This window comes from Muscardinus avellanarius (genome assembly GCF_963383645.1).
Source record: "Muscardinus avellanarius genome assembly, chromosome: 11".
Taxonomy (NCBI): domain Eukaryota; kingdom Metazoa; phylum Chordata; class Mammalia; order Rodentia; family Gliridae; genus Muscardinus; species Muscardinus avellanarius.
The window spans coordinates 97,424,179-97,568,357 of NC_137797.1; the positions used below are offsets into that span (position 1 = coordinate 97,424,179).

General features: G+C 42.6%; 4 protein-coding genes across 6 annotated transcripts in view; 2 read left to right on the plus strand and 2 right to left on the minus strand.

Annotated features, from left to right (window-relative positions):
- Positions 1–17,908: 17,908 nt before the first annotated feature.
- Positions 17,909–46,804, minus strand: FERRY3 (FERRY endosomal RAB5 effector complex subunit 3; the record flags this gene model as incomplete). 2 transcript variants are annotated; one of them, XM_080705746.1, is made up of 13 exons in its annotated part: positions 17,909–18,001; positions 18,568–18,635; positions 19,271–19,328; positions 25,205–25,407; positions 30,319–30,393; positions 34,409–34,537; positions 35,559–35,756; positions 36,414–36,520; positions 38,194–38,315; positions 38,641–38,740; positions 42,027–42,208; positions 43,121–43,266; positions 46,594–46,804. In XM_080705746.1, 13 exons carry the CDS (start codon positions 46,769–46,771, stop codon positions 17,909–17,911), a joined length of 1,659 nt encoding a protein of 552 aa, XP_080561872.1. The 2 variants fall into 2 exon arrangements, with proteins under 2 accessions (XP_080561872.1, XP_080561871.1); XM_080705745.1 differs by lacking the exon at positions 34,409–34,537 and having other exon boundaries at positions 46,594–46,771.
- A 4,449-nt stretch (positions 46,805–51,253) lies between these two features.
- On the plus strand, positions 51,254–72,359 carry RAD51AP1 (RAD51 associated protein 1; the record flags this gene model as incomplete). The annotated part of the gene is made up of 10 exons (XM_080705748.1): positions 51,254–51,270; positions 55,175–55,221; positions 58,399–58,540; positions 62,624–62,674; positions 63,094–63,203; positions 64,802–64,888; positions 65,394–65,543; positions 65,778–65,945; positions 69,717–69,866; positions 72,214–72,359. 10 exons carry the CDS (start codon positions 51,254–51,256, stop codon positions 72,357–72,359), a joined length of 1,068 nt encoding a protein of 355 aa, XP_080561874.1.
- An 8,632-nt stretch (positions 72,360–80,991) lies between these two features.
- Positions 80,992–136,579, plus strand: DYRK4 (dual specificity tyrosine phosphorylation regulated kinase 4; the record flags this gene model as incomplete). Of its 2 annotated transcripts, none has more annotated exons than XM_080705742.1 (14): positions 80,992–81,078; positions 108,546–108,626; positions 109,284–109,397; positions 110,117–110,255; positions 112,561–112,724; positions 115,081–115,217; positions 115,525–115,665; positions 118,732–118,870; positions 122,180–122,261; positions 125,559–125,731; positions 127,821–127,881; positions 132,443–132,572; positions 135,481–135,656; positions 136,338–136,579. In XM_080705742.1, the coding sequence occupies 14 exons, from the start codon at positions 80,992–80,994 to the stop codon at positions 136,577–136,579; spliced, it is 1,866 nt and encodes a 621-aa protein (XP_080561868.1). The 2 variants fall into 2 exon arrangements, with proteins under 2 accessions (XP_080561868.1, XP_080561869.1); XM_080705743.1 differs by having other exon boundaries at positions 109,290–109,397.
- A 2,150-nt stretch (positions 136,580–138,729) lies between these two features.
- The window catches only part of AKAP3 (A-kinase anchoring protein 3), a gene marked incomplete at both ends in the record, with an annotated part of 12,842 nt that continues 7,392 nt past the window's right edge, over positions 138,730–144,179 (minus strand). The window contains one exon of the mRNA XM_080705741.1: positions 138,730–138,885. Coding sequence (XP_080561867.1) covers positions 138,730–138,885 — 156 coding nt within the window. The remainder of the gene's footprint in view (positions 138,886–144,179) is intronic.

Below are 144,179 nucleotides of genomic sequence, written 5' to 3' on the forward strand. Positions count from 1 at the left end.
GAAGAGCCAAGTGATAAACATTTAAGCTTCTTAAGTTTGAGTTGAAAGACAGTGCAAAGACGTGAGGATATTCTGGATCTAGATGCAGACCCAGACGTACACTCAGGCGTGCACGCACACATGCTTATGACGCTGAACCAGAGCCAGGCGAGCTTGGCGGGAGACACTGTCTGCTGATGGCTAATGACAGAGCGCTTCTCAGCTCTGGCCCTACGAAGAGGAAGAGGAACAAGGGTAATTCCAGCTATTACAGGCTCCTGGGCACCAAATGAAACATTGCTGTAAATTGTATATAATCAGGGAGGAAGACTTTTATTTCTCTGTGGTTATGAATGGGACTTTTCCTTCCTCTTGTCTAGAAACAAAAGAACTGGTTTAGATCTGTCTGGGGTAGTTTCATTTGGCCAAGACGACCAAAACTCTCTGGATGCTAACAGGGCCCATATCCTGTAATCAGGATCCATGTACTGGATCTATGTGTCTTTTCTTATTCCAAAAGCTGTCTTCTCCTTAACCACACAGTTTCTGTCTTAGGACCAAGCACATCCACTACAAGATGGTAGACATTTTCAGATGGTTGGAAGTGATGAAGATGGAATATAAGCTTCTGTTTATTTCATAACATTTTTGTGATTCTTCCCACATCATCTCTGCTCTCTGGGAGGTCATAATTTTGTAGGGGAGATCAATTACTTATAGGTAAACACAGAGCTACAGGGGTCCAGACCCTAAAGAAGCACAGAGAAGGGGGGATCATCAGATACTGTATATATCTTTTTTTGTGCAAATCAAGCTGGACATGCTCCCGCTAAGTTTTGCTATTTATTTACATTTATTATTATGTTCTTTTTTGCAGTACTAGGGATTAAACCCAGGGCATTCTACCTCTAAGCTGTACCCCAAGCCTGATTTCTTATTCTTTATTTTGAAACAGGGTCTCACTAAGTTGCAGAGGGCCTCACTAAGTAATAGAGGCTGGCCTCGATCCTACAGTCTTCCTGCAATCCTCCTGTCTCAGCCTCCCTGCCTCCCTGCAATCCTCCTGTCTCAGCCTCCCAAGTTCTGGGATAACAAGTGTGTGCCACCATACCCGGCTGAAGTTTTGCTTTTACATCATGGCAGGGCCTACTTGGAGGAGCAAAGCTGCTTAGCTATGGTGGCCATGAAGTGAAGGGAAGGAGTCAGGAATGAGGTGGAGCATACCCGGAAGGACCCACTTCCTCCAACAAGGCTCTGCCTCCTGAGTTCCCACCACCTCCTGGTCACCCACGAAATTACAAATTTATCCATGGATCTCACTGACAAGGTTAGACTCCTCATGGCACTGTCACCATGCAAAGGCTCCACGTCTGAATGCCACTGCCTTGGGGACCGAGCCTCTAACACATGAGCTCTTGGGGATATTTCAGATCCAACTTTAATACCATCCCTCACTTCCCTCCCTTTTCTCTTCCCTTTGCGCTTTTCTCCATTTAGTATCTAATGCTATTATTATATTCCACTCTGAGTTTGTCATCTATCTATAGTAGGTGATTCCTCTCACATATATAATTTTATTAGTTAATTTTTGCCATAATTTTTTTTATGGTACTGGGGATGGAACCCTTCTACCTCCGGGCTATACTCCAAGACCTATTTTATATTTTTATTTGGAAACAGGGTCTCTTAAGCCAGCAAGGCTGGCTTTGAATCAGCGCGATCCTCCTATCTCTGCCTCCTAAGTGTGAGGATTACAAGCATGCGCCACCACGCCCAGCCTAGTCTTTATTTTGAAACAGGGTCTGGGAGCTCGGAGGTAGAAGGGTTTCCAGAAACCCCAGTACCACCAAAATAATAATGATTAATAATAATAATAATAATAATAATAATAATAAATAGAGCTGGGGTGTAGCTTGGAGATAGAATACCCCTGAGTTCCATACCTAGTACTGCAAAAAAAAAGTGGGGGAGGGGCTGGTCGTGTAGCTTGTAGGTAGAATGCCCCTGGTTTCAATCCCCAGTACAAAAAACAAACAAACAAACACAAAAAAACCCCAACCAATCAACCGAGCACTTACATAGCACTTCTATACCAGGGAGTGTTATAAGTGTTTTATACATGCTGTTTTATTTAATTCTTAAAATAATACTATAAGATAATTTATTCTCATTATCTCCACTGAGAGAAAATCCAGATAAACAGAGGTTGAATAATAAGCCACAGTCCTGCAGCTAATAAGTAGAGGAGTCAAGGCTAAATTACAGGCAGTCAGGCACCAGATCCATGCTATGAACCACTACATTAAGTGACTTCTCAAAGAAGTACAAAAAAACTACTTTAAATGTGACATTACACGTCATCCTTCCAGCTGGTGGTTTGAGAGCCTCTTGTGGCTTTTGGTCCACGTAGAATTAATTTGTGTACTAAGCCTTGTGCTTGGTTGGGGTCATAAGAAGACATCAGTGCCTTCCTTGGATGCAGGACTCATTTTGAGGCTTAGGAACCTGTGCTCCAGCCTCCAGGAGGCAGCCTGTTGTCACTCTGTTATTCCTTCTTAGGTCTCTACTGCACTGGTTCTTCAAAGCTTTAGGGAATCTCCCTCTACTCTCTGTTCTCCGCTCTCTCAGCTTCAGCTCTTACTGCCCACAAAGAGTTCTTTTTCTTCCATTCCCCTTATAATTCCAATGTCAAGTCCAGACTCCTGAACGCAAAGTCATCAAAGGAGGTTGTCCACAGCAGACTTGCTTTTAGCTCGGCTTCTGGTATCATTTCAGTTACAGAATGCAAATATCTGTCCACATTCTTGAAATGAAGAAGAAAAAGTGCAAGGAATGAAAGATACGAATCATTGTCTCAATGCACAATCCCACCCTAAGTCCACCGTCACTGATTACCCATGGTCCATGCCCCTGAGCCTGTTACCTGGCCTCCATGTCCAACCCCGTGTCCCCCATAATCATCCTTGCTCTCATCACTGAGGTAATTTGCTTGAAAGGCAATTTTCCAGGAATTCTCTGTTTGGAAATATTCAGAAGGATGCTATCTGTTCCGGAATTAGATTGTGGTGATGGTTACATAACTTTGACAATATACTAAAAACCACTGGATACTTTAAAAGTTGGGTTTTATGGTGTGTGAATTATGGCCCAATTTGAAAAAAAAATAGGAAAGGTATTATCATCCTTCCTCCCAGAGTTAAAATCTGGATCCCAGGTCCTCAGGGTCTTCCACAGTAGCATATTTTATTGTTTCTCCAGCCTTATTCCCCAACACTCAGCTCTTTCCACCCTCCACACTGTCGTCCCCCCACACCTCTGGTTAGGGCCCGTCTCCCTGCAATGCAATCTCCTCCTTCCATTCATCTCTGTCTCATGCTTGCCTTAAGACCAGTTCAAGTCTCACCTCTGAGAAAACTCTAGCCTTTACTGACTTCTTCAGACTCTCTGCCCTCTTTGCATTTATGATATCCCACTTCTCTTTAGTTTATTCTACTGAATGAAAGAACTCATCTTTTTTATCTTTGTAACTCAGCATCCAGCACAGTGCCTAGCACTAAGCAGACGCTCGTTATGACTTGGGTAGGTCTGACATGTCTCCCCCAAACCCACGGGTTGAAAGCATGTCCCCACTGCATCACAGTTCAGAGGTGAGGCGTGGCTGGAGGGAGGGAGTCATCGGGAGTGTGGTCTAGGGGATTCTATATGTCCCTGGACCCTCTTTTCTCACTCTTGGCTTCTGGTCACCATAACTGAGAGCACTGTCCCTCCACCATGCCTTGGAGTAGCGGTTTCTGCTCTGGAGCCAGTGACTATGGACCGACCTCTGAAACCTCTGAACTCACGACGCCTAACTAAACATTTTTTCCTCTAAGTTGTACTTTGTCAGGTATTTTGATAATAGTGGAGAGAGTTGGCTGGAACAACACTTAAATAAGTGAAAGAGTAAGTAAATAGCCGGCCACTTTAATAACTTCTTTTTTTTTTCTTTTCTTTTTTTGGTGGTACTGGGGTTCCTGGAAGCCCTTCTACCTCCGGGCTACACTCGCAGACCTATTTTTACGTTTTTATTTGGAAACAGGGTCTCCTAAGCCAGGGCGCGCGGCTGGCTTCGAACCTGCGCGATCCTCCTGTCTCTGCCTCCCAAGCGCGGGGATTACAAGCGTGCGCCACCACGCCCGGCCACTTTACTAACTTCTGAATGGTCCAATGTGCCTGCCTTGGTTTTCCAACTGGATTGTAAGGTCCTGTGTGAAAGGTATAGGCCTTCATCTGAAACTGAGCACGAGCTCAGAACATGACATGTAGTTGACCTTCTAGCTGCTTAGTTACTAGATGACTTGGCAGAGAAAGCTGCCCCTTCTACACTTGATTGGTGATGGGCTAGAAGGGGAGGACTGTGAACGGGCGGGGGAGTCCCCAGGATGCCTGGCTGAATGGTGGTTGCCCCACCCTTAACCACAAATGGTTCATCACCCACCACTTTTGGCACGCACAACAGCATTTGGAAAGATATGTAGCAATTTACCCCTAGGGGCTTATTTTTAAAGTCAGTGGCTGAGAGTGCTTTCCGGAAGTGGGGTCAGACAGAGCTGAGAGCTCTGGGCTGCCGGTGGACGGATGGATGCTAGAGATACAGTGGCTGGTCCTTAATTTTGGGCCTCTGCTTTCTTTGGAGAAGGTAGGCTGAAGGGAAGGGATGACTTACCCAAAACAGATCACAGCTTCCGTGGAGCTATAACGATCTAATCAGAGTGTTTTCCTGCCGCTGATGTTTTAAGACTAGGGCTGGGCCAGCCCTAGAGAGCCACTGGCCTTCTGTGCACTCATTGGAAAATATGAAAGTTTGATCGAGGGCTATATATGCCTTGTACTTTGCTACACACGTGGGGATGAGGGGGGACAGATAAGTAAACAGGTAATTGTGGTAGTGTGATAAGTGCAATTATAATGGCAAAAGGATTGGGAATCTGGGGCAGGGGAGTCTTGAAGAAGCGGCGCCCAGGGTGAGACCTGGTGAAGAAGTAAAGGTGGTCAAAAAGAAAGAAAGCATTGCGGAGCCTGGTGTGCAGTACTCTGAACTGTACGACAAGAAGATGCCACGTTCACAGATCTGGAGGCAATTCAGTCTAAAATCATCAAATAATGGACCATCAACTAACCCTAGCTGGTCACCTGTTTTGTAGTTAAAATCTTATTTGAACACAGTTCTACTTATCCGTGTCCAACATTGACTGTGGCTGTTTTGCACTGGAGCTGTAGAACTGGGAGCCCCCAAAGCCTCAAATATCCATTGCAAATAGATATCCAAAGCCGGTGACACTGCTCACACGGGATGACACTGCTCACACGGGAGGGGCACTGCTCACACGGGAGGGGCACTGCTCACACGGGATGACACTGCTCACACGGAATGACACGGGATGACACTGCTCACACGGGATGACACTGCTCACACGGGATGACACTGCTCACACGGGAGGGGCACTGCTCACACGGGATGACACTGCTCACACGGGAGGGGCACTGCTCACACGGGAGGGACACCGCTCACACGGGATGACACTGCTCACACGGGATGACACTGCTCACACGGGAGGGACACCGCTCACACGGGAGGGACACTGCTCACACGGGAGGGACACCGCTCACACGGGATGACACTGCTCACACGGGAGGGACACCGCTCACACGGGATGACACTGCTCACACGGGAGGGGCACTGCTCACACGGGATGACACTGCTCACACGGAATGACACGGGATGACACTGCTCACACGGGAGGGACACCGCTCACACGGGATGACACTGCTCACACGGGATGACACTGCTCACACGGGAGGGACACCGCTCACACGGGATGACACTGCTCACACGGGAGGGACACCGCTCACACGGGATGACACTGCTCACACGGGATGACACTGCTCACACGGGAGGGACACCGCTCACACGGGATGACACTGCTCACACGGGAGGGACACTGCTCACACGGGATGACACTGCTCACACAGGATGACACTGCTCACACGGGAGGGGCACTGCATGGATCCAGGGGACAGTAGTAGCCTCGGATGCAATTGGGGGACACTGAATAAAAATAGGGGGACAGTGTAAATACTGGGGGCATGAGTAATTTTTTTCTAAAAAGGGGGCTATAAGTTAGTAAATTGGGGATCTGTGAGAATATAGTTTGGGGAGAGGAACTGGAAAATAGCACAAAATGAGGCTAGAGAGGTAATCAAGTGGTAAACGACGAAAGGTAGACTATGAAAGAGATGACTTACCCAAACCAGAGCCCAGCTTCCATAGACATATCACAACCTGATCAGCCAGTCTCTACATTTTTTATGTTTTTATTTTTTATTTTATTTTTTTAAAAAATTTGATTACTTGCTTTATTACTATATTTTAAACAAATTTTTTATTGAACATAAATGGTATATAATTAAACTATATTTGGTGCCCTCTCCCCCCCGCCCCTGTTTTCCCTTCCCCCCTCCCACCAAGGGCTGAGCAGTTCCAAGAGCTCACCCGACTTTAAAAGCAAAGAGGGAGCAACTGAAATGTTTAAAGCAGGAAAACAGCATGATGATATTTGAATTTTGGGGAATCAAAGTAAGATTAAGATAGGAGAAGAGGCAGCCAGGTGTGTTGGTGCACACCTGTAATCCCAATATTTGGGAGGCTGAGATAGGAGGATGTCAGGTTTGACGCCAGCCTCATCAACTTAGCAAGGCCCTCAGCAACTTAGATCTTGCTTCAAAATACACATAAATAAAGATAAATAAATAAATAAATAAATGGCTAAGGGTGTATTCCAGAGAGGTAGTATGCCTCCCTGGGTTCAATCCTGGTACAAGAAGAAAAAGAAAAGGAAAAAGAAAAAGAGAGAAGAGAAAAACTGGAACCCAGGGGCATTCTACCTCCAAGCTACACCCCCAGCCCTATTTTTTTATTCTTTATTTTGAAACAGGGTCTCACTGAGTTGCAGAGGGCCTCACTAAGTAGCTGAGGCTGGCCTCGAACAGCAATCCTCCGGTCTCAGCCTCCCAAATGCTGGAATTATAAGCGTGCGCCACCACGCCCGGCTGGCATTTCCTTTTGATTCTTCTTTATATATTTTTTCTAAAAATTCTTTTCATTCATTTCCAATGCACTTGTATTCACATAAACACTTCTGTAACAGATGTTTTATAGTCTTGGTTATATTTCTTTTCTTTTCTTTTTTCTTTCTTTTTTTGTGGTACTGGGGATGGAAACCAGGGACCTTCTACCTCTGGGATATACTCCCAGACCTATTTTATATTTTTATTTGGAAACGAGGTCTCTTACGCCAGCTGAGGCTGGCTTTGAACCTGCGCAATCTCAGTCTCCCAGGTGTGGGGATTACAAGCGTGCGTCACCACGTCCGGCTATTCCCAACATTTCTATTATCTCAGAATTATCAGAATTATCATCAGCATCTACTGATTGTTTATTGAGAGCTGACATTTTTCTGGTTCTTTGTATGGAAAATATTTTTAAATCGTACCCAGGACATTTTTACTACATTATCAAACACTAGTTTTGTTTCAACCCTATAGAAAAAGTTGCCCTTCTTTCTTAGCAGACAACACACATGCAAACTAACCTTTGTGAATTATGGTTTCAATGCTAGTTCCATTTTCAAAGACTTTGCAGTATTACTTGAATTTGCCTGACATATGTACCATTCCGTGGAGTCTGCAGTCTGGGTGGTGGTCCACACCATAGTTTAGTCTTCAAGGTCTTTGGCAGGGTATTTAGGACCAGGCTATGCTGGGACATCCCTGGGACAAGCACAGGAGTTCACAGACAACTTTTGGGGTCGATTTCTGCCTCTCCCCTTTTGTGATTTCTCTGGTATTTCCCTGTGTCTCCTATTTTTAGTCTTCTAGCAAGATGACTGGGTATTTAGCTTCTCCCACTTAGTTGTGTAAATCCTGAGACTGGTGTGTTTAGGGTTTTATTCATTTTTTGTTCTGTTTCCTCAACCTGGGCAAGCAATTTCCTCTACCTTTTGGCTATTTACCACCAATTTTTCAGGCCTTAGACTAAATGTAATTTCCTCCCGAGTATTTTCTTTTATTCTTACATTAACCATATTCTCCTTATTTTCTCATAGGATCCATCATGATTTATAATTACTTATGTGTTTGATCATTGATTTCATATATGCCTCTTTATGAGACAGAGAATGGGATTATATTCTTCAGTGCCCCTAGTACCTGCCTTGTTCATCATTATGCAGTGTTTTAGCATGACACACCAAAGATATTCGGTGATTATTTATTGGAAACCGAATTCTATCCTTCCTTCCACCCACACGTCCGTGTCCTACCTCAGCTGGCCAGAGATCTGAAGATCCTCATATTCTGGTACAGCCCCGGTCCTAAGAATCGAATTCAATCTTATCTTTTTGTAACTTTACGATTTGTAAACCATTCTGACATCCTTCGTTTCCGTGTGTGGTCCTATGAAGTAGAGAGGAGAAAAGGTGTTAATCACACTTTACCAATTGTTGGGAGCCATTAAGGCCTTCCCCTGGATTGGCGTCTCTGACTCAGCTGACTGTCCTTCGCCCAGAGTCAACAAGGTTTGGGGTTATGGAAAGTTCAAAGAGGTCTGAGAGAGGGTCAGGTGGTGATGACACGAGGGTACTGATAGGCCTATCTGTAATGATGTGTTTTGTATTGGTCTGTATTGTATTCCGGTGGTGGTAGCACGAGAATGTTGATTGACCTGTAGCTGTGTATAAATACCTCTGGAAAAACAAACCCGGCGTCTGCGCAATAAAGACGAGATTGACCCAGGAGCTGCGTTGGCCAGGAGCGTCCGCGCGATAGAGAATACTGACCCAGGCATAGTCGTCGACCTGTAGGAAATATTGACCCACGAACAGGGGTCGACAGGTTCAGATAGTAGGCTGGCGGCTCCCCCACGTTAGGGTTAAAAACCCTTCATCCTCGTGCCTCGCTTCAGAACCCCTGCTCTTGCCGGCTGGCCTCGGCAACCAATAAGTAAACTGAAATGGAAAAAGATGAAGCAGTTTGTCCAGAGTCACAGCTAGTTAGTCGTGGAGCTGATGGGTAGGGATTAAATGAACATGTCCTTGGGTAAAAACATTTTAAGCTGGCAGTTGATTTCTCTTAGCACTGATCATTTCCCCGCATCTGTCAGGAAGGCATCGTTGATGTTGAGAGGTCTGTGGTGGCTGGATTGTCATTCAAGTCTCTTTCAAAAATTTAGAGGTGTTTAAGAGGCTGGCGTTATAGCCTAAAGGTATGATGCTCCTGGGTTCAATCCCCATTATTGCAAAAATAAAAAATAAAATGAAATGTCCCCCGGAGAAGCTCATGTGTTAGACAATGTAGCCAGTTTGGGGAGCTGGGACATGGCGAGGGGTAGTGGGGCACTGGGGGTGTGGCCTCAGGGACTGTATCTGTCTCTGGCTTCTCCCTCCTCCTCTCTTTGTCTCTCTCAATGTCTCTGTCTCAATTTCTCTCTCCCTCAATTAATTCCTCTCTCTCTCTCTCTCTCTCTCTCTCTCTCTCTCTCTCTCTCTCTCTCTCTCTCTCTCTCTCTCTCTCTCTCTCTCTCTCTCTCTCCCACCCTGCCCTGCCACTGAGCTCTGAAAGCATGTGCCCCAAATAATTCGTTCTTTTTCTAGGATTGTCCTTGTCGGGTATTGTGGTCACAAAGACACAAAAGCTGCCTAAAACAACAGGAAACATCTGATTAGCTCACTCAGAAGAGCCGTCAGGTGAAAGCAGAAAAGCATTTCCGGGCACCTTCTTCATTAAAGCTCTCTGTGGGCAGGAGACTTTAAACCCCATAACTATTCATACTATTGTCATGTCTGAAATCTGGGTTCACCTGATACAGCTATGTGTGTCCTTCCTGCCCCACTCAGGGCAGGTGAGTCACCTACCCTGTGACTTCCTCCTGACGCTGTAACCTGCCTCGTCCTTTGTGTCCGAAGCTGTTCCCACTCCTGGCACAGGTGGCCTCCTGTCTGTCTGCCACGCGGATTTGTGCTTGACCTATTGAGAGTGGCAAGAGCCTTCTCCATGCCAGAGAAAGGCAGGGCTGGGCAGGCTGCTCTCCGTCTTTGCAGCATCCCTCTGGCCAGCGCGTTGCTAATGTTTCTATTTTGACTCCCCCAGCGCTCTGAGTCTGATATATTCTGTGCTGACTCTACCCTGGGTACATGCTGGCTGGTGCCGTGAGTTACCGTGCGTTCTTTTACCAACTCACTTAGGCCGTAAGCTCCCGAGGACGTGGTGTCTAAGTGACTTAGCATCTACTACCTAGTGAGAGGAAGGAAGAAAGGGAGAAAGGTCAGGCAGGAAGGAAGAAAGGAAGGAAGGGGAGACAGGAAGGAACGGAGCACGGTAGGATAATAGCAGCAAATATTTATAGGGTGACTAGCTGCCAGGTAGTGTGCTTTCTTATTTAATCCTTCCAACCACTCCATGAGGTGGATACTATTATTAATTTTTCCTTAACTACGGATGAGAAAACATGCTTATGAGGGTTAGGTAATGTGCCCCATCGAACAAGCACAGTGAACACCCTGGACAGCCAGCGTGCGAGGCAGGCTGCTGTAACGACAAGGACTGCTCCTGGCCTCTGACGCTATGGTGTTGCTTGAGGTAGAGATGTTTGAGCACAAAGGGGCTGCTCATAAGAAACTAAGATTCATTACAAAGAAAGGAAAACAGGAGAGACAACTAGAAAGCAGGGGGAACAGCAGAGGAAGAGACTCACCTCTGTTTCCCCCCACCAAGAGTCATACCTAGCCCGTGACAGACAGCACAGCTTCTACTTTATTTCTCCTCATCTCCAGAAAGATTGCTTGCTTATTTTGGTCATGTGCTCCGGCTCTCATTCTCCAAGGGCCAAACATACCCGCGGATAGTGGCGTATGTGCTTTTCAATTCACATTCTTCACAGTGGTTCTATTGGGTTGCTGTGAACACTTAGTGAATACTGAACCGCTGCTTCCAGGACGACGCAGGGCTGGATTCCTGCAAGCCTCTGCCACATCCGCACCAGTCAGCCCACGTACCATCTTGCTTTATGTGCGTTTCTGTTTAAATACAACTTGTTTAATATATGGTGTCGGTTCATTAACGTTGAACTCTCGACCAACAGCATTATATTGGATGTTTCCTTGATGTCTGGTGGAGCTTACCTGACAGGTACTTCCTCCCTATGTTACCATATGTCACAACCTTCTGGAGCTTACAAACACCATCAGGCACTTTCACACTATGCCTGGGAGGCATTTTTTTTTTTTTTTTGCGGGTCTGGGGATGGAACCCAGGGGCATTCGACCTCCGAGCTACACCCCCTGCCCTGTTTTTTATTCTTTATTTTGAAACCGGGTCTCACTGAGTTGCGGAGGGCCTCACTTAGTGGCTGAGGCAGTCCGTGAACCGCGATCCTCCGATCTCAGCCTCCCGAATGCTGGGATTATAAGCGTGCGACACCACGCCTGGCTCCTGGGGGGGCATTTTAAACAGTGAATACCAACTACAAGCACAAAATTGCAAAAAAAAAAAAAAAGAACTATGTAGACCATGAAAAGAACATTTCTTTCCATTATGAGAACTGAAACAAGATAGCAAAGTGTCTCTGTGGCATGTGTTGAGCAGCTCAAACTTTTTGCCACCCTGTGGATGTTAATTAGAAACCCTGTAAGTCCCACCAAAGGCCCTGTGTTGGGGATTTACAGCACACGTGTAACTCAGATTTGATGAAACTATTGTTTTTGGTTGCATGCTTTTGGAAATGACTTTATTAATTATGGAGTTCAAAATAAATTTCCCCCATAGGTGAATCACAAATATGGAATCCACAGTTAATATTGACTATGTGTGGCATCAGTTTTGTTCAATGTGGTTTTTAGAGTTGGTTGATCTTAGATGTGGCTATATCGGGAACTGTTTTCCTGTGGGAAAACCGGGAAAGAACAGCAAGAAGAATCAGAAGTATGATAATAAAAATCACATCAGCTGGGCTTGGTGGCGCACCTGTAATCCCAGGATTTGGGAGGCTGAGAAAGAAGGATCACAGGTTCAGGGACAGCCTCAGCAACATAGTGAGACTCTCAACAACCTAGGAAGACCCTGTTTCAAAACAAAAAGGGTTGGGGGTATAGGCTGGAGTCAGAATGCTCCTGGGTTCAATTCCCACTAAGAGAGAGAGAGAGAGAGAGAGAGAGAGAGAGAGAGAGAGAGAGAGAGAATGAATATCACATGATATTGCCAGGTGTGGTGGTGAACACCAGTAATCTCAGTACTTGGAAGGCTGAGACTGGAGGGTTGCAGGTTCAAGGATAGCCCCAGCAATGTAGCAAGACTCTCAGACAACCTAGCTAGACCCTGTTTCAAAACAAAAAATAAAAAGGGCTGTGGGTGTAGCTTGGAGGAAAAAGTGCCCACTGGGTTTAATCCCCAGTACCTCTCCCCCCCCCAAAAAAAAACCCCACATAATGATCTTAGCTGTGTATCTTTGAATAGGACATCACAGCACATGCTGGTCCTGCAGGGAACCTCAGAGGCAACTCATCCAGTACTCAGTGCCTGGGAGTTTTCATCTTGGTCATTAGATTGTCAGCACCACAGGTCACAGAAGAGCCTGGACAGCTTGCTATAAGCCCCAGCACCTTTGCAAAACCTTCAAGAGGCTGGTTCTGCCTAGCATTGTGGTTCTTAGAGGTCGATCTCCTACATGTGCTTTTTCACTGCCCTCCCTTTGTTAATAAGTTCTCATGGAAATATTTTTAACTAAAGTTGTGGTTCCCAGCCTGGGGTTCCTGGACTTAGTAGTGCCTTAAGGACACCAGGCGTGGTGATGCACCCTTGTAATCCCAGCATTTGGGAGGCTGAGACAGGAGGATTGTGGTTCTCAGACAGCCTCAGCTACGTAAGGAGCTTTACAACTCAGTGAGACCCTGTTTCAAAATAAAAAACAAAAAATAGGGCTGGGGGTTGTGGCTGGGAGGTAGAATGCCCCTGGTTTCCATCCCCAGTACCGCAAAAAAAAAAAAAAAGTTATTAAGCTATTTAAAAACTCTTTTAAAAATATTATTGTTATTGTTGATATTATTATTATTTGGTATCAGAGATTGAACCCAGGGGCATTCTACCTTCAAGATATGCTACCAGCCCCTTTTACTTTTTATTTTGAAACAGGGTTTCATTAAGTTGCTGAGGTTGGCCTTGAACCTTCAATTCTCTTGTCTCAGCCTCCCAAGTACTGGGATTACAGGCATATGACACAACATTCAGCTATTTTTTATTTTGAAACAGGGTCTCACTAAGTTGCTGAGAGCCTTGCTAAATTGCTGAGACTGGCCTCAACCTGCAATCCTCCTATCTCAGCCTCCCAAGTACTGGGATTAGAGGCTTCATTACCATGTCCTCCCTTAAAAGAATGAAAAATAAAAATAGGGCTGGGGGTGTAGCGAAGAGGTAGAATGCTCCTAGGTTCCATCACCAGTACTGAAAAAAAAAAAAGAATCTTTTACATCAAAAATATCACAGGTTAAATGAAATGCCAATTTTTTGAAAAATTAGCAGAAATAATATAATGCTAATTCTATATGATAATGTTATATATCACTTCCTTATTAGAAGCTTATCTCCAAAGACAAGTCTTTAACAAAAAACAGATAGCTTGCTGGGCGTGGTGGCACACACACACACACACACACACACACACACACACACACACACACACACACACGCTTGTAATCCCCGCCCTGGGGAGGCGGAGACAGGAGGATCGCGCAGGTTTGAAACCAGCCGCGCTGGCTTAAGAGACATGTTTCCAAATAAAAATATAAAAATAGGTCTGGGAGTGTAGTCCGGAGGTAGAAGGGCTTCCAGGAACCCCAGTACCACCACCAAAAAAAAAAAAAAAAAAAAAAAAGATTGCTTGTTTGCCAAGTTTTCACTAGTAGGAAGGTTCCAAGATGGTCAAGGATAGAAACCCACTAATTTAAATAACACTAAATACATGGTTCTTTTTGCAAATAGATATTATGAAGTTTTGTTATTATTTCACATTTATGATATATTAATTTTGGTACTGGGGATTGACCCCAGGGGCATTCTGCTCCCAGCTACACCTCCAGACTGATTCCCCCCTGCCCCCAGTATTGGGGATGGAATCCAGGGACATTTTACCTCCGAGCTACACCCCAGCCCTATCTTTTTATTTATTTATTTTTTGAAACAGGCTCTCCCTGAGTTGCAAAGGGCCTCATTAAGTAGCTGAGGCTGTTCTCAAACCATGATCCTTCTGTCTCAGTCTCTAGAATGCTGGGATTACAAGCATGCACCACCACGCCCGGCTTTATTCTTTATTTTGAAACAGGGTCTCACTAAGTCGCAGAGGGCGTCACTAAGTTGCTGAAGTTGGCCATGAACCTGTGATCCTCTTGTCTCAGCCTTCCAAGTACTGGGATCACAAGCCTGCACCCCCATGCCCTACTATGATAATTATTTTGCTAGTCCTTTTGAGGAAGGCAGCCCAATTTCATCAAAATAAAAAAGTAAAAAAAAAAAAAAAGAGGAAAGAAAAGTTAAAAAGCAACCATGTTGAAGTAGAAACTGAACAGTAGCTGCACTCTCAGCTTTCTCTATTCTTTCGCCGCAGCTCTATGGATTCTCCCGGAGGGCCCTCTAGACTAGAAATACTTCTGTGAACTCAGCTTTCTTGAGCGAAACTGTTTGTCTTCTTGGGAGAATAAGTCGCGATCAAGTGAAGGGGCAGAGGTGATGGGCGTGCAGCCTCGAGATCAGCTTACGGCCAGAAAGCAAGTTTCTTTCCTGCTGAAATTCTTTTTCATGCATTTCTTCCATTTTGGTCGACACACAGCTGGCGCAGCGCTTCTAGACCAGCGGCAAGGCCAGAGCCCCGTTGGGTCTGGTGTTTTTTGAGCAGGAATGGGAGAGGGAACCAAAGATCGGGGCAGAACGGAGGCCTGAGGCTCAGCGCCCGCCTGCTGTCCACAGCGCACTCTGAAGGCTTTGAGGACCACGCTGCCATCCTTCTCAGGAACAACTGGCTGCTTATACAAACAGAAAACCAGGCTCCGGGAGATACTCCTCACCAAAGTCGGGCTAACACCCCTACATTCAAGGGCTCACCTTCCTGGCTGGACACTACTGTTGCCGTCTGCACCTGACAGGAGGATGCTCTAATGCCCTCTACTCTCAGCCTGCTGAGGTGCCTTCTCAGCAGCCCTGGTTTGGATCTTAAATGTCCTCCGAAGAAAGACCAGGTGCTCAGTGATGGGCTTGTGGTGCTACTGAGAGGCACTGGAACCTTGAGGAGGAGGGTCCCAGTGGAAGGAAGTTAGGTCCTTTGGAACACGCCCTTAAAGGAGATATTGGGATCCCAGCCCCTTCTTCTCCCGGCTTCCTGGCTGCAATGAGGCAAACGGTCCTCTGCCACCTGCTCCATCTGTGATGTGCCATGCTGCCACAGGCCCAAAGCAACAGGGCCGAGCAATCAGGGCCTGAAACCTCGAAAACTGCGGGCCAAAATAAACCTTCCCTTTTGTTAGGTCGATCATCTCAGGTGTTTTGTCACAGCGACGGGAAGCTGACTAACACAGCATCTTTATAAAGTGCACTTCCCTTCGGAAAGCCCTCTAGAACGCTCAGGAAAGATCATCATCGTCCTTCTGGGCCCAAATGCAAAATTCTGAACTTCCTCATTTGAATGCATACAATTTGAAATTAGATATTTGTTACAATGTCGGTGTTTGGTGTGTTTAGTGTTTGTTTCCTATCAGTGTATGTAACACCACGGACATAATTTCTCCAATCTTACTTTTCCTGTGTATCTTATAAAGCCAATTGAAAAATGAATATTCAATAAATTTATCTTGATTTTATAGGTTGATATTATCTTTAAATTGCCCTTAGATGGAAGCCCTTCAGATAAAAGTTACAAGTAATTTAACAGAACTGCCTGGTAATGACAAAGACGAGCCAGTTGGTCCGTGGCATTTACTAAACGTCTGTAAATGAATGTTTGCTCCTGCACCCTAACATCCTCAGTTACAGTTCTGCACACAGATTCTCAAGACCTCTCTATCAATGCCGTTTATTAGTCCCACTGCCCTGACCTCTGACTTGACCTGTATAGGAAGTAAAGCAGTTTCTAATGCTGGCTTCTGCCTTGGCCTGCTCTGCAGTGAGGAGGGAGGTACGTGGTACGTGATTTTCCCGAAGTGTAGGCCGTAGAGGCAGAACGTCTGCCTCCCTAAAGGAATCGCCAGCCTCCCTGACAAAGGACCTGGAACGTGTCACTGTGGAATGGACATCCCGCTGGCATGGGTGTTCTCCTTGGGGTTGTTACTAGAGCACATTTCTTCCTTGAGCAGAAAATCAGGACATGTTGTTATGGTAAAGAATTTTGCAAGACAATTCTTTTCTTTCTTTTTTTTTTTTTTGCGGGTCTGGGGATGGAACCCAGAGGCATTTGACCTCCGAGCCACACCCCCTGCCCTATTTTTAATTCTTTATTTTGAAACAGGGTCTCACTAAGTTCCAGAGAGCCTCACTAAGTAGCTGAGGCTGACCGCGAACCGCGATCCTCTGGTCTCAGCCTCCCGAATGCTGGGATTACAAGCGTGCGCCACCACGCCCGGCTTAATATTTTCTATAATAGTTCTTACACTTATATATATTAGCGGGGCGCTTTTTATTTGGACTTGATGAAATTATTGCTTTTGTAATTGTCTGTTCACTTTTGTGTGTGTGTGGGGGGTACTGGGGATTAAACCCAGGGAACCTCTACCACTGAACTACATCCCCAGGAAACAGGGTCTAAATTACCATGTACTGGATCTTGAACCTATGACCCTACTGTCTCAGCCTCCCAAGCACTGGGATCACGGGCGTGTGCCACCTTGCCTCACATTTGTTTAATGTAGTCACTACTCAGAGCGAAGATGTCACAGAAAGGAGAAGTAAATACTGTGCATCAGAGAGAGACAATGGAAAAGGGGAAAGAGAGAAAGAAACGGGACACAGTCATCCACAAAGAAACACACAGGGCTGAGGAATAGCTAAAAGCTGAGAGTGGAGGAAGGAGGACAGGGAAATGAAAATCGCCCTCACTGTCCGACCGTCGCAGTGTTGCTGAGCACTATCGCCAGGTGCCGGTTTAGATTAGTTTTACATCAGGCTGGCAACAAGGAACGCTATTTCCCCAGCCCTGTGAAATGTTATTAATAGACAAGGGCATGGTCACAGAGGGAAGATGAGACAGAGGTAAAGAATTCAAAGCCTCTTCTGACTGTTAACTTACACAACCTTAGAAAGAGTAGATTAAAAGCAAGGTTTTGAAACAAGAGCATTTAAAATAAGCGCGTTCATCTCATGTATTTGTGTTTCTACAAAAAGATTTTCACAAGGAACTCATACTTGGGATGTGTATTTCGGTGCTTTTAAATTATGCTTTGGCAAATGAAGTAGAAGGGAGATCACAGTTGTATGCTTAATCAAGGCTCATACCTGATATGTGGTTCAAGCCTTTCTGAAAAGCCAAAGATTTCCATGAAAATGTGGTCAACGGTCTTCTAGAGCAATTTCCCATGTGTAATAAATAGGAAGTTTTAACTTACTACCATTCATTTTAGGACATAAAAATTGAAAAAAATTTTTCATAAAGAGAATTTAAGAATAAATGTTTCAGTAAGGGGCTGGTCACTGGTCTGTTCCGTACATAAAATTTCTGGAATGTTTAACAGACATGTATCATGCCGTGACTTGTGGCTTAGGTTGCAGGTTCTCTTTCTTTTGCTTGACAGGATTCCAGCATAGCTCAAGTTCCTGGAGAGTTTGACAATCCGCCTCTGCCAGTGTGTCGGTCTGTAAGAGTTTAGTGCTTGGATGTCAGGGTGAGCGTTGAGGAGACCCGGAAGATCTGGGGGAGCATGGTACTCAGTTGATAAAACATTTCTTCAGAAATACTCTGTCGGAGGTAAAAGAAAAAAGGTTTGTGCTCGTTAAATCATCACTGATTATTTGAAACTGTAGAGGTATTTTACAATACAGACCACTTCCTAGATATGGACTGCAATATGTCAAAATGATCTCTTATGACTGGTTTCACTGCGGAGCTAGGAACGGGGCTGTTTTTCTGACCCCAGTTTCTGAGAACCTAGGTTGTTTTTGTCAAATAATAAGTTTTATTACTAGAAAAATCCCTAGCGAACACCAGTGTGATCAGCAATAGATACCACTAATCTTACACATGAAATTTTTTGTACATGCCCGTCTTTATGCACCCTTCGTAATCTATATAACAGGAGGTGGAAATAAAGCAAAGACAAGTTAAATTTTGGGGTTAAATAAAAGCTTCCTTGAATGGTGACGTCTTTGACAATAATCTACGTGCCTTTATAGCATTCAAACACTTCTTTTCCTAAAAAAAGTAGGAAGCAGGTAGCACTTTATATTATATTTAGGAGCTTAAGGCAGCACACGTAGGTATATAAAAGAGATTAAGCTGGGGTGAGATCTATTCAGATAACACACCTGTGGTACCAGAAATTGCACGGTCCTAGAAATCCCTCCATCCCAGGAAGCCATTTCCATCATGAAACCTGAAACAGAACAGAAGGCTTTGCTGTGCTGACCTTCCAACCCGCCAGGCACTTACTAAGATTAACTGAAATTTTGTCGTGGGGCTTCATGCCTCAGCTTTTTAGGTAGCCACTTGCCTATAGGAAAAGCTAAGCCTAAAGGACAGACACACTTCTCTGATCCCTAACTCTCCGTGCCAGAGAGGCTTAGCAATGCTGCTAGCATTCTTTCTTGTTTTTGATTTCTCAAGTACTAGTTGGCCTTCATACAGTGAAGTTGAAAAAGACTATTAAAAGTTAATTAAACATAAAGCTCTTTTTCTTTTTGAAGAAAATAAAAGGCAACAGAGAACAAGCCAAAATCAAAACAAAATAGAAATAATGTTCAAATATCCTCACATTCTAGGAAGACTGGAGGTTTTATTTTGTGGCTGGAAACAGATAAATTACAAAGCCGGCTACGAAATATTTGATTAACTATTTAACTGAGGTGCCAGATGATGGAGGCTGACTTTCGTATTCTTCCTTCTGGGTTGCCCTGCTTTCAGTATTTGGGACGGAAATGCGGATGGTGGCTGATTCTTCCTTCTGGGTTGCCCTGCTTTCAGTATTTGGGACGGAAATGCGGATGGTGGCTGATGCGAGGTTCTGCTCACCTTTGACACACTTAAACACAAGTTCTGCTCTCCTTAAGCACCAGGGTATAGTCATTTCCTAAAAACAGAAACAAAACACATCATATGTATTTAACAGAGTTGGACAATTGCTTGCTAATCCCAACTGGATTCCCTCTGGTTTTTAGGACTAGGACTTCTAGCTGTTCGACCACACTTGAGAAAAGCAAATTAACTTAATAAGCCCAGCAAAGCACGATTTGTAAAATGAACATGTCCTCGAAACTTGCTACAGCATTAATTTTAAAGATGACTATACATGATGTAGGAATTCCACCTACTACTTTGATATCAGAATGAGCAATTAAATTGTATAATATCTATATAAGCATTAAAATAAAATGTTTTTATTATATAATATGCTATTAGAAAAGCAATGGAAATAAACAAATAGTCCTCTCAGCCATCTAACAAAGAAAATGCATTTATATTTTGATTTTGCTTTCTAGTCTTTGGTCAGATGCACACACAAATCCCAGGGTCTGAGTACAACAGAAACATTTCGTAATTTCCCGGTGTGATTAGTGAGCATGCCACTTTAGACTCTGTTTCTTTTCACAATCATTGAGATTATTTTCTCGTGCTGCAAATCTTCACAATCACAAGTATAAAAACGTGTTTATCATCTCATTAGGATGATTCTCGCATTTTTTGCATCTCAGGATCTTTTGTATTTTAAAAAATTACTGAAGATTCCAATAAGCTTTTATGTAGATTATTACTTAGAAATTAAAACTGGTAAATACGAATCTCATTTTAAAACAACAATGATAAATCCATTGAAGGTTAACATAAATGACATTTTAATGAAAAACAACTATATTTTCCAAAACAAAAAGAATTTAGTGAGAAGAGTAACGTATTCTTCAAACACAGTGATCAACTAACGTGTGGTCTGTGTCCATAACCCCCATGCCTCAAGTCTTTGTGTATCTGTTTTCATGATGTTTGGCTGTTTCTACTGATTCTCAGTCATGGAGTCTCCTTTCTGTAAGGGTCTACTTACCTTTCCACTTATGTTAAATATTTTATTCAAGAATCATATGTAGGAATAGAAATACTAAGTGCAACTGAGTATTTGCATTACTTGAAAATATTACCCTAAAACATATTTTTTAAAATGCCATAGTAAATCAGTCAAGGAATTATTACTATTCACATCATTTTAATGACACATTCATTTATATACAAAAAGCATTATCTGACAGTAACTTGTCTTATCACCTATAGATTAGTTTACTGTCAGATATGATTAGGCTTTGAACTACTGCAGTAACTATTTCACTAAGGTCGAGTGCCACTACTCAATGAGGCCAAGCATGTGAACTGTAGGCATGGAGCTCTGAACACCAACATAAAAAAAATTTACATTATCCAAGTGCAATAAACTCAGGATAATAAAAGAGGGAAGACTGCAGCACCAGTTAGAATAGGGATGGCAGATGGGGAAAGATAATCAAGGAGTTGACGAATCCCTTAATCAAGCAGAGGGGAAAGTAGATGGGAAAGGAAATAACCCAGGCCCTTCATTGCCCTACTTGTCCAAAGATCACCAAACATCATCCACTAAGGAAGCTCGCTTGCTCTTTGTATATTTGTGGTTAATACAGTGGTCTGTAGCAAATATCTATGAGATAAATTAAGAACTTCACACTCTTCAGAGTGCTGTGAATTAATGACAAAGGTTTTTTGTTTGTTTGTTTGTTTGGTGGTACTGGGGATGGAACCCTTTTACCTCCGGGCTACACACCCAGACCTATTTTTATATTTTTATTTGGAAACAGGGTCTTTTAAGCCAGCGAGGCTGGCTTCTAACCTGCGCGATCCTCCTGTCTCCGCCTCCCAAGCACAGGGATTACAAGCGTGTGCCACCACGTCCAGCAATGACAAAGTTTTAATGACAAAGTTTTACTAATGTTATTTGGAGAACACAACAAAATAGCAATCATGGCAGAACCCCAGAATGGCTTTGAAATGACAAATATATTCTAAAAATCAGTTTAATTTTCCAATGACATACATCCTCATCTTTGGTTTACTTTAAAAACTTAATGATTCTTAGCAGTGTATAAATCTGAAAGAAAATACTACTAGACAGCTACACATACATGCATGTGGAAACACACACACATGAGTTGTTTTCAAATTTCTCACATTACTATATAGTGACTCTATCCCAAGCTTAAGGTAGACGCTTCCAGTTTTTTTATTCTGTCATTTTATTTCTGGTTAAAACAAGAACCTGAAAAAGTTAATTTGGGTACCTGGAAAAGGCTAAACTGTAAATTTTAGAAGTCAACAAGGTGTTAAGAGGACGTGGCTTGTTGGACATGGCCACATCTATGGTTTCATGACATGCCTGGGAGGATGGCTGTGAAAGAAATCTACAGAAGAAGCTGGCTGGGTCATGTGAAACATTTAGGATTTTGAAAATGAGGCAGAAGATTGGGACTGACTGGTATACTCTAGGTGATAAGTGGGCACTACAGTTTCTAAGTCTATGAAATTAAAATCTCAGTTCTGATTATGGTTGAGATAACACCTTCTATCTGAAGTTAATGACCACAAGTTGGTACTCAACTTGAATCTTTGGTTTAGGGTAAGGCTGAATTGAGGATGTATGTATGTTTAAATCTTCACTGGACGCCCTAGAAATTAGCTGTAAGAATTTTCTGAGTTTATGCACCAGAGGGGAAGATTCCAAGACTGTTCCTTACTTCTCAAGTGTGTGTCTCTGAAGTACCTGAGATGTTGTACTAATCATTTTCACAGCCATTATCTGAGGGTGAGAGTATGGCTCTCTTTCTTATTTTCCACATTAAAAGCCAACAAGGTAGTTACAACTACTTTAGAAAAAGATTTGGCTATATCTGCCAAAGTGAAATACACACACACACACACACACACACACACACACATATATATTCTTTTTTTTTGTGGTGGTACTGGGGGTGGAACCAAGAGGCCTTCTACCTCTGGGCTATACTCCCAGACTTAATATATATTTTTATTTGGACACAGGGTCTCACTAAGTTGCTGAGAGCCTCACTAAGTATCTGAGGCTGGCTTCGAACCTGTGCGATCCTCCTGTTTCAGCCTCCCAAGCGCAGGGATTATAAGTGTGCGCCACCACGCCTGGGTATATATATTAAAAAAAAAAAAAAAATATATATATATATATATATATATATATATATGTCCTTATTAGGTCTCAAGATAAATCTGTATTAACAATTCCATCCCTAAGTATATTTCCAACAGAACTGTCAAATACATATTGGAATGTTCAAAGCAATACTAGTCATAAGCAAATTATAAAAACTACCCAAATGTCCATAAATAGTAGAATGGCTTAATAATTGTGGTCTAGTCATACGATGGATTGATATTTAAGAATGAAAATGAACATCTATGTCCACACACAATGCCATGGATATATCTAACAAATATAATCCTGAATAAAAGAAGCCAGATACAAGGTAAATTACAAAGCCAAGCCTAACTAATCTATGCTTTGAGGTAAAAATAGTGGTTGCCTTTGTGAAAGGAGTGTATCTTGAGGGAATAAAAAGGTAGTTTCTTGGGCACTGGTAATATTCTGGTTATATGAGTGTTCAGTATGTAAAAATCAGAGCTGAATACTTATGTATACTTTTCTGTGTATTACATTCCAATAAAAATAAAAATAAATAGCATCTTCAATGATAACAATTACAAAATAAAAATCCTTAAGCTCCATAATTATTCCACAGGTTAACAGTACACACACAAAAAAAAGAAAGCCGGAAACTTAGGATTCCTGACTTACAGATCCATTCCACATCTATTAGGTTACATTAACTCCAATACGACAGGACTGTCAGATCACAAATATCTGTAGAGTAGAACTGCTATATCATTCTTCTTGCCAAAAGATAAATTTTTTAAGCTACAAGTAATTTTTATAGCCTGCCCCCCTCTATCTCTCTCTCTCTATCATCTATCTATCTTTCAGACTCTCATTACCTTGTACACACTAACATGTGGCAGGTGAACTTCTCGCAATTGTTAGGGGAGGAAAACAACACCTGTGAATGCTGTGGGATGCTTGCATAAAAGCTAAAACTCACATTACTGCCATATCCTGTGCAGTGTCATCTGAGTTTGTGGAATAAACTTCATGACCTTGAATGCATGTTTAAGTACAACAAAGGGGAGGGTCACGGTTCACTGTGCTCTGTGTATTAAACTGGACACTTGGGAAACAAGCTTGGTGTCCGCAGCTGGCTGTCCCAATTTAAACCATGTGACTTTGTGACAGCGTGGGAGAGCGAATGCGGATCGTATCAGATGTCTGGAAGTAAATCTGAACTTAGTGACTTTTGGAAACACTGTTTTTGAGGTTGTTTCCCACCTACATATAACCATTTTTATAAACTGGTTAACCAGGAGTCCAGCTGCAGAAACGTTTGTATGTTTCTTTTTGGCAGGAATTCATCATAAAGTTTGTTACTCCCCAAAGACTCTTTTACAGATGGCCTTGTCAGTGGGGCTAACTTAACAATAGCTAAAAATTCCTGATGGAACTAAAATGGCATAAAGCTACAGGGCAAACAAACAAAGAAACCATGTTTGTCCATTCCTCCTGATGCCATATTAGGTCTGAGTGCGGCTGCAGGAGTGAGAGGCGTGGGAAACGAGGAAGTCCGATGCGGCCCCCACAGGATGGTGCCAGAATTCTCCTAAACCAAAACAATATTGTGTCCTACGAAGATGCACCAGACTATGTGGTAAATGAGAAATCCTTAAAAATCATCCTGTCTTAGAGGAAGTTGTTTTAGTGTTCAATGCAGGATACCGAATTTAAAATGGGGACTTTTATAGTCCAGTGAGCCTCAGTGGGGACTTAGCCTAAAATGTCAAACATTGAATCTTTTTTTGCACTACAGCCCACAAGATAGCATTTCCACAAACTTTTAAAAAATTTTAGTAAATAACTTTTAATAATCAGTGATCAAACTTCCTTCCTGGAATTCACAATCTGTACTTAGCAGCCATCAAGACAGCCTTATAAAATGTCTCAAGACACAGGAGCAGAGGTGCTGACAGGGGCCCTCATCAGAGGCGACCACTGCCTCTCCCACCACGGGTCTCCCCAGGGACTCGTCTCCCCTCCCCGCCAGGACTTGCCTCCCTGGGGAACTCATCTGCACCTTTTTGGCTTGAGAATCCTTTGTTCCTTCGGACTATCTGAAGCTGAATTTTAGTCTTTGCATTATTTCTACAACGTGTGTCCTCTCACTGGTTTATTTCTGTGAGTGCGGGTAGAAAGCAGGAAACAAACAGTTGTGGAAAGAGACTTTTCAAAATTAAAAATGTTGCCCAGTGCAGGGGCACACATCTGTAATCCCAGCTATTCAGGAAGCTGAGGCAGGAGAGTTGCACGTTCAAAGCCAGCCTCAGCAGCTTTGCAAGACTCTGTCTCGAAATAAAAAATAACGAGGGCTGGGATGTAGCTCAGTGCCCCTGGGTTCTACCTCCCAGTACTGCCAATAAATAAATAAAAATAAAAACTGCCACATAACTTACACTGCAAAAGGAGTGATCATACCACATCTTAACTGCAGAAACCACTACTTGTATCACCTAAAGAGCAATCCTTGAGAAAACGTTCGACAGAGGCCAGGGTTGGCTTCTTCCTGTCATCAAGTGTCTCTTACCTAGTTTTTCTACGTATGGGACAGTGATAGAATTCTCTGGACAAAGATGCTTAAGGATTACTCACTGTTTTATGTCAGTCAATTGCAGGATCCAGAAAGGGAGGCGAATATCCAGTAGTCAAAAAGGGGGAGGTATTTTTAAAGTGTGAAGTGGATTCTTAAACAATGTGACCATGCAGCATAGTCATGAGATGACAAGCGTTCCTGGTCCGCTCACCTCTGACATGTCATGCACCAGCAGGAGAGGGATGCTTATTGTAGTGATGTCATGGGTGCAGCAAACCTTGAGGATGTTTCGGAGGCCCATAATAGCGGGGTCACGAGCAGTGATATTTCCCGATTTCACATTGTCATCCACGCAAAGATGGAAAGCAACGTGGATTTCTGAGAGATTAGAATGCCGAGTAATATAGAATTCTCCTGTGAACACCAAATACAGTCATGATTTTCAGATTCGTGAATCACTCGTCAGTGGGCATTATAAATAATTACAACAGGCAGCCAATCTGTTGAGCTGGGAGGGGCATATTGGGAGTCTATATGGGTCCTAGGAAGAAACTATGATTCCTGCTCCTTAAGTCTTAGAAAGAAGATACAGAAAATGAGGGATAATAGCTAATTCTTCAAGAGGTTCATAAGTTGGTATGAAGTAGCCACCATGTAATAGATATATCAAACAATCAACATCTTTATTTTGATGTAAATGCTTAAAATGACCATCAAACTTAACATGTAAAAATATGTTACATGATTACGTGCTTTCCTCAGACCCTAATTCTGCTCTCCCTCAACTTGACTTATGGGACCAATTTAGTTGTTTAGGTCAGAAATACAGAAATTGCCCTCAATTCCTTTCTTTCCTTCAGTGCCTATACCCCAAGTCACTAGAAACTACTTTCAATTGTACATTTAGAAAATATACCACAAAAGCCGGGCGTGGTGGCACACGCTTGTAATCCCAGCATTTGGGAAGCTGAGACCGGAGGATCGTGGTTCACGGACAGCCTCAGCTACTTAGGCCCTTTGCAACTCAGTGAGACCTGGTTTCAAAATAAAGTATAAAAAATAGGGCAGGGGTGTAGCTCAGAGGTCGAATGCCCCTGGGTTCCATTCCCAGACCCGCAAAAACAAAAAAAAAAAGAAAAAAAAAAGAAAATATACCACAAGCTGGGCGTGGTGGCACACACTTGTAATCCCAGCACTTGGGAGGCTGAGACAGGAGGATCATGCAGGTTCGAAGCCAGCCTCAGCTACTTAGTGAGGCTCTCAGCAACTTAGTGAGACCCTGTCTCCAAATGAAATATAAAATAGGTCTGGGAGTGTAGCCTGGAGGTAGAAAGCCCCTGGGTTCGTTCCACCTCCAGTACCTACCTACCTACCTACCTACCTCTCTCTCTCTCTCTCTCTCTCTCTCTCTCTCTCTCTCTCTCTCTCTCTCTCTCTCTCTCTCTCTCACACACACACACACACACACAAACAACAACAACAACAACAACAACAAAACAACATATACCACATCTGAGCATTCTGCTTTTATTGCCGTCACCCTAGTTCATGTTCCGGTCATCTCTAACCTAGATTTTTGTAATAGCCTTTTAATTGACCTTTTTGTTCCTGTTCTTGCCCAACTACAAACTATTTCTTTGCCACAGCCCAAATGACTTAAATATAAGTTAGATTATATCACTCCCCTATCCAAATCACCAACATGCTTACACCATAGTTAGAAAAAGAACCCAGACTCTTTATCATGGTCTACAGGGCCTACAAAACCTGGACGCCCCTCTCTCCAGCACCCTCCTGTCTCATCCTCTCCTCTCTGCTCCAGCCACGCAGGCCTTTGCTCAGTTCTTCAACATGCAGAGCTTGTTCCTCCCAGCTCAGGGCTGCGCCCAGAAGGCCTTTCTCCAAGATCCTCACATGGCCGACTTCACCAGTCACATCTCCCATCAAATGTCACCTCCTCAGAGAGGCCTCCCTTGAGTCCTGCCTGAGGACTCCCCACCCCACCCTCCCCTTTACATCATTCTGTTTTACTTTCTTCTTAGCACTAAAATTCTTTTGTTTATGTAGAGGCTACTGCTAGGATCCACGACTATAGGGATTTTGTCTGTAGCTTTAATATTCTATTTCTAGCTTGGAGATGGTGTTCAATAAATTCTTGCCGAGTGAGGGAATGAGTGTTTTACACTGACTGCTGGAACAGAGGGGCTCAAACCACATAGCCATGCTTTCTACAAACATTCCTTTTCTTATGTAGCTCTAAAAAAATTTCAACAGTTTTATTTTCTGTAGTTTCTAGCAATATAAATAAAATACAAAGACTATGTTTTTTACAAATACATGTGCCTTACAGGAAGTCCCGAGGTGTCCTGGGAAGTGTCATCTCATCTCTATCCTTTTACCTTAACCCCCGGCCTCATAAATTCTGCTCCTTCTTGCCTCGGTCATAACCTGAGGGTTTTACTTTTAAACATGTAGAAGGTTTATATTTAAAAGTTCTTAAGCTGGGCGTGGTGGCGCACGCTTGTTATCCCAGTCCTTGAGAGGCTGAGACAGGAGGATCACAGGTTCATGACCAGCCTCAGCTATTTAGTGAGGCCCTTCACAACTCAGTGAGACCTTGTTTCAAAACAAAGAATAAAAATATAGGGCTGGGGTTGTAGGTAGAATGCCCCTGGGTTCTGTCCTCAGTACCACTAAATAAGTAAGTAAATAAATACATAAATAAATAAATGATTGTTCTTAATATATTCTGGCACTAGATTGAACATTCTTAGCTACCAATGTACATGAGCTGTACCCACATGTGCCTCTCACAAGACCCAGGCATAGATCTTCTTCTTTTTTCTTTTTTTAAAAAAACTTGAACAACCCCTTGGACAATTACACAGGAGTGGTATAGCCGGAATATGTTTTCTCTAATATGCCCAAACCAGGGAATATTAGGAATACCAGAGGTACTGCAGACAATGGAGGGGAAACCTCAGCAAAGCTAGAATGAAAGGAAAGGAGAGGAAGAAGGCTGAGGTTGATGCATGGAGGAGCCACATCCAGATATGTGTAAACTTAAGAGTAGAGCATGGCGAATCTGGACACTCATTGTCGGGAGGGGGGAAGGGGAAGCGGGCAGAGGGGGAGGATACCAAGCACAGTCTGAATGTATGCCATTTTTAATATGTTCCATGTAAAAATAAAAAATAAAAACTTGAGTAAGATAATTAGATAAACAGAAAAAGATTAAAGAAAAAAAGAGTGATAGAGATAGCAAAATAGACAAAGAAAAAGTAAGAAGGAAATTGTCTGGTGAGGAACAGTATAGTTATAATTTCTTAGGAAGGTAAAGAAAGGCACAGGCCACTGATCAGACCCTGGTGGATGTATGAGACCATTGCCTTTGGGGCCAATGAAGTGTCTGATGTCCTGAACTCCTACTGACAGTTCAGATGATGGACGTCACGGCACTGAAGACGGCCGCGGTCCAGCACTAGGTGGATGACTCTGTGGACAAGTCAGGTGCTCCTAATCCCCCCTGGCACTGCCTTGTCCGACCTTCAGTGACTCGCCAGTTTGGTCTCATTTTATCCATTAATAAAACGGGGGCCAGTCCTGGAGTTGGCAGCAGTAACAAAATTAATATAATAGAGAAAGGATTGGGTTGGATGGCGAGGAGATCTGGTTCTTAGTACTTACTAGGTGAATGATCTTGGGCAAATCAATTCAACTTATCTGTTACTCTGTATATAAAATGGGAAAAATAATGCCTCACTACTTAATGAGAATTCAATGACATATAAAACATAATGACTTCGATCATAATAAACTACTACTGACTTAAAAGTATGTAAAGTCTAAAATTTTTAAGTAATTTGTGATTTAGATCTTTCTTCATATCCTGAATACCTTGATTGTGCAGACATCCTTTAAATAAATAGAAATTAAGATATCTAACTGAATAATTGAATATTCCTTTCTAACTCAGACATATGACATATCCTCCTAATTTTAAAGTTATAATGACACTAATCTTTAGATTTTTTTGAAAAAAGAGTAAGAAAGAAAAATAATTATGCCAAAAAAACCCTAAATTAAAAAAAAAAAAAAAACTAGCCGGCTATGGTGGCACACACTTGTAATTCCAGTACTTAGGAGGCTGAGACAAGAGGACTGTAGGTTTGAGGCCAGTCTTAGCAATTTAGCAAGACTCTCAGCTACCTAGTGAGCCCCACTCTGTTTCAAAACACATGATTAAAAGGGGCTGGGAGTGTAGCTTGGAGATAGAATGCCCCTGAGTTCAACTCCCAGTACCACAGAAAAAAAAAAAAAAAGACATCAGTATCTCTGGAATAGCAGTAGGATTGAACCATTTTAAGAAAGCCACAGAATAGGAATGATTTAAATTATGGATCTATGTAGAGAAATTGGATAAATCATTCACTGAAGGTATTTTCAGATGGAGAGGAGAATGGTTTCCTGTTCCACAAAAGTAGAGGAAACAGAATGTGGCGATTCTAACGTTACCACCGAAGGCAGGCTATCTAAGAGTGGGAGGAAACTAGGAGGCGGAGGACCACAACCGACTGACTGGGCGTGACAAGGTGGATGCCAGCAATGGGTATGGTATTTGCTTAAATTAACACAATGTGATCTACATGGTAAGGACCTGAGGACTGATAGGTGAGGGGCTACTTTAAAGGAGAATAGGAAACTGTCAAGGGATGGCTACATCTGAAACTGTAAAATCGACCACTTAGTTCAAAAGACTGAACACTTGTAAAGTACACAAACGGGATGTCCTTGCTTCAGCGTGTCACACACACATGCTACTCAAGGTCGTCAGGGTGAATTCAGTCGGAAAGATAGTCTGTATTCCAGTTGTTAAAACATATCCGAGAATAATAAAAGAAATGGAAAAGAGAAAAAATATGGGAAAATGGAAATAAGATTCTAAGTCAGAGGACCCATGTTATTTCTACAAGTTCAACTACTTTCAATTCTTTGTACTATTCCTTATATTTCAGAGTCAGAATGATCTTCAGGTCCATTTTTTTGAGAAATTACGATACAACATTTCAGAGCAATTTGAACTAGCAAGTAACAACAATAAGACAGACAACTTTTTGAGCAATTTGTCTCTTATTGATATAAAAAAAATCATTACTGGTGTAAAAAATAAAAATGTACACTGGAGAATATATGTGAAAGTGTGTAATAGAGATGCAAAATATTTCAAAGCGATAAACTGCAAGTGTTTTATAATGTAAACCACAAAAATTTAAGCTTCAAATCTATGATTTTAATGTATATGACTAAAATAAAAACAGTACTTACCAGGTAAAATATTTAAATAATTTCTCTCAGTATTCTTACTCTTCTCATCAGTACCTCCATTTTGGTTTCCAGAATCTATTCATAAGAAAATGCAACATGAAAGACTGTAGCATGCAAAAGCACGTTATCACTATTATCTTCACAACAACCACAGTAAGAGCAAAAGGTTTTTAAGTGCATTGATGTGAGCTGGGTGTGTGAACGGGCGCATGCGTGTATTCCCAGTACTTGGGAGGCTGAGACAGGAGGAGCTCAGGTTCCTGGGCAACCTCAGCTACTTAGGCCTCTGCAACTTAGTGAGACCCTGTTTCAAAATAAAGAATAAAAAACTGGGCTAAGGGTGTAGCTAGGAGGTAGAATGCCCTGGGTTCAATCCCTAGTACTGCAAATAAAACAAAACAACCAAAAAAAGCTCTCTATGCACCAGGAATTCTACTGTGTGCTTTATAACAGTTACATGAATGGTCTCATTTAAGTCTTGCAAAACCCCTAGAACCAGAACCCTATGAGGTTGGTACCATCGGTATCTTCGTGTGTGTGTGTGTGTGTGTGTGTGTGTGTGTGTGTGTGTGTGTGTTGTGCGCACGCACGCGCTGAGGATTGAACTCAGTGCCTTATGAATGCTAAGCATGTGCTCTACCACTGAACTGTACCCTCAAGTCAATCTTCATTCTATGTAAAAGGAAACATACATAGATAGTTGAAGTAACTTCTAAGGACGCACAGATAAGAGGTGGAATCAGGTCTTGAACCCACACGCTCAGATTCTAAAGTCTAGAGTCTTAACCAAAGCAGATTCTCCAACGGTTTATTTTCATGTGGGAGGCTCAGGGCACTAAGTTAACTACACATAAAATAACTTCATTAGGGAGTTGTGATGTGGCCATCTTTATTTTTAGAATCTGAGTCACTGTTGTTGATATAACTTGTTCAGGACTACAAATAAATGGTTAGTAGTACCAGGAATCACTTTATACTCAGCTCATTCCTAAAGTTATTTTTTATCTGACACTATATACAATTAATGTCAAAGTTATATAATACTCTGTATCAAATGGAACTCTTTTCAGATATCCAACAGTTTTTCTGGCTTTATTTGAATGCTATAATATCTCTTAGAAAGAAAAATGCTGGTAAGTTGGAAACATTATGACTGAGTATTAAGGCTGAACACAAATTACATATATATTTTTAATAGAAGATACGTCTAAATTTTATCAAGTCAAATGCAAAATGATTACTAGTTCTCAAAGCAGTTATCTTTAGGAGGCTGTATAATCCCTAGAAATGATAAGGAATCTACCTGGGATGGCATTCTGCATTAGAACTTGAAATGAATAAACAGTAAATGCCAAAATATTAGGATTTTTCAAATGACCTGATGAAAGTAACTTAATATTTTTGTCTAGTGGCTACTTTGGTGAATTGATTTATGCTATCTTATCTTATAAACACATATACTTTCTGAATAAAAAAGAGAGGCACAGAGAGACAGATGGCTCTATGTAGCTAGAATCTATATTTAATGTAATATTATTTCTAATATGGAGCCATGCAATTGATGGGCTTTGAATAAGTGTCTGATCATAGCACAGATTGTAAGGACAACACATAAAGATTCTGTGTTCACATGAGATATGGACCAACAAAACCCCTGTAAGTAAATGAGAGAGGGCAACTCCCAGCCCATTCCCCATTCCAAGTTTCAGTGTCTTATTTAGCAATAGGAAGATGTTGGCTGTTTTTATTTTTAAAAATGTATATAACATGTGCATAAAATCTTTGGCTTGGTTTCAGGGACTATAAAAATACAGAGCTGGTAAAACCACAGTAAGAAAACCAATGGCATGCCTCCGAATAAACAAGTACTCGTGTATCAGGATGTAAACGTGCAGGACAAACACGCAGGCGTGCACAGCAGAGCCGGAGAAAGTGTTTTCGCAACACTCTTCCATAACATGCAGGCTCCTTTAGGAAGTTGGCTTTTATATAACCCTACTTGCTTCACTGACTCACTTAAACCACAAAGTAGTTGCTTGAACAAGAACAAAATAATACCCTGACACACACTCAGTGCGCCGACCGCGGGTGGTTTTAAGACTTCCTGTCATTTACTGCACTCCCTTTCACTCAGACTTAGAATCCTCCTCCTTTCCCACACCTGTCATGGTCTCAGTCGCCACGCTTTTAGTTACGGCTAAGAATAATAGCAAGATGCTTCTGATCATAAACACACCTTCCACATGGTCTTAAATGCCTAGTACTCCAATGGGTAGCTCCTAACTTTTGAAACCTTCATTTTCCAATTAAAAACACCTGGATTAACCTGTAATTTGAGCTACAGTTTTCTTTCTTTTCTCTATGTCTTCCCTTCACTCTTTTTCTATGTGTAGATAGAAAGCCTCTGAAGAAAGACATTATGAACTCTTGTTATAATTTCAAAAGCATTTTCCAGTATGGAGGCTCCTTAAAAATGAAAACAAAAAACAAAAAACAGGACTCTCAGATGATTCCAACCCCACTTTTGGGTATATATATCCAAAGGAAACGAAATCAGCATCTCAAATAAATATCTTCATTTAAGTATTCTTTTTCTAAGTCTGGAATGATGAGATCTCATGCCGTCTTGCGCTGTCACGCCCAGGACATGAACCATTTCTACACCCTCCATTTGCGCACTGTATGATACCTACCCGTCAGTCACTTAGTAGCCGTCTCAGTTACCAGACTATCATAATAACACGGTGCCGTGTTCAAGTAATCCTTATTTTACTTAATATCAGCCCCGAAGCATAAGAGCAGTGATGCTGGCAATTTGGATATCCCACCCACCAGAAGCCATAAAGTGCTTCCTATCGGTGAAAAGTGAAAGTCTATCACAGGTATGCATGCATGTGTAGAAAGAAATAAAGTATGCATAGAGCTCAGTGCAACCTGTGGTTTTAAGTACCCACGGGTGGTCTTGTATTATATCCCTGGTGATGAGGGGGGCTACTGTACTGTATAATCTCACTTATACGTGGCATCTAAAACAGCTGACCTCACAGAGAGTAGGAAGGATAGCTCATGCGAGGGATGGGGAAGGGAGAGCAGGGTGATGTTGGTCAAGGGGCACAAAGTTTCATTTATGCAGATGAATAAGTCTTGGAGATCTGATGTACAACAAAGTGATGTGCAATAAATCTGTGAAGAGGACGGACCTTAAGTGTTGTTACCACAAAACATATATTGGCAACCATCTTAGCTGATGAACATGTGACAGTGTAGAGTGATTTTTATATGTATTGTACATTAAAGAATTAAATTTTACACCTTGAATACATATTATCTTAATTATCAATGACTGTCTCAATACGTTTATAAAAAATTTCCAGAAAATTTCCTAAATGGTTGTAAAATGCTATATTGCGAATATAAAAATAGCAGTAATTTGAGGGCAAATCGAGTAACTCACTGACTTTATAGTACGTAAGCCAAGAACATATAAAAGTGTATTTTGTGCTTCCTTTAACTCTGTTTTCAGTGCTCTCTGTAGTAATAATTATGTGCATTTTATAGACAGAAAACTTGGATCAAAAGATAAACTTTCCACTAAGTGCCCATTTCAAGTATCACTATACTGCAAAAAGATTTAAAATCAATTTAACGAAGGATGTGTGTGTGTGTGTGTGTGTATGGTACTGGGGATGGAACCCAGGTGTATTCTACCTTGGAGCTACACCCCCAGCCCTATTTTTTATTCTTTATTTTGAAACAGGGTCTCACTGAGTTGCAGAGGCCTCACTAAGTAGCAGAGGCTGGCGGAGAACCGTGATCTTCCTGTCTCAGCCTCCCAAATGCTGGGATTACAAGTGTGCACCCCCACGCTGGGCTAACTAAGGATCTTGAGGAAAATTAACCAAAAAAAGAAAACTAAGAACAGAATTCAAGCTTTTGAAGATCTTCAATCTCATTCTCAATTTTTTTCCCCAGCTTCCACAATATCATTTTCCAAAGGGTTCCAAGGATCACTCATGTGCCATTAGAATGACTGGGGACAGTGAATACCGAAAATGAGTTTTAAGGATTTGAAGATTGGAGTTTTACTGACCATGTGCTTCTTTCAACTTGCTTCTGCGTTGGGTTCTAGCATAAAGCGCCACCTGCTGGACAACTTCTAGCTGCTCTTCAATGCGGGGAAAATGGAAGTCCGTGCATTCTTGGCAAATTGTGGCAAAATCTAAAGGGCCCAAAGCATTGACAAACTTCTAAATCTTAACTACCAGATCTTTCGTGTTTACTTACAGAAAACTAAAGTTAAGAGAAATAGAAAATTAAACTCCCAAGTATGATTTCTTGATTTTCAATATTAAGCCTTAAGTTAGGGCATAGTAATTTTGTTTTGATCAGAAACTTAACCTCTCAATCACTCGTAAGAGTAAACAATTGGTAGAAAAGGAAACTTTAATATAATTCAAAGCCTTCTCTAAAAAATAGATACATCACTAATAATTTCTCCTAAAATTTCTATAAAAGAAGTACTATGAAGAAGGTTCTTATATTTATAATGGGTAAAAATTTTATTCAGGCTTCCTCCAAAAATAGCTGCATGTTTCAATATATTTAATGTACTCAAAAATTTAGATAATCATAAAAGTGAGGTATACTAAGAGGAAAGGAAGAGTTTCACATTTAAGATACGGATTATTTAAAAAGAGATGAATGATCGAGAATTCACTGAATCAGGATCTGCTTCTACACTGAAAAATACATTTATATCTTGATTATCCTTTTTCACTCTTAATTTAATTTAATTTAATTTTATTTTTTTGGTGGTACTGGGGTTCCTGGAAGCCCTTCTACCTCCGGGCTATACTCGCAGACCTATTTTTACATTTTTATTTGGAAACAGGGTCTCCTAAGCCAGCGCACGCGGCTGGCTTCGAACCTGCGCAATCCTCCTGTCTCCGCCTCCCAAGCGCGGGGATTACAAGCGTGCGCCAACACGCCCGGCTCACTCTTAATTTTAGAAACGTATTATATACAATAAAATTTTAGGAAAAGTTAAATGTCCTGAAGCATTCTACCATGGCTAAAGTATGAAATAAGTCCAAAATGACTTCGGCCAAGTATGATTATTACTTTGTCTACTTGAATGTTGGGGTGATATACAAAGGTAGTTTTCCCATAATTTCTTTTGTTGTTGGAATGGTGTTACAAAGAGAAATTTCGTGAAATAAGCATGTCTAATGTCAACTTACCTCTCTTAATACCACTATATGAATTAATTCGGTTATCTACTAGTAAAACCAGGCCACAGAGAGATGTAGAATAAAGTGATAATGCTGTTTGGAGCCGATGGAGCTTCACGCCACTTCGATGATTTCTTTTATGTTTACAGAAGTCCAGCATATCTGCTCTCAACAATCTTAAGTTATGCATGGTCTTCAGCTGGGCTCCTGGGGGTAGGAAAGAGTCCCAGAAAGATCCTTAAGTAGCTACAAAAATCCTGAATAGCAGAATACAAATCTCTATTACAAGAATCCAGATAAGTCTGTGCTAAAAATAATAATTTAAAATGGGCAACTTCCCACTTTAATAATTTGTATGCTGGGGATTTAATAATTTAAGCTTTCTAGCTGGAAAAAATAATATACAAGCTAGAACAGAAAACTTATAGCCAACAAACTATAAGCTTCCTTGAAGTAAGGTGTAATTGGAATAACGATAACATGAATAAGCTGAGTGTGGTGACACACGCCTGTAATCTTAGTACTTGGGAGGCTGAGACAGAGGATCGCAGGTTCAAAGACAGCCTCAACAACCTAGCCTTCAGCAATTTTGTGAAACCCTGTTTGAAAATTTAAAAAAAATTAAAATGGGCCGGGGTGGGGTAGCTCAGAGGTTCAATGTTCCTAGATTCAATCCCTAGTAGCAAACACACACACACACACACACACACACACAAAAAAAAAAAAAAAAAAAAAAAACCCAAACAGAAAACAACAACAAAAATTCCCTATGTAACACTACATGCTAGGGATTTTTCTCTTACAATAGAAAAAAAGGTTCTGAAGTTACAATACATTATAATTGCAAAAAATTAATATACTTACCTAAGTGAATGGTAAAACTTTCTTCTAATTTTCTCTGTTCCTCATAAATCCTTCCAACTGCTTCCACGGATTCTCTGAATTGACTTGGCTGAACTTTAATTTCCTCACTGAAATTTGTAAAATTATTCAAATAATTTTATATTCAAAATATATTTGTCAAAAACTTTTCTTAGAGGAAATCAAACGTGAGAGAACTGGCAGCTCAAAACAGTGCCTGATTGATCATCAAACTCATCTTTAGCTGATCACAAATAAGACCAGAAACACAAACGGGTTCTAAAACTGCGCCTGTTCTTCCCTCACAGTAAGTATTGGAGGTTATTCTTTTCGTTCAGTACAATGTCAATAAAAAATTACACTTGTCATCCCAGCATTCGGGAGGCTGAGACCAGAGGATCGCGGTTCGCAGACAGCTTCAGCTACTTAGTGAGGCCCTCTGCAACTTAGGGAGACGCTGTTTCAAAATAAAGAATACAAAATAGGGCAGGGGGTGTGGCTCCTAGGTAGAATGCCCCTGGGTTCCATCCCAGACACGGAAAAAAAAAAAATACTTTAAGAAATTTCTTAGTGGTCTTGGATAATGATTAAATGAACTTATTAGCTTATTACTTTAAGATTAAATTATGCATATTTAAAGATCTATCCTACATCTTATACCAGGGCTAGCTCTAGGCAATATTAGAAAGCCTGTGAAATGCTAGCAATGAAAATTCAAAAGGCAGATAAGATAAATAATAAAAAAGATGAAGTTCATTTTAATGTGCATATATCCTCACTTTTTTAACCATTTCCTGTTATCTATCTATCTATCTATCTATCTATCTAATCTATCTATCGTGTGGTTCCAGGGACTAAACCCAGGGGCATTCTCCTTCTAAGCTCAGCCCTACTTTATTTTGCTATTTGAAATCAGCGTTTCCTCCAAGTACTGAGATTACAGGCATGTTACACCATGAAGAGCTTCCTGTTTTTATTTACCCTCTTCCCTCAAAACTTCTGCTTTTGCTCTGCTGTGCTCTTTCTACGTCTTTAAAGGGTTTCCAAAGAGAAACTATAATTGTACAACTATTCTATCTAAATTTCATGGATAAAAGTCTACACAAGTCATCCACTCTAGTGACTAAGATTTGGGTGCTAATCCCAACAGCCTCATTAGTCTCACTGAGAAATAAACTAAAAATTTAACAGCTTCTTAAAGGCCAAGTATGGGTTAGCCTGTCCTTTTAGAATGGTTAGGGGCCACAGGCTCGTTACTTGCAAACACTTTCCTATTGGCTTTCACCAAGTGCTTCTGAGAAAAGACTGGGAGAAAGAGACAAGCAAGCACTCTCAGGACACAAGCAGAAACGCAGAGAATGTCTACACCCAGGGCTCAAATATACGTGGCTCGCGCAAGATTGAGCCGAACGAAGATGACAGAACCGGACAACAGGTGGATGAAGCGAGCTGCTATTGGCCTCGCACGGAGCTAACCGTGGAGCTGACCTCCCTTCTCCCAGTCTGAGCAAACTGCATAAAATGCCTTTCCCCTTTCTCTAGCATTTGCATATTTCTCATGCAGGCAGGAGGGGGATCTACTATTTTAAACCAATCAGACACCACTCCCTGGGCCCCAATAATTCACATATAGTCGCTATACAAAAGGGATTAAAAGAAGCATAAAAATATCTTGACTTTCCACTGGTACCTTAAAAATACATGCAACTGACAAGCTTCAACTTTACAGTAAACAAACTAACGATGGATTTTTATACAAATAAGAACAGCAAACGGCGAATACCTGAGAGAGCTGTTGTTGGGGTTTTTTAGATCTTGGTACAGTTTTATCACCCATTCCTGATACTCTTGCTTCTGGATGGCTGTTGATTGTTTTAATTCATTTGACCATTTATTTTCTAAGTCCTAAAAGAGACAATGTGCTAACTGGTTATTTTTAATTAAAAAAAAATAAACAAGTAAAAGAAAATGCAACTACTTTTTTTTTTTTTTTTTTTGCAGGTCTGGAGATAGAACCCAGAGGCATTTGACCTCTGAGTTACACCCCCTGCCCTATTTTTTATTCTTTATTTTGAAACAGGGTCTCACTAAGTTGCGAAGGGCCTCACTAAGTAGCTGAGGCTGTCCGCGCGGTCCTCTGGTCTCAGCCTCCCGAATGCTGGGATTACAAGCGTGCGTCACCACGCCTGGCTTGCAACTACATCTTAAAAAGCCATTGTATTTCACTTACCTGCTGGGATTCAAAATGCTGAGCAGCCAGCGAATTTACATCTTGATCTGTCAGTGACTTTCCTAATTCCTGCATCACTTTTTCCATTTCAATACCCTGTCTAAACATAAGTTAGCAGATTAGATATACACATCAAACTTTCAAGATAGGTGACCATATCTGATTCACTGAAAAACTCCTACAAAGTGAAATAAACCTTGAATTTTATAGAAATATGTCGAGGAACGAGAACTATAATACCTGGAAACTGCTGGAAGCTGGGTGTGGTGGAGCTCACTCTGTGTTCTCAGTACTTGGGAGGCTGAGACAGGAGGATGGCAGGTTTGAAGCCAGCCTTGACAGCTCAGCATGGCCCTTCACGACTTAGTGAGACACTGTCTCCAAATAAATCAAATCAAGCTGGGGGGTTAGCTCCAAGATAGAATGCCTCTGGGTTTAATCCCCAGTGACACACACACACACACACACACACACACACACACACACACACACACACACTCCAAGTACACGGAATCCTTGGGAATGGAGATGTGCAAACAGTGATGATCATGTCATACTGGCATAATTTCTACAGCTCCTTCCTTCCTTCCTTCCTTCCTTCCTTCCTTCCTTCCTTTCTCTTCCTCTCTCTCTCCCTCCCTCTCTCTCTCTCTCTCTCTCTCTCTCTCTCTCTCTCTCTCTCTCTCTCTCTTTCTTTCTGCAGTACTGGGGATGAAACTCAGGGGCATGCTATCTCCTAGCTATACCCGAAGCCCTATTTCTTATTCTTTATTTTGTAACAGTGCCTCCCTAAGTTGCAGAAGGCCTCACTAGGTAGCTGAGGATGACTACAAACCCAGATCCTCCTGTCTCAGCCTCCCAGGTACTAGGATTACTAACGTGTGCCATCATGCCTGGCTACAGCTATTTTTTAATTTAAACTTAATGCATAAGCAAAAGTCAGAATCCAAGTGCTCTTTCAACTACCATGGCTAATGTTTCATTTGAAGTTTTTCTCAAAGAAAATACTCTGCAATTCCAGCTTAAGTAGATTTTCTAGTTAATTATATATAAACGGAAGTGATTTCAGCCTCTGATAGTTCATCTGTATTATATCTAAAAACTGCCAAGTAGGTTCTAAGATTCAAATTGTTAAGTTACAAAATTATCTTTAAATGAAAAATACAATCTGAAGATAAATTAGAGTCTAACCCGCACTTATCAAAAAATAAGAATGCAGAAATCAAGACTGGTTTTCTCTAAGGGAAAAACTAATTAATGATGTTAGAAGCAAGGATAGCTGTTATTTATGGCAGAATAAGAGTAGTGACCAGAGGGCATAGGGAGGCTTCTGCAGTGCTAGCAATGGCCTACTAAGTGACCTGGGTGACAGTTACATGGATGTGCTTACTTTGTGAAAATGTTTTGAGCTATACACCTATGGCTTGTTGCCTTCTCTATATTTTTGTAAATATGTTCATTAGAAAAATTCAAATTCAAATTATCTTCTAACTCAAATACATGTTAAAAGTTTGTTCTGAAATAATTTTCAAATAAGATAAGAATACAACGTACATATAAACTAAGAGTTTACTACCATTCTAGTTAATTTAAGTAAGTTGTTCTTTAAAGTAAATTTATACTTATTTATAACAAGAAATGATAATACTTATCTATGTGACAAATTAAACTCATTTATATAAGATAGCTATATGAAGTATATACTTACATTTCTATATATACCTTCTGGTATTAAATATTCAATAGAGTTTCATCTCTACTTAGTTCTAATGCAGACAGCCCTATTAACTTTTTAATAATTAACGTGGGTCAGGTGAAGATTATGCTTGCAAGTAAGATTTTTATTTAGAAATAGAAATAACTCCTAAATGTTTATAAATACAGATATAAATGTATATTCGTATTTTATATTACATGTGTTCCCTCTAGTGGATACAGTGTATCATTGCTATCTTGAATCTGATTTACTAAAAAAAAAAGCAAATTTTTTATAAGGGCAAAAAAATTAAAAAGACAACCTGCATTTGAGTTAGAAGATAATTTTTCAAAAACTACAGTTTTATTTTACCCTAAATGTGCCCTAAATGAAGTATCTAAAAACATAATGGTGTAATATACATTGTCTGTGATTAAGATCAAAGGACATTTTACTAGACTTTGGGTGAAATCCTAGCTCTTGATGAGCTCAGTCTATCAGATGTAACAACTCTGTAATCTTTCTATTATCTTAAAGGCATTCAGAGAAGAGAAGAGCATTATAACTGTACTGAGGGTATGCTGGGAAACTGTTCTCTTAAAAATATAAAATGGCATTAAAATGGAAGGGAAAGTAAGCAAATCTGTCAGTTCTGTTTATGAACAGGATAAACGACGTAGGCACCACCATTCTGGTGGCCTTGCAGAGGCACTCGTTGATTTTAACTTACCTATTCATGCTATTCACCTTCACAATAAATATACTTCACTAGGGGAAGACAGATTATTTTTTTCTTTTTAAGCCAACAGTTTGGAGATATGTAACATAAACTACAAAACTGTTCTGACAATAGATGCGTCCAAATATTACTTATTATGTTTAGAAAGAAAAACAAAAGGCCCATCAGGAAACGTGGCTAAAGAATACATCAAACAATAAGATAAAACAAACTCCTTCGAAAAACCCATACCACTGTAGCAAAAGTAGAAAGTTCCAGCAAAGGCAAGTAATTAGTAAGTTAATTCAGCTCCTCAAAAGGTGAAGGGTCATGTGGAGCAGAAATCTTATGGTTTAGGAAAAAAAGAAAAGTATAGACTCTTGATGCCCAAAAGACTGTATTGCGGGAGTTCTGTGGGTTCAGAGCCAGTCTCAGGTACTTAGTGAGACCCTCCAAAACTTGACTAGACTGTTTCAAAATAAACAATAAAAAACAGGGCTGGGGTATGTTGCTCAGAAGTATAATGGCCCTGGGTTCAAACCCTAGTTCTGCAACATAAATAAATAAATAAATAATCCAATTTGTCCATGGACACATTACTTGCTTATTTAAGCCAAATTATGAAAATAATAATAGTAGCATTATGTTGAAAATCAAAGGAGAGAGGTCATCCGAAGCACTCTGGAGAGTGCCTGGAGAAAAGCAAGCCTTCAACAGAGATAAGCAATTTTCTTGCTAAAAATAAGAAAATGCATCATTTGTTTAGGTAAATCACTTGAGAAGGTCTGTAAACCTACAAGGACACTCCCGGCTAAAATTACATATTTAAATATGCAAGAAAATCAGCTAATATTAAGGAATTGTTTCTATTTTATCTTGATACATTTTATAAAACTGAAAACAAGTTGTTCTTCAGGCCATCTTACTTGACAATGTCCCTTCAGTTAAGATCATGCATGAAGTGTGAAATACCTCTCTCTTAATTTTTTCAGCTCCACGTCTCGTTCACCAATCAGCTCTGAGATACTAACAAAGTAATTATGTTCCAGATTTAGGAGTGTTTCAGAAGCAGGAGAATGGATTAGATCGTGGTACACATCTGCAAAGTCTTCATCCCAGCTGGGCTCTTCAGGCCTGGCGTGCTCTAACGTGCTCTACGAGGAGAGACAAAGGCATCCCTCAATCATGACATGGTTCTTTTATTTAACACACTATTAGAAAAGTATGTGTACTATGATTCCATTTTTTAATGTCAGACAAGGACAGAAAGACCCTCTATTTAGACATGTGTGTAGATGTATAGGATTGTCTGAGGACAGAAAATAATCTAGAGAGATATAAACTAAGTTATTACTATGAGTTACTTAGGGTCAGGGATCAGATTCTAATGTGGAGAAGAGATAAAAGTACCCATGATAAAAAGTGAAAAGTATGCTATGATTTCATTTGTGGAAATCACACACACACACACACACACACACACACACACACACGGATAATCAACAAGATTTAGCATGTTTGTTGATTATCCTTGTGTGTGTGGTAGGTATTTTAGGACAATGGGATTTCTGATGATCTTTACTTTCTTAATATTTTAATATATCCTATAATATAATAATTTGCATGTACTAATTATATGATCAGAAAATTTCATTATTATAAATATACTCTAAAAAGAATTTATAGGTTGTATCTTTAGAAAATGAAGCTATCTATGTAGTCAACTGTGTCGCGATACATTAACCTTCAATACTCAATTCATGTATATCTATGGCAAGGTAAATGTGTACTTTTCTTTTCTTTTTTTTTTTTTTTTTTTTTGGTGGTACTGGGGTTCCTGGAAGCCGGGCTACACTCCCAGACCTATTTTTACATTTTTATTTGGAAACAGGGTCTCCTAAGCCAGCGCGGGTGGCTGGCTTTGAACCTGCGCGATCCTCCTGTCTCTGCCTCTCAAGTGCGGGATTACAAGCGTGCGCCACCACGCCCGGCCTACCTTTGCAATTTAAAAATCCTCATAAAGTCCTGAACAGCCTTGGAACACACAGTTTGACTGATTTTCTTACCTCGGCATAGGCTTTGGCCCACGCGCTTGCCAGCTGGTGCAAGTCCACTTCCCCTGACTTCACAGCTTCCAGCGATGCCTCGGCATCGACATCGTAGTCCCTGAGGGCTTCTTCCTCTATAAACTGACTCAGAGCTTCTTTTAAATCTGTAAGAGGGACGACAGGTGTGATCATCAGCAAAATCCAGACCCAACGAGGGAGTGTTTTACCTGGCTAAGCATTCCAGTGCAAAGCTTTATCTTATTAGGCTAATATCCTGGATAGAATCTTCGATTCAGATAAAATGGATTTAGCCTGCTGTGGTGGCACGCAGTTGCAACCCCAGCATTTGGGAGGCTGAGACAGAAGGATGGCGGTTCGAGGACAGCCTCAGCTACTTAGGGAGACCCTCTGCAACTCAGTGAGACCCTGTTTCAAAATAAAGACTAAAAGAATAGGGCTGGGGGTGTAGCTTGGAGGTAGAATGCCCCTGGGTTCCAGCCCCAGTACCGCAAACACATACACACACACACACACACACACACACACACACACACACACACTCAAACTCAAAATGAGTTTAGGGGGTTATTTAACTCAGCTCACAGCAATCACCTTACTTTATTACAGGTAATGGCATGGAGAAAGGTCAAAATTCTTTTTTTTTTTTTTTTTTGCAGTACTGAGGATGGAACCCAGGGGCATTGTACCTCCAAGCTACATGCCAGCTCTATTTTTTATTCTTTATTTGGAAACAGGTCTCGCTAAGTTGTGAAGGGCCTCCCTAAGTAGCTGAGGCTGGCTGTGAACTGCAATCCTCCTGTCTCAGCCTCCCAAGTACTGGAACTACAAATGTGTACCACCGCATCCCAGCTCAAAATTCTTAACTCTAAATATAACCCCAATACTCATTAAGTAATGTTAATGTTTTAAGCCTTTTCAGTTTAAAGCTGAATAGATGTATGCATAAAAAGAAAAATGTAGATTCTGAGAGACTGAAAGTTACCACATGTAAATGAAAAAGAGTTTCCAATATAACCTTGACAGGTGCACTGTTTCATATTTTGAATTTAAAAGAAAAAATGTATTAAGCTGGTTTAATTCAGATCATCTATGGTTTCAATTTTAGAGAAACCACTTAAGAGTCTGGCATAATGGGAAGAGAATTCAGGAGTCAGGACGCCTGAATTCTGGCCTTGCCTCTCACTCTGCCTGTGACTTGAAACCAGTGGCCACAGCCTGGAGTCTGCATCAGAATCCCCTGGAGGTCTTGCAGAGAGTGACTGCTTCAGTGCTGCACCCAGAGTGTCCTATTCAACAGGAGCAGAGTGGATCCTGAGAATTTATTCTCCTCTCCTTCCTTGGATTGAAGTGAGGACCATCCTATCACCAAACTATACCCCTAGACCCCTCTTTTTAAGTTTTGAGACAGGGTCCCATCAAGTTGTCCAAACTGGCTTCAAACTCGAGATCCTCCCGTCTCAGCTTCCCAAGTACTGGGATTGCAGGCACGCATCACCATCCACAAGAATTTACATTTTTTTTTCAGAACCGGGAATTGAACTCAGGGGTATTCTACCTCTAATCTACACCCCCAGCCCTATCTTATTTTTATTTTGAAACAGATCTCACTAAGTTGTGGAGGGCCTCAGTAAGTTGCTGAGCCTGGCCATGAACCTGCAATCCTCTGTCTCAGCCTCCCAAGTACTGGGATTACAAGCGTGCACCACCACATCTGGCTAAGAATTTATATTTCTAACAAGTTCCCACGTGATGCTCTTGCTGCTGATTAGGTATCACATTTTGAGAACTACTGCCTTAGGTAAATAATTAGCCTTTTAAAGTCAAATTTCCTTATTTATATGGTACGACCTTGCTAGAAAATTTCCAGGTTCTCGTACAATACTAGCATTCTATGAGCCAACATATTCTCATTTAAGATTTTTCCTAGTATATGAGATAGAACGTGTGCGTGCGTGTGTGTGTGTGTGTGTGTGTGTGTGTGTGTGTGTGTGTATGACTGAGTATTGAACCCAAGGGTGCTCAATCACTGAACAATATTCCCAGAACTTTTTTTTTTTTTTTGAGACAGTGTCTTGCTAAGTTGCTAAAACTGGTCTCAAACTGACAAACTTCCTGTCTCAGCCTCCCAAGTACTGGGATTACAGGCATATGCTACCATGCCTGGCAAAACACAAGCCTTTAAAAAACATAGATCACAGAGCCGGGTGTGGTGGCACGCTTGTAATCCCTGCGCTTGGGAGGTGGAGACAGGAGGATCGGGCAGGTTCGAAGCCAGCTACACAGGCTTAAGAGACCCTGTTTCCAAATAAAAAAAGCCTAAAATAGGTCTGGGAGTATAGCCCGGAGGTAGAAGGGCTTCCAAGAACCCCAGTACCACCACCAAAAAAAAAAAAAAACCCAAAAAAACCCAAAACAGATTACTTTATAAAACTAATTTATGTAAGTTAATATTAGTACTCCTTCTGTTTCATGACATCTAAGGAAATGATGACCAGATCACTAAAAGGCCAACCAATTTACCAGTATAACTATAATTATAATACCATAATTAGTGATAACTGAAATAATTTATGACTCTACTTAATTAAATCCCGAGGCTGAGATTTTATCCAGATCTTGTAGCATTTTTCACCATATAATTTAATTTTTATATTAAATTGCTTTATAAATACCTACAAATGTTATAAGTAAAAAAAAAATAAAACAAAGTTCTGGGGAGTCTTTTTTATTCTTGGGAGCAGTCAATTCTTATTTTATGTTTTTATTGCTTCTTAGGTTTATACTTTCTAATATAAAATTTTTGATGAAAGAGAAAATAGGAAAATAATAAAGTGAAATTACTTTTTTAAAAAAGCAGTCCTTTCCAGGCATCGTGGCACGTGCCTGTAATCTCAGTACTTGGAAAGCTGAGACGAGGATCGCAGGTTCGAGAACAGCCTCAGCAACATAGAGAGACTCTAAGCAACTTTACAGGACCTTGATTCAAAACAATAAGCCGGGCGTGGTGGCGCACGCTTGTCATCCCCGCGCTTGGGAGGCGGAGACAGGAGGATCGCGCAGGTTCGAAGCCAGCCTCAGCTACTTAGTGAGGCTTTCAGCAACTTAGTGAGACCCTGTTTCCAAATGAAATATAAATAGGTCTGAAAGGATAGCCGGGAGGTAGAAAACCCCTGGGTTCCACTCCTTGTACCACAAAAAAAAAAAAAAAAAAAAAAAAAAAAAAATTTGCTGGGCATGGTGGCTGGCGCACGCTTGTAATCCCCGCGCTTGGGAGGCGGAGACAGGAGGATCGCGCAGGTTCGAAGCCAGCTGCGCTGCCGTAAGAGACCCTGTTTCCAAAATAAATAAATAAATAAATAAATAAATAAATAAATAAATAAATAAATAAAGGGCTGGAGGTGTCAGAAGTGGAATGCCCCTGGGTTCGACCCCCAGTACCACACAAGAGTCCAAACCAAAGCAGTCCTTACCATTTTCTATGAAGCATGGTAAACCGTGCAGCTGCATGAGACGTCCATGCAAATGACTGGCATTCTCCTGAACAGGAAACTGGAGGGGCACTCTTAGTTCCAAACACTCACTCCCTACTTTGAATTTATATACAAATTCCCTTTCTTTGTTGTAGAATCTTTCTCTGCTTTTCTTCATATTTTTTGAGTTGATTTCTGTAGAAGAACCCAACAAAAATTAGTATGGCATAAAACTGCGATGCTTCGTCATCGCTGCACCACCTCTGAAAAAACACTCCACCGCCCAAGAGACTTCATCTGTGTGGCTCTGAGCCAACTCTTCCAGGTTTCTCCAAGTCTTTATCCCTGTACGTTTTTCATCATGATTAAAATACAGTGCTTCTTTTTTAAAAATATAAGCGCTGTTTCTTTTAAACTTCACTTAGGGAAAATGTTATGCTCAAAAAATATTTTGTCATCGGGCAGGGTTCTCAATATTAGGGAAGGAACAGGAAAGATGAGCAGGGAAGCGTCTCAGGAAGAGATACGCAGGTGGGCAGATACAGAGCTTACAAAACAATTAGTGAAAACAAAACAAAACAAAAAATCAAGGACCAAGTAGTGATTCTGGAGATCTTACAGGTTGTAGTCAGGAGAGCTGATAGGAAAAGGGTAAGAAAGTGTCAGAAAGATCTCCATGTGGGAAGAAGATATGTAGAAAATAGCAAGTACAGGATGTCCACCAGTACTTTTGTTCGGCAAACTGAACAAAATTCAGAAGGAAGAAACTCTAGTTAAAGGGAGTTAAGCATCATCATCAGTTAAAAATTGACTGATAAACTGGGCATGGTAGTGCACGCGTGTAATCCCAGTACTTGGGAGGCTGAAACAGGAGGATCACAGGTTCGAGGACAGCCTCAGCAAGTAGTGAGACTCTCATCAACCTAGTGAGACCTTGGTTCAAAATGAAAATAAAATAGGGCCGGGCGTGGTGGCGCACGCTTGTTATCCCAGCATTCGGGAGGCTGAGACCAAAGGATCACAGTTCACAGACAGCCTGAGCTACTTAGTGAGGCTCTCCGCAACTTAGTGAGACCCTGCTTTAAAATAAAGAATAAAAAATACGGCAGGGGGTGAAGCTCGGAGGTCAAATGACCCTGGGTCCCATCTCCAGACCTGTAAATAAATAAAAAGGGAGAAGGAGCTGGGCATGGTAGTGCACACTTGTAATCCCAGTACTTGGGAGGCTGAAACAGGAGGATCTGGGTTCACAGTCAGCCTCAGCTACTTAGTGAGGCTCTCCACAACTTAGTGAGACACCATTTCAAAATAAAGAATAAAAAATAGGGCAGGGGGTATATCTTGGAGGTCGAATGCCTCTGGGTTCCATTCCCAGACCCGCAATAAAATAAAATAAAATAAAATAAAATAGGGCCAGGGGTGTAGCTTGCAGGCACACTCTCAAGGTTCAAAACTCAGTGCCACAAAATTATTTATTTATTAGCCCTCAACTTCACTCCCAGTCACTAGCTTTCCTTAGTTAAATCAGTTCTCACACCATTGTCTACACTGAAGTCATAGTAATCTGCCTTTAAAAAGGGAATCTGCTCATCTATTCATGTTGGTCGTGTGTTTAAAATCTTTCCGTGACAGTCCATTTCCCTCAGGATAATATTCAAACGCCTTAGCCCAGTTTACAACTCCTGACTCATTCTCTGAGTTGTACCTATACTCCTCCTCATGAACACACAACATTAGAAATTTTAGTGTCCAGCCATACTGAACTTCTGTCAGTACCAAACTTCTCTTTCTACTCTAAAGCTTTCCACATGCCTTCTCCTTCCCTGGGGCACTCCTACTGGCCTTAGAAGTTTTGGATCAGCATCTCATTACTCATTCTTCAGGTCTCAGCTTAGATAGCCTCCAGGAGGCATGTGTCAACTCCTTAAAAGTATACCGCGTCCTTAACACGGGTTCTCATGTTACTAGTTTGTATTCCTATGAATCGTGGTGCAATCATGCTCTATTTCCTACTCTTACTAGTTTACTTTAAGTGGGAGGAATTCTGTCTTATTATATTCCACGTGCCAAACAGGATGCTGGGAACAGAATGACAAGAGCTAATAAGTAGCTGTTGAATTGCCCGGTGCTTTTATTTTATGATGGCCACCGGCAAAAGAAAAAAAGACAACAACTCCTCATACTGTGCTTTCTTTCTTTCTTTCTTTCTTTCTTTCTTTCTTTCTTTCTTTCTTTATTAATTAATTTATTTATTTTTGCAGTACTGGGGGTGAAACCCAGGGGTATTCTACCTCCAAGCTACACCTCCAGCCCTATTTTTTATTTTTTTATTTTTTATTTTTTTGGTGGTACTGGGGATGGAACCCAGAGGCCCTCTACCTCTGGGCTACACTCCCAGACCTATTTTATATTTTATTTGGAGACAGGTCTCTTAAGCCAGCTGAGGCTGGCTTCGAACCTGCATGATCCTCCTGTCTCAGCCTCCCAAGCGCAGGGATTACAAGCATGCGCCATCATGCCTGGCTTAGCCCTATTTTTTAAATCTTTATTTTGAAACAGGGTCTCACTGAGTTGCAAAGGGCCTCATTAAGTAGCTGAGGCTGGCTGCGAATCCAGATCCTCCTGTCTCAGCCTCCCAGATGCTGGGATTACAAGTATGCACCACCACACTCAGCTTATATTGTGCTTTAAAAAGAGGTCACCTGACTGAATGCAGAAGAATGATTACCAGGGACTAGAAAGTTAGTAGGGAGTGGGGGGCAGAAAGGGGGCTGAATATGATCAACTTCTGCTGTATGTACACATGGGAATATCGTAGTAAATCCCATTCATGTACACAATTGATATGTATTAATAAAAAAGAGGTCACCTGAAATATTAAAATAACTCATAGAATTTTTTTGGAGGGAGGCTGATGACTTGAATTATTCTCAACATGTTTGTAGGCTGTGTGCAAAAATTCGAGTCTATTTCATCCTAATGCAAAGATGCTTATGTATTACTTACGGAACTAGATGAGTAGGTAAATAAATGAAAATGTGTATAACAGTGTTAGGAAACTGGCAGTAACTACGCAAACTACAGAAAGGTCTGTTCTATAATGCAACAAGTCTGTTCCTAAGTATATATCCAAACACACACACACACGTAACTACCAAAACTACAAAAGGTATGTTCTACGATATCTCTCTCTCTCTCTCTCTCTCTCTCTCTCTCTCTCTCTCTCTTACTAAAAAACACCCAGAAGACATCCTCTCTGGCCTGGAAAATATTAAGTTGCTGAACCCTAACTGATTTCCTTGCTACTACTGGACCACCTCACTCTTCCACACTTTAGGCTCTCTTATCTTAAAACTCCCCACTACTGCTTTCCAAAACTTTTTAGGATGGCATATAAATCCCTACATGTTTACATCTCCAGCTTTATCTCTACTGTGAGTATCCCGAGGTCGAGGGCTATCTCTTATGTAACGTTGACCCTTCTATGCCGCATACAGACCTTAGAAAAATACTTTCTGAAAGAAAGTGGCGTAGTGATAAGAGAATCACCTTATACCCTGTCGCTCAAATGGTTCAAATTCAGGCTCTGCCATTTACTTGCTGCCTGAACAACTGTCACATAAAATGATCAACAAACGAAAGCCAGCAATGTATCAGTACAAAAATCATAGGCTGCTGAGTACACAGGAGAAAACCAAGAGGTAGTAAAGAAATACTGTAGCAAGGAATTGAAAATTGCATAAATATGAGGTTATAAGTTCTAATCTAGTTGGGATCCAGTACTTTCAAAAAACACAACCATCAACTCTGATTTCAATCGGTTCAACATTTAGATTTGTATTTCCATAAATCAATACTTTAGTTCCATTTACCTCCACTATTATTTTATTTTTAAGCCACGGTCTATTCTGAACCCAAGCCTCCGTTTTAGTAGCTTGTGAAATCAAAGAAGGTTCCCTGCACGAAAATGGAATGGGAGAAGGGCTGGACCGAACTCAGCCAGTGCAGCAGAGGCGCCGCGGCTCACAGGAGCGAGGGAAAGGAGGACTATTGGGGAGAGAAGCTCCAGCCAAATGATGGGGCCAGCCCTTCGCTAGGGGCGGAAGGGGGGCTCCATCTGAACCGACATCCCCTCTCTAGTTCAGAGCTCACCTTGCCTGTTTGCAAACCGGTCCGCCCAGGGAGCTGTCAAGCAGCGGGGCACAGGGAGCGTCAGCTGACTTACTGACTTGTTTTACAGCCAGCAGATCCGTCACGGCAGATTCGCTCACACTTTGTTCCCCTTTCTTGGCACTTTTTAAAAAATTCTTCGGAACAAGTGACCTTTTGTTACAGTATATCTCAATTTGATCATTTGAAAGGTTCAAGCGTTGTATTTCTGCCGTTATCGTGTATTTCAGAGACGAAGATAACGTCGCTTTCGTGACGAAAGTGCAGCTGCAGAGCACAGGATGGATTCCGGCCGACCGGATGCGGAAGAGTGTGCCTTGGGAGGGCGTGGGCAAGCGCGTTCTTCTCAGGGCGCATGCGCCTACTCTGGCTCGTGATTGGAGGACGGAAGGCGGAGGGGCGGAGTGCGGTTTTGAGCGGGAATTGAAACTGCCACTGCTGCCGGCAAGAACGTGAGATCCGCAGGTTTCCAGCCTCTAAGAGAGGGAACATGGTGCGGCCTATTAGGTGAGGAGTTCGTGAGACTCGGCGGGAGCGGGGGAAAGAGCAGGTGGTCACTGTGAGCAGTTTGCACACGGGATGGAAAGGAAAGGGCCGGTAAGGTGGGGCAGCGGTGGTGGGGGCGGGTGGACGGTCGCCCGGAAAGTCACCAGCCTCCGCTGAGAGCCACTCGTTGCTCGGAGGTATTCTGGCGTCTTAGTTTTTACCTGTTCCACGCCTCCCTTTGCGCTACTGCCCGTTTTAAGTCAGACCTCGTTAGTGCTGACGCCTCGACAGTGGTTTACATTTTCAGCGGGCTCCTGCGTATTTATTTGTTCGCTGCTGCTCCTTTGATAGAGAAAGAGTAGCTCTGTTTCATGGATTTAAGACTCCGAGGCATGCAGGCTAATATACCCGAGTTACAGCTAGGTAGCAGGACAGTGCTCAAGCCTAGGTCGTTTGCCCCCCCTCCCCATCCTGTTTTCCATTATCCCATTGGCAACTATTCGTCTACTTAAGCACAGTTGACTACCGTAGAAGGCTAGGGCAACTCATTTAGTAAAGTTGTTGAATATATTTACTTCTGTACGAGGTGCTGGAAGTTACATTCTCATAAAAGGCGAGGTTAAGGGGCTGAAAATAAACAATCCTGTGTAATACAATAAAAGGAGGGAAACCTTGCTTTAAATGGGGTAGATAGGATGGGTCCCTGTGAGGAGATAATATAAGCCCTGAAGGACGAATGATGCGCTAAGGAGTTAGCCTTGCAGATCTGGGTTAAGCCGGGTAGAGGGAGTAAGAGCCGAGGCCCTGAGCTTGACCATATTTGAGGGGTGGACTGAAGCTGTAGCCCTAGCCAGCAATGGGGAGAATTGCTGGGAATTAGGTTAGGTAGACTACTTAGGAGTTTGGATTAGACCCAGTAGTCACACACGCCTTCTAGGGAAAACAAAAAAAACCCTGCCTCCTCTGCCTAAACTACTTCATGGACCCAGTCACCATATGCTGTGGACACAGCTTTTGCCTGTCTTGTCTCTACCTCTCCTGGGAAGAAGCAAACTTCTTTCTCTTGCCCTGTGTACAGGGAACTGTCACAGCAGAGAGACTTCAAAACTGGTATTTGTGTGAAGAAGATGGCTGCCTTTACCAGACAATTCAGTCTCAGACAATTCCTGAGCTCTGAGGAACACGTGTGTAACCCACAAGGAGCCAAAGAAGACCTGTGGAAAGGACAAGGGTCTTCTTTTACACCTTCCCAGCTCACTGGAGCTCACAGACACTGTCCCCTTGAAGAGGCTGCTGAGGAGTACTGGTGGGATGTGTGTCCTCAGAAAAAGCTGATCATACAGCCAAGCACAGAAAGAGAAGGGACATGTGTTTCCTCTAATATGCCCAAACTAGGGAGCAGTGGGGATACCAGAGGGACTCCAGGTAATGGAAGGGAAATCTCAGCAAAGTTTGAGTGGAAGGATAGGAGAGGAAGAAGGCTGAACTTGACTAATGAGGGGTTACATCCGAATATGTGTAAAAGTATCAATACAGCATGGTTACCCTGGACACTTATTGTTGGGAGGGGGAAAGGGAAAACGGGGTGGGGGGAGAGGGCACCACGTACAGTTTAAATGTATACCATTTATTTTCAATTTAAAAAAAAAGAAAAAGTTGATCAAAGAACCGGAAGACCCAGGAAAATGAGCATCCATGGGTAGAAGAGAAATCGCCATGTACCTGCCTGCACCAAACACCAGTGGGATGCCACTGCCAGGGATACACACAATTGTGATCGACGCTGCAGACCTGAGTAATAGCCAGCATGCTAATTAGTGTCTTATGCTTAGCAAATTACCAACCCACTCCTAAATAAAGATCAGGCTTGGGATTTCAGTGAAAACTTAATGTTTCTTTCTAAGATTTGGAGGATCATCTGTTCTTTACAATCCAAACTAGCTATCCTGGCAAATTCCTCTCTCCTTAGGGCAAAGAAACAAATAAATAGAATAACTTATCTTTCCCAGGTATATCATTTCTGGAATTATAAAGACAAAGAGTTTAATGTTATGATCCTGGCCATTGATGGAAAGGAGAATATGGTTTAAAAGGCAGACACATTAGATATCCAGATATAGTCTCTTCTAGTTTATAAATCTCTTTATTGTAATTGTGAACTTCCTATTAGAATAAAAGCATTCATACTTTGCTCTGAAAAAAAAAAAGGAAAAGGAAAAGCTGATCAGGACTGCAGACCTGACGTTGCATCTAGTTCTTTACATGGAAGAACATTTGGAGAGACTACAGCAGGAAGGTTTAAAACAGACAGCAGCCGGGCGTGGCGGCGCACGCTTGTAATCCCCGCACTTGGGAGGCTGAGACAGGAGGATCGCATAGGTTTGAAGCCAGCCTCAGTTACTAAGTGAGGCTCTCAACAACTTAGTGAGACCCTGTTTCCAAGTAAAGTATAAAATAAGTCTGGGAGGCCGGGCGTGGTGGCGCACGCTTGTAATCCCCGCGCTTGGGAGGCAGAGACAGGAGGATCGCGCAGGTTCGAAGCCAGCTGCGTGCGCTGGCTTAGGAGACCCTGTTTCCAAATAAAAATGTAAAAATAGGTCTGGGAGTGTAGCCCGGAGGTAGAAGGGCTTCCAGGAACCCCAGTACCACCAAATAAATAAATAAATAAATAAATAAATAAATAAGTCTGGGAGTATAGTACGGAGGTAGAAAGCCCCTGGGTTCCACCCCCCAGTGCCATAAAAAAAAAAAAATACAGCAACTCAAGGGAATTGAAACCAACATGGTTCAAAATGAGAAGTGCCTAAAAGATATGTATGAGGAACGGATGGCAATATGCCACAAAATAGGAAAAGGGCTGCAAGATTTGGGAGACCTACTGACCAGGAGTGAGTTGGTGCCAGGGCAGATGCCCCCGCTGGGCACAAACCAGTGCTGAAAGCAGGATCCATCACAGGACTGGTAGACAGGCCCCACTAATTCCAAATGAAATTTTCCTTCAGTAGTGAAATAAGCAGTCATAATATCAGGCTCTTTGATGTGAGAAGGTTGGTACTTAGACATGGCTGTCACGATGCATCTTGAATTCTGACAGGTCCAAATATTTTGCTGCATGGGGACCCTAGGACCCTAGCTCTGGGCAACATTACTGAGAGATGGATATGGACAACTCTTGGGAATGGGCTGTAGGAGTCTGTAAGGATTCCTGGATAAGCAGTATTGGCACAAGGCTTGACTCTGAGAAAATATTTCTTGTATGTGTAAGCATGGATGCCGTTACAGTCTCTTGGCCCCCTCCCCAGGGATTTGTCAATATATAGTGAAATCTCTGGGACAGGTTGGTGTGTTTGTTGATTCTGAAAAGTGGAGTTGTGAGTTTTTTAACTATTGCTAAGAGTTCTCTTATTTGGAGGTACCTTGCTGGCTTCTTGGATTCCTCTGTCCTTTCTTTTACACTGGCCACAATGACCAGGGGTGAGTCAGGAGCCTGACTATACGCCTGAGAACTCTCTATCTAGGGAATCCGGGGTTGTAGGAAATCAATAACACTGTATTATCTTTACTTTTTCCTGTTTTTTTTTTTGTAACTGGATTTAATTAGTAAAAGATAACGTAAAACGCAAGAAAGAATGCATACATAAGACAAAGCACCATATGCAAAAGTAATTTATAAATGCCCAATCCCAACCAAACAGTATGTAAACCGTAATTGTTAGTTATATGGTTTATCCTTTATGAGCTAACTAAATTAATTTATTTTTTTATATCAGGTATAATATGAACCATTTCCCTGATGTAAAATGTAAATTATATTTTATATTGAAATATTTTTAAAGGAATCCAAACCATTCAAAATTTCTCTAAAGAATGAAGGCAGAAAATGATATTTGTGTTAATGAATTATTTCTTTCTGTCTTGGTCATAGAAATAAGAAACCTGTCAATTACTCACAACTTGACTCTGATAGTGATGGTAAGTAGAGCTTCTTAATTTTGTTTTTAAAAAATTGGGGAATTTATTTCCTCAGATGTATATGGCGTATGTAATTTAAATGTTGAGCGTTTTCTTCAGGTGCATATGAAAGATAACTGGAAAAATAAGACTGAAGAAAGGTTAGATTTAAGCTCTGCCCTTTTGATTATATGTTTACATGTCTTAGCTAAGAGAACTTTGTGGTGATACACACTTGTCATCCCAACATTTGGGAGGCTGAGATAGGAGGATCATGGTTCGCAGAAGGTCTCAGCTACTTAGAAAGGCACTCTACAACTCAGTAAGACCCGGTTTCAAAATAAAGAATTAAAAAATAGGGCTGGGGGTATAGCTCAGAGGTAGAATGCTCCTGGCTTTCATCCCCAGTACCACAAAAGAGAGAGAGAGAATGAGAGAGAGAGAATGAACTTTGATCCAAAAGTTTGAGAAACATTACGATTACATTATACTTTGTGTGTGTGTGTGTGTGTGCGCGCGCGCGCTGGGGATGGAACCCAGGGACATTCTACCTCTGAGCTATACTCTCAGCCCTATTTTTAATTCTTTATTTGGAAACAAGGTCTCACTAAGTTGAGACTGGCTGCAAACCTGTGATCCTCTTGTCTCAGCCTCCCATGTACTGGGATTACAAGTGTGTGCCAGCTGTGCATTATACTTTGAAGTAAGTTTCTTTTCTTTTTTCTACTTCACTTTTCTTATTCTTGGTGTTCGAAATCGAACTCAGCACCCTGCACATGGTAAGCAAATATTCTGCCACTGAGTTATAACCTCAGCCCAGAAATAGATTTTGTATTTCTTTCCAAGATCACTGAGTTTTCTGAAAGTCAAGCATTTTATTTTTTTGTGGTACTGAGGTGAAACCCAGGGGCTTTCTACCACTGGGCTATACTCCCAGACCTATTTTATACTTTATTTGGAAACAGGGTCTCACTAAGTTGCTGAGATCCTCACTAAGTAGCTGAGGCTGGCTTCGAACCTGTACGATCCTGTCTGAGCCTCCCAAGGGCTGGGATTACAAGTGTGTGCCACCACACCCAGATTAATTCAAACGTTTTAGTATACCTGGACTTGAAGAAATCTGTTCTGCTTTGGGCACATCCTTAAGTGTGTCTACAACTTGAGAAAAAATGGTATGAGCTATGGCTTTTAGCTTTTTATTAATGTCATCAGTATGCCAGCAGATAGTTATAAATTGCCTGTGGGTTCTGCATATTGGTTGGGGTGGGAGGTACTTTCTGTATGGTATCATTCCTCTGTGGGGAAGCATTGAATAAACAAGATATATTAACAAATGCTAAAGTATAAACATAAATACCTTTGAGCCGGGCGTGGTGGCCCACGCTTGTAATCCCCGCGCTTGGGAGGCAGAGACAGGAGGATCGCTTGGGAGGCAGAGACAGGAGGATCGCGCAGGTTTGAAGCCAGCCGCGCGGGCTGGCTTAGGAGACCCTGTTTCCAAATAAAAATGTAAAAATAGGTCTGGGAGTGTAGCCCGGAGGTAGATGGGTTTCCAGGAACCCCAGTACCAAAAATAAATAAATAAATAAATAAATAAATAAATAAATAAATAAATACCTTTGAGCTTTGAGCTATACTATACCCCAGCTAACCCAGCCCTATTGCATTTTCTTTTTTTAATTTGAAACAGAGTCTTGATAAGTTAGGACACACTGGCCTCAAACCTGTAATCCTTCTGTCTAAGCCTCCCAAGTAGTAGGACTACAGTTGTGTGCTGCCACACACAGCTCAGCAGTGTTATACTGAGTGTCAAGAAAACAACTACAACAGTTATGAGAATTAATAGGATAGAAAAACCTATAAAAAAAAAAAAGAATTGGACTGGGAAGAATATTTCTTTTCCAGAAATTAAGAACTAACTCTGGTAGGGTCACAGGAAGGTCATTATGGCAGTTGGGGGCAGGGGGTGGGGAAGAAACCAACTACTCTCCTCAAAGAGGAATTCTTCTTTTCCTCCTCTGAGGCTTTTTACTTTCCTTAGCTTGATTAACATACTAGGAGTAGGTATTGTGCCTTTAGAAAGATCTTTGGCTACGTTGTGAATTTATTAAAAATTATTTCCTTATCCCAGCCACTTGGGACCCTGAGGCTGAAGGATCACAAATTTGAGGCCAGCCTGAGCAACATAAGGAGACCTGTCTCAAAATAAAGTAAAATAAAATAAAATAAAATGAGTTGAGGAAGTAGCAGAGTGCTTGCCTATATGTGTGTGAGGTCTAGATTCAATCCCTAGTACTGCCCCCCAAAAAGCAAACATTCATTTTCTTATAGTTTTCAATGTAGTAAAATTCTGTAATTCTTCTAATGGTTTTACAGGCTTTTAATTAATAATTTCTTCACTTGACATTTTGTGCAGTTTTTCTTGTGTTGTTTTGTTTTAGTGAATTGATTTTCAGTTGGTACTTTGAAAAATAAAGGCCACAAGCTGGGCGTGGTGGCGCACGCTTGTAATCCCAGCATTCAGGAGACTGAGACAGGAGGATTGTGGTTTGTGCACAGCCTCAGCTACTTAGTGAGGCCCTCTGCAACTCAGTGAGACCCTGTTTCAAAAATAAAGAATAAAAATAGGGCTAGGGGTATAGCTTGGAGGTAGAATGCCCTTGGGTTCCATCCCAAGTACCGCAAAAAAAAAGAAAGAAAGAAAGAAAGAAAGAAAGAAAGAAAGAAAGAAAGAAAGAAAGAAAGAAAGGCAAAGCCACAAAAATAAAGAGGCGTTGAATGAAAATAAAGACCAACAATGCCAATAATGGTTTTTAAATGGAAATGAAACAATTTGCTAACCTATAAAACTTGAGCACCCTGTAATGAATTTCAACTACCAAGAAAATACTTTATATTGAAATGTTATCTTTATGTTATCAAAAGTTTGGTATCAGACAAATGAAACTGTTATGTGAGATTATCATTTTTAATTTTGGATAAATTGCTATAATACTAGATGTCAACCACTAAGCCAAGCAAGCATGGGAAGGAGGGGTGGGGAGAGAATGGGGTGGGGATCGGGTGGGGGTTGACTGGCGATGTGTGCATGTATGTCTACAAAAGTTTTCTTTGTATCCCACTATGATGTATGAATACAGTGCACCAATAAAAAATTTTAAAAAATACTTTCATTTATTTTTAATTCCACATAAATAGATGACTTTGTTTCTGCAACTGCACCTTTAAATAAGAAATCCAGAACAACACCAAAGGAGTTAAAACAAGACAAAGCAAAACCTAGCTCGAAGAATCCCCAGAAAGAAGACATTGTGCTACAAGAGAAAACTCCTAAAAAAAGGTGAGAGGTAAGACAAAGTAAATATATGACATTAGATATGTTCATTTAAAAGACACACAATATCAAATTCTCAGTTTAAATTAGAATCTGAGCAGAATAATAGATCTTATTTAGTGCACATTGGGGGATGGGAACATATCTTTCTGAATTAAAAATGAAATTCATAGCCTGGCGTGGTGGCACATGCTTTTAATCTCCGCGACTTGGGAGGCGGAGACAGGAGGTTGCGCAGGTTCGAAGCCAGCCAGGTTGCGCAGGTTCGAAGCCAGCTGTGCTGGCTTAAGAGATCCTGTTTCCAAAAAAAAAGAAAAACAAAGTATACAAATAGGTCTGGGAGTGTAGCCTGGAAGTAAAAGGGTTTCCAGGAACCCCAGTACCACCAAAAAAAAAAAAAAAAAAAAGAAATTCATAAATGGAATAGCAAATATCTGTTTAAATATTAAGACAACAGTAACTACCACCCTGTACCTGTCTCTGCAGTCCTCAAATCTTACAAAATTACTTTGTTAAAAATACTTGTAAGCTGGGGGTGGTGGTGCACCTTTGTAATCCCAGCATGTAGGAGGCTGAGACAGGAGGGTTGTGGTTTGCGGACAGCCTCAACTGCTCAGTGAGGCCCTTTGCAACTCAGTGAGACCTGGTTTCAAATAAAGAATTAAAAAAAAAAAAAAAATCAGGCTGGGATTGTAGCTCGAAGGTAGAATGCCAATGTCCCTGGATTCCATCCCCAATAGATAGATGATAGATAGATAGAGATAGATAGATAAGATAGGTAGAGAGATTGAGAGACAGAGAGAGATAGGGCTGGGGTGTAGCTTGGAGGTAGAATGCCTCTGGCTTCCATCCTCAGTACCACAAAAAAAATAAAATAAAATAAAGACAGCTTTAAAATTTTTTAAACCACATATTTTTCTGCAGATAAAAGACATTTTCTTCTTGTGGTTTGTTCAGCAGTGAGAATATCTATGTTTCTATAAACCCTGGAATTCCCTTAGTTGGTACAAGAGGGAGGAGAGAGTGAGGGAGGAGAGTCCTCCAGACTTGTAATATGGAGAAGAGGTCAGATAAGGAGTAGCATGTGCAGTATGTAACATTTTATTGCTACATGTTTCTTTATGAAAAGCCAATTAGCACAGAAAAATTTACCCCATGTCATGTTTTTTTTTAGCTAAACTGTTTTTAGTTTGTGAGATTTTTGTATGACATTGTAAGATTAGTGAAAAAACAACACACTGGTGGAAGAAAATATTTGCAAATCATATAACTTAAGAGGCTTGGATCCAAAGCATATAAAGAGCTTAAACTCAACAGTAAAAGGGCTAATAATCCAACTAAAATGGGTAAAAGATTTGAATAAGCATTTCTCTAAGGAAGATAGAAATAATGAATACGCACCTAGAAAGATCTACAGCATCATTTGTTGTCAGGAAAATATAAATCAAAACCACAGTACAGCAATACTCATACCTACTAACTGATTTAATCAAAGACAGTAACAAGTGTTAACAAAGACATGGAGAAGGAGAAATTGGAACCCTCATGTGTTGCTATAAAATGGTACCAAATTGAAAAACAGTTCCTCAAAATGTGAAACTTAGTTATTACATGATCCTTGGTATATCACCAAGGAGCTTGGAAATGCGCTCACATAAAACCTGTATGTGAGTATTCATATAATATTATTCATAATAGCCAAAAATGGAAACAATCTAATATGAATTGATGAGTAAAGAAATTACATCTTTTCAATGGGATACTGTTTTCAGTCATAAAAAGAAATGAACTATTGATAAGTGTAGTAATTTTGAATAAACCTTGAAAATGTTGCTGTGAATGAAAACACCCAGACATTACAGGTTACATATTACATGATTCCATTTATATGAGACGCCAAGAATAGGAAAATCCATGGAAACAGAAAGTAGATTTGTCGCGTCCCTAGGGCTCTGACCAGCAGAGCCTAGGGAAGAAACACACGGACGCCGACTCTGTTGATGAAGCTCCTTCCTCTTTAATGCTCTCTCAACGCCCTCTCAGGTAAAAACAACATCAGTCTTCTATCCCCTCCTCATCACTCCACCAACCCTCCTCCCTTCCCCGCTAGGGCATGCGCATTTTCAACCTTCTCTTGGGCAGGCAGGTGGTAGCACAAGGCGCTGCGTCACTAATCCGTAAGGCGCCTGATAGGGCTCACTGCGCAGGCTCAGGGCACCGCCAGCCTCGTGAGCCTCGTGACTTGGCTGCAAGCCCAGGCGCCATCTTGAGTCCACGCTGGCAACAAGCCTGGGTGCCACCTCCGTCCAGCCGAGTGGGCCCCGACAAGATTAGTGAGCCAGGTATGGTGGTACACACCTGTAATTTTATTACTCTGGCGGCTGAGACAGGAGGATTGCAGATTCAAGGCCAGCCTCAGCCACTTAGTAAAACCCTGTTTCAGAATTTTAAAAACAGGGCTGGTGGTGTAGCTTAGAGGTAAAATGCCCTGGGTTTAATCCTCGGTACAAAAAAAATGTATATATATACATATATATGTATGTATGTATTAGTGATTGTCAGGAGCTGGAGGACAGGAAGGACTACTAACTAATATCAGGTTTCTTTTGGGGGTAATACTTAAAATTAGATGTAATGATAGTTTCACAACATTAAATATACTAAAAACTGCTGAATTGTATACTTTAGAAGGGTGGATTTTGTGGTATCTGAATTATAGTTCAGTAAAGTTATTTAAAAAATAAAAATCCTAGTTTGCACTCCCACCAACATTGTAAAAGAGTTCCTCTTTCCCCACATCCTCTCCAGCATTTGTTGTTATTTCTTTATGCTTGCCACTCTGATTGAGGTTAGATGGAATCTCAGCGTAGTTTTTATTTGCATCTTCCTGATGGCTGATGTAGAACATCTTTTCATGTATCTATTGGCCACTTGTATCTCTTCTTTTGTGAAGTGTCTGTTCAGTTCAGTTGCCCATTTCTTGATTGGGTTCTTTGTTTTGCTGGTGTAAAGTCTTCTGAGCCATTTGTATATTCTGGATAGTAGCCCTCTATCAGACTGGTGGCTGGTAAAGATCTTCGCCCATTCTGTAGGCTTTCTCTTTAGGTTCTTGGTGGTTTCCTTTGATAAGAAGAAACTTTTTAGTTTGATGCCATCCTACTTGTTAATTCTTGCTTTAATTTCCTGCGCTTTGGATGTCTTGTTGAGAAAGTTACTGCCTGTGCCTATATGTTGGAGTGTTGAGCCTATGCCCTTGTGTGGAGATTCCTTAGAAAATTGGGAATAGATCCACCATATGATCCAGCTCTACCACTCCTGGGTATTTTTCCAAAGGGGTTGAAATCAGAGAACTACAAGTAACATATGCATACCCATGTTCATAGCAGCACAATTTGTAATAGCCAAAATATGGAACCAACGTAGGTCTCCATCAACAGATGAATGGATTGCAAACTTATGGGAGATATACACAATGGAATTCTACTCAGCTATAAAGAAGAACAAAATCATGGCATTCTCAAGAAGATGGAAAGACCTGGAGAGCATTATGTTAAGTGAGATCAGCCAAGCACAGAAAGAGAAGGGACATATGTTTTCTCTAATATGCCCAAACTAGGCAGCATTGGGGATACCAGAGGGACTCCAGATAGTGGAGGGGAAACCTCAGCAAAGCTAGAAAGGAAGGAGAGGAGAGGAAGAAGGCTGAGGTTGATTAATGGAGGAGCTACATCTGAATATGTGTAAAAGTAGGAATATAGCATGGTTAACCTGGATACTCATTGTTGGGGGGAGGAGAGGGCACCAAGCACAGTCTAAATGTATATACCATTTTCAGTGTTCCACATAAAAATAAAATTAAAAAATATAAATCATTATATATATGTATGTATATATATATATATATATATATATCCTTCAAGGTACATTATTAGTACTTCTTTCTTCATATAACCTTATGTATCTTTATTTTTCTGCCTTTTATATTGCTTAGCACTTTTGATCAATTTGAATAGAGACTTCCTCTAATCTGCCTTAAATGAGGTAATTATTAGTATGCCTGATTTCCTTATCTCCCTCATTATATAACAGATTCCTTGAGGGTACTTTTAGTATTCCAGCAAGTGCAGTGCCTCTTACACAGTTAAGTGTTTAGTGAAATAATTGGCTAAAGTCTAGATTGGGAAGAATTGGTGTGAAAAAAAATTAGTGTAAGAACTATAATATCTGCTAAAGGGTTATGGGTGAAGTCAAGAAAGATCTCTAGTGGAATCAGTGTTTGAATTCATCTGTCTTAGGTTAAACAAATGTTAAAGAGACATTAATTAAAAGGAAGAGGAAGTGCAGAGGCTTAGGCTTCTGCTTCAGACCTGTCACACTGTAAATTACATGGCATTGCTACATTTCAGGAGTCTTGCCATCAAAGTCAGCTAATGACGATATTGTCTAAAAACATTTTTGTGAGGTTACCAACTCTTACATGACAATATAAGAAAGCCTCGCACTTTGCTCTGTAGGTGAGTGGGTACTGATGAAAGCTGGGTGTTGCCTGTGTCTTTCAGGATGGCCTTGGATGACAAGCTCTTCCAGAGAGGGTTGGAAGTGGCTCTAGCCTTGTCCGTGAAGGAACTTCCAGTGCTCACCAGCGATGTGCAGGAGTCTCAGGATAAAAGTAACTTTAGTTTCTGTGTACATATCATTCGAACCTTACAGTTTTTTAATCATTTCTTTGGATAGCCCTTCACAAGGAAAGAAAAAAATGTGGAGACTTTGCAAGTAGAGCAATTTGTACAGTTGGATTTAGTTAATTATATATTCAGCTATTTTCATACAGACATACATACATCTTTGCTTAAAACCCAAAGCAATCTTAAGGACCTATAGTATGAGCCCAGATGTCCAATTAAATGTGTGTGTGTGTGTGTGTGTGTGTGTGTGTGTGTGTGTGAGAGAGAGAGAGAGAGAGAGAGAGAGACAGACAGACAGACAGACTGACTGACTGACTGACTGACTAGGAGTGAAACTCCAAAGGCATTCTACCTCTGAGCTATATCTCCAGTCTTATTTTATTTTTTATTTTGAAACAGGGTCTCACCTGGTTACTGAGAGTCATGCTAAGTTGCTGAACCTGCCCTTCTCCTGTCTCAGCTTCCCAACTCTTAGGATTACAGGCATGCACCACCACACCCAGCTCCAGTTACATCTTAGAATACAGTGAAGATTAATCTATTGATCAGATGATCTGATCGAGAATCCACCTCCTTTATCTCTGAACCTAAATTAGTTGGATATCACTTAATGATGGTATTCTTATTTACAGAGGTGAGACGTACTGGTCTGGTTAGGCAGTTCAGTAGACCTATGAGAAGGACTTCTAAATGTCTCAGCATTTTTGCTTTGACTTTTTCTGGCAACTGTGCAACAGATGGTAATGGTGACCTTCTGGAGAAACAGAAGTTAATCCTAGAAAAGGCACTTAAATTGCTAAGCTGCCTTTTTCATTAAATTGTTTTGACTTAAATTATTTTATGGCAGGAGCATTATAGCCCGTTGTTTTATTTAGGGGTAGAAGTGAGGTGTTGGCTTTTTAAATCAGTATTGCTTACTATTTAAAAATAAATGAGACAGCTTTGACTAATGAGATTGAGAAATCAAAGAAACTTCAAAAGAGATTTGTCACGTATTCTATCTAAAATTGACAAAATGAAACTCATCTCTTTTAAGACATTTTAAAATGTATAGCAGGAGTTCCTTAGACAGCCACTGAATAATGTATTTTATAGCAGTGGGATTTAAAAGTACCAATTATTATGACTTAAAGGCTTCTTAAAAAGAATGAGATCATTCGAGAGATTTGAGAAAATGAATTGTTAATAAAAGCATGGCTTTGCTTACACAGAAGTAACAGCTAATATTTATTGACTGTTGCCTATGTATTACCATTTCTCCACAGGATTGACATTTAATCTCCCTTATATATCCTATATGACACCTTTTATCCTCATGTTATAGATGAGAAAATTAAGTCTTACAGGATAAGCCTGTTTACATGGTAGAGCTTGAATTTGAATCTAATAAGTTTGTTTGATTTCACAGCCCAAACTCCTAACCACATGCCAACCTCTCCATGTAAAAATCCTTGAGCTAGTTAGGGTTTGGGATCGTTTATCAGTATGTTGATGCTATTACAGTTTAGCACTCGTTTTCCTTTTTGTAGACATTGGTTGATTAAGGTGCCTCAGAATTATTTTTCTTCTTCCTGATATTTAGGCATTGAAAAACATGACCATGGCAATACCAAAGTAATGAATAAATCTCCTCATATCTCTAATTGCAGTGTAGCCAGCGATTATTTAGGTAAGTTTTTGATATAATAATTGGTTTCCTTCACAGTGCTGTTTTTAAACTTTGTTTAAATTCTGCATCTGAAGCTGTAACTAAGGTCTTTAAATGTGTCGGGCTCTTTTTATCTTGGCCTTTGTTTCTTTATGTTTTGTTTTGTCCCTTGTGGCTACAGACCCATTCTCCTTCCTGGTAGAAGGTTATAACTATCCATGGCTTCTAGTTCTGCAGCAGTTGGTTACAGAGGAAAGGGGCTGCATCTTTCCAGGACCACTCTGGGAATTCTTGAGGAAAGACTGTCTTCATTTGGGTCTTGGACCTATCCTTAAAACCAGAGTCTATTGCCAGGGGTCTGATGTACTGTGACTGGCCCAGCTTGGACTATGGAGTCTGTTACTAGGACCTGGGGAGGGATGGACCTGGACATGTGAAATAAACAGACGTCTAAAGCCTGCTCTGCGGTTTTTAAATACTAGCTGCCACAAGAAGTTTTCCATTGGTGTTTATTCTTCTCTTGAAGATTTGGACAAGATTATGGAGGAAGATGATGCTCGTGGCGTTGAAGGGAAAAGAAAAGCAGCATCTAAAGCTGCGGCTCAGCAGAGGAAGATGCTCTTGGAAAGCAGCGACGGCGACAGCGCCAACGACACCGAGCCAGATGTTGCAGCTGGTAAGTCGTGTCCTGCCTCCAAATTCCGCACGTAAGTGCAGGGCCAGGCTCCAAGCCAGGCGCCCTCGAGTTCTACACTGCAGTTGTGCCCTGCTACTGGAAATGCTGTAGGACAAAGGCGTGTAAGAAAAAAAGGGGCTTTTGTTGTGCCGCAAAAGCCACAGATGGCGGTGAGGTGGAAAGACTCACTTTCTAGAACAAAGATGAAGTATGTAATGTAAACTTCTGTTTTAGGCGAAGATGCTGAGGATGATTCTGATTTTGATGACAGTGAAGATGATGAGGAAGACTTCACTGTGAGAAAAAGTAAAGTTATTAAAGAAATTAAAAAGAAAGGCGTGAAGGTAAAATCCCCACTAGAAAAGAAAGAGAAGAAATCTAAATCCAAATGTAATGCTTTGGGTAAGCTTGGTCCAGAACACTTAATTTTATTAAAGAAATGTGATTGGTTTGCTCGCTGCATTTCTGTTTTTTAATCTTTGCCTTCGCTCTCCTTAACATTTTGCTAATCTTTACTTCTCGTTAAAATATGGAAGGGAGCAGGGCAGGGGGTGGGAAAGGGAAGAAAGAAGAGGATAATGCTGAGCCCCACTCCCTGTGCTGGTGTTAGATGTGTATTAAACACCCTAGTACTCACAGCCACTGGCTGCTGCGGACATCATTACCTCCTGTGTCTTATGATGGCAAAATGAGGCTCGAAGAGGTTAAATATTCCCTAGAAGTCTCACATCTGATAAGTGAGGGGCTGGACTTCCAACCTAGGTTTTTCATTTCAGGGGCTAAGCTTTGTCATCTGAACCACATTTTCTCTGGACAGTTATAGGACAGCTTGCATGATTCTAAGCTCTTGCTTTTGTGCTCGACATAGTCTTTGATTTGAGAGACATTTTGCCACATGTTTAGGGCACTTTCTGGTTTTTGATTTTTTTTTCCCCCTCCCAAACAAACCCAATAGGAAACCATTTTTATAAGGAAACTTTTGGAATCTGTTAGGACTTGAACACAGAATACCTGCTTCTGTTAAAGAAGCTAGGATAGTTTTGAGTTTGTAATACATCAGAGATTCTTGTAAAATACAATTTTTATTAACTAAATATTTTATCGATACCAGTTTTTTTGCCTTAGATTATATATGTGTGTGTGTGTGTGTGCGTGTGTGTATACATACAAATGTATTTAATTGTTTTTGAAGCTGAAGTTTTTACTACCCAGACATTGTATTTATTAATAGGAGTTATATTCACCTTAAATAGCATAGTGTTAAGTATTTATTAAGGATTAAATAAAAATTAAGTGCTGATTAAGTAATTTTTCTCTCTATTCTTTTGAATTAGTGAACTTTAAATTACAATATTTTCTTAAATTGAAAAATTCAGCCAGGTGTGGTGACGCACACTTGTAATCCCAGAATTTGAGGCTGAAACCGGAGGATCGCGGTTTGTGGACAGCCTCAGCTACTTAGTGAGGCCCTCTGCAACTTAGTGAGACCCTGTTTCAAAATAAAGAATAAAAAATAGGGTAGGGGTATAGCTCAGAGGTAGAATGCCCCTGGGTTCCATCCCCAGACACACACACTCCAAAAATATTGGCAAATTCATCTCGTTTCCACAAATTACATTTTAACTGTAGAATCTTATAGAGATAAAACTTGTATATTAGTTTCCTAATGCTGTTATGACAAATTACCCTAAATTCCATGGCTTAAAACAACAGATATTAGCATGAATGACGTCAAACAATGTGCATTATTTTAGTTTAAGAGTCAGAAGTCCAAAACGTTGATCCTCCTGGGGCTCACTCTGCCCCTTCCCTCTAGCGGTGCCCGTGTCATTGGCATGCGGCCCTGTTCCATCGCGACTTTCTCACATCATGTCACTCTGACTCTCCCGCTTCTCGCTCTCACTTGTTAGGACCCTGATCATTGCATTAGCCCCTCCAGTAATTCGGGGGAATCTCCCCAGTTCAAGACCCTTAATCACATCTGCACAGTCCCCTTGCGTGTAGGTAACACAGTCACATTCTGGAGGTGAGGGTAGAGACATTAAAAGGGGTATTCTGCATATAAGGTGAAAGAGTCACTAATGCTATTAATAGATCTCATATTTCCTATAGATGTTTGTTTGTGCTTCTTCACCAAAAGACACAAAAAAATGAAAAAGAGACATTTAGCTTCCTAGTTGGGATTTACCATTTCAAGTCTTTTTTATGTACCTTCCAGCAAGTTGCTTCACAAAGGACAATAGTATATAATAAAGTAGATTTATTTGTTAAGTAACAGAATAAGAATGAGGAGAATGGATTGTTTCTAGTTCTAATGATGTGTTGAGAAACCTTTGAGAGTCATATCTAGCACATTATAATTTTTCCTTTTTTTTTTTTTTGGTGGTACTGGGGTTCCTGGAAGCCCTTCTACCTCCGGGCTACACTCCCAGACCTATTTTATATTTTTATTTGGAAACAGGGTCTCCTAAGCCAGCACGCGCGGCTGGCTTTGAACCTGTGCGATCCCCCTGTCTCTGCCTCCCAAGCGCGGGGATTACAAGCGTGCGCCACCACGCCCGGCTATAATTTTTCCTTTGACAGAGAAAAACTTAAAAGCAGTGCTGTCCTATATAGTAGCCACTAGCCACATGAAAGACTATATTACATTTAAGTTAATAAAGTTAAATAAAATTTGAAAGTCAGAAGTCAATCCTCAGTTTTTTGTTTTGTTTTGTTTTGTTTTATGTGTGTGATACTGGGGATTGAGCCCAGGAGCATTCTACCTCTGAGCTATAGCCCAGCCCTATTTTATTTTTTATATTGACTCTCCCAGCCTCCCAAGTACTGGGATTACAAGTGTGCCCCACTGTGCCTTCGTTTCGCCAGCCACATTTCAAGTGCACAGTAACTATGTGACTAGTGACTACTCTACTGGACAACACAAAATGTAGGAAATGTCTATCATTACAGAAAGTTCTACCAAATAGTACCTACCTAGGGAATATGTGTATAGTAAAATCATTGTTTTTCATTTAGATGCTCCATAGGTATTATCTAAAAGTGAGTCTGATTCTATTCCCTTCTCCATCCCTCACCCTCTCCCTGCCCCCATGGTTCTGGTCGTTGTGTGAGTAAGTGGCACCCTCAAGCAGTGCATTCAGGGCAGGAACTAGAGGGTCATGGGCTGTTTCTTCAACTCCATCTCCTCCTGCCTCCTTCCAATTACTGAAAAATATTGAATGTGCTGTTAACGTGCCTCCATTCTCCACCATAGCTCAGGTCCTCAGCACCTCTCCCAGATTACCATGATAGCTGTCTTTCTAAGGGGTCCGTTTTCCCTACAGCACCACCAGAAAGATCTTTTCAAAATGCAAACCCCTCCTGAGAAAGCGACCAGCCAGACTCCTTTACATGGCCTGCAGAACTCTCATAAGTGATTGTTCCCTTGACCGTGGCCCTCACCTTTCCTGTCCCTGACGTTCCTGTTCCGGCCGTCCTGAGCCAGGACTGGCCCTGGAGCTGGCATGTTCTGCTTGGCATGCTCTGCTCCCTTTGCCTGGAAAACTTCCCTGAAGTCCCCGTCACCTGTCTCTCAGCCTTGATTCGGCCAGTGCTTCCTCCTCGCCTCCCTGCAGCTTCTAAACAAGTCGATTCTAAGCTCCCCAGCACACAGCATTAGATGCAGCTCTTCACTTTTCCATCCTTCGTGGCAGAGTCCAGTGGCTTGGGAGCAGGATCCATGGGTTACATAAACGTCCTCTGGAGCCCCAGAGCCTGTTGTCTTGCTGACGCATACTGATGAGACGCTGTTTGCAGCAGTTACAGTGGGCTTTAGAGTCAAGGTGGCTTCTGATCCCGGCCCTGACACCTTCCTAGCTGTCAGACTACAGGCAGATAGCTTCTGTTTCCTTCTCTGACAGTGGAGGTGGTAGTGTGTATCAGAGTCATCTCAAGGGAAGGAAGGTAGTGTGTGTGCAGCTATGTTGCCTGACATGTAAATGCTCATAAAAGATGATGATCCCTAAGCTTTCGGTAAATGTTGGTGAACTTAATAAGAGTTTTTCAAATTTATGATACTGCCTTTTAAATATTTTTAAAGTCAGGAAACTTCATAGTTTTTATATGTACATGCTAGACTTGAACTTTATCTTCCCTAAATACAAACTTTTTTACGTATGTTTTTCAAATAAGTGACTTCAGGAGACTCTGCTGCACCTGCCATCAAATCAGACTCTCATTCCTCGCCCAAGGAGGTTTCGCTCCCTTCAGAAGCCACTAGGAAACCATTGCAAATCCGCAGTCCGTCAGCCGAAGGCAAGAAACCCAAGTGGGTCCCGCCAGGTATGGTATACTTGCAGGCAAGGGCAGGGGCTCAGAAAATTACCAGTGGTGGATTTTTTTCTAGTGACTTTTTTTTCCAGTTATAAATGTTGAATATGAACATTTTACCTTATTACTCCATGTTCTTCGAAACCATTGTTTTTAGTTGCTGAAGTTATTCCTCATTTAACCATTCCCTAATTACTAGGCATTTAAATTGTGCTTTTTGTCTTTTATAAATAAGGTTATAATAAGTACAAATAGCCTTATTTTAGAAATATGTGGGCACAGCCCTGAGTATTTTCTTAGGATAAAACTCTCTGTAGTGGAATTATAGTGTCAAAGGGTATAAACAATTTAGATGCCTAATAAATATATTTCTAGCAACAAATCTTTTGCTCGGGACCACCTGACCTTCACAGTCTCCCTGAAGCCTTGAGACTTTCATGTGGGAATTCCATCATTTAACCAGTTCCTTAGCAAACGCAGTCTCTGGCTCTTACAAACTTGGCTTCTCTGGTTTTCTTTCACTGCACAGCCAAATCTCACTGACCTTTAAGAATTCCTTGGATTTGTACCTTCTTGTTGTCACGAAAACCTAATCCAGACCCAAACTGTTGCTGCTTTCCAGCTAGTCCTGGGCCAACCTCGTCCAGCTACAGGAACCCTACAGGATCCATCAGTGAAATGGATTCACGTTTTTGTCCCTTAAGCACATTAGCTGTCCTTTCTGGGCCGTTCTTTTATCAGTTTTCTATCTGCTGTGTCTTTCTTCATTTGTCTCCCCCCTTTTGAGTCCTTCCACACCTACTTTACTTCTTAGAATGACCTTTGATGATGGGGCCATGCTGATCATCTCCTAGTAACAGCGAAGTGTTAACAGGCAGAGGAAGGCCCCTTTGGAAAGCTGCGTGATTGCTCAGTTTATCTAAATCTTCATTTCATCATTGGGAATATCAGGAACTAATATACTCTTTAAAGTCTTCTCTGGTTTAGAAATTCTAAGATGTTTAATGGGGACTTGTCTCTTTGGAGAAAAGAAGGTGGTAAGTTAGTACAATCATGCCACTACATTATTCAGAGTATCCCTTTGTACTTCTCTTCTGAGAATAATTAGTGATTTCTGCAATGGAAGAAATTGAAGAGAAATGATGACTATAGGAATTAAAAGCATAATCAAAAAGGCAAAATGAGATAATAGAATGATGGATAAAAACGTATCATAAAGCACACAGTACTTACAGTTCAACGTGCAGCAGAGTCGGGCAAGTGATAACGAGTGAACTTGGCCCCGGAGTAGACCTGGGCGAGTGGGGCTGTGTTGGACTTGAGGGCTCCTGTCCCTTTTGAAGGAAGTCCGCTCCATCTGGTGAGTTCCGTGCAGGGCTATAGGTCTGGTGTTGTCAGAGCTGATATTTTCCAGAGAAGCCAGAAGTCCAGATTTTAATGCAAAAATCTCCTTGTTTTGAAATTTGACCTTTTTTTTTTTTTTTTTAGCACCAAGTGCACTAAGCAATACATCTGGGCTAGATTTGGCCCTCGGTTGCCAGTTTGTTATCTATCTCGTACAATATGAAAAGACCATCCAGACCCCAAAAGGGAAAATGAGCTAGGCACATAGATCTACAGTGCCCCAAGAAATGCAACTACAAAATAATCCTATTTGCCATTTTAAACGTTACTTAATAATTGAAAAATAGATTCATTTCAAGGAGTACTTATGAAAGTTGTAGATTTTTCTGTTGCTATAGAAAAATTATTCTTATTTCTATTACTATGGAAAATTTAATTTTTCTATTAGTATAGAAGAATTACAAGCAGTGTTATTTGCTCCCAACTTTTCTATTTCAGCTTTGGAGTTTTGATTCATTACACTGACTTCTGGGAATGTTTGGAAATAAGCCATAGGTTGAGTATTTCTTATCTGAAATGATTTGGACTAGAAGGTTTTAGATTCTGAGGTTTTTTGGAGTTTGGGTTCTCAGGTTATTAATGCTCAGCCTGTACTCTATGTGTGTGTGCTACTGGAGATTGAACCCAGGGGCATGCTTCCTCTGAGCTACACGCCCAGTCCTTTTTAATTTTGAAACAGGATCTCACTACCTTCCTGAGGCTGGCCTCAAACCTGAGATCCTCCTGTCTCAACCTCCCGAGTGCTGAGATTGCAGGCATTTGCCACTGTGCCCAGCTCTGTACTCCGTTCTTTCTGCTCTTTAGTTCTTGGCATTATTTCGATGTAGCTTATTGCTTAATAGACTCTGGAAAGCAAGACAATACTTAACTACTTTTCATTTTTCTGTTGTATAAGTTAGTCTTTGTTACTAGATTCCGACATCGTACCAGAGTCATGCCTTACGTTTTCTTCCAGCGGCATCGGGGAGTAGCAGCCACGGCAGCAGCCCACTGGCCGGAGCGTTGGTTAAGTCCCCAAGTCAGAGTCTCCGCCTTGGCCTGTCCAGATTAGCACGAGTTAAACCTTTGCACCCAAATGCCACCAGTAGCCAAGTGCGGTAGCAAAGAAAGGACTGATTGAGAGGACCACAGTTTTGCAAGTGTGTTTACATTTGATTCATGTCTATAGTTGAGGAGGGCATTGTAATATGGAAGAATCCTTTAACCTGTCATATAAATGATCTCCACCGATTTCCTGATTGTGTTCTCTGAAGAGCTACTTGGAGGTTTGTTCATAAGAATGAGCTTCTGATGCCATTTCTTCGGAAGAGTATTCTGTTTTCCATCTATCAGAAGTCATTGTCATTAGCGGTGGTCCAGTTGATGTGCAGGAAGCCCGCGGCACGTGCTGTGCTCTACTTTCCTTCCTACCCTGGTCTAGTTCACACGCCTTCACTTCAACTGTTCAGGGAAATATTCTCACTTCTTCCAGGAGACATTTCTGAAATCTTATAAGCTACTTAAGCTACATTGTTAGTTTTATTGCAAAGGATGTTTTGTATTTTAACTAAATCTTCTTACAACAAGAATAAAGAATCATTTTACTATTGAAATGGGCCCTGTGCTATGGCATATGTCTCCTACTTGGAAGATATTTATTTCATAACATAGAATTTAATGACATTTTATGAACTCGTCATTGTGAAAACCTTTAATAAAAGTTTTTGAAATGCTCTTTTCTTTGCTACCATTGCATCCACCTGTCTCTAATTGTCTACCTTTCTTGATAAAATGAGAGTTTTGCAAAGAGTATCCATAGCTTTTTTGTTGTGAACACAAACAAGAAGTTGTATGTTAAAGTAATAACTTTATATTATGCCAGTACCTTAATATAAATTAGTACAAGTATTTAGTTTTCCCTGTTATGATATCAGATGGTAGAGTTTTTCAAACAACTTAGGTTTATATATATTGTGAATAATAGTAGTAATGCTTATATTTATGGTGAGAATTCCAGCTCATCCCAACCACTATTTAATAAAAAATGTACAATACCTAGCTCAATTCATCTGTTTTTGAAATATCTGTTAATGTGGAAATACGAAGTTTTGAATTATGATTAAAATGAGCGTTTGTCTGTTGCTATTGTACAGTTTTTTTTTACCTAGTGTGCATTTTTATACTGTCATCTACCACCTTACCTATCCTACCCACCTCACTTTTGAGGACATTATTTTTTGAGTTCTATAGTATTGAGCCAATGTATATGGTGCATTTTAACAATAAACACACACTGGGAGCCTGCTCCAAATTAGGTATTGATACTATTGTCCACTCATCTGGCCTCAACTTGATAAACTTAGTTTTTTTTTTCTTACCTATATGCAAAATTTCTATTTGAAAATTATCTCAAAATGTATTTCAACTGGTCTTGCTAAAAGCAATAGTAACCTTTACTTGCTAAATCTAGTGTACATCTTTCTCACCTAATCTTATACACCCTCGTCATCATACCTGGATTAGAACTTTTATTTCTTTAATTCACAGGACACCTTTTTTTTTTTTTTTTTTTGCAGTTCTCTCCACACCTCACTGCCCACTCTTCATTATTTCTTTTCCTCCTATGCACCCCGCGCCCCGGCCATGAGTTTAATGAGCCGTGTCGGGGCCTTTAGTCCATGTCCTGCTCGTGATGCAAGCCCTGTGGCTTGGGCCGTTGACAGTTTGGTACGGTGAGTCTCTAAATCTTTGTCTTTCTACCCCGACATCTTCCCTTCTGTAGAATTTTGTCAGTAAGTGACGGCACCATCACATCAGGCGTCTAAGGTGTAATACTGGGCCTTAGTCTACCCTCTGACCCTTCACATCCAGTAACAAACCTCCCACTTTCTAAGTTTCTCAGAACTATCCTTCCATTTGCTTACGCCCAAACATTATCACTCTACTTTTTTTTTTTCCCCAGTACTGGGGGTGGAACCCAGGGGCTTTTCTACCTCTGGGCTACACCCCCAGCCCTATTTTATACTTTATTTGGAAACAGGGTCTCACTAAGTCGCTGAGGCTGGCTTCGAACCTGTGCGATCCTCCTGTCTCAGCCTCCCAAGCACTGGGATTACTAGCGTGTGCCACCACGCCCGGCATCACTGACTACTAAGCAGCATCCTTGCCTAGATTCTTAACTACTCTGGTCTACCCTATTATTATCATTTGCCACAAAGAGTTTTCTAAAATAAATCTGAGCAAAACACCCCTGTGTGCTATATTCCAGTCACCTACACCTCAGCCTGTGTAGTTCACAAACTCCCTCGGGCCTGGTGGCCCCTACCTGCCTTTTCATCCTCGCCTCATCTGCCCCTGCGGACCTTGGGCCCGGTTCAGTCAAACTGAGTGTGGTACTGGTACTGAGCTTTCCGAGGCTCCCAGCCCTCAGACTGCTAGGTGCTTATTTGCCGTCCTTGCATGCATAACTCGGCTTCCTCTGAGGGCCTTGTCTCCCCACACCAGACTGTAATCCAGAACAAGTGACTGGCATTCACTTAGAGCTCTTGTTCATGCTTTCCTAAAATCTGGTGCAGACCAGTGCTCAGGAAGTGTTCATCCGATGAATACACTGTCCACATTTTTTCCTCAACATACTTTCTTTTTGAAGGTGGGAAGAAGGGGATAATTTCACATGTCTGTTCTCAATCTACTGGGATCTCTCAAACCTGGGATTTCATTCCGTTCTTGTCTGATCCTTTAAAGAACTGGGACAAGAGAATGGGTTAAAGAGAGGAGTTCTTGAGGCTGATGTGAAAAGCGGATTGAGACTGGACTCGGAGCCTAAGCCCATTCAACTCCGGAGTCACAAAAAGGGCGGCAGACGTTCCCATAGCGACGGGAGGAGGGTGTGGGTGTGGCCCTCCCAGGCCGGTTGTAGGTTCCTCTCCCCAGCCCCAGCAGCGGCCCCGTGGTCCGCGCCAGCCGGATGCAGCTCTTCCCACCTTCTACCCGCAGCCTGACGAAGTAAGCGCGCTGGGGAGGCCCAAGGGGCGTGCCCCGGGCTTGGGCCTCCGAAGGGCAGGAGCACCCGGGTGGCCCGGGAAGAGGCAATGGAAGGGATCACAAGGAAACCAGCGTGGATCAGAGGAGAGAGGGGCGGGTGTGCTTGCGCCGCGAAGGGAAGAATGGTGGATCTTGGTCCCTGCAGTGGCAGCCTCGGGAGCCAATGTCAGTACGCTCTCCTGGAAATAGAACGTTGCGTCTCGGGCTCCAGCAGAGTGTGGGCAAAGAGAGTCTAGGGCATTCATAAGACCGGCTCTGAAGAAACTGCTTCCAAGCCCCGACCCAACAATTTGTGGCATGGAATTTTCTTCCCCTTTATTTTAGTTTTTCCTCGTGTTTGCTGCACTTTCGGTGGGCGTCGAGGATCGCAGTGTGAGGGTGGTGCTGACCCTAAGCTCTCCTCCACCCATCCCTCCTGCTTTGTCGCCCAGGTGCACAGCCTGAGCTCAGCCCTTGGCACCAGAGCGCGCTGAGGCGTGTGGGCATCTCAGAGCGGCACTAGTCTTCCTGGGTAGCACTTGGCCCATCCTAGGGGAACCCCCAACATCAGCACATTTTTCCTTTAGAAGGTGAACAATGCAAACTGAAAACTTTAAATTGTGTTTAATTTGTGGCATTTGCTGTGTTTGAATGTCCATTATCCATGAGAGCTTAAGGGACGTTGGCCCCTTTGGCGTGTTCTAAATAATGACCGGGATCACCAAGTTTGATTCAAACTCTGCTGTCCTGACTTAAATGGAGACTTTGCCAAAGTACCTGGCCATTGACATGGAAAAGTCCAAACTGTGGAAACAACTAATATAAACGGCCTTTATATAGCTTGAGGGATTCAATGCATATGGTAGGTGTATAAAATCTGGGAGTTCTAAAGAATTTTTTTTTTTTGATGTCAGGGGTTGAATTCAGGGGCATTCTACCTCCAAACTATCCCTCCCGCCCTGTTTTATTTTTTTATTTTAAAACAAGATCTTGCTAGCGGGGGTGGGGGGATACATATTTATAATCCAGTACTTGGGAGGCTAAGACAAGATCACAGGTCCGTGGCTAGCTACTTAGTGAGGCCCTCTACAACTTACTGAGACCCTGTTTCAAAGTAAAGAATAAAAAAAAAAAAATAGGGTTGGGGATGTAGCCCAGAGGTAGAATGCCCCTGTGTTTAATCCTCAGTACTGCAAAATAAATAAATAACAAAAAACAAAAACAAAAAACAAGGTCTTGCTAAATTGCTGAGGCTGGCCCCAAACCTTAGATCCTCCTGTCCCAGCCTCCCAGTACTGGTATTATAGGTTTTATAGGCTTATGCTACCACCCCCAGCAGAAAGGATGGCCTTTAAACCCCCTTCCAGCTCTGGACCATGAAGAATCTCAAGGACAAGAGCAGATAGAGGGTGAGTTTTCTCTGGCAAGAGTCACTTTAATAAGTTCTGTCTATTTTCTTGCAAATGACATCACCACATTTGTATACACATGTGCATTACTGGGGATTGAATCCAGGGGCTTCTACCTCTGAGCTACACCTCCAGCCCTTTTGATTTTTTGTTTTGAAACAAGATCTAAGTTGCTGAGTCTTGCTACACTGCTGAAGCTGTCCTCAAACTTGTGATCCTTCTGTCTCAGCCTCCCAAGTCCTGGGATTACAGGCATGTGCCACCACACCTGGCTAATTTTTAAAACTCAGTTCTTCGCTGGGATAATTATTTTCTTTATTTTTATTTTTAAGAAAGTCTAAAGGTTAGTTTCATTATTACTGCCAAATTGGAAGGATATGTCATATGTCTGAGTTAGAAAAGGAATATTCAAGAAAGAAAGAGAGGCCGTGTGGAGGCGCCACAATTTTGAAATCATTCAGAGGACTGAAGATAAGTCATGTTAACATTTATTACAATGTAAACATTTAAAAATCAGAACTTAGCCTGCGTGATGGAGCACTCTTGTAATCCTAGCATTCCGGAGGCTGAGACCAGAGGACCGTGGTTTGCGGACAGCCTCAGCTACTTAGTGAGGCCCTCCGCAACTTAGTGAGAGAATTCTGTTTCAAAATAAAGAATAAAAAAAATAGGTCAGGGGGTGTAGCTTGGGGGTTGAATGCCCCTGGGTTCCAACTCCAGACCTTAAGAAAGAAAGAAAGAAAGAAAGAAAGAAAGAAAGAAAGAAAGAAAGAAGAGAGAGAGAAGGAGAGAGGGAGGGAGGGAAGGAAGGAAAGAAGGAAGGAGAGAAATAGAAAGCAAGCAGGCAGGCGGGTACAAAACAGTCCATGATAGCTACAGAATCATCCAGGGGAGGGAAGAATGTGTGTGTGTGTATGTGTGTGTGTGTGTGTGTGTGTGTGCGCGCCCACGTGTGTGTGCGCGCGCGTGTGTGTGCGTGTGTGTGTGCGTGCGCGCGTTTGTGTGTGCGTGCGTGTGTGTGTGTGTGTGTGTGTGTGTGTGTGTTCTGACAGTTCTTTCTAAGACTTAGAATTAAAGTAATTTAGAACTTTAGAATTTGCCGGGCGTGGTGGCGCACACTTAGAATCCCAGCATTCGGGAGGCTGAGACAGGAGGATGGAGCTTCTAGGCCAGCCTCAGCTACTTAGCGAGGTCCTTCGCAACTCAGTGAGACCCTGTTTCAAAATAAAGAATAAAAAATAGGGCTGAGGATGTCACTCAGAGGTAGAATGCCCCTGGGTTCCACACCTAGTACAGAAAGAAAAAAAGTAATTTAGAACTGAAAGGGACTTTAGGGGTCGTCTGATCTTGTCTTGTCATTTTTGCAGACAAGGAAAGTGAGTCCGGAGAAGACAAATGGCTCGTGCAAAGTCGTGGCAAAGCTGAGCCGAGCCTCGGCGTGTCCTGGCTCTGTCTTTGGGGCCCGCTCCTTCTCTTTGCCTGCAGTGCTGCTCAGAGGAGAGAGCTCCCCCTGTTTGGACAAAGCACCGTTGTTTTAAAGTCTCTGGCTTCCTGTGAAGGAGATGAAGAGCGCACTGGACTCGGAGGGAAAACGTTACATCCGTTTTCCCCCACTGCTGGGTTTTTACAAACCCATGTCCAGTCAAAGGTCAAATTTCTACCCGTCCAGGCTCTCAGATTATTCCCAAGTTCATCCCTGCCCCTCCCTCCCCATCACTGGGTTGGCTAAAGCCCTGTCCACCCACCACTCTCCTGGGTGCCCAGATGGTCTGAGCGCCTCCAAACTGTGTTCTTGTGGAATGGCCCAAAACCCAAATGTGACTGTGTCGGCCCAGAATTCGAATCATCACAGGGGCCTCAAGACTTGAACTTGGGCGGTGTGGTTCTTTGACAATCTAACCCATGCTTCTGACCCGCTACCAGAGTGTCCAAGGATGGGGCTTGTACTATCCGGGGAAGGCAAACGCTCCTTCACATTTGTTCTCTTGTAGCCGGGTCCCTCTGCCCTTGGCTCCATGCCCGTCTTGCTCCTCCTTTAAGGATGTCTTAAGGGTTTTTGTGGGTCTTACTTCTTTAAGTCCCTGCCTCGGTGTGAGGGCTACCAGCTCTCCCAAGAAGCTCGGTCGCCATCTTGAATCTTGCCCCATGGGCTCAGTCCACATTTTCCCGCCAGCGCATTGACTGCACGGATGGTGGTGATCAGCTTCCATGTGTCTGCCGTCCTCCAAACAAGTTCTCCTTGAGGGCAGAAGACACATCTGGTTTACTGGTAGAATTTGGCCCAGCGAGAGTTTGTAGAAAAGAAATGAAGGAAAGGAAAGGAAAGAAGTGAAACTATAATCATTAGCAGAAAAGTGACTAGTACTTTTCTTGATTTTCACATAAGTGTGTGTGTGTGTGTGTGTGTGTGTGTGTGTGTGTGTGTGTGAAAATGAATGTTCTCCTAGCTAGGCATTGTGGCGTGAGCCTGTAGTTCAGCTCCTGGGGAGGCTGAGGCAGGAGGGTCACTTGAGTCCAGAGGTTTGAGGCACTCCTGGACAACATAGCAAGATCCTATGTCTTTAAAAAAAAATTCCCACTCCCACTCTCCTGCCCCAGCCTCACTCCTCAGAGATAATTGTTTTTTATAGCTCGTTTCTTCCAGACCATTCAGCATGTCTATATTAAAAACATGCACACACCAGGCGTGGTGGTGCACACCTATAATTCCAATACTTAGGAGGCTGAGGCAGGAGGATCGCATCACAGGTTAGAGGCTAGAATGTGGTTGTGGTAACTTAGAGAAGCCATCAGCAACTTAGTAAGACCTTGTTTGAAAATAAAAAATAAAAAGGGCTAATAGTGTAGCTAGGAGGTAGAATGCCCCTAGGTTCAATCTCCAGTACTAATCCCCCTCCCCCAAAAAGAAAAATTCTGAAACACCAAAAAAATTATTCACCTATGTCCCCCCACCCCTGCTCCCATGGTACTAGGGACTGAACCCAGAGGCATCCTACCTCTAAGCTAAACCCCAGCTCTATTTTTTATTCTTATTTTGAAACAGTCTCACTAAATTGCTGGGGGCCTCACTAAGTATTTAAGGCTGGCCACAAATCTGCGACCATCCTATTACAAGCATACACCAGCATGCCCCGCCACATATCTTATTTTAATTAAATAAATATAGAATCATGTTATACACATTGTTTTACTGGTTTCACTCAATATATTATGTGCATATATAAAGATCTCTTTTGTGTTTTAAACAATTATATCATATCTATAAGACATCTGTGCACCGTATTCTTAAACTTTTAATGATGTGGGGACAAGTAAGTTCTGATTTTTAAATATTTACATTGTAATAATTGTTAACACGACTTATCTTCAGTCGTCTGAATAATTTCAAAATCGTGGCGCCTCCATCATTGGTTATAGTGTGTGCAAGGGCTTACCAGTGGGATAATTTGCAGAGACTGTGCTGACATTTGCATTGGTACTTGTTCTGCCCTTATTTCTTATATATTTATTCCTATATCTCTTGCTAATGTTAGAGGCTGAAAAGGGACCTCCTGGAGATGCAGAATGAAGTGTCAGCAGTGTTCTGCCAATGTTAACAAAAGTATAAGTGTCCTGGGGGCTCTCTAAGACTCACCTCCCAGTCAGAAATCCTGCTCTAACTGGATTCCATAATGATGCAAGTTTTTCCATCTTGCAGTGAGTTCTTTTTTCATAGAGGTGAGCTCTGAATGAAGAAACTGCAAATGGCCGGATGAGATCCAGAGAAAGGGTTTTCCTACTAACTCTCCCCTGTTCTTTTTCTATAGACATCAAAACTATGTAAGCAGTCCATGAATGTATTCATATTGTAGGGGAATATTGTATTTTTTTTTTTTTTTGCGGGTTTGGGGATGGAACCCAGGGGCATTCGACCTCCGAGCTACACCCCCTGCCCTGTTTTTTTTATTCTTTATTTTGAAACCGGGTCTCACTGAGTTGCAGAGGCCTCACTAAGTAGCTGAGGCTGTCCGCGAACCGCGATCCTCTGTCCTCAGCCTCCCTAATGCTGAGATTACAAGCGTGCGTCACCACGCCCGGCGGAATATTGTATTTGTGGCAACAGAATGAGGCCTACTTAGCTAAGGAAAACAGATCCTTGCTGGGTGTCTTAAATGGCCAGTAACCTGGTTTTCTCTTCCTTCCTTGGCTCCTGTCTGCTCCTCTGCCTTCCTGCCTACATCTGGGAAATAGAGGAGAAGCAGATGTATAGGTATAATAAAATATACCCGTATTTCATTCCTACTGCCAACTTATTTTTTTACTCTCTCTCCCACAGGACTCAGATGGATGCTAAAAAGCCCAGGAAACAGAGTTTGACTTCCTTCCCAGTTTTGAAAGCAAGAAAGAAGCAACATATCACGTCTGTGAAGGTAAGGACCCTTGAGACCCTTGAATTTTGACTGGGGACGAGAGGTATCATCATGATGGAGACTTGGGGACAAGGAACCCAGGGGCGATTGCCATGCCTCAGCTCCAGTGAGGGCAGTACGAGTGGAAGGTGTAATTCTTTTTTTTTTTTTTTTTTTTTTTGGTGGTACTGGGGGTGGAACCCAGGGGCTTTCTACCTTCAGTCTACACTTCCAGACCTATTTTATATTTTATTTAGAAACAGGGTCTCACTAAGTTGCTGAGAGCCTCACTAAGTAGCTGAGGCTGACTTCGAACCTGTGTGATCCTCCTGTCTCAGCCTCCCAAGCGCGGGGATTACAAGCGTGCGCCACCATACCCGGCTATAATATGTAATTCTTTTTCACGATGCCCCACTCATTTGACTAAAAGCATGGTAAACTGTTGGAAAGCCACTTGCCCCATGAGAGCTCTTATCTTTGATGCTGATGGAGATTCTCTATCCTTTCTGACTTTCCTAAAGGCCCTGGATGCGTTTTAGGAATACGTTGTGGATTAGAGCTGATCCTAACTGCTGTGAGAGGGAATGGATACACTCCCTGGATCTCGGCCCCTCTGCATCTCTATCCCAAGAAAATAGCTTTGCCTTGCAGTTGCTTTCTGGAAACTGAGCTGGCAGGATCCCGGTCTCAGGTTAGGCCGTCCCAGCAGGAGACCCAGGGCGAGGGCCCCAGGGAAAGGCGCTGATAGTTTAGGGTAGGCTACCAGTGGCCCTGACAGTTTACAAATAGGGGCTACAAAGTCCCCCACAATCATGTTGAACACAATTTCCTTTGCAGCACTGGAAGCGTAAGTTCTTCAATTCTGTTATTTAATTTTGTGCAAGCCTGTTACTGGGGATGGAAGGAAACCAGAGGCCTTCTACCTTCAGTCTATGTCCCCAGCCCTGTTTTATTTGGCAACAGGGTCTCACCAAGTTCCCGAGGCTGGTTTGGAACCTGCGATCCTCCTGTCTCAGCCTCCTAAGTACTGGAATTACAGGCATGAGCCCTATGCCTAGCTGTTATTTTTCTTAAATTCTTTAAATCATTCAGTTGATATCACTGTTTTTAGTCAGGCCTTCCCTCCCCACTCTTTTTAGTTAATTTATTGTATACATATACACATATATGTGTGTGTGTATATATATATATATATATATATATATATATATATATATATATGGTGTGTGTGTGTGTTTCGAGGAATTGAACACAAGGACATTCTGTCTCCAAGCTACACCCCTAGCCTTACTCCAATACTTGGAAACAGGGACTCTCTCAGTTGCTGAGGCTGGCCTCAAACCTGCCATCCTTCCGTCTCAACCTTCTGAGTACGGTAATTACAGGCGTGTGCCACCACGCCCATCTTAGTTACATATTTGTTTGTTCGGCTATCTAATGTCTGTCTTACCCTCTGGAACTGTATGTCCAATATGGCAGCCACTGGCCCTCTGAGGCCGTTGGAACCTCATGCTAAACCTGTATCCTGAATATATTGCGTTAAAGAAAAGACCTTATTAAATTAATAATATGTTTGTAATATATATGCTTCTCTTTTGACTTTTCTAACGTGGCTGGCTTGCTTTGTGTCTCTGCTGGACCTCCTGCTCCACCAGGGACACCCCATAACAGCAGAGGTCTCCCGTTGGGCTGGCTCAGCCCTGAGTCTCCAGAGCCAGGGCGGGGCCTGGCTCAGACTGGCATCCGAGGTGTCGGTGTGGAATAAAGCCCAGGAGAGTGTTCATTCCTAGGTTCCCTCTGTAACTGTTTATTGAGTGTCTACTTGCTGCGAGTGTTGTTTTAGCTGTTGGAGATGCTGTGTAAAAGAAAAGGGAACCAAAGTTCTTGCGATGCTTAAAATCGAGAGCCGTGTAGGAAGGCCTAATATTTTGGTTAAATGCCGAGAATGGTAATGAACAGCCCTCCTTTTCCTTGGTGGTAAGAGGTTGGAATTGACTCGACCAGTGGTTTTCAGCTTTGGTAGTGTGTTTTGAATCACCCGGGGAAGTTTTAAAGGCTACTGGAATCTCAGTCTCTAGGGGCTGCTGGCTACTTTTTTTTTTAAGCTATTTTCTATCATGTAGGGACAGGCGTCCATTTGAACACCAGCTGTGAGGTCTGGATTAGGTGTCAAGTCTCTGGCTGCTGATTGTGAAACTGGAACAATTAGTCCTACATCCCCTGGTTTTGGTGGTATTAGCGAGGTCAGAGAGCTCTGCTTGGCATGGCACGAACTGTCTTCTTGGTACTGCGTAGAAGACCCAGAAAAATGCTTCAAATGTCTCTTCCCTTTCCATTCCTTTAACAGGAATGGGTTTTGCATAGAAGACAGGCTGATCCTAGCGTCTAAACACAGCAGAGGAAGCAATCCGAGGGTCGTTCACTGTCTCATTTCTGCATCTCATCTGTACTCCAAACAGAAAAAAAAAAAAAAAAAGCAAAACCAAACCAAACAAACCAAAAATTCCAATCTGACCATTTGGTATTATCAAGAAATGGAAATCATACTCAGAACTGAAGAGAACGAAAAGTAGAGATTCCAACGGCCAGTATGTCTAGGTTTGTAGAGTAGACTAGCACAAGATCGTCTGTAATCGTGAGTTTACCTTTTAAATGCGAAGGAGACGGTTAGACTAGGAGAACTTGTAAGGGTCACAGAAAGAAAATATTGGAAATGTAACCAACAAGAAGGCTAGGAAGAAACATATACAGAAACAGCAATGGAATAAAAGCTGTAAAACTCAAGAGAGCGGTTATCTCAGAGGGACGAAGATGAGATACAATGGGGGAGGGGAGGGACGCTCAGGGACTCTTATGCTGGGCAGGGAACCCAGGAGCATTCTACCTCCAAGGTACACTCTTAGCTTTTTTTCCTTTTCATTTTTGAAACAGGGTCTCACTAAATTGCTGAGGATGCCCCGAACCGGGGTCCTCCTGTCTCACCTCCCACGTACTGGGATTACAGGCATGTACCACCACACCTTCCAGGAGACTTAAGCAGGGTGTTGATTGTATTATTATTATTATTATTATTATTATTATTATTTATGCATATCTTTCTTTTTTTTCTTTTGTGGTACTGAGGATTGAACCCTGGGGCATTCTACCTCCGAGCTACACCCTCAGCCCTATTTTATTTTTTTTTATTTTTATTTTTATAACAATTTTTTAATTGAACATAAATAGTATACATTTACACTATATTTGGTGCCCTCCCCCCCCGCCCACATTTCCCCCCCCCCCCACCAATGGTTGTCCAGGTTAACCATGTCTTATTCATAATTTTACACATGTTCAAGTGTAGACCCTTATTAATCGAGACCGGCCTTCCTCCTCTCCTATCTTACCATCCAAACTTAGCTAGTATTTCCCCTTCAATATCTGGAGTCCCTCTGGTATTCTTTGTGTTTCCTAGTTTGGGCATATTAGAGGAAACATATGTATCTTCTTCTTCTGTGCTTGGCTGATCTCACTTAACATAATGTTCTCCAGGGCTTTCCATCTTCTTTCAAATGATATAATTTTGTTCTTCTTTATGGCTGAATAGAATTCCATTGTGTGTATTTCCCACAGTTTTGCTATCCATTCATCTGTTGATGGTGATCTGGGTTGGTTCCATATTTTGGCTATTACAAATTGTGCTGCTATGAACATAGGTATGCATATGTTGCTGTAGTTCTCTGAATTCAACTCCTTTGGAAAGATACCCAGGAGTGGTATAGCTGGATCATATGGTGGATCTATTCCCACCTTTCTTAGGAATCTCCACACAGATCTCCATAGTGGTTGAACTAGTTTGCATTCCCACCAACAGTGTAAAAGAGTTCCTCTTTCCCCACATCCTCGCCAGCATTTGTTGTTATTTGATTTCTTTATGCTTGCCACTCTGACTGGGGTTAGATGGAATCTCAGTGTAGTTTTGATTTGCATCTCCCTGATGGCCAGTGATGAAGAACATCTTTTCATGTATCTATTAGCCCTTTGTATCTCTTCTTTTGTGAAGTGTCTATTTAGTTCATTTGCCCATTTCTTGATTGGGTTGTTTGTTTTGCCAGTGTAGAGTCTTTTGAGCTCTTTGTATACTCTGGATATTAGCCCCCTATCAGAATGGTGGCTGGTAAAGATCCTTTCCCATTCTGTAGGCTTCCTCTTTAGGTTATTGATAGTTTCCTTTGATGAGAAGAAACTTTTTAGTTTGATGTTATCCCACTTGTTTATTCTTGCTTTAATTTCCTGAGCTTTGGAGGTTTTGTTGAGAAAGTTACTGCCTGTGCCAATATGTTGTAGTGTTGAACCTATGCTTTCCTCTACTAGCTTCACAGTCTCAGGTCTAATTTCTAAGTCTTTGATCCATCTTGAGTTGATTCCTGTGTTTGGTGAGATATAGGGGTTTAGATTCATCTTTTTACAAATGGTTAGCCAGTTCTCCCAGCACCACTTGTTGAAAAGGCTGTCTTTTCTCCAGCGTATGTGTTTGGCCCCTTTGTCAAAGATTAATTGACTAAAGATGTGTGGGTTTGTTTCTGTATCTTCTATTCTAATCCACTGGTCAGTATATCTGTTTTTGTGCCAGTACCATGCTGTTTTTACTACTATTGCTCTATAGTATAGTTTGAAGTCTGGGATTGTAATGCCTCCTGCGTGTTTCTTGTTATTGAGAATTGCTTTGGCTATTCTAGGTCTTTTCTTTCTCCATATGAAATTCATGATTGATTTTTCTAGGTCTCTGAAGAATGTCACTGGTATTTTAATGGGAATTGCATTGAACCTATAGATCAGTTTTGGCAGAATGGCCATTTTGATGATATTTATTCTGCCTATCCATGAGCACGGGAGATCTTTCCATCTTCCAAGTTCTTCTTCAATTTCTTTCTTTAATGTTTTATAGTTTTTGTTGTAGAGGTCTTTTACATCTTGGATTAGGTTTATTCCTAGGTATTTTATTGGTTTTGAGGTTATAGTGAATGGAATTGTTGTTTTTATTTCTTTCATTGTGGATTTGTTGTTGGCATAAAGAAAAGCCACTGATTTCTTTAGGTTGATTTTGTAACCTGCGACTTTGCTGAATTTGTCAATCAGGTCCAGAAGTCTTTTGGTTGAGTTCTTTGGGTCTTCCAGATAAAGGATCATGTCATCTGCGAATAAGGATAATTTTAATTCCTCTCTTCCTATGTGAATTCCTTTGATTTCCTTCTCTTGTCTGATTGCTGCAGCAAGAGTCTCAAGGACTATATTGAAAAGGAGTGGTGATAGTGGGCATCCTTGTCTTGTTCCTGACTGTAGCGGAAATTCTTGCAGTTTTTCCCCATTCAATATAATGTTGGCTTTGGGTTTGTAGTATATTGCCTTGATGATGTTGAAGTACTTTCCTTCTATCCCAATTTTTTGCAGTGTTTTTAACATAAATGGGTGTTGGATTTTGTCGAATGCTTTTTCAGCATCTATTGCTATGATGATGTGGTTTTTGTTCTTGGTTCTATTTATGTGGTGAATAACATGTATTGATTTGCGTATGTTGAACCAGCCTTGTTTTTCTGGGATGAAACCGACTTGGTCATGATGTATTATTTTCTTGATATAGTTTTGAATGCGTATAGCTAGTATTTTGTTTAGAATTTTTGCATCTATGTTCATTAAGGATATTGGTCTGTAGTTTTCCTTTCTTGAGGTATCTTTATTTGGTTTGGGGATTAATGTGATACTGGCCTCATAGAAGGAATTTGGAAGAGTTCCATCTCTTTCAATTTCCCGGAACATGTTATGCAGTATTGGTATTAGTTGTTCACTGAAGGTTTTGTAGAATTCAGCTGGGAACCCATCTGGGCCTGGGCTTTTCTTTGGTGGAAGAATTTTTATTGCCATTTCTATTTCTTTGGTTGTTATTGGTTGGTTTAGGCTTGCTATGTCCTCTTGGCTAAGTGTAGGAAGGTTAACTGTGCTTAGAAATCTATCAATTTCTTCCAGGTTTTCAAGTCTATTGGAGTATAAATTTTTAAAGTAGTTTCTGATAATATTTTGAATTGTGGTGATATCTCCTTTTTCATTTCTAATTTTGATAATTTGAGTTGATTCTCTTTTTCTTTTGGTTAGGTTGGCCAGGGGTTTATCAATTCTATTAATCTTTTCAAAGAACCAACTTTTTGTTTTATTGATTCTCTGAATTGTTTTTTTTGTTCTCTATTTCATTTATTTCTGCTCTAATTTTGATGATTTCTTGCCTTCTGCTGGCTTTGGGAATAGACTGTTGCAGAATTTCTAGATCCTTGAGCTGTGTCATTAGGTTCTTTACTTGGTGGTTCTCCGTCCTTTTTATGTGGGCACTCAATGCAATAAACTTTCCTCTTAGTACTGCCTTCATGGTGTCCCATAGGTTTTGGTAGGTTGTGTCTCTGTTTTCGTTTGTTTCCATAAATTTCTTTATTTCTTCCCTAATTTCTGCTCTTACCCATTCGTCATTCAATAATGTATCATTCATTCTCCATGAATTTGAATACTTTCTTTCGAGTTTCCTGTTGTTGATTTCTACTTTTATTCCGTTGTGGTCTGAAAAGATGCAAGGAATTATATTACATTTTTTGAATTTGCTGGTATTTTCTTTGTGTCCCAGGATGTGATCAATTTTGGAGAAGGTTCCATGGGCTGCTGAGAAGAAAGTGTATTCTGTAGTTCCTGGTTGAAATACTCTGAAAATGTCTATTAGGTCCATTTGGTTTATGGTTTCCCTTAGTTCTAAAACGTCTTTACTCATCTTTTGCCTTGAAGATCGATCCAGTGGTGTGAGAGGCGTATTAAAGTCTCCCAGAATTATTGTATTTGGGTCTACTTGGGATCTTATGTCCAGAAGGGTTTGTTTTACAAATGTGGTTGCACCCATATTTGGGGCATAAATATTTACTATCATTATATCTTCTTGGTATAGTGTTCCTTTTAGTAAAAGGAGGTGCCCTGATTTGTCTCTTTTGATGTGTTTTAGTTTAAAGTCTGTTTTGTTGGATATTAGGGTTGCTACCCCTGCTCTTTTTTGGTCACTGGTAGCATGGTATATCTTTTTCCATCCTTTCACCTTCAGCCTGTGAATGTCTTTGGCTGTGAGGTGTGTTTCTTGCAGACAGCATATATTTGGATTATGTTTCCTAATCCACATTGCCAATCTATGTCTTTTGATTGGTGAGTTAAGTCCTTTGACATTAAGAGATATTATTGAAATATGATTTTTGTTTTCTGCCATTTTGTGTTCTGTCTACTCTTGGGTGGTGTGATCTTTCTTCTTTACTTAAGTGGCCCACTTATTAACTTCCTCTCTTCTCTGATTCTGAAGTCTGCTTCTTTTTTCTTCCTTATGGTTTATTTCTTTAAGAATTTTCTCTAGTGTTGGCTTTGAATTCATGAATTTTTTGAGATTCTGTTTATCGTGAAAGATTTTGGATTCACCATTGATCTTGAATAGTAGTTTTGCTGGATAGATTAGTTTGGGCTGGAAGTTATTTTCTTCCAGGGTCTGAATCACGTCGTACCAGTCTCTCCTAGCATTCCTAACCTGGGTTGTATAGTCTGGGGTGATTCTTATTGTTTTGCCTCTATATGTCACCCGTCCTTTTGTTCTCACTGCTTTTAAGATTCCTTACTTAGCCTCTATATTGGTCATTTTGGTTATTATGTGGCGTGGAGTGGTTTTTCTTTGGTTTTGTCTCAGTGGAGTTCTGTATGCCTCCTGGACTTGAAGATCGAAGTCTCTTTCCATATTTGGAAAATTCTCTGAGATTATTTCCTTGAAGATATTACAGATGCCCTTGGTCTGTACCTCTATCCCTTCCTCAATGCCTATTATCCGTAGATTAGGGTGCTTCATATTATCCCATAATTTCTGGATGTTTAGGTTTTGTTGCTGTAAAGATTTCTGTATATCGCTGACTGTGTTTTCGGTTTGGGATGTACTGTCTTCTAATATTGATATTCTGTTTTCCATTTCATCTAATCTTCCAGAGTTTCTTTCAATTGCTGTCTTCATTTCACTTATTGCCTCTTTCATTTCATTCCAGACCTCTTTCTGATTCTTTTTTAGTGTTTCTAATTCACCTTTAACCTCCTCTATACTTGTTTTGAATCCTTTCATCATATTGAACAACAAGATTCTGAACTCCCCTTCTTGCATTTCTAGTAGGTCAGTATTCGTGATTTCTGCTGTCTCTTCATAATTCCTGGTTCTCATATTTGTAGCGTTCTCTGTCCTGTTTTTCTGGTTTCTACCCATCGTTCGTGAGTATTATGCTTAGTCAAATCTTAATATTAGGAGTTGGGGTATCGGCTAGTCAGCAGAGCCTTTCCAGTGTTGAGGGTGGGTGATGTGGGAGGAGCTGGGGTGATTAGTAAAGGAGTCGGATTAGGTAGAGGATATGTTTAGGTTGAGAAAGACTTTAAGTATCGTAAGGTGAAATCTTGCTAGGAATGAGAGAGAGTTAACTACTAGGACTCTTGTCGTTCGTGGAGTAATTATGAATGTAAGAAATACTTAGAGTATTAGACCAGGAGGTATATTATGTGGAAAAGTTTTGGGGGAGAAAAGTATGTAGGGTTAGTGTGGGAAGGTTTGTAAATAGGGGTGATGGAAGGAGCAGACAGACACAAAAAAAGAATAGAAAAAAAAATCCACACAAGATACCAAGACTATTATGTAATCCTAGGAAAAGGGAGGAAGACCAATCAAAGGAGGAGAATGAAAATAAAGGAAGGAAAGAGGAAGAAAGAGGACAAAAGAACAAGAATAAAATAAAAGGAGCTAGCAGCTGTGTGAAATAAAAAAATAAGGCAAACTATCCAATATATATATAAAAAAAACAACATGTGAAAGTAAGAGAAGTGTGGGTTGAAAGAAAAAAAAATAACACAGCAATAACCATACCAAAACAAAAGCACTGTAAAAGCAATATAAAACAAAACATCCACATTAAAAGTAAAATAAACAGCCCTCCTTATTTACGCATATGGGGTCAGGCCTATATAATATGTGCGTATGTGATTGCTTTAGTAACTTTCAGAATACCATCCAATGTCTCTTAGTTTTCTTTGTACTCTATTTTTTTATCTTCTTAGGTCACTCTGGGTGTTTGGACACCTTCTCTCCTTTAGCTGCTTTAGGTTTATGTGTCCAGATGTCTGGTTTCACTTTTATTTGATTCTGTACAATTCACAGGTTCTGCGAAATTCTAACCTGTGGTCAGTACCTCTGCACTCACCACCCTAGACTCCAGCCTGTGCTTCCCTACGACACGGGTGGAGCATGACCAAGGTATAATTAGAACCTCCCCCTGAGGTCCTGTGCAGATATTGTGGCCCGATGGATTTTCCTGTGTCTCTGGAAATTCCAGCTGGGTTAGCTGGTGTGGTCCCAAGATGTACCCTGGGCAAATGGGTGCTGGTTCCTGGGTGCCCACGCTTGCTGCCAGAGCTCTGCCTATTCCAAGGGTGCAGGCTGGGTGTGCTGCTTTTACTGGACCCAGGAGTGAGTGGATGCAGCTGTCTGTTGCTGCTGGTATGCTCTTCCAGGGTGTATTGAGCTGAGTTCTCGCTTAGAATTAAGCCTCTGGCTAGCAGGAGGGTGGGAACACCCAGCGGTGGGCCAGGAGTGCAGGATAGGTGCTCAAGGATCCAGTGCGTGGTGCCCAGTAAAGGCCTCTGCCTCCCGCGGGACGTAGAAACTGGGGGTGCCCCAAGGAGATTTCCGGTTTACACAGGGCTTTCGCAGCCTTGAAGGCAGTCTCTGGCAAGGTGGCGGGGGGGGGGGCTAGACACCCAGGTAGGCTCCAATTTAGTGGAGAGAGTGGGACAGGCAATGACTGCTAGCAGGGAACCGGGGCGCCGACAAGGTGCGCAGAGGGGAGTGCTCGGGTCTGAGGCTTGGGCGTGCTGGGGGGTTGGAGTGCAGCGCACACTAGGGTCCGCACTTCCCGTTGCCCGCAGGTACCTGTCTTCCTTGGTTCAGGATTTGTGGGAGTCTCTATGCTGTTGTGATCCAGTCGCTGGTGGGCACATAGAATTCTGACGTGGGAGCTGCTCGCTGTTTTCAGTCCTGGATTATCTTGCTGCGGGACTATCGGGGCTATCGGGCAGGCAGCTCCACGGGCCCGCGAAAGCAGCCTGCGGCCACCAATCAGCATTTGCAGCTGGTCCGGTGTCGGGTCTATGTTCTTCTTCTTCTTCAAGTTCAGAGTTCCCCCGAGGTACCAGGATTTGTTTTGGTTCCTGGTATGTATTTATTTTGTTGATTAAGACACAGCTTTCTAAGTATCTGAAGTTTTATTTGCTTCAGCTACTGAGGAGTACTGTGTCCCTCAGTCGCCATTTTGAAAAAAAACCCTATTTTATTTTTTATTTTGAAACAGGATCTCACTAAGTAGCGGAGGTCCTCACAAGTTGCTGTGGCTGGCCATGAACTGGCGATCCTCCTATCTCAGCCTCCCAAGTACTAGGATTACAAACAAGTGTGTGTCACCATGCCCAGCTTCAGGTGTATATTTCTTAAGTAACATTTTATATATACTAATAATACGACATTTTTTTTGGTGGTACTTGGGATTGAACCCAGGGGCATTCTACCTCCGAGCTACACCCCCCAGCCCTATATTTTTATTCTTTATTTTGAAACAGGGTTTCAATAAGTTACAGAGAGCCTCCCTAAGTAGTTTTGGCCGGCTATGAACCGGTGATCCTCCTGTCTCAGCCTCCCAAGTACTGAGAGGCATAATACAACAATCTTAAGAAGCAAATCCTGGTGTCAGTTTTTATTAGCAGAATGGCATTAGGTACCTTGCTTTATCTTTTTGGGTCTGAGTTCCTCCTCTAAAACGGGGATTGTGATTACCTCAACATTGTTGAAAGGAGCAAATATAAAGAGCTTAACACATATGAGATGGGTTAGAATTGTATTTCTAGCGTCTCCTTAAACACTCAGGTTGAGCAGACACTCTGTTTATCAGGAACTTAAAAACCCTTTAACAGAGTATGTATTTGCTCTGATTAACTTCAGCGGTCAGAGACGCCCTCCTAGGCCAGCTCACTTTCACATCCCTTTCACAGGAATTGAATGTAATCCCGAATCTGTTCTCCCCTCTCTCCAAGTTAGAGCAACAACGGGAATGCAGAACAAAGAAACCAGTACTTACCATGTAGATCTCAGAAGGAAAAGTGGGGCCCTGGGAGGGAAAAGTTATGGACATGCTCTCCTTTGGGACCTCAAATCCACCCCAAATGTAGACATTATATAAGAGTATATGCATGCCTTACAGTGATCTACCAATTTCAAATTGTGAGACCCTGTTTCAATTTAGTGAGACCCTGTTCCAAAAAGGAAAAGGAAAAAAAGCTAGCCTTGTAGCTTGGAGGTAGAACGCTCCTGGGTTCCATGCCCAGCAGGAGAGTCCCTGAGCGTCCCTCCCCTCCCCCATTATATCTCATCTTCGTCCCTCTGAGATAACCGCTCTCTTGAGTTTTACAGCTTTTATTCCATTGCTGTTTCTGTGTATGTTTCTTCCAAACCTTCTCGAATACACATTGGCTCCTTTGTGTGTTTTTAATTTTTATTTATTTGTTTATTTTTTTTTTGAGGTACTGGGGTTCCTGGAAGCCCTTCTACCTCCGGGCTACACTCCCAGACCTATTTTGACATTTTTATTTGGAAACAGGGTCTCCTAAGCCAGCGCGCGCGGCTGGCTTCGAACCTGCGCGATCCTCCTGTCTCTGCCTCCCAAGCGCGGGGATTACAAGCGTGCGCCACCACGCCCAGCTTTTTTTTTTAATTTTTATATACAAGGAGCCACACTGTTGAAGACTGCGCTGCCACTTGCTCTTTAGGCTGAGCACGAAGCCAGCACCACCCAGTACTGCATCAGGCTCTTTCCTTGGGTTGACCAGGCCTCTACTCTGATTGACTGATGCTTGTGCTCCGACGTCTTAGGTACCATGAATCTCACCTTTGCTCTTGGGAGCCTGATGACCCATCAGTCTAACTAATTGCCATGTCCCATTGGGGTGGGCAGACTTGTGTTGATCAGTTTTACAGTTGTTGGCCATTTAGCTTTATTCTTGTGTGTTTGGTATTAACAACGCTGCTGCTGTGAATAGTATTGTGCACGTCTCCTAGTGCTAATGTCTGGGCATTTCTAGGGCCCTTATTTACCCCAGAGGGGACTTGGCTTGGTAACAGGACATGTGAACGTGTAACTTTGCCAGAAAATTGCCAAACTGTTTTCTGAAATGTCATCCACTTACTTCATCACCAGCGGTATGTACAGATGGTAGTTGTTCCACACCTTTTTTTTTTTTTTTTTTTTTTGCTTGATATTGTATGTCTTTTTATTTTGCCAATTTTGTAGACAGGTAACAATGTTTAGTGTATTTTAGCTTGTACTTGGATAATGGTTACTAATGAGATTGAGCCTCCTCTCACACATGTGTGGCTGTTGGTGTTTTCTCTTTAAAGTGCTTGGTCAAGTCTTTATCGCTTAAATATTTTTCCATGCTATTATTTGTTTTTCTTCCTGATTTGTAGAATGTTTTACGTATTTTGCTGACTAAAACTTTTCCGATGGTATATGCTGTAAATATTTCCTCCTAGTTTGTTAACTTGTCTACTTTTATATACTTAAATTTTTAGAGCAGTTTTAGATTTATAGAAAAAATTGGACAGAAAATTATACTTTCCATCTTCTCCATCGCCTCCCACAGTTCTCCCAGTATCACCATCTTGCATTAGTGTATAGTTGTTACAACTGATGAACTTATACTAATACATACTGTTGACTAAAGTCCACCTTTGAATCCACTCTGTGTCGTATATTCTGGGGGTTTTGACAAATGTGAAATGTCAGATAGCCGCCATACAGGATCATCCAGGAGAGTTCCACTGCCCCCAAATGCTCCGTTTCCTACCTGTTCCATTCTGTCTGCCCTCCTACTAAAACCCTAGCAACCTCTCCTTTTAAGCATCTCCAAAGTTTTACCTTTCCCAGAATATCCTAGAGTTGGAATCTTATAGTATTGACCCTTTTTCAGATTGACTTCTTTCATTTAGCAATATATTGTTATGGCTCCTTTTCCTGGCTCAATAGCTCATTTTCCTCCTTTCTCTCTCTCTCTCTCTCTCTCTCTCTCTCTCTCTCTCTCTCTCTCTCTCTCTCTCCCCTCTCTCTCCCTCTCCCTCTCTCCCTCCCCCCTCCTTCCCTCTCCCCCCCTCTCTCTGTGCAGTACCAGGGACTGAGCCCAATCCAATGATATTTTACCTCCAAGCTATACCTCCAGCTCCATTTTATTTTAATTTTGAAACAATGTCTTGCTTGGTTGATGAGAGTCCCACTAATTGCTGAGGCTGTCCTCGAACTTGCGATCCTCCTGTCTCAGCCTCCATGGTGTATGCCACCATGCCTGGCTAGCTACCATGCTGTCTTAATCACGTTAGTTTTATAGTAAGTGTCAAAGTTAGATAACAGGTCTTCCTGACCTTATTGTTCTCCAGGCCTGCATTGGCTGTTTTGGGTCTTCTTGCCTTTTATGTAGTAAACACTAGAATCAGTTTGCTAATATCCACAAAGTAATCTGCTGGGATTTTGGTTGAGATTGCATTGAATCTCTACATCAACTTGGGAAGAACTGACATTTTAATAATGTTGTTTTTTCCTACCCACGAACATGGAAAATATCTTCACTAATTTGTATCTTTGATTTCTTCCATCAGAACTTTGGAATTTGTCTCCCATAGATCTTATACAAATTTTGTTACATTTATAGTTAAGTATTGCAGTTTCTTGGGGGATGCTAAAATAAATGGTATTGTGTTTTCAAAGCCCGTTCTGGAGGCACCTGGTTGTAATCCCAGCATGTGGGAGGCTGAGACAGGAGGATCGCGGTTCACGGACAGCCTCAGCTACTTAGGCTCTTTGCAACTCAGTGAGATCCTGTTTCAGAATAAAGAATAAAAAATAGGGCTGAGGATGTCACTCAGAGGTAGAATGCCCCTGGGTTCCATCCCCAGTATCACACACACACACACACACACACACACACACACACACACACAGGTGTTGTTTTTTCATTTAAAATTTCGGTTGTTCATTACAAATATGTAAGAAAACAGCTGATTTTGTATACTAATTTTTCATCCTGCAGATTTGCTATATTGTTTTCTTTTTATGTTGTCTTTAGAGGAACAGAAACATTTTATTAAAATAGGTAATTTTATGGTTTGCATTTTATGTCTTGTTTAGGAAATAATTCCCTACTCTGATGTCATAAAATATAGATATCACCTTCTAAAAGGTTTATAATTTTGCTGTTCATAATTTCTAAAAATTTCCTAGTCGTTTCATCCTCATGTATGCTATGTTCTTCCTCTTCTTCTGAAACTCTAATTAGGTGCTCAATAGCCCTCACTCTATTTTTTGTGCCTGTAAACTCTGACCATATTTTTTACTTCTCTTCTCGCTGTGCTATTTGTTGATTAAATCCTTCAAACCTGTCGCTTCTAATTTGGTATTCATCTCTGACTATGTATAATATATCATTAAGCCTATCATTGAATTGTAAATTATAATTGTTACCTTTTGTTTTTAAAACTTTTAATTTGTTCATTTAATGATATACTTTACTCATATTTTTAGTCTTTTTATTTCTTTAAGCATATTGCACATGGTCATTTTATAATATGCAATATAATATGCAATGGTAACTCTATATATTTGGACTTATGGTAACTCTATATATTTAGACTATAATGGTAACTCTAATATTTGGACTTATGTTTTCAAAGAAGAGGGGTCTGATTCTGGTGACTGTAGTTTCTGCTAACTCTCGCTCACAGTACTTTATTTCCTTGTGTATTTTGCAACTTTTAAAAAGGGGCCTTGCTTTTCAGAAAGGAAACTGAGTAGTCACGGTCTGTCTGACTTCAATGACCATGTGCTTTCCTCTATCCTGTAAATCCTCAAAGACCATTGGCTGATGAATTCTTTACAGGTCATCCCACAAGTGCTAACTTTGAGTCGGTCCCTGGTGCTAGGACACAAAATCAAACAATATACACCTTCTTCAGACGTAGCATGCACAGTCTAGTGGGAGCCTAAACATGCAGAGAGGTGATAATAAGGTAGGTAAGTGCTCTCGCTGAGGCAGAAACACAGTTATCTGAGCTCCTAGAGCAAGTTTCCTTGAGCCATTGTTTCCTGCTCAGACACTATCATCCTTCCCTGATGTGCCCGTAAGCCATAGTACCACCACGTGGCATAGTAGCAGGGCTTGTTGTCATTTGCATTCTCTTCTAAGTGAATGATACCCCCTGGAATGGTTCAAGGAGGTGGGCTAGAGGGAGGGCATTCCAGACAGAAAAAATAGCAAAGCCAAGGATCCCTAAAATCAAGGGAAACAGCCTTCGACATCACCTACGCTGACCCTCCTGCACGATACACAAAGTTATTTTATAGGATAGGAAACGTAGTGTGTAATTTATAGAATGATTCTTTCTTTTTTTAACATTTCTCTCTACTGTCAACTATAAGCAGATACCATCAGAATAAAAATGTTAACTTATTTTTAATTTGAGACATTTGGACCAGAAGTATTTTATTTATTTATTTATTTATTTATTTATTTATTTATTTATTTATTTAGTGGTACTGGGGGTGGAACCCAGGGGTTTTTTCTACCTCCAGGCTATACTCCTAGACCTATCTTATCCTTTATTTGGAAACAGGGTCTCACTAAGTTCTTGAGAGCCTCACTAAGTAGCTGAGGCTGGCTTCGAACCTATGTGATCCTCCTGTCTCAGCCTCCCAAGCGCGGGGATTACAAGCGTGTGCCACCACGCCCGGCTTAGACCAGAAGTATTTTATAATCAGTTTCATGGCTGAAAAAAAAAAAGAGATCAGAGGTGATCTCTGGGTCACCTAAGGGTTTCATTTCTGGACTTGGGTTTGCTACTGATTGTTGTGTTGTCTTGGACAAGTGACTTGAATAACCTTAGCCTTTCCTTCTCCACCTGTAAAATGAGGTCATTATATGATACTCTACATTCCCTAAGGTCACTTCCAGCGTCATGATTTTCCAAGCTCCATTAAATGGAGTCCAGAAGGAGATGCATCTCCCCCAGCGCCGTGCACTAGAAAATGATTCCAGTTTTCTGCACTTCCAGTCCTGTGCCGTTGCCCTTCCCTGGAGGATGGCCAGCATCTCCTTTCTCCACCTCCACCAGGGGCAGAAGCTGGTGGTCTGGGCGCCAAGGAGGATAGCACATCAGGCAGATGAGGACCTGGTCCCCCAGTGGCTGGTCATGTTCGTTGCACTAATGGGTCTCCAGAGGCCAGCCTTGGGGACTGGAGGCAGCTCTTTCCTGTCTAGGCATCCTGGACTTCCTCATGCACAGCAAAGGGGCTTTGGAGCCAGACTTTGCTAGAAGAGGTGCTGAGAGAGAGACCACGATTTGCCTATGGTCTGCAGCAGCCATAGTAGCTTGGTCCCTTAGCTGGAGGTGCAAGGAGACAGCCACCTCTCCTCTCCTATCAGCTTTCTGGGAGTCTCTACTGAGCCGAATTGTCTAACTTGTTGTGCTCTGTAGCGAATCCCCAAAGATTTCTCTCCTCATCACCCCCCCTCCCTGTGTCAATACATTTGTTTTGAACTCTTGGTTGTTCTGGACTCTGGAAAAGCATTATGGAGCCTGTAAAAGAGGAAGCTGTGAGCTGATATTGCAGAACTTGAGCCTCATCTGTCTGCTCAGACACAACTAGCCACTTGGGATTTTTTTTTTTTTTAATGAAGAGGAGGAAGAGACAAGGAGGAGTTAATTGAAAAATAGCCTTTGAGGTATGACCGAGGCGGGATCATCTAGTGGAGTTATGCCTTTCCGATGATGGGTGGCCAGGGGGCAGGGGACCAGGATACCTTGATGCTCACCAAGACCTTGATCGCTTTTTCTCCTGAACATCTTGGTTTCTGTCCAAGGTAATAAGATGAGGGTGGTGCATCTTAGGATTTTGCTCTAACTAGGTCTAAACAGGGAACCAGATCCATTATTCTTTAGTGGTTGGAGGAAACAGGATATACCCTGGTGGCCCCCGGGAAAGCTGTGGGAGAACATGTGCATGTTGGGGTTGGGGCCTGGCATGTAAGAATGCAAGCAGAGGAAGGGGAAGGAGAACGCCCGGGCAGAGGACGCTGCCGTGAGGTATGGGGTGGGTTCCACTCCGCCCGCACCTCTTCCCTGCCCTCTGACATGGCAGTCCCATCGTCGGATCACTGTGCTTCATAGGGGATATGCTCCTGCCTAACTGCATCTGTGAGCTTTTCTTTCCTGGTTCATCTCTTTAGTTCCCCAGCACCTTAAGTATTTCCCTTCAGTAGAGATCTATTTATTTGGTGCTGTTTTTTTCTGGGCATTCGTTTTGAAAATGTGGTGGCCTCAGAGGGGGAGCAGGCAGGTGGATTCTCATGTGTGAATTGGCTGATTAGAAGGCTTGCCTTCAAAAGTAAGGGCCAGGGAGCAGGAGAGTACTGGTCCCTGGTAGAAATGGGAGCCACAGGAGTGGGAATGAAGCAACACTGGGGACACGGTGGACTGTCAGCCAGAGAGGGGCTGAAGTCGAAGCTCAGCTGTCTCCCAGGTTGGCTTAGAGACATCTCAAGTCTTTTAGGACAAATGCTAAGCTGTCCTCCTCCCCCTCCTCCTCCTCCTCTTCCTCCTCCTCTTCCTCCTCCTCCTCCTCCTCCTCTTCCTCCTCCTCCTCCTCCTCCTCCTCCTCCTCTTCTTTCCTTTCTTCATTTAGTAAATATTTAAGTGCTACCAGTGTGAGATGTCATGTTAAGCCTTGAGACCCTAAGGGGAGACCCAGGTCTCTTAATAAAGAGTGTTCACTAAATCAGAAGAAGAGTTCAAGTGTGGGAAAATGCCCAGGTGCGTGAAGGAGGCTTAGAGTGGAGGACGTGGCAGTGGGCGGGTGGTGGGAGAACATTCCCAGGGGGATGGAGAAAGGACAGAAGTGCTGAGCTGTGAAACAGCATGGGGTTTGGAAAGTGCAGATTCCCCCAGTGATGGAGCTAAAAGGGCCGGGCAAGGCCACAGCAAGGGATGAGGATGGGCGGGTTTTGATACTCCAGGACTCCTCTGCCCTGAGAAGTCCCTGGGAAATGTCGGCTGTGGTCACATGATTCATGCTCACCATATTTCCTCAGGCAGCTGCATAGAGGACAGATTGGGGAGGGTCTGGGAGGGAGACAAAGGCTGTCTGTGCCTGAACTAGGACCTGGTGGGTGCAGAGTCAAGAAGGGGTCTCTATCTCACACAGCTATACTCATGGCAAGAATCACAAGTGATGAGTTACGGGTTTGGGAAGGCCTTCTCACGCACCTGCAATGGCGAGGGTTGAGATTACTCCAGCCAGCTTGTGTCGATTAATGTGGGTGGGCAAGTGAGGCCTCCCTCTGGCCTCATACAAAGAGGCAACCTGCAACAGCCCCTGCTCCCCCAACATTTTATAAAGGCCTCCATCTGAGATGCTCGGCAAATCCAAGATTGGCTCTGCAGGTGATCCTAGCTCCGGCCCAGCTCTTGTCATGATGCCATGGGTGTCCCTGTGGGGATCCCCAGACAAAGGGATTGCTTTTAAGGTCCCAGGACTGGAACATCATGAATGGCCTCATTTTTTTTTTCTTACCATAGAATCTCAAGGAGGGAGCTATGAATGAATTATAAATTAGAAAGGATAACTAAACATCAATGACATACATTAGCATGTGCTTTCTGGATCTGGCCATCCAACTCACTGGGGGAGCTTTTAAAAAAATATGTAGCTTTTAGGTGGGCATGGGGATGCATACCTGTAATCCCAGTACTTGAGAGGCTGAGATAGGAGGATGGCAGTTTCCAGGACAGCCTCAGCAATTTAGTGAAACTCTGTTTCAAAATAAAAAAGAAAGCTGGGCATGGTGGCACACGCTTGTAATCCCAGTGCTTGGGAGGCTGGTTGAAGCCAGCCTCAGCTACTTAGTGAGACCCTGTTTCCAATTAAAATATGAAATAGGTCTGGGAGTATAGCCCAGAGGTAGAAAGCCTCTGAGTTCTATCCCCAGGATCTCTATCTCTCTCTCACACACACACACTACATAGTAATAAATAAATAAAAATAAAAAGGAGCTGGGAGTGTAGCTCAGAGATAAAATGCTCCTGGATTTAATCCTCAGTACCAAACACACACACACACACACACACACACACACACACAAACACACATACATACATATGTATATATATATGTATATACATACTTGCATATACATGTAATCTGTTTCTGGGCTAGCCACTGCGAACTCTAGACCATGTGTTCTCTGTGCTTATCACAGCGGACAGGGATGTGCTCAGGGAATGTGTTAACAGTGATGGTCCATCCCAACCCTGTCTCCTTCTGGCTTGGGGAGGCAGGAGGGAGGTGTTGCTAGAAAACCCCTCCAGGCAGGAAGAAGGGCGGGATCCCAGGGACTGACCAGTAGCTAGAATGGTTTGGCACCTTTGCAAAGGTTTTGCGTAAATGGCAGGTGAGGAGTAGGGGGCGGGGAAGCTGGTTTCAACTTTCCCACCTGCCTTGGAATCAGCTTTTAAACCAAACTAAGCTTCTATTTGAGGAAGGCAAGCTTGTGTTCGCAAAGAAAGGAGATGGAATGTGTGTGTGTGTGTGTGTGTGTGTGTGTGTGTGTGTGTGTGTGTGTGTAACTTTTTGCTGAGAAACCAAAAGAAGTGTGAGAACCCAGGTGCCTGGCCTAGTGAGAACTAGCCAGCCAGCTTAGAGCATGGCGAGGTGGAGGAGAGGCCAGGGCTGGAAACTTGAGGTTCTCTCTGATCAGCTCTCGGTACCTGTTGATGCACAGCCCAGTCCCTGTGGGTTTATTTCCTGGCTGTGGCAACCATAGCTGGAGACAATAGAGGAGGTGGAACTCTTTTATATTTTATTTTATTTTATTTTCTGGTGCTGGGGATGGAACCCAGGGACATTCTTCCTGCAAGTGGCACCCCCAGCCTATTTTATTTTTTATTTGGAAACAGGGCCTTGCTAAATTGCTGAGTCTAGTCTTGAGCCTGCAATCCCTCCTTTCTTGGCCTCCCAAGTACTGGGATTACGGTGTGCGCCACCACACCCAGCTACGGGTGAGACTTAAGGGCCAGTCGCTCAGCCCAAATACCTTGCTACCCTCTCCTACAGCCTAACTCACTTTCTCCAGGGTCCTACCTTGTCCAGAGTGCTCCCCACCCTTTTTATCCCCCACCCCATCATTGCATTTGTTGCGAGGTGATCTACAGAGACGAGCCAGACTCCGAAGTGCCAGAGAGGTCGCTTTATTTACCAGCCAGCCGGAGGAAGCGGTACCCCCATACTGCTACCTTTTATACCGGCTGACCCGGGCAAGCAGCAATTGTGAAAATGCCCCCTGGTTACAGAGTTGGGGGTATGGAAAAGTCAGGTTTTCACGTTTATAAAATCATTATTTCATTTGACAGATGCCAGGTGTTCATTCAGGACAGACATCCTATCTTACTCAGATGCTTTCTTGTGGCCAAGACAGAATCCTCATACCTTGCAGCAATGCAGCAGATTATAGAAGCAGATAATAGCAGCCAAAATTCCTTTACATATCCAGGTTTAGTTATGGGATGGGATTGCCTAAGGCTTCTGCCTAAAAGGGACACACTGCTTCACACTGAACCCTTGATAATTGCCCTTGGTAATATCTTTGGTTTTTAAATGATGATATTTAATTAGAAAGGCAGTGCGTATTTGTATACAAGGTTTAGAAAATACAGGAGCTTCACAGTCGATTCTGTCTATATAGGAAACTTCCGAGATCTGTAATGCCCGCAAGAAGAGGCGGAAAGAGATCCGTCGGCTTCCTCTGCTGTCCTGTCTCATTTGCAGTATCCATAGGCCGTGGGCTACACCTCGGGCACCACCGTCTCAGAAATAGATTCCCCGAAGGGTTCAGAGCAGTTCCTAGTGGAGGCAGGAGGGGAACACCATTCAGGATCCGCAGGATGATGGAAAAGAATGTTAGCACAGGCCAGTCAGAGACAGAGATTTGTTTAGGAAAGCAAGAAACACACATGCAAGGGAATGTGAGCCATCTCCGGAGTGAGGGCTGCATGCCTGGGGTTTCATGGCCCTTCTTTTAAAGGAAACTTTGCAAATGTCGAGCATGAGAGGTGTGCAGGTGGCATCCGTCTAATAAATTCAATTCCTTTGATCAGAGCACAGGGCAGGTGACAGTGGTCTGTTTCTTCTCAGGTCTTCAGGTTAATGTTATCGGGTTGATGGATAGCACTTGGGCTGTGCCTATATCATTGGTCTTTGAACAATGTCTTTCTTTAGACTTTTTTATCAGTCTAAAATACATTTTTTTTTTACGGGTCTGGGGATGGAACCCAGAGGCATTTGACCTCTGAGCTAAAAAAAACCCTGCCCAATTTTTTATTCTTTATTTTGAAACAGGGTCTCACTGAGTTGCCAAGGGCCTCACTAAGTAGCTGAGGCTGTCCATGAACTGCATTCCTCCCATCTCAGCCTCCGCATGCTGGGATTACAAGCGTGCACCACCATGCCTGGCTCTCTAAAATACATTTTTAAGCTAACAAAGTATTTATGCACTAATTAATTGAATTTACAGTACTTTAAGATTTGCTGGACCTTGAAAGAATTCAGATTTGGAGAAAAACAGGCTTTCTGGGTAAAAATGAGGTCTGTCATGTAGTTTTTAGGTTTAAAACCTACAGTCTCCCTTGCTTTTCCCCACTTGTCTCCTGTTTATTTGGTTCTACCTCAATAACTTTGCTATGTGCCCCTGTGAACAACGTAGTTTACACTGAAGATTTTATATTTAGATAGAGAGTACAGGAATATTAAAGAGATTCCTGTGATACTGGCTTACAAGTCAGCAAAGGATCAAAGGTCAATGTCAGGAAAGCTTACTATACAAAAGAAAAATCTTATTTTGCTGTTCTGAATATGAAAGATCACACCTCCCCACTCCCCAGTCCCTGAGCATGCTATGATAGAAGAAAGTGCTGAGATGGGATGTTGTGTGCTATTTGTTAGCATTCTTACTGCTGTGACCCAAAAGACCTGATGATAACAACTTAGAGGAAGGAAGATTAATTTGCTCACAGTTCTGGAGATTTCAAGGATTCACGTTAGGCCGGGTGGAGTCTATGGAGTGCAGGGTTTGGCATGGGAAAGCGAGAAAGAGCATGCAGGGGGGGCTGCTCTCACAGAACAGAGACCAGAAGCAAGAGAGAAAGCTCAGAAGGGGAGTTTGTAGACACATACACAGCCTTCCAGTGACTCACCTCCTCCAGCTATATCCACTTAGGTTACCACCCAGTAGATCCATTACCATGAATTCATCTGGTGAAATTAGAGCTCTTGTAATTCAATCCTATCACTTCTGTACATCAATACATGAGTTCTTCAGGGGACATTCTATATCCAAACTATAACATGTATCTCTTAAGAAAGCTTCTAGGACTGGACAATAAGCAAGCTCACCATCTTATGTAAATACTGCTCTCTAAGAACGGGCTAGGGAAATGCACAACCCATACGAAGCCACCAGTCCTCAGGGTGGCATGGACAAACCTGGGGCAGCTGGAACCCCAGCCATGCACGCCTCCTCTCTTTATCCTAGGTTGCCGTACAAATATTATAATTTTCCACATGTGCCATCCTGTGACAAAGGTTGGGAAGCACTGCTCTATTCAACGGTTCTGTCTTGGTTCTACGAGAGGAAGGATGAAGGTTTGTGTTAGCCAGCTTTTTGTTACTGTGACAAAATGCTTGAGAGAATCTATGCAGAGGAAATGTTTATTCCAGCTCACAGTTTGAGAGGTTTCCATTTCATGGTCACTTGCCCTGTTCCTCTGGGGCTATAGCAAGTTAAAACACTATGGTGCGGAACACATGGTGGGATAAACCTACTTACTTTATAGTGACTGGGCGGGAAAAGAGTGAGACGGAAAGAGGTTGGGGTCCCATTATCCCCTTCAAAGGCGTGACCCTCAACAACCTAACTTCCTTCTGCTAAGTTCTACCTCTCAGGTTCTGCCACCTCCCAGTAGCACCATGGACTGGGGAACAAGCCTTTAACACATGAGCTTTTGGGGGACATTTAAGATCCAAACTACCCCTGGGTGCAGTAACACACACCTATGATCTCAGTTCTCCGGATGCTGAGATAGGAGCATCACAAATTTGTGGTCAGTGTGCGGTAACTTAGTGAGACTCTATTTTAAAAATAAGAAGCGCTGGGGGTGTAGATCAGTGGTAGAATCTCTCTGTATTTAATTCCCAGTACCACATACATGCACAAAAAGATCCAAACTATAGTAAAGTTGTCTTTTTCTCCTTCCTTCCTTCCTTCCTTCTTTTTATTCTTCCTCTTTCTTTTTTTCTCTCTCTCTCCTTTTTATGTTACTGAAAATGGAATCTAGGTGAGCTCTACCTGTGAGCTATATCCCCAACCCATTATTATTATTATTATTATTATTATTATTATTATTATTATTATTTTGGTGGTGCTAGGGTTCCTGGAAGCCCTTCTACCTCCGGGCTACACTCCCAGACCTACTATATATATAATTTTTTTTTTTAAACAGGGTTTCCTAAGCCAATGAGACAGGCTTCGAACCTGCGTGATCCTCCTGTCTCAGCCTCCCAAGTACTGGGATTACAAGTGTGTGCCACCACGCCTGGCTCAAGAATTTTATTTTAGAGAAAGACTCTTTAGAACAGACTTATATTCACAGAAAAACTGAGCAGATGTTAACCGAGTCCCTATATATTACCCACCTGTATACAGTTTCCTCTATTATCAATATTTTAATATTAGTATAATGCACTTGTTATAATGAACCAATATTGACACATTAGTATTAACCAAACTCCATACTTCATGCAAATGTCCTTAATTTTAACCTGATCCCGTTTGTGTGTCCCAGGGTCCCAGCCGTGACATTTAGTTGTGATGATTCTTTAGTCTCTGCTTGACTGTGACGGTTTCTCAGACTCCTCTTGTTTGTAATGACCTGGATGGTTTTGAATACGGGTCGGGTATATTGTAGGGTACCTCAGTACTGGAACTCACCTATATGTATCATGCTTTGGTCGGGGTTATAGGAAACCCATGGAGTGAAGTGCCGCTGTCACCAGTCATACCCGGAGGGGGTGATACCGACATGATCCTGCACTGCTTATGCTGATCATGAACACTTGGCTGAAATAGTGCTTGTCTCGCTTCCCCATGGTGAAGCTACTCTTTCTCTCCCTTTCCACATTATACTTTTTGGAAACTGGTCAGTAAGCATAGCTCACACGGAAGGAGTGGGGATTCATGCTGCCCCGCCCTCTACCGAGGAGTATCTATAGAACTCATTCTTCTGCAAGAGAGCTGACTCTTCTCCCCATGTATTGCTTCAGTAAATTGCATCACATATTTTGATCAATATGAGCTTGTAAGTATTTCGTTTTATTTAAATGATTACCCAATAATACTCCTGTTTGTCCCAGCTCTGGCTCTTGGGAGCCCCCGCGCCCCTTTGGCGTGCCCCTTCAATCTGAATTGTTTCTGTTTTTAGAACTTTCTTAATTTTGGTGTCTACCAAGATGCTCCAAACTTACCTTATATATTTCCTGCCCCGGTCATAAATCATTTTTCTAAGGATCCCTTATTCATTCCTCTTACTAGAGAATGGTGTCAGACCAATATATGGGTGCTAAGTGTGCTTATTTAACTAAGATGGGATTTCCTTTTAACTCCTTTTGGTTGTCACACACGCGTGCTAACCTACGCTTGTGCACATGTCTATAACTATTTCTCTATGTCTGTCTGTATCTACATTAACATGAGCTCTTAGGAGCTTTCAGTCAAATCTATTATAGCATGATGGCAATGTTACTTGAACATTACTGATCTATAACAGTGAACAAACCTAGTTTCTACCAACTTTCCTCCAATACTTAATTGTTCAATTCCAATATATGTGTATGCCAGCATCGGAGCACTAACCCGTGAGGTATTTTGTTTCGCTCTGTCCTTTTCTCAGATCCAGCATTTAACCATTTTAAGGTTTGACATTTTCTTGTTCATCCTCCACCAATGTCATTGGAAGGAGCAAAGGTCTACATTTAGCAAATGAGGAAAATGAACCCTATCAAACACTCTTAGCAAGCCGGGCGTGGTGGTGCACGCTTGTAATCCCAGCATTCGGGAGGCTGAGACAGGAGGATCCTGGTTCAAGGACGGACTCAGCTACTACTTAGTGAGGCCCTTTGCAACTCAGTGAGACCCTGTTTCAAAATAAAGAATAAAAAGTAGGGCTGGGGATGTAGCTTGGAGGTAGAATGTCTCTGGGTTCCATCCGCAGTACTGCAAACAAACAAACAAACAAACAAACAAGCAAACAAACAAACCACTCTTAGCATATGCAAGGCACTAGTTTAAGCCTCTTACATGTATGAATTACTTTACTTCTCCTGAGAGCCAAATGAAGTTGTTAATGATATTATCCTCACATGTCATGAAGAAAGGTTAATAACTTTCCCAAATTCAAACAACCAGTGAGCTAAGAACGAAAGAGTGTGACTTCCAAGCCCATACTCATAAGTGCTGTATCATGTCACATTATTTTCTGAAATGCTGCTTGGCACTTAGGGTACAGACTGTCAGTGGTTCACTGTTGCCCGTAGGAGGAAGGTGAAGTTTCCTAGCCTAGCTTTCGGCACTTTCTACAGCCCAGAGTCAACCCCCTGCCCCAGCCTACCCAGCGTGACCAGTACATCCTCAGGACATGCCCAGACATTGTCTCGCCTCAAGAGCATACTTCCTTTCCTAACTCTCAGCTGAAGCTCAGACCAAGCCCCACACATTCCAGATGTCCTTCCCCGTCCTCCTGGACTTACAGAACTTACAGTGCTTTCTCCATTGTCCACACTTGGCGCTCACACCCTTTGTCTGATACTTAGTCCGGGTTGTGTCTGTCGGTTTCTCCACTTCCCCTTCAATGCCAGCTTGTTGTCACTGCTGTCTCTTATAAGTTTTAATCTTTTTTTTTTTTTTGTAGCATTAGCAATGGAACCCAGGGACATTCTACCTCTGAGCTACATCCCCAGCCCTGTTTTATTCTTGATCTTGAAACAGGGTCTCACTAAGTTGCAGAGAGCCTCACAAAGTAGCTGAGGCTGGCCGCAAACCTGCAATCCTCCTGTCTCAGCCTCCCAAGTACTGGGATTACAAGCGTGCGCCACCACGCCTGACCGAGTTTTGCTCCTCACAAGCCTAGCGAATGAGCAGTAGAGACTCTGTGAGACTCGCGATTGCCGTGTTTCCTCAGGTGTCATCATCTCCGTTTGTTAGATAACCATATCCTGCAGGGAGGGAGCACATTTCAGCAAATTAACCATCGTGGCCTGAAACTACGCTCTATGATGTCCCCTCTCCCTCAGATTATCTTCCTATTTCAGGAAGTCAAGACTGACTACTCTAAATACCATCCCCTCAGCGCAGCCCCGTGAAAAACTTAGCTGTGCTGGAAGAGAAGAAGGGTTGGACCCAGGCAGTGGCCAGTTTTTACAGAGGTGGATCTGGCCTTGTTGTACCTCGGCTTGAGATAAATGTCCTAGTGTTCCCTTGGAGAGGTCTAGGAGCAGGAGAACCCTCAACCTACTGAGTTCTACTTTGAAGAACAGAACCTGTATTCAAGCTGAAGCCCACTTGCTCAACTTTAGTTATTCCAATGCTATCTCACACTCCATTTGATTGTATTGTAGCTGAAATTTTAATCTCACTCTAAATAATAACAGCCACAAATGGCGGCTCTAATGTGCCAGTTATAAGTTTTTCAAATGGACAGTAAACAGCCATTAGATGATTGTTTATCTACGCCCTGCCCATAATTATGTCGCATAGCTCTATGGTGTTCTTCCCACCCTTGGGACACCCTGCTCTAAGATCCTGGTCTAGCTAGGCACTTATATTCTCACACCTTCAGGCACATTTCATCCTGGACCAACTTGTGAATATTTTCTTTTCTATGGACCAAGAGCAAGAGCAACTCAGCTTCCATTCCTTACCTGTCTAGGGATGCTAGCTAAGTAAGACTTTGTTGGAAGAAAGGGTGATACCGATTTTTTTAAGGTGTGAAAACCACAGGATAAGTCCATCTATGATTAACGCTTCTGGGAAGATCATTTGGGAAGTAATTCATTCACGCATTCACTAAGTACTCCCTTGAGTTTCTCTTAACTCTTTCTAGCTCAGGGTCAGGAGAGCTGGCTTCAAGTGCATCTTGTTTATTGTAATGAAATGAAATAAATGTCCAGTTGGCTTGGGATGAAGCCATACCAAGCCCTTTCACAACTCTCTTCTACCTGATTCAGGTCGAGAGTAAGCCTTTGGTGCTGTTCCAGAAACCGCCTTCCAAGGTCAAGAACCTCAGAATGACCCGGTACTTGCATAAGGTAGGAAGTGATGTTAGTGATTTTCTCTAGGAAAGGATGAGGGTGGGTAGATGGATGAGGTAGCTTTTACAAACATTGCTGGTCAACTGAGATGGCGATGGGTGCACTCTGCCCACATCACCGTGCTCCCTCTCCACATGCTTGTGAATACAGCTGTTTATTGATAGCTAGGCCTTATCTTTTCCGGTCAATCAGTTATAGGAAGAAGGGGTCCAAGTAAGAAGGTCAAGTCTATAAAATAGCCATAGAGGACATGGGGGCTAATGTTATACCAAGGAAGATTTCATTGTATAGCAGAAAGGACCTTCCCCATGTTTGGGTGGTAAGATATTGGAATGATAATAATTATGGTTCCTCATTATGGAATATTCTACCTAAGTGGTTTCCACAAAAGCCTCATGAGGTAGGCCCCACTTTTAACCCCGTAGCAGTGATGAAATACTTGAGGTTTAGGAAGAGAACCAATGTTCAAGGTCCACAGAGAGTCAGAGGTGAAATGGGGATTCAAACCCAGAGCCCATAGGCTTCCTGGAATCTCCTTCTCCACCCCTGAGTTCCCCAAGAACCTGGTTTAGGCACCTCCTCTGTGGAGAGGAGATGAGCCTGGAGACATCTTCTTGCTTGAGGTTTGTGTACCTTATCCAATTTCTCCTGTAGAATACAAACACCAGCATTACTTCACTCCCTTTTGTGGACACCAAAAAGAAGAATACAGTTAACTTGCCACGCATCAGCAACAAAATCCTTCTGAAGACGCCCAGGCTGTGTCAGGTGAGCACAGGGCAGTGGACATGCCCCGGGCACGCAGGTGAGAGGCCCGGTTCAGCCCAGAGCCAAACCTGGACAGGCCAGGAAGGCGAGGGAAAGCACAGTGTTGGCGGAAGCGCTGGGTTCCAGTCCTGTCCTCACTCCTTGTATCAAATGTGAACATGAGCGAGTGAGCCGTGGGATTTCTCTTATCTGTAAAATGAGCCCTCTGTGGAGTGGCCAGGAGGCTCACTGAGCACAGGAAAAGTGAAGTTCTGGCATATAATGGCAGAACCAAAAATGACACTGTTTTCCTCCCATGTCCTTGCAAGGACCAGATGACATTAAAATAAGGGAAAGTAACAAGTCAAAGAGCTGCTGTTCACACACAAGTGCAAGCTTCTGTGCTCCCAGGCAAGTGGCTTTATCTAGTTGGGCACTGAATTTCTCAAGGACAGCAGTAAAAACTGTCCCCATCTCTTCCTACAGTGACACACCATGGGGGTTGTCAACCGCACACTGGAGTGTTCTTGGGTCTCCCAGGGTGTAATATGAGAATCAGATGGATACCACTTTGGGGAGAAAGGTTGAGAAAATCTACTGAGCCTTAGCTACCATTTTCTCCCTGAAGAAATAGGAAAATGTCCTGAGTGGATGTGGATGTCTGGGCTCATAAAAAGTGGTTTATGAGCCCCAGGAGAAGTGGAAGTAGTCCTTTATTGCAAACCTCTTTCCCTGGACAGGAGACTCAAACTCGCAGTCAACTGCCGGCCTCTGAGCACAAGGTTTCAGAAATACCTTTCCACTCTAGCATTAAAACCCAGGACCCCAAGGTAGAGGAGAAACCGCCCAGCAAGCACAAGATGCCTCTGACAGCAGCAGGTATGACATTGGGGCAGTAGCGGGCAGGGAGGGCTGGCTACGAGTGGTCAGGTGTCACGGGTGGAGCTGAGCTGGAGAGGGCTTAAACTACCATGCGTTGGAGTGGTCAACTGGGGCAACATGCCAAAATGAAAGAAGGCAAGCCCTTCGCATCAGTATAAGCAAGAGGCTAAGCAGGAGTTAGCAACAGCTTCACACGCTCTGGGTTTTCCCCTGGAACTGCACTGGGTAAGGGTCAGGTGTGTTAGTGGACATGGAGGGTCGGTGTGTTAGTGGACACGGAGGGGAAGCCAGGAAGAGCCCTTGGAATTGCTTGTGGTGAGGCCTGAATGATCTCAAGTAGGATATGTGGCCAGAAGCCAGGCCCCTCACGAGGTTCAGTGACTCAGGACCTCTTAGGAGTCAACTGAAGAGAACCAGAGCCCAACGGGCATCTGCGTGTGCCAACACGTGCCCCAAGGCCTTCTGCCACAGTGATGGGTTGGAAGTGGTTAAATGAGCGCAGGAATGGAAACCTCAGTCCTGAGCTAGTCTGCCTTTGAGGAGGTGAGACCTACCTCCCTGCCGTCTTGGGCCTTCATTCCGTCCACTGGGTGGGGAATGCACCTTGTTTTGTGGAAGGACACAACTGTCCTTCCACAAATACGACGGCAGAGGGCGCGCTTGTACAGGCTCCTCATAGTTCCTTCCCCACCTCTCAGCAGTTTGTCAAATAACCTGGTGTCAGCCTGATGTGGTGGCACACGCTTTTAATCCCAGCGCTTGGGAGGCTGAGACAGGAGGATTGCACAGGTTCGAAGCCAGACTCAGCTACTTAGTGAGACCCTGGTTCAAAATAAAATATAAAATAGGTCTGGGAGTATAGCCTGGAGGTAGAAGGCCCCTGGGTTCTATCCCCAGTGCCACACACACACCACACACACACACACACACACACATACACACACACGTAACCTGGTGTCTCCTCCCCCATTCCTGGTTTCTCTTCTTTTGTGTATTCTCTATTCTCTAGTTCATCTGTGAAAATGTGACTTTCACTCCCATCCTCTCACCCCTGCCCAACACCAGACCCCAGATGTGACCTGTCCATGAAACATAGATGCTAATATGTGCACCACCAACCAGAATGGGGTCTCGCTGCCCCCCTCGCAGATTCCAGTGGGAACACCTGCTGGCCCTTTAAGGTTGCAGTTACGTCACTGCCTGACCCCAGAAGACATTGTAGTTTTATTTTGTATTGATTCATTATTTTTATTGAAATCAACATACATTTAGAAATTTGCACAACTTGAATAGCATTGTAGGAAGCCTCTTTATTTTCTGTTCTAGTTTATAAAACCCCCAGAGAATAACCATTATCCTGACGTATAATGCCACGGATTTATTTATATTAGTGGTGTCATTTAGTAAACATGCTTTTGTGTCTAGCTTCTTTTGCTCAACAGTATTTGTGAGATCCATCTATGTTGTGCAGTAGATTTTTCTTTTCATTGTTGTATAACATTTTATTTTTTATAGCCAGGTCACAATTTATTGTTCCATTTACTATTGAAGGACATTCAAGATGCTTCTGGTTTTGAGTAATTATGGGTAATTTTCTGCTCTGAAAAATCTTCTATGAAGAATCCTGGATGTGTTCCGTGGTGTATATATGCCTAGTTTTTTTTTTTTCTTTCTTTTTCTTTTCCCTTTCTTTCTTTCTTTCTTTTTTCTTTTTTCTTTTTTGTGGAACTGGGAATAGAACCCAAGGACATTGTATCTCTGAGATATACCCCCAGGGTCTCACTAAGTCGCTGAGAATCTCACTAAGTAGTTGAGGCTGGCCATGAACCTGCGATCCTCCTGTCTCAGCCTCCCAAGTTGGGATTACAAGCCTGTACTACCAGGCCCGGCTTATGTGCCTAATTTCTTTCAGGCAACATATCGGAGTAATATGACTGAGTCAAAAGGTGACATTGTAGAGACTCTGTGGCCTGATACCACCTGAACTTGGGCAAATACGACCTTAATATGCTTGTTGACATGGAGTTTACTCCTGGATTTTTTTTCCCATGCTACAGCAACCAAGAGCTAAACTCTCCCTTTTCTTACCTTTGTAATTTCCCCTTGACTTGCTGAAATACTTGCAAGACCTTGACATCTTCCCTTGTTACCTTTTCATCTGGTGAGATTTTGCACACATGATCTTGAGGAGGCCCCCCATGTGAGGGAAAGGCCAACACACGGCAAAGACCCTCAGACCGCCTGCACCCCGGGCAAATGCCCGTGTCGCCTCAGCTTAACCACTGCTGTGCTTCCCACACAGAGGCCCTAAAGATCTTTAAGAACAAGCTGTCTTCTTACGAGCAAAATGAGATCCTGGGCTACACTGAGCTGTGGTTCCTGGGGCTTGATGCCGAAAAGCTCAAGGTGGCTCCTGAGAAATCCAACAAGACAAGTTTTGATGATGAACATGGCTCCTACCTGAAGGTGACGGGGGTGGGGGGTGGGTCATGGTTAGCTCAGGGGCTTGGGGGCAACAGAGACTCCCCAAGGAAAGGAATATATGGGGGGGTAATGTATAGTGTTTTGTGGGGATATATTAAGACTAGGCATCCTGAAGGATTCTAGTGGGTTCGAACCCAAAGAAATATCATGTTTAAGAAGTGAGAAGTCATGCAAACTATAACAGAACCAGGAGTTTTGGGGTAACAAGTTTGTGTCCTGGGTGATCTCTCCCACAGGCTAAGTTGCTGAGGTTGGCCTCGAACCTGCGATCCTCCTGCCTCAACCTCCCAAGCACTGGGATTACAGACATGTGCCACACTTCTGCCTTAAAGTGTAGACTCTTACCCATCAGGTCCAGGATGGGACCCTTGAGATTCTGCGTTTCTGAAAAGCATCCAGGTGATGCCCAACCGTGGGTCTCTTGACCACATGTTGAGAAGTGAGGATATGGCTTTTAATCACATAGCCTTTGTCTAGAGTCCTGGTTTTCAACAATTTTAGGTCAGAGGTCCCCTTGGGAGTCTGACAAGGGTCTCCCTTTGGGAATCCTTATCCCAGAAAAGGCAACCTGTACATTTGAAATGTTTCAGGGGATTAATGAGCCCTTGTTTAAGAATCCCCAGTATAAACCTTATCTCTAATCAGACATTCTCAACCCCTCCGTTTCCTTTCTTTATTCTACCCTACCTGAGCCTTGAGCCTTTGGGAAATTCCCTAGGATGTCAACATTACCTTTAAGTGAATTCACTAGAACTGGGTTTATGCTCTGGGCTAAATCTTCAGTGCACACAACCCAATTTCTTTCTTTCTTTTTTTGGGGGTGGAGGGGATACTAGGGATGGAATCCAGGGGCATTCTACTTCCAAACCACATCCCCATCTCTATTTTTTATTTTCTATTTTGAAACAGGGTCTCACTGAGTCGCAGAGGGCCTCACTAAGTAGTAGAGCAACCCAATTTCTAAACAAGCGACAGCCACATTCTTGAGTTTATTCTGTCAATAGCTGTAAACTGTATACATACTATGGAGCGCCTGTCATACATTTGGGCATTTGCTAGACTTTGAGCACAACAGGGCCTTTGCTCTCAAAGGACCACCGTCAATGCTGAAGTTGGCATGTAAGCAAATAATTTGGATGCTGGAACACTGGTGGTATAAAGAAGATACATACAAATGCTTGGAAGACACACATGTACCTTAACACCAACACGTGTACATGGTCTGTCCCATTTTCATGAGAGATCTTTAAAAGTAGACTAACCTATCAGTACAAAATTGCTTATGCTAATTCATGGTCTCGACTGCCCCTGTATGGACCATCTTCCACCCTGCTACTGCACACACATTCACAAACACATCCTGAGGACTGTGCACGCCTCTCTCTCCCCCTCCCACTCACGAGTGTAATACTAGAAGTCAGAGGCCTACAGAGCTTGAGGACCTTAGAGATCATCTTATCAGAATTTCATCCTTATCTTTATGGATGAGGACACTCAGAGTCCCGGAGTGGCTAATGGGAAGGCACCTAACTGAAATCTTTAAGGGAAATGTTTCATGACGTTGACTAAATACTTGCTTCCTGGTTTCCTGTCCAAGGATAAACATGGATGATTCTGACATTTTGGAAAATATTGCTCTTACCAAGAAAGTTCCTACACCTCAAGATAGGACTAAATTTGTACAAGTTCAGGGGAGAACTACATTTGGCCAGGGAGGGATGGAACAGACATAAATCCTTTTCTGATTGACGGAGGCACATATGAAAATCCCCCTCCCCAAAACTGGAGCCGTGGTTCAACTTGAAAAATCATGAAATGTACAAAATGGAAGGGACCTTCAGTTTTGTCCAGCCCTCTTACTTTTTTTTCTCTTGATACTGGAGATTGGACCCATGGACCTTCTACTTTTGAGCTGCATGCCCTGCCCTTTTTATTTCTTATTTTGAAACAGAGTCTCACTAAATTGTTGAGGATGGTCTTGAACCTATTAACCTCCTGTTTCAGCTTCCCAAGTACTAGGATTACATGTGTGAACCACTGAGCCTGACCACCAGCCCTATTGTTTTATGGGTCCTAAGACATGCAGGAAACTAAAAGATTGGGATTAGAAGCTAATGTTTCTAAAGACCTCCCAATGTTCTTAGCACTGGTTAGCCTGGATGGGGCTCATGAGAACCCCCCTGGTACCATGTTGGTGGCTTGGGATCCAGGCAACAACCTAACCACCACAGTAGCAAAGATAAGAGTGAGCCCTGAGCTGGGGGGTGGGGACCCCAGGCCCGGGGTCAGGGCAACCCAACAGCCCATGGCTCTTCTCACTGCTGGCTGGCTTCTGTAGGTCCTGCATGACCACATCGCCTACCGCTACGAAGTCCTGGAGATGATTGGAAAAGGGTCCTTTGGACAGGTGGCTAAGTGCTTGGATCACAAAAACAATGAGTTGGTGGCCCTGAAAATCATCAGGAACAAAAAGAGGTGCGGCTTGATAGATGACCTGGGCTAAAGAGGCGGCCCCTCGGCTCTAGTGTTTCAGAACACCAACCCTTCCTTACTCTGCTGTCTCCTCTCCTCTCTCTCCCCATCTTCCTCTTCCTCTTTCTCTACCTGTCTGAGTCTGGGAACGGGCAAAGAGGAGGCAAAAGCGTTGGGGTTTGCGTGCTTTTTGCCGCCCTGGATGTTCTCCTGGGGCTCGTGGGGAGGGGCTCGCTGCCGTGGCACAACTTGACACCTGTGTTTTTTTGTCCCCATTCCCTTCCCTCCCCGCCACCCAAAACCACCCCAGATTTCACCACCAGGCCCTGGTGGAGCTGAAGATTCTGGAGGCCCTCAGAAGGAAAGACAAAGACAACACATACAACGTGGTGCACATGAAGGACTTTTTCTACTTCCGCAATCACCTCTGCATCACCTTTGAGCTCCTCGGGTCAGTCACCGTGGCTTCTGAATATGTTTCTTTCTTCTCCTTCCCTTCTTTTCTTCCTTTCCTCCTCCCTTCCTTCTTTCTTCTATTCTTCTTTCTCTTTTTCTTTCTTTTGTGGTGTTGGGAATTAAACCCAGAAACATTTTACCTCCAAGCTATATCCTATTTTGTTTTATTTAACTTAATTTAATTTAAATTTTTGTTGTGATACTAGGGATTGAACCCAGAGACATTCTACCTCTGGCTACACCCCTAGCCCTTAATTTTTTTTTTTAAACAGAGTCTTGCTAGGTTAGTGAAAGTCTTGCTACATTGCTGAGGCTGTCCTCAAGCCTGCAATCCTCCTATCTCAGACTTCCATGTGCTGGGATTACAGGCATGTACTGTCACACCTGGCTAATTCATTCTCTTTTGAAAAATTGCTTAAGGCCGGACGTGGTGGCGCACGCTTGTAATCCCCGCGCTTGGGAGGCAGAGACAGGAGGATCACGTAGGTTTGAAGCCAGCCACGTGCGCTGGCTTAGGAGACCCTGTTTCCAAATAAAAATGTAAAAATAGGTCTGGGAGTGTAGCCCGGAGGTAGAAGGGCTTCCAGGAACCCCAGTACCACCAAAAAAAAAAATTGCTTAAGTGACAGGTGGGAAACTCTGAAGTCTGAGCGCTGGATTTTCTTGGGTGAGAATATCCAATGAGCAGTGTAGACACAGCAGCCACTCAGTTATCAAGAAGGTCCAGGAGCGAGGAGACTGGGACCGAAAGCTGAGATGCCACCCATCTCTTTGAGCCTGTCCACCTGCTAGTGCACCAGTGTGGCCTTCCCTGGTGCCGAGTACTGGACTCGGTGATAGAACCCAGCAAAGCCTGTGCCCTCCAGAGCTCAGAGCGCTGAAAAGGACTATCCTTTAGCCCCATGTTCCTCAAACAATGGCTTCCCAACCCTCTGTGCCGAGGTTAGAACCCAGAGGAACAGGCAGCTGGATGCTCAGAGGGACTTTGAATGATAAGGACAAGAGCAGATATTTCTGGTAAGAGAGCAGAACCCTGACGTCCATTGGCATCGCCCAGCTGAATATTGGAGCTGAAAAGCTGATCGGAGAGGCCTGCTGATCTGATTGCTTTCTCTCTGACAGGATTGTCTGGTGCAATTGAAATAAAACCAGGAATGCAGAATGCATCTAGCAAAGGGGAAAGGTCTGGGGTGAGCCCTGGGGGTTGTGGATCCACTGAGCTGGTAGCCTGGTGTCCCCCAACATGGTCACTAATGGTGAAGTTCTAGGAACCAGCTAAATAGCAAGGCAGAGGAGAGTGGGCTCCTCCCCGTCTCCTGTACTTAAAAAATGTGGTCTACTCTGCAGGATGCAGGAGACAGTTAGATTCTATGGAGCAAAGGGGACAGCCCAGGCTGCCTTTCTTGGCCTTTAATGACAGTGCCCAGATAGGCTATCACTGTGTTGACAAGAACTCCCAGCAGCTCAAGAGAGGCAGCTGCGTGGAGGAGAATCCTCAGACCAGTGAGGCCGCAGAGGTGCCCGGGGTCGAGGGTCAGGATGGGGCCAGAGCCAAGCCTCACACCTCCATGGTTCCCCTCCAGAAGGACTGGCTTCTTAAAAGCTACCAATGCTGGAGAATCTTGGAAAGGGGAGATTAGGAGGAACCAGGAACCACCTGGGGACTAAGGTATTGACGGTCACTTCTGGATCCTTCTCTTTCCCTCCTCTCTCCATCTCACAGTTTGCATGAAGGGTCACAAACTAAACACTTACAAAAATGTTTTACTTTTTAAATATTTGGATGTGAGCCGGGCGTGGTGGCGCACGCTTGTAATCCCAGCATTCGGGAGGCTGAGACCTGGAGGATCGCGGTTTGTGGACAGCCTCAGCTACCTAGTGAGGCCCTCTGCAACTCAGTGAGACCCGTTTTCAAAATAAAGAATAAAAAGTAGGGCAGGGGGTGTAGCTTGGAGGTTGCATGCCCCCTGGGTTCCATCCCCAAACCCGCAAAAAAAATAAAAATAAATAAATAAATATTTAGATGTGTGTGTGTGTGTGTGTGTGTGTGTGTGTGTGTGTGTGTGTGTGTGATGCGTGCACGTGTTACTGGAGATTGAACCCAAGAGCTCTCCAAGTTGTACCCCTCAGCCCTTTTTATTTTTTATTTTTAAACAAGGGTCCCACTAAGTTGCTGTGGCTGGCCTAAAATCTGCAATCCTCCTGTCTCAGCCTCCTGAGTACTGGAATTATAGGCATGCACCATGTCCAGGTAGATTTTTTTTTTTTGGTAAATGCTTTGTGTTAATTCCCAAGATTTATGAGTGATCAGATTTCAGATTATTGAGCTTGCTTTTGTATAATACTGAAGGCTCTTGCCCCTCTAGAGAACTGGGGATCACCAGCAAGAGCCAGCTTCCATGACTGCCAGGCCAGGTTAGATGGGACCCGACAGAGTACAGCTCCCTAGTCGGCCTCAGCCTCTCCTCTGCCCACACTCATGTCCCAGTACTTTCCAGGAGTCTGAAGTACTTAGCCTTATCAGGCCTGGGTAGTGGTGTCTGCTTGGTAGAGTGACTAGTAATCAAAGGCCTGAAGAATTCATAGTTTGGCCCAACCTCTCTTTTTTCTTTTGCTACTGAGGATTGAACTCAGAGGGATTCTACTCGACCCGCACCTAAAGCCCTTTTAATTTTTGTGTTTGAAACTGCATCTCACTAGGTAGGTTACTGAGAGCCTTGCTAGATTTCTCAGGCCTCCAAAAGTGCTGGGATTATAGACACCACCATGCCCAGGTGGTCCAGTCTCTTTATGAACACAGGCAAAAAAGTGCTTATGCAGCCTTGTTGAGTAAGACATGAGAATATATCCAAGAATGGGAATCCAGCGTGGCTGGATGCCATCCCAAGCCTACCATGAGACCGTGGGAAGGCCAAGTTTATCAGATACCACAGCCCTGCTTCCTGGTCTGAGAGTTGCCCACTTTAAAGGGAATCCAGACAGCATGGGTTTGTTCGCAGGTTCAGATTTAGCATGGTAGTTGCGATGCTCACACACTCCGCCTTTTCTCTGTCTTCCCCAGCATCAACTTGTACGAGTTGATGAAGAATAACAGCTTCCAAGGCTTCAGTCTGTCGATAGTGCGGCGCTTCACGCTCTCCGTTCTGAAGTGCTTGCAAATGCTTTATGTAGAGAAAATCATTCACTGCGACCTCAAGCCCGTGAGTACAACCCATGTGGCCAGGAGAGCGGGTTCCCACCTCTCCCTAGTGCTGGGGCAGCCAGCGAGCCGGGGCTCCCAGGATCCTGTGTACAGACTGAAGTGAAGGGATGGGGAGAGCGAGATGGGGAGAGATGTGGTGTAATTGAGGCCGATAGAGGCAGGAAGGTGTGAAGACTCTTCTGTAGAGGGGCGGGTTGGTTGACCATCAAGGCGTATTGTAAGAAGCCCTGAGTGTCGGGGCTTACTCACTTTCTCTTTTTAATCACCAGTCCCCTGTAGCCCTGCAGAGTTCTCCCTGGGCTCTAGAGTTTCCATCGTGTGCTCTGCAGGGTCTGCACGGGAAGATGGCCTATTCTACTAAATCCTCACTAGATCCTCCGTCCTGGGAGTTACTCCCAGGGCACAGTACACCCAGACCACTGTCTCTACTCCAGTGGGTGTGCTTGTCTTACGAGTCCTGCTAGTGCTGCATACTTAGCTCCGCATTTGATTTTGATGGCTTTGCCCAAAAATTTCTTCTTTTTTTATGTGGTACTGGGGTTCCTGGAAACCCTTCTACCTCCGGGCTACACTCCCAGACCTATTTTTTTTTTTAATTTTTATTTTGGAAGCAGGGTCTCTTAAGCCAGCGAGGCTAGCTTTGAATGTGCGCGATCCTCCTTTCTCCACCTCCCAAGCGCGGGGATTACAAGTGTGCGCCACCACGCCCGGCAAAAATTTCTTCTTTTTTATATATACTTTTATTGGTATGTTGTGATGATGCATCGTAATGAGGTTCAGATTGACACGAGCATATATAACATCGTACATGCGCAGAGCACTTGGTGTGCCTCCTTCTGGATCTCCCCCTCCTCCTCCCTCTCCCTGGACATGCTGTTGAGGTTGGTAGCAATACCTGATGTATTACCTTATGTGCACATAGCATTATTTGAACTTTATTATTTAAAGTTCAAATAGGACTTTATTATTTATTTATCAGGGAGAACTTTATTATTTCCTTTATCAAGCCTCCTTTTCCTTCTTCCCCCGATCTCCTTCCACTATTTTATGGTCTTTCTTCACTAATCTAAATAGCTTCTTTATCCGTATTTCAAGCTCCCCTGATGTCAGGAATGTGTCTTTTCACCACTATGTCCCCCGGACCTAGCATGGTACCTGGAAAGAGTAACAGGGGGCAGTAAGTAAATGCCTGTTAAACGAGCTGACAGTTGCAAACTCACGGAAATAATGCAGAGAGGAAGCTAAGGACAACGGAATGGCTCCCGGATACGAGAACATCCCTTTCCTTTTCCTTACTCCCTACTCTCCACTCCCCAAACTGAATTTATTTTGGGAAACTGTAACCCAGGGGATAACTTGGGGTTATTTTGTAATTGGAGATTATCGCTATAGAAATGTTCTCTCCGGGCCTCACAAGCGTAGGGGTGCACTGATTTTTTTTTTTTTTTTTTTTTGGTGGTACTGGGGTTCCTGGAAGCCCTTCTACCTCCGGGCTACACTCCCAGACCTGTTTTTACATTTTTTTATTTGGAAACAGGGTCTCCTAAGCCATCGCGCACGGCTGGCTTCGAACCTGTGCGATCCTCCTGTCTCTGCCTCCCAAGCGCGGGGATTACAAGCGTGCGCCACCACTCCCGGCAGGGGTGCACTGATTTTGTCTCCACCTCCAAGTTCTCAGCTTTGCAGCCCTAAGAGTCACAACACCCGTGGTCTTTGGGCTTAAATGACTGACTTTCACCAAGGCAATTCACAAGACCCCCGATAGCCAAAATATCAGAAGACAGATTTACTTGAGAAATAGATCAAGTAGACTGAATATGTATATTCCTTTGGGAAGCGCGTGTGTGCGCATGCACACACACACACACACACACACACACACACACACACACACACACCAGGAGAGTGTTTTTGATTCAAGAACCAGGGAATTTTTCTTCTAAACTCAGTGGTCAGTGTGGATGATCTCTGATTGCCCTTTGCATTCGTGCCCTCCACAGAACTTTTTCTGACAATAAGGTGGGAGATGGGAGGGGTTGTTACTTTGCCTTCCATCACTGTGACAAAATGCCTGAGACAGGCAACCTAGAAAGAAGAAAGCTTTCTGTTGGTCCACAATCCCTGAGGTTTCGGTTCATGGTCAGTCGGCTCTGCTGCTCTAGGCCTGTGGTGAGATCAAAGCTACTCACTTCATGGAAGAAAGGGGTAGGCATCCCGATTCAGCCTCAAGGCCACACCCCCAATGGCCTAACTTTCTCCCAGAAGACCACACCTCTTTTTTGGCACTTGGGATTGAACTCAAGGGAATTCTACCCATGAGCTACACCCCTAGCCATTTTTATTTATTTTAAAATGGGGTCTCACTAAGCTGCTGAACGTCTTGTTAAGCTGCCAAGGCTGGCTATGAACCTGCGATCTTCCTTTGTCAGCCTCCTAAGTCCTGAGATTACAGGCATATGCTATCACCTCTGGCTTAGGTCACACCTCTTAAAGGTCCCACCACCTTTCATTAGTCCTGCAGGCTGGGGACCAAGCCTTCAACACATGGGCCTTTGGGGGATATGTAAGATTCAAACTGAAATAGAGAACCAACTCCATCTAGGAAAGGGGCTTCCATGAGGCTAGAAACAATAGAAATTCTTGCTTTTAAAGGCTTTTGTTAACTCTCCTGGAGTTAACACATCCTTTAGAAATGATTCTATGGGATGAATGAATCTTAGTTTGTGGAGTCTTCAGGGGAGGCCTTCTCTGCCATGCATGCAGTGCTAGTGCTTAGTAAGCAAGCAGATAGTTCATCTGATGGTGAGATCCTCGAGGCACAGTTAGGACTTAAATCTTCCAGCCCCCGTGCTCAGAGGAGAGCCCAGAAGCTCCGCCTTCCAATTCAGGGGCTAACAGCATGAAGACCACGAACCCCAGTCAAATCATTGCCTTTTCTGGGATGGGGAGGGATGTCTTCTACCATTACAGCAGTATGTCAGCAGGGGGCATTTAAGGTGAACATCACGCAACCAACCCCGAGCCTTCAGGAGTTAATCAGTATGGGCAAGTAAACACAATAGACACAAAAGAAACAGTAGTGCATCCTGGGTCCAAATAAGATAGAGAGCACAAGTCCGTGGGAAAGCGGGAGGGTGGGGTGGGACAGTGGGAGGAGGAGAGGATGTGGGAGGGGGACTTGGAGGTGGCTGGATTCGAAAGAAGTCTTGCAGGGTGTCAAGCATGTGGGTAAGTCGAGAGCCTAGGGAACATTAATTTTTATAAACCTGACTTAATGTCTCTCTTTCTTTTTTCTCTCTCTCTCTAGGAAAACATAGTGCTCTACCAAAAGGGCCAAGTCTCTGTGAAAGTTATCGACTTTGGATCCAGCTGTTATGAACATCAGAAAGGTAGGCGCCACGCCGACCCCGGGGCCGGCTTCTCCCGTCGCAGTCTCTCCCCCTTCACACACGAGGCCCCTGGCTGCCAGCGTGGGATCCGCCATCGCCATGGCCAGCGAGATTTTGAACAAGACGCCTCACCTCTCTGAGCCTAAGTTTCCTCACCTATAAAATGAGAAAGTGAAATTCTCAGACCATAAGTGCTCTCTGAAGCCCTCATATTCTGTGAGGTGGAATTAATTACCCAGAGCACTGGATCAAGAAGGCAACTAAGGCCGGGCGTGGTGGCGCACGCTTGTAATCCCTGCGCTTGGGGGGGCGGAGACAGGAGGATCGCGCAGGTGGCTTAAGAGACCCTGTTTCCAAATAAAATATAAAATAGGTCTGGGAGTGTAGCCCGGAGGTAGAAGGGTTCCATCCCCAGTACCACCAAAAAAAAAAAAAAAAAAAAAAGGCATCTAAGTGTACAACACAATCTTACCACAAGGCGCCCAGAAGTCATAGTTTTCATGGCCTTACCTTACATGTGTAAGTCTAAATTTTGGGGGAAGATCTGGGAGGCTGGGCTTTAGAAAACAGCCATTCTAAAGTTAGGAATTCACTCCCCTGCATCCTCTCAGCTTTCTACTTTCTTCATGCTACAACCCGGGAAGTAGCCCTGGAGTATGTTTACACCCACATTTATTGACTTTGATTTAATAGTCTGTTCCTTGGCTTCTATCGGGTGCAATGTAGAAACAGGCACCGCTCAGTCAACATCTATATGCTAGGTGTCATTCCCTGATTGGGTGCTTCCCCAAAATAAAAATAAATAAACAAGTGAAAGAATATTTTCTGCTCTGGGTTGCTTACTGTAATGCAAGAGACAGAAAGATAAAAAGAGAATTCAATAGGTACAATGGTTATAGAGGCGCACTGGTTGTATTAAAGGCATCACAGAAACGAGGGACTTTGGGCTGGTCTTTCTGGTGGCAGGGATGTCAGAAGTAGCCTCCAGAAGCTGAAGAAGGGACTGCCTGACAGGTGCTCCCAAATATTCTGCAGAGCCTCTTTAACCCATGTCTAAGCTGGGCGTGGTGGCTCACGCTTATAATCCCCGCCCTTGGGAGGCGGAGACAGGAGGATCATGTAGGTTTAAAGCCAGCCATGCTGGCTTAAGAGACCCTGTTTCCAAATAAAAAAAAAAAAGTATAAAATAGGTCTGGGAGTGTAGCCCGGAAGTAGAAGGGTTTCCAGGAACCCCAGTACCACCAAAAGAAAACCCCCAAAAACAAACAAACAAACAAACAAACAAACAAACAAAAAACCCATGTCTATTATATCTTTTATGTACGGATCCTATAAGAAATTTTATTTAGAAAGCAAAGCCTCCCACAAAAAAGCTTATATGTTTACCCTTCTCAGATACCACAGCTGTTTAACTTACTAATTACCCTCATCTTGGGCTGCCAGGATGCTCAGAACTGAGTTTATTATTTTATCATTGGTTTCTGACTGTTACTCCCAGTTTTATAGTTCTCTTGACCTCCCTTTTATCTTTATTTTCATGGTGAGGCAGTACAGAGTGTAGACACGGGAAGTGAACTGCCTGGTTTCAAATCCCAGCTCCGTCGTTGGTAGCTGAGTGACCTTGACAATGTATCTAACCTCTGGATGCCTCGGTCTTCTCATCCTTCTCATCGGTCTTCTCGGTCCTTACAACAGCTCTATGAAGCAGGCTCTACCACTGTGAGACAGTGGTACCACGGAGACAGTAGTAGTGCCTGCTTCATAGAGCTGTTGTAATGACTGAAAGAATCCAGCTATGTAAAACACTCCAGTGGTGCATGGCATGTGTTAAAATGTCCTGTGTATCATGCATTGCAAAGTACCTCAAATCTATTTTGGAAGCAGGAAGGGTATAAAAATCACTTTTGTCAAATCTTTAATTTGCTTTAAGTTATAGAATGATTACATCCTTACTTATAACAAGTTAATTTAGCAGAGGAGTGATTACAGAACCTCTGCTTCCCCCACCCAGGTGATCACAAATAACAATTATATAGAAATAACCCAAATGTCTCATTTCTCTGGCTTCAGGCTCCTCATCTATAAAGTCAGGGCGCCCCACCCCATAAACATTAATATATCCTCATCTGCTGAGGGTTTGTTGATCCTTACTTTCTATATTTTATAGTCTGTAATTAATGTGCATAATATATTGAATACATCTTAAATTTAAATTAGGCATTTTAGATCCTTCCTTTCCAATTTAGATAACCCTCCTCTTTTGCCAAATTGCAATATTCTCAGAAGCTGTCTATGCAAAGTTGATCTGACAGCTTGGAAGCTTGGCATATATTGGTTTTATAGTTTGCATTTTGGGGAGATGCTGGGGATTGAACCCAGGGGCATCCTACCTGTGATCTACACCCCCAACACTATTTAATTTTGAAACAGGTTCTCATTAACTTGCTAGAATGCAGGTCTCCAACCTGCAATCTTCCTATCTCAGTCTCCCAAATACTGGGATTCCAGGTAAGTGCCACCACGGCCAGCTTATAGTTTACTTCTTTAAAAAAAAAAAAAAAACACCTGGCTAACTTAAATTTACTTCAAAGAACAGTGCTGCATTGGAGTACTTTATTAACAAAGGGGATAGCTGCCGGGTGTGGTGGCACATGCTTGTAATCCCTGTGCTTGGGAGGCGGAGACAGGAGGATTGCACAGGTTTGAAGAGACCTGTTTAAAAAAAAAAAAGAATCATATATATATATATATATATATATATGTTAGGTCTGAGAGTGTAGCCTGGAGGTAGAAGGGTTTCCAGGAACCCCAGTACCACAATAAATAAATAAATAAATAAATAAATAAATAAATAAATGAATGGGATAGCTGGGCATGTTGGCACACGCCTGCAATCCCAGCAACTCAGTGAGGCCCTCAGCAACTTAGTGAGATTCCATTTCAAAATAAAAAATAAAATAGAGCTGGGGATAAAGCTTAAAGATCCATGCTTCTGATTTCAACTCCCAGTGCCACACACACAAAACAAACAAACAAAAATAAAATAGGGCTAATACCACCTCCATTATAATCCAGTTGCTATGAGAATTTGATAATGTTCCATTCGATAGGTAACGTGACTCGTAGTGCTGACTGGTTGTACTTTCCTCTCTCTGCCAATCCCTAGTGTAACGGGATGGAGCTGGGGAGTCTAAATTTTTAATCGGCCATCCTGCACTGCTAAAATATCTAGGAGAGAGTCCGCAGGAAAGGAAGCAGTCTTTTCCACCTCAGCTTTCTCTCTCTCTGCCTCAACAGTATACACCTACATCCAAAGCCGCTTCTACCGATCCCCTGAGGTGATCCTGGGCCACCCCTACAACATGGCCATTGATATGTGGAGCCTGGGCTGCATCATGGCGGAGCTGTATACGGGCTACCCTCTGTTCCCTGGGGAGAATGAGGTGGAGCAGCTGGCCTGCATCATGGAGGTGAGGGGGGCTGGCATGGTAGATGTCTTTTGGATGGCTTCATCCCTTAGACCCTGGGTCTCTTGAGGCTGAGCAAAGGCTGACCAAGGGCAGTGGCCTGCATGCTAATTTTTTCTTGGTTGAATGTTCCTTTAAAATAGTTTTGAAATTATGTACCCTCCTATATATTATTGAGTTCCAGCATCTTTATCATAAATTTAAATAGCTTCAAAGGACCTAATTTCCTACCTTTTGCAAATAGTGACATGTTAAAATAAAACTGTTACACTAATCTTTCAGATATACCCAAGTGACATGATACCACCAACATCTTTCTAAAGAGAATGTGAATAAGTTCTTCTACAGTTATACCCTTTACTTCTACTTTACTTTTTCTTCTTGAATGAACTTTTTCCAACTCTATGCAGAACCTTTTCCAACTCCTGTGCAGAATTTCATTCTAATTTTAATAGTTTTATTTTGAAACTTTTTATCAGTCATTATAACTTAAAATTTTTCCCATTAGTGTAAACTCTGTGTCTATGAACTATTTTTTCTGGTGAGATTATTAGTCACAAAACTAGTGCGCAAATTATTAGGCATAAAAATTGAAGTTTTACTGGGTATATAGCTATTATAATAATGAATACAGCTGGGTTTTCTCTTTTATCAGTTAATTCCTATTGCTGTATGTGACTATTACTACTTCTTGCTAGAGTGCACAGGCTTAAGATCGGGCCATTCCAATACTTTGGCCCCAAAGATGTGAGCCCAGGAAGGAGGCCTGTTCCTGCTACCTTGCCTCATTCTGTGACTCCTTTTGAGTTTTGTGTAAAATCAAAAGGTGATCTGTCATCAGAAATTATTTTAATCTGCTTTTCAGCTGACAACTTGATTACAATGTTGTTTAAAAATAACTTGAAGTTATCTGACATAAAACTACATCACATTCTATCATTGACATCTAACCACCTTGTCCTTTTGGGAAGACCATCTCCCAGTGAAATGGCTTTACCGAGACTCACCACCTGGTTATTGATTACATCTATTATTTGCTCAACTGTCTTTTTGTGGAGTTAAACTAGACAAAACGAGGAAAATCACCCTAGAAAGTTGGAAAACTCACATTTTAAGATTTTCCCAGAAAACAAAGATATTTTGGCTGTGAATAAAGATATATCTAGTTTATCCGTGTGTATATGAAAAATTTCTAGAGTGTTATAGAAAGACATGTACATTCTTGAGAATTCTTAAGTACAGATAGATCATTTCATGGTTGAAATTAACAATAATATATTGAAATCATTTAGGTTAAAATAACTATAATGGGGTTATGGTGGAGTAAACGCTGGCTGGGGGTTGGTAAATCTGGGGTCTAGCCCAGGTTTTGGCCAGCCACTTTCCCATTTTGGACTGTGAAGGGGGTCAGACTAGGTGGCTCCTAAAGTTGCTGATGGATGAATTTATGAAGCACCCCTGAACCATTCCTGCTTCTAAACCAAAGAGAATGGGGCATCTTGGCTGAGGTTCCTACTGTCCCGGGACTGACTGCCCCTTGATCTCAGTGGGGCTGAGAAGCAGAAGAACAGAATTATGCATGGGCTGTGGTTGGGAACCCAGGGACGAGAGTAACCCATGTAATTTCTCTATCTCTGTGCACCCCTATAAGTTTCAAAAGTAACAAAAGTAAACAGTAGGTCTATGCTTTTCTTTGCAAGAAGAAATACATCTTATAAGGGCCTGGTGCCCATTGGGGATTTGCACCATTCCTGCCCCTCCCTTTCCAGTGCTCTGTTCTGTGATACGTGATTCCTAATTCAGTGTGATCAGCATGCACTGACTTGACATCTGGCTGCCTCTAAGGGTGGCTTGGCTCTCATTAGAATATTAGAATAGGATGGCCAGTGTTGATTCTTAAGATCCTGAAACAGCCCTGGACTAGGAGTTGAAAGACCTAGGCTGTATGCCTTGATGTCATCCCTTAATATCTCGAGTCTTTATCTGTAAAAGGTAAAGTTCAACTGAAGTCCCACATAGCTCTTTAGCTCTTAACAGTCTTTGAATCTATGGCTCCACAAAGAGCAAACCAACCTTGCTGTGCTTGTTGAAGGTGCTGGGCCTGCCGCCAGCCCGCTTCATTCAGACGGCCTCCAGGAGACAGACGTTCTTTGGTAAGTCCTCGGCTCTAACTCACTTTATCCCAGTGCGTCTAATGAGCTGTCATGGGCCTTGAAGACACCTCCTACACTATTTACCTCCTATTTTTCTTTTCCTCTGGCCCCATACCAAAGGAAAATCTATGATTAGGAGGTTAAAAAAAAAGTTCATAAAAAGCAGTCCCAGATAGCATGTCGGAGATGAGATGGGGAAATCACAGTGAAAATGGGGTCTTGGCAGTATAAGGACACCCACCAGGAGAATGACCATGTTTCCACTCAGAATATCTACCAGCACATGTTGAAACCTCAAAAGATTATACTTACCCCTTCTAAAGGTTCTCCCTACCACCCTAAGCAGCTTGCCCTCTCCTACCATGCCCCGTGCAGGAAAATCAAAGCAGAAACTTCTTTTTAAGAGCAGTGAGAAATTGCACTGTTATATCTTTTAATGCCAAAGTTCCCTTAATCTCTAAGACCCCTTCTGCCCCAGGTTCACTGCAACTGTGGTATAAAATGCGTGAGCAAAGGCTGTCAGAATAGTTTGGGTGTAGATGTGTTGTGGGTGGTCAATCAGGATCAGGTTGTTGGTCTGAGTGCTCGATTCAGCCTCATGGATGAAACTGCAAGGTACCAACCAATGCAGGGCTCCTGGGACACTAAGTACCGATTAAAGTCCCAGAGCTAAAATCTCTTTGAAGAACAATAAGAAACTAAGGGATTCCCAAGTACTGGAGGCCACAGTGCCCTCAAGGTTAGCTAAGTGGTTCAAAACTCAGACATGAGGGAGAGAAGACTCTACAGACAGGGACTCCTGGACATCTGGCACAACATTTTTGAGCAGCCATTGCTGTTAGGTCAGTTCACAGGTGCACACAAGCTACACGCCCTCAGTATTCCTGAACCTTCCATTATTGTTTTCAACTGGAAGAGACCTCAAGATGGGAAGGCGAATTAGTTTTTCTCTACCACTTGTCCCCTCAGTAGGAGGATCCAGATATTCTCACAAGGAGCCACAGAGACAACACGGTTTTATTCATGATGGTCGTATATACTGGTTCAGCCATGTGGAGGCTTATACTATAGTCTCCTTCTGTACCATTTGGTTAAAAAGTCACAGTCCAGAGCCCTGCCACAGCTGCATGATTCCTGGCTCCTCTCCCAGGACTCCAAAGACTTCTGTGACCCAGAAACTAAAAGTTGAAGGCCCAGCCAGCAGAGGTACTCTGTGGTCCCACGTCAGCCCCAAGGTGTTATCCGCTATGGTTAGTAGGACCCACGCCATTCCAGCTTAAGCCTTTTAACTATCACCTTCCAATTGTGGCTGGAGCTTTGGAGACCTTGCCTCCAGGCAGGGAGGTGTCTGCATTACCTTAGAACTATGCACACACAACTTGCCTTTCTTCAGCATCTGGATGGTGGGCAGAGGCTCTGGCTGAGTCGATGTATAACTTATACACTGAGCCATGGGACCAGTCGTTTCCCACCCATCGCTTATATAATTCAGCCTTTTGGATTTGGAAGGATTTGGAGGGAGAATGGCAGGGACAGTTGTGTTCTCTCATGTTGAGCAAAGACATCGGGGAAGCCTTTAGCACTGACCTTATGAAATCGCATCAAGGTGGGGACCAGAAGGAAGGAGGGGATGTGAGGCATATTGGGGGAGCGGTGCCAAGGACATATGCATGCCCACCTCACAAGAGTTCTTGATTTCTACCATCAGCGCTAGACTTTAGGATGACGGTGGGGTTTGGGTAGCAACATCCACATGGCTTCCTCTCCTGCAAGGGAAGGAACTTTGCATCATCTTCAGTGTTTTCTAGCCTTCATCTGATTGTAAGAATCATTTGGGCACTTGGCAAAATGCTAATTTCCACAGTCCTCCTCTATGACTTATGAGTAGTTGTGAAACGGGACCCTAGATTCTGTGTTGTTGACAACAGTGCCCTGTGAGTCTTCTGGCCAGGTGCCTGGGGTAAAGGCTGTGCTTGCTTTAGGTTTTGACTCTCCTTTTTCCTGGTTTGGGCTGCCAGAGGTTCCTCAACCTCTAGCCACTCCTAGTAAATTCTTATTTAGCAGCCTTAGGGTAGTGAGATGCTTAGGTGCCCAAGGAAGCAGGAAAGAGATGGAAAGAATGATTAGATATTAGGAAGGGCCAGAGGGGCAAGGAAGGCTTGGACAAGCAAAACAATGACATAAAGACAACTTAGGGGCTATGTTATTTATTGGACTGTGAGCTCGATTCATTTTTGGCATTTGTAAAAAGAGCAATACAATTCCTTTGGCCCATTTTTATCCATGCATATATATAAATACACAGATACCCATTTGCATCTCTACACACATGCTCACATACATAGTCATGGAAGTCTCTTCTGCAAGAATTCGGCCAAAGCAGATATCTTTTGGAGGCCCTGAAAGTCACATGGGTTGTAAAAGAAACAGAGCTTCATTATGCACCTTGTAGAAGGTGCATTACATGAACTTCACTGAGTTTTGAGAATTCAGTTAATGTGTAAACCATGTGAGAACATATACACATTCCCCCCTTATGTGAAACTTAGGAGCATAAGTGGCCAGCTATTCTGAACGTGTACACAAGGATCTGAATGTGAAAGCCAGTGGTCTTACATTTCAAGAATTACACAGCAACCTTGGGAAACGCTGGAGCTTTCTTCAGGGTGTCTCCTCAGGGAGAACAAATCATATCTTGGTGAGAGATTGACATTCCAAGCTACGTCTTCACCAAGTTTGAATATTCCAATTATGGACGAAATTTTAACGGTGACTCTAAGGAAGTAATGAGGTGACTTTGCTTGCGGGGCTTGTAAATGGGCTCTGAGAACATCCTCCTAAAAAGGCTTTCTTTGTTACTTGCTGTAAGTGCTCCAATTTTTTTTGCCTTATTGCACTAGTGGGGTAGAAGTAAGAACATAGATAATACAAGAGGGGAGTATGTTCTTTTTGTTTGGAGCTTTTTCTGTCATTTCAGGTAAATTTCATTATTATCACCATCATCATTTTTGTTATCATTATCTTGCCTTGGTAAATAATTAAACCAATTGAACTATTCATTTGATTTGGGAAAGAAATAGTGGGAAGAGGCTCAGAATATACTTAATAGCAGGAAATTTTATTTTTATTTATTTATTATTTTTGGCGGGTCTGGGGATGGAACCCAGAGCCATTCAAACTCCAAGCTACACACCCTGCCCTATATTTTGAAACAGGGTCTCACTGAGTTGCAGAGGGCCTCACTAAGTAGCTAAGGCTGTCCGCAAACCACGATCCTCTGGTCTCAGCCTCCGGAATGCTGGGATTACAAGCGTGCACCACCACGCCCATCTTAGAATTTTTTTTAATGTTTATTGTATTTATTGGATAGTCCACCTGGGGTTATTTCATACTAACCAAAATGAGACTATGGGTGCATGTGTGTATATGAGGGTGGGTGTGTTTGGGCACGTGTGTATATGAGGGTGGGTGTGTTTGGGCATGTGTGTATATGAGGGTGGGTGTGTTTGGGCATGTGTGTATATTTGAGTGGGTGTGTTTGCATGTGTGTATATGAGGGTGGGTGTGTTTGGGCATGTGTGTATATGAGGGTGGGTGTGTCTGCATGTGTGTATATGAGGTTGGGTGTGTTTGCATGTGTGTATATGAGGGTGGGTGTGTTTGGGCATGTGTGTATATTTGAGTGGGTGTGTTTGCATGTGTGTATATGAGGGTGGGTGTGTTTGGGCATGTGTGTATATGAGGGTGGGTGTGTTTGGGCATGTGTGTATATGAGGGTGGGTGTGTCTGCATGTGTGTATATGAGGGTGGGTGTGTTTGCATGTATGTATATGAGGGTGGGTGTGTTTGGGCATGTGTGTATATGAGGGTGGGTGTGTCTGCATGTGTGTATATGAGGGTGGGTGTGTTTGCATGTATGTATATGAGGGTGGGTGTGTTTGGGCATGTGTGTATATGAGGGTGGGGTGTCTGCATGTGTGTATATGAGGGTGGGTGTGTTTGGGCATGTGTGTATATGAGGGTGGGTGTGTTTGGGCATGTGTGTATATGAGGGTGGGTATGTTTGGGCATGTGTGTATATGAGGGTGGGTGTGTCTGCATGTGTGTATATGAGGGTGGGTGTGTTTGCATGTATGTATATGAGGGTGGGTGTGTTTGGGCATGTGTGTATATGAGGGTGGGTGTGTCTGCATGTGTGTATATGAGGGTGGGTGTGTCTGCATGTGTGTATATGAGGGTGGGTGTGTCTGTGCATGTGTGTATATGAGGGTGGGTATGTTTGGGCATGTGTGTATATGAGGGTAGGTGTGTCTGTGCATGTGTGTATATGAGGGTGGGTGTGTTTGTGCATGTATGTATATGAGGATGGATGTATTTGGGCATGTGTGTATATGAGGGTGGGTGTGTTTGGGCATGTGTGTATATGACAATGAGTGGGAGTGTAAGAGAGAAAGAGAGCTGTAAAAACCACTTCAGAAGTAGTATGGTTGAGTGGACAGTGGAGATGGGGCCTGTAATTATTGGCACCTGGAACTAAAAACAGAACGTTGTATCTCCCAAGATTCCAAAGGTTCTCCTAAAACGATAACCAACAACAGGGGGAAAAAGAGATACCCGGATTCCAAGGATCTCACGATGGTGCTGAAAACCTACGACACCAGCTTCCTGGACTTTCTCAGAAGGTGTTTGGTGTGAGTTTGTCGGGTGTCTTTGTCTCTGGGTTTCTTCTTAGGTATTATACTTTTCACATGTGTTTGCTGGTGAAAATATAGGCTGGACGATTGTTATAAAAATAAAAATAATGCTAATGATAGAATTCCAAGCCTCCAAAACACTTCCCATCTGTGTCATCAGACACTTTTTTTGCCCTACTGTGTGCTGATCAGAGTGGGTGATCTGCTGTGTTTTGCCAACACAGAGGCTGGGCTCAAAGAGATGAAGTGATTTTCTCTAGGTTCCTGTATGTGGGTAGTGTTTGCTGTCTTCTTGGCCTCCAGCTGCCTGCTAGTGAGATTGTGAGCAAAGCCTAACGTCTTCTGTGGCATGAACCGAGCCCTCTCCCTTCAGAGAGCCTGTTGTAACTGTGCACACACACCCAGTGTACACTCACTTCTGTTCCTCTAGGGCTCACTTCATATTAGGGAACTAAAGAAAGGGTGATCTGCAAACCACTTATTTTTGTCTGTCTTTCTTCTTTCTTTCTTTCTTTCTTTCTTTCTTTCTTTCTTTCTTTTTTTTTTTTTTGGTGGTACTGGGGTTCCTGGAAGCCCTTCTACCTCTGGGCTACACTCCCAGACCTATTTTTACATTTTTATTTGGAAACAGGGTCTCCTAAGCCAGCGCGCGCGGCTGGCTTCGAACCTGCGTGATCCTCCTGTCTCTGCCTCCCAAGCGCAGGGATTACAAGCGTGCGCCACCACGCCTGGCTTTTTGTATGTCTTTCTACAATCCATATGTCTATTTTTAATCTTAGAGATTAGGTTCTGAGCTGTAGTCAAGTCATAGTGAAAAATGAGTCATCACATGCAAAACCCACGCGGCACAGCATTTGGTTTGTAAGGTTTCTGGAAAATGCTGGCTATTGCTACTCTTTTACCACCATTACCAAGTCTGTCTCCCCTGAATGCAAGTATATTAGCTGTGTGACATCTGACAAGTCATCATTTCTCGTTGGGCCTCCGTTTCATTTTCTGTAAAATGGGGACATTCCTAAGGTTCCTTCCAGCCCTGTAATTATTTAGTATTTTTAGAAGACTGTATCATACATCGTCTCATTCTTCCAGTGGGATAGAATAATTTCATCAAAATACTCTTTTGGCATTTGTTTATGTGGGATTTAGGTGCTAAATCAGAGGGAAAACCATCAGGTACTACTGAAAATATTCTCATTTATGGGAGGGTCATGCAGTCCTCCATTTTTATGAACATGCCACCCTGGCCTTGTGGGAAGCTATAGAATGAGTAGGCCTTAACAAATCCCAGAGACTAAGGAGAATTATCCAGACACCCAACCATCCAGAATACAGATCATCAACAAGAAAAAACATTATTTACTTTGTGAAAAGGACTGACTGCTCACAACTTGCAAGAGGCAGTCGAGCTGATGGAGCCTGTTACCTAATCCACGCAGTGCTAAACAGCACATCTTTGCAATGGAGACTAAAAGTTTTGATCCAAAGTCAACAGGATCAGTAAATGTATAGCCCGGTGTCTAAACTTGTGAATTTCAGAAGTTCAGGAGCGGGAAGGTGCAGTTTAACAGTATTCCTTTGACAAAGAACTGGGAGCTTGAGTTGCAAAGGACACCGATGAGTCTTGGCTGTTTATTCCATCTCCCTGGAACCACAGCTTTTCCCAGAATGAAGGAAAACAGCTAGAATTTCCTACCTTGGAAGGTGGCCAGATGGTGGAAACCATAACCTATGAAAAATAGTTAGTGGTGATGTCAGTGTGTTCAGATGCATTTTGACACGAACGAAGGATGGGTTATTTTATTCCATATAATGCTAATGGGTGGAATTCGAGCCTCAGTAAGAGTCAAGGAGAAGCGAGACACTTTTGGCTCAATCAAAATGAAGGACTCTGAAGGAATCAGAGATTGTCCAAAGTGGAATAGGCAGACCTGTGAGTTAGCACCTTGTCACTGATGTTGAGAGCGGCAGAGTGGTTCTATGTTGGGAATTCTGTCAAATGTGTTTTGCTGCTGGGTTAGAAGTTTGCATGAATTATGTCCAAGTTCCCTTATAAATCTTATCTTAGAGTCCTATGACTTTGTGATATATTTGGAGGCTGAGTTTTCACAGTTTGGGAATTGAAATTAGGCATATCAGCTTTTATCTTATAAAACCCTAAATTCTTTTGTTCATGCCTTTCTTTTTTTCCGGTATTAAGGATGGAACCTGGGGGAATTCTACCTTCAAGCCATAACCATAGCCCTATTTTTTCTACTTTCTTTTCTTTTCTTTCTTTCTTTCTTTCTTTCTTTCTTTCTTTCTTTCTTTCTTTCTTTCTTTCTTTCTTTCTTTGTGGTACTGGGGTTTCTGGCAGCCCTTCTACCTCCGGGCTACACTCCCAGTCCTATTTTATACTTTTTTATTTTTGGAAACAGGGTCTCTTAAGCCAGCAAGGCTGGCTTTGAACCAGCGCAATCCTCCTGTCTCCGCCTCCCAAGCACGGGGATTACAAGTGTGCGCCACCATACTTTTAAAACAGGGTCTCACTGAGTTGCAAACGGCCTTACTAAGTAGCTGAAGCTGTCTGTAAACCGCAATCCTTCTGTCTCAGCCTCCCAAATGCTGGGATTACAAGCATGCACCACCACACCCAGCTATTTTTCATTATGTGAATTTTCAGGAATTCTAAAAACTGGAACTTAATGTATTTCCTGAATCACTTAAAATTTTTCTAAAGAAATGTATTTCTAGTAGTCGTTTCTAGGTACTTTTGAATTATGTTGTAATCTCTGCTCTTTAATGGTATCTTTGAGATTCTAACATGGCTTAAATGAAAAACACCTTTTTTGTAAATTTCTTAAAAATTATATCAATATTAAAAAGGGAAGTGAAACTATAACCCATGCTGGGTTTTGTTGGTGTGCAGATGGGAACCTTCTCTTCGCATGACCCCTGACCAGGCCCTCAAGCATGCTTGGATTCATGAGCCAAGGAGCTTCAAACCACGGCCCAGACCCCAGGCCCTGAAGAAATCCAGTTTATGTTTTCCTTCTGAGACAAGCAAGGACAAGGTCCAAGGATATCATTACTCATGTAAAAGAGGTACGGCTCTCAAGCTCCTCCCAGTCCAGTTCCCATCAGCTAATGAGCCAGGCATTTCTGGAGGATGTGCACATCAATTTCTCTGAGCTCAGTCTTGGACAATTTATTTCTGGCTACACCATTACTATCCTGCCATTTATTATTTGAGCAATGTCTCTTTTTTGGGGGACCTCAGTCTTTACTGGATCCCTTTTGCCCTTACAATTAGGATTTTCTGTTTTCTCCTATATTTAATTCCTTTTCCTTCTTTCTCTTCTGCTTCACTGTGCCCATCCCTTTATGTCCTATAATTACCTTCTAAATGTGTATCAGTGGCAGATTGTGGTACTATGCAAATCTTTTATATGCAAGAGAGCCTAATGGATAAGTACAGGTCCTTGGTTACTGAGTTGCCTGGGATTAAATTCTGGCTATTACTTACCAGGTGTGGTCCTTTGGGCTAAAGTTTTTTTTTTAACCTCTCAGGATATCAGTTTGTTACTAGAGTGAGAATAATGCTTAGATAGGGTGCTGAAATGACCAAGTGAATCAATAAATATCAAGTGGTTAGAATAGTCTGACACAGAGACTGTATGACAGCCACAGTTTTCCTAAAGTGACTTACAGCCTGATGGAAAGTTAGAATATGCAGCAATTCACGTTTTAACACTTACCCCTCCTCTCTTCTCTCCCCCTCGGCAGATGAGATCGCCAAGGAGACTACAGACAAAATAAAAGATGGCACCACCAAGCGTGTTCAGAATTCAGGGGACCAGCAGGGCTCTCTCCAGCACACATCTGATGTTGTCCAGCTGCCTCCTCTGGCAGAAGCCACTAGAAAGCCAGAGGCGATTGTTGAGCCAGAGGCGGCCGTGACCCCCACAGGGCAGCAGAGCCCCAAGTCCTCCCCCAAGAACACAGGCATTTTACCACCTATTGTATGACCCTTGCCAAAGGTGTGTCCTCTTCCTTTCCACCAATGATATTTATTAGAGACAGCGCTTATATTGTACAATACTTCAGATGGATGTTTTTCAATGCATAAAGGTTTGTTTAAAAAAAACCACGACTTGATTCACACAGCCAAGCGGCCTGCAGCCTCTTCTGAGAGGCAGGGTGGAGGTCCTTGTAACTGAATTCACTCTGTATATGTCTCTCCGTGTCTGGGGTGGGGTGGGGTTTAAATAAATAATTTTTCTTCTTCTTGCCCATGACTGTCAGCCTTTGTTAATGATAGATGCTAAACTCAAGCTAGTTTAAACAATAAGGGCTATTTATTGGTTTACATCATTGGGGAATCAGGAGGTGTAGATGTAGCAGGATCTAGGGATTCTAACCAGGTCATAGGGCCTCAGAACTCCTCACCTATTAGTCTTGATGCTGTTTCTTCATCTCTCATTTCCCCTCTTCCCTTATCTTGCTTCTCCTTTGCTTAGCTTTATTCTAAACACTGGAAGATCTATCCAGAAGTTAAGATGAGCACCAACATTCAGTCTAAAGACCCCGTCTTCCTTGCTGGTAGAGAAGATTATACCTGGACCAGTCATGGTGTCTGAGGGATTTGGGTCCCCTGATTGGATGCCTAGGCCACAGGCCCACCTGGTAACAGTCTGGTGAAGGCACCATGACAGATGCTTCTCTAGGAAGTACTAGGGGAGGATGGGCTTCCCCAGGGAGGGACAGTGAGTACCCAAGCAGGGTACAGACACTTATAAGCCCAATAATGTCCACTTACTTACCTTTCTTATCCTAACTACACATACACACTGTGGTTGTAATCACAGGCTAGATACAATCTGACATAAAACTTCAGATCTTAAATAACACGGCAAAATATACCTAGCTTCACAGTTTCCCTGGTGATCTCATACAAGAACATGTTTTGTTTGGCTGTGGTGCTAGGGATTGAACCCAGGGGCAATCTACTTCCGCGATACACTCCCAGCCCCGGCTCTATTTTGTTTTTTATTGAAAACAGGGTCTAAGTTGCTAAGGGTGTCGCTAGTTGCAGAGGGTGGCTTCAAACCTGTGATCCTCCTGTGTCAGGCTCCCAAGTGCTGGGATTACAGACGTGCACCACCAGGCCCTGCTAAAAACATGGTTTTGTATGAGATTATCCAAGGAAAATGACACAGAGTGAGAGTAACAGAGGACCAAAGATAAAGTTCTAGGAAGAGTAAATGTATAAGCAGTTGATAGACTAGAGCCTCCAGGAGATCTGCAGAAATAGAAGGAAATAAATTAGAAGCCAGAGGAGGAGGAAGTTCCTAAAAGGAAAAGAGGATCAAGAACTTTTCTAGGAAGGTCAGAATAAGAACAGAAAATGTACCTTAAGTGGGGTGCTATGGGCAAGTCAGAAGGGTGTCGTAACATGTAACTTGTCCCAGGTTCTGTAGCCAGAGAATCGCAGAACTGGCCTGAGGATTCAGATCTTGGGAACTCTGCAACGCTGGGGATGGAGCCCAGGGCTCCTCATGTGCTAGGCACTAGGCAAGCGCTCGACCCCAGCCACACCAGCCCTTGTGAGCCTTTGGGATGCCATCTTTCACCATGGCTAAAGTTGGAGATGGACACAGATCAGGCAGCAAAGGAAGGTCTTGTCATTGTAACTTGAATGCTTTTGATTGGATATTAGGAACCATTTTCTGATTTTCAGGGGTACACAAGGTGGAAAAGGATTCTTGGCCAGCTGTGGCTTATTTTAAAGAAATGGTTTGATGGACAGGAGCTGCAAATTGTGGCACACAGATGGGGTATGTAGGAAGCAGCAAGCCTCTTAGCCCAGCACCATTTTGCCTCTGCAGTCCATGGGATTTGTTTTCCAGTCCTGAGCTGTCTTTACCTTTACCTTGTTGACAGCCCATAGGATTCCAAAGAAACCAAACACGTGGAGCCCTTTAATTGTAATTTTTTAATCTTATGTCCTTGCTCGCATGGACAGGAAAATCTGCAAAACCCAGTGACTAGATAAGATGACCGGTCTTTGGTGTGAGTGGTATGAAGATAATGTTAGGGCTCTGTGAGGGGCAGAAGAGGGGGCAGGGATGATGGGCTGGGCCTACTGCTGGAAGAGGGTACAGTGGGTGGGCACCCATCACAGGTTCACCATCAGCCAGTCCAGCAGCTGCAGCCGTGTGACGTTTCCCACCGCCTCATCCAGCTGTCGCTCCTTCTCATAGCGCAGCACCGATTGCAGGACCTCCCCTACGCTGCGTCCCTTCTCTACAGCAGTCGCCGAGAGCTGGAGTAGCTGTGGAAAGCAGAGAGGGCAGTAGTGGAGGGGCAGAGCGTCCCCGGCAGGCCAGGGAGAACCCGCTGTGGCTAGTACCAAGAGGCCAGCGGACTCAGGGAAAGTGCGGCAGGAGGGACTCAGCCAGATGTTAAGAAGACTTCTGGAACTGCAAAGTTTACCGGCCTTTTGGACAGAAGTTCATGTATTGCCCTTAATTCAGAGAAATGTGTTCATGTCCAGTTGTCTCGTTAGGACTAAAATCTTTCTATGTTTCCCCAAAAAGGAGGTGGTTCAGGTGGGTTGTTTGTCAATTGTGTTCTGGCTCTGTAAGAATTCCAAGGCTCTAAGCTCACCCTAATATCACAAAAGAGTCTCCCACTGTTAGTCCTAAGACCAATGAGGGTGGAGAAATGGACAATGGACAAATTGGATGCTGCTTGCCCCATGGACCAGAGAACACTAGGATGTTAGCGCAGGAAGGCGCTTCAGCATCAGTCCTGAAGAGACTCGGCAGAGTAACACTGGCAGTAATTCATGGTGCCAAAATTCATAGCCAGGTCTCTGGATCTCTTTCCTGAGAAAAAGGAGTCGAAGCAAACATCCTTACCTGAACACAGCACACTGTCATTCACCTGAATCCTAAAGGCTACCAACTATCTCCACTGGCAAGAGTTTCATGCATTCTGCTCTTAATTCTTTATAAGAAATGCCCATTATCCCAGCTACTCAGGAGGCTGAGACGGAGGGACTGCAAGTTACAGGCCAGCCTCGCCAACGTGGCAAGACCCTGTGTCAAGATAAACAGGGCTGGGGATATAGCTCAGTGACAGAGTACCTGCTTATCACATGCAAGGCCCTGAGCTCCATCTTAGCACATCGAAATGAAGCAGGTGGGGTCAAAGGTCAAATAAATGGGACAAGTGTCATGGGCATTTTTTCGGGAGAAATTTCCAAGCTGGAATACATGTGAGTATTCTTGAGACAAGTAGAAGGACGATCCAAGTAGTAGCAGGAGCAGCGGCAGCAGCAGCGGCAGCAGCAGCAACAATAATAATACGTATAAAGTACAGTAAATGAAAATTTCAAAAGGAAAAAATTAAAACATAAACATATTGGATGTACTAAATAGCAAATGAGAGATGAAAGAGTAAAGTCAGTAGACCTGAAAGTAGATCGATAGTAATTATCTCCGCTGAACATAAAAGATTGAAGACTGAAAAAATAAGCAAAGCGCAGGGCCCTGAAGATGATACCAAATGGTTTAAAATTTCTACCACTAGAATCCCAAAAGAGAAAGAGGTACAGAAAAATTACTTGAAGAAAGATGAATAAAAGCATCCTTAATATGCAGAAAGATATAAATTTATAGAAAAGAAGCTGTGTACCCAAAATAAATTCACTCTAAAATCTATCATAACCAAATTGCTGAAAACTAAAAAAAGAAAAGAGAAATCTTAAAAGTATCCAGAGAAAACCAGCACATTATTTAAAGGGGAATTACAATTCTAATCTGACAGATTTTTCATCAGAAACTATATATACCAGAAGGAAGTGGCACATTTTAAAAATGCTAGCTGAAAATGACCAAGCCAGAATCCCATGTCGAGCAGAAATTTGAAATTCAGGAACAAAGGTCATATAAAGACATTGTCAGATTAAAGAAAACTAAGATAATTCAATTGCCAGAAAATGTGTTCTAGAAGAATTTCTGTAAGAGATTTTTTAGAGAGGGCCAGTGATTTCAGAAAGAAACTGGGGACACCAGGAATGAAGAATGACATGGACAGTAGACACCGAGGATAAACTATAGACTCTCTCTTTAGTCATTTAAAATGTGCTTCATGGAAATTCTCTAAACCCACAATGTGCTTAAACATATCTAAATCAACCACTAAGCCAAGCAAGGGAAGGAGGGATGGGGAGGGAATGGAGTGGGAATTGGGTAGGGGTTAAATCGGTGATGTGAACGTGTATGTCCACACAAGTTTTTTACCCCAATATGATGTATGAATATAATGCACCAATAAAAAATTAAAAACAAATAAAATAAAATGTGCTTCATGGTGGAAAGCATGAACAACATCTAAGGATATTTCCATGTATGCAGACTGAACACAGCAGACAACTAAAACATGAAGAGGGCAGGGTAAAGGAACCTATGTGCTGGTAATATTTCCACATTTTAGTTTAAGTGGTAAACTACTGGTTCTACATACACAATGAAAAGTTAAATATATCATGATGCTCAGAGAGATCGCCAAAAAATTACAGAGACATAGTCAAAACCACAAAAGATAAGTTAAAGTGGGACATTCTTTCCAAATGGAACATAATCCAGCAAATGAAAAACAGAAGGAAGAAACAGAAACAAATAGAAGACTAGTCGACTCAAACATGACAACAAATGAGGGAAACTGCAGTTGGGTTATGTTTTTCATCCGTACAGACATGGACAAAAAATACACTTCAAATATAATGATATAAATAAGCTAAAAGTAAAGTCATAGAAAATGTACCATTCAAACCCTAATTATAGCTGTGACCTAATGCTTATGGTCAGTTGAATTTTTGTAAAGGAGCTGGAAAATTCAGAGGGGACAGACACCCATTAGTCTTTTCTGCAGGTGGTGCCAAGACACCCGGACATCCTCATATAAAAAGAATAAATTTGGACACCTTCCTCACCTCATTCACAAACATTAACTCAAAGTAGATCGCAGATCTAAGCATAAGAGCTAAATAACAAAAAGAAGAAAACAAAATTCACAAAAAAGAAAATCTTCATGACCTTTGGATAGGTCAAGGCTTCTAATTTTTAGTACTATTGACCTTAAGAGCCAGATAGTTTTGTGTTGTGGAGTTGTCCTGTGCATCGTAGGGTGTTTAATACTATCCCTGGCCTCTCCACCCACCGGACTCCACTAGCGACCTCTTCCCTCTTGTTACATGTCTCCAGACATTCCCAAAGGTCCCTCGAGGGTCAGAATTACACCTATTTGAGAACCAATGTGTAGACAAAGACTTATTAGATGTGAAACCTAAAGCACAAAACAGTAAGAACAAAAATAATAAATCAGACCTCATCATTAAAAACTGTCACTCTTCAAAATATTCCATTAAGTAGCTGGGCACAGTGGTACCTGTCTGTAATCCTAGGGATTGAGAGGCTGAGACAGGATAGTCACAGGTTTGAGGCTAGCCTCAGCAACTTAGTGAGGCCCTGTTAAAAGGGGCGGGGGGGCTAAGGGTATAGTTCAGAGGTAAGAATGCCCCTGGGTTCGATTTCCAGTACCAAACAACAACAACAACAACAACAACAACAACAACAACAACAACAACAATCTTCATTAAGTAAAATGACAAATCACAAAGTGAGAAAACATTTGCATACTGTAGAGCTGGGAAAGGACTTGTTTCATGACTATATAAAGATTTCTTACATTCTTAGACTGTATAAAGATCTCTTGCAAATCTAACAAGAAAAAAAATCCCAACCCAATCAAAATACGGGCAAAAAAATGTTCACAGACATTTCATAAAATAACATTTATGAATAGATAATGAACATATAAAAATGTTCCAGCAAAAGACATCATTCGTAGAAGGGGAGAGGGAGGGAGGAGAGAAGGAAAAAAGGAGGATCGAGGAAGGGAACAGTTCAGATAATGTTATATCCACAGCTGATGACGTCTCTACTAACTCACTAACGTGCATGGGAAGGAGCGGGATGGGTTGCAGAGTGAAACACTCCAAGTGCTATGCGCATGTGTGTTGCATCACTTTGAATCTCACTATAATGCATAATTACACTGTGCTAAAAAAAAGTATAAAAAAGGAAAAACGTCCTATATCCTTAGTCATTTTAATTTACCTATGCCAAATTAATCCACAATGAGATACCACTACAATAAATGAAAGGTCAAGGTTGATGAGGATGTGGAAAAATTGAAACCCATAAAAATTGCTCGTGAGAAGAAAACATGATATAACCATTTTAGAGAACATTTTGACTTATCCTGAGAAGCAGCAACTGTCCACCCAAGAGAAATGAAAACATATCCATAGGAAGACTTGCATGCACATGCTCATAGTAGCATTATCCATGCTAGTAAAAATGGAAACTATCCCAATGTTCATTAACTGATGAGTGAGCAAACACAATGTGTATCCATAAATGAAATACTACTCAGCAATAAAAAGAATGAACTATTGATACACACAACTATTGATATATACGTGTACAAACCTGGAAGTCATGGTGTTAAGTGTAAAAAGCCAGACGTAGACGTAAAAGACTAATCACTTTATGGCTCTATTAGCTTAAATACCAAGGAACAGCAAATCTATAGTATTAGAAAACAAGTTGGAGCCGGGCGTGGTGGCGCACGCTTGTAATCCCCACATTTGGGAGGCTGAGACAGGAGGATCGCACAGGGTCGAAGCCAGCCTCAGCTACTTAGTGAGGCTCTCAGCAACTTAGTGAGATCCTGTTTCCAAATAAAATAGAAAATAGGTTTGGAAGTATAGCCTGGTGGTAGAAAGCCTCTGGGTTCCACCCCCAGTACCACCAACAAACAAACAAACAAACAAACAAACAAACAAACAAACACCAGGCTACCGGTTGCCTGTGGATGGGAAGTGAAACTTGGGAAATGCAAACAGGTAAAAATAACCTGGGAAATTGAGATAATAATTTGAGTCTCCAGTACTATCCATTATTTTAAAATATGGGATTAGCCAGGCGTGATGGTACACACTTGTAATCCCTGAGCTTGAAAGGCTGAGAGACAGGAGGATCGCTCAAGTTCAATGCCAACCTCAGCAGGCTTAAGAGACCCGGTTTCCAAATAAAAATATATAAAGTAGGTCTGGGAGTGTAGCCCGGAGGTAGAAGGCCCCTGGGTTCCATCCCCAGTACCACCAAAATAAATAAATAAATAAATAAATAAATAAATAAGTAAATATTATGGGATTATAAAAAGACATCATGTGATTGGTTCAAGAAGAGATGAACAGTTCCACGGAGCAGAATATTTTGCTCAAGTGGAGATTTGGATCCAACAGCCCTGGAGCAAAGCTGACATTCTGAATCTCTAACAAAGCCACTGGTGGTCACAGACAAGAGTGAAGTCATGCGAAAACTAAAGTCAAGGTCATACAGTTTTGTGTTTGGGCTTGATGCAGTCTAATCTGGGTGCTTTATAATGCTGTGTCTTCCCAAGTCATCAGATAAACCCAGGAACCCAGTTACGAGGATTACTAACACCACTGATTGAAAAGAGGAAACCTCTCTCTCCTCATCTTATGGTTTC